The 132,822-nt window shown below is 57.5% G+C and overlaps 13 protein-coding genes, 3 long non-coding RNA genes and 2 pseudogenes across 45 annotated transcripts; 7 read left to right on the top strand and 11 right to left on the bottom strand.

The window, feature by feature from the left end:
• Positions 1-3,207: 3,207 nt before the first annotated feature.
• LOC125088590 (endothelin-converting enzyme 2-like) lies at positions 3,208-4,991 on the top strand (annotated as a pseudogene).
• A 20,925-nt stretch (positions 4,992-25,916) lies between these two features.
• On the bottom strand, positions 25,917-27,798 carry LOC125088589 (vomeronasal type-1 receptor 4-like; annotated as a pseudogene).
• Positions 27,799-31,905: 4,107 nt separating this feature from the next.
• Positions 31,906-36,125, top strand: LOC125088587 (ret finger protein-like 4A). Its single transcript, XM_047709787.1, has 4 exons — positions 31,906-32,191; positions 33,688-34,188; positions 35,109-35,243; positions 35,986-36,125. The coding sequence occupies exons 1-4, from the start codon at positions 31,906-31,908 to the stop codon at positions 36,123-36,125; spliced, it is 1,062 nt and encodes a 353-aa protein (XP_047565743.1).
• A 688-nt stretch (positions 36,126-36,813) lies between these two features.
• Positions 36,814-51,053, bottom strand: EPN1 (epsin 1). 7 transcript variants are annotated; one of them, XM_047711253.1, is made up of 11 exons: positions 50,780-51,053; positions 47,666-47,991; positions 43,692-43,941; positions 42,629-42,753; positions 42,206-42,280; positions 41,558-41,641; positions 40,036-40,321; positions 39,312-39,440; positions 39,064-39,144; positions 37,522-37,779; positions 36,814-37,422 (listed from the first exon to the last, which is right to left on the bottom strand). In XM_047711253.1, the coding sequence occupies exons 2-11, from the start codon at positions 47,891-47,893 to the stop codon at positions 37,214-37,216; spliced, it is 1,725 nt and encodes a 574-aa protein (XP_047567209.1). In that variant the 5' UTR covers positions 47,894-47,991; positions 50,780-51,053; the 3' UTR covers positions 36,814-37,213. The 7 variants fall into 7 exon arrangements, with proteins under 7 accessions (XP_047567209.1, XP_047567208.1, XP_047567211.1 ...); XM_047711252.1 differs by having other exon boundaries at positions 39,064-39,147; positions 50,780-51,052; XM_047711255.1 differs by having other exon boundaries at positions 39,312-39,422; positions 50,780-51,051.
• A 521-nt stretch (positions 51,054-51,574) lies between these two features.
• On the bottom strand, positions 51,575-68,776 carry U2AF2 (U2 small nuclear RNA auxiliary factor 2). 4 transcript variants are annotated; one of them, XM_047711260.1, is made up of 12 exons: positions 67,604-68,769; positions 64,230-64,365; positions 63,464-63,508; positions 63,062-63,165; positions 62,591-62,742; positions 61,189-61,305; positions 60,919-61,057; positions 56,425-56,504; positions 56,221-56,343; positions 55,846-55,944; positions 55,377-55,625; positions 51,575-52,325 (listed from the first exon to the last, which is right to left on the bottom strand). In XM_047711260.1, exons 1-12 carry the CDS (start codon positions 67,650-67,652, stop codon positions 52,191-52,193), a joined length of 1,428 nt encoding a protein of 475 aa, XP_047567216.1. In that variant the 5' UTR covers positions 67,653-68,769; the 3' UTR covers positions 51,575-52,190. The 4 variants fall into 4 exon arrangements, with proteins under 4 accessions (XP_047567216.1, XP_047567217.1, XP_047567218.1 ...); XM_047711261.1 differs by having other exon boundaries at positions 55,858-55,944; positions 67,604-68,766; XM_047711262.1 differs by lacking the exon at positions 63,464-63,508 and having other exon boundaries at positions 55,858-55,944; positions 67,604-68,771.
• A 454-nt stretch (positions 68,777-69,230) lies between these two features.
• On the bottom strand, positions 69,231-74,600 carry CCDC106 (coiled-coil domain containing 106). 6 transcript variants are annotated; one of them, XM_047711270.1, is made up of 6 exons: positions 73,714-74,600; positions 72,290-72,365; positions 72,040-72,147; positions 71,768-71,944; positions 70,532-70,744; positions 69,231-70,083 (listed from the first exon to the last, which is right to left on the bottom strand). In XM_047711270.1, the coding sequence occupies exons 2-6, from the start codon at positions 72,318-72,320 to the stop codon at positions 69,767-69,769; spliced, it is 846 nt and encodes a 281-aa protein (XP_047567226.1). In that variant the 5' UTR covers positions 72,321-72,365; positions 73,714-74,600; the 3' UTR covers positions 69,231-69,766. The 6 variants fall into 6 exon arrangements, with proteins under 6 accessions (XP_047567226.1, XP_047567225.1, XP_047567223.1 ...); XM_047711269.1 differs by lacking the exon at positions 73,714-74,600 and adding an exon at positions 72,978-73,687; XM_047711267.1 differs by lacking the exon at positions 73,714-74,600 and adding an exon at positions 72,982-73,687.
• Positions 74,601-74,750: 150 nt separating this feature from the next.
• Positions 74,751-76,706, bottom strand: ZNF581 (zinc finger protein 581). 6 transcript variants are annotated; one of them, XM_047711274.1, is made up of 2 exons: positions 76,514-76,706; positions 74,751-75,798 (listed from the first exon to the last, which is right to left on the bottom strand). In XM_047711274.1, exon 2 carries the CDS (start codon positions 75,777-75,779, stop codon positions 75,183-75,185), a length of 597 nt encoding a protein of 198 aa, XP_047567230.1. In that variant the 5' UTR covers positions 75,780-75,798; positions 76,514-76,706; the 3' UTR covers positions 74,751-75,182. The 6 variants fall into 6 exon arrangements, with proteins under 6 accessions (XP_047567230.1, XP_047567235.1, XP_047567231.1 ...); XM_047711279.1 differs by having other exon boundaries at positions 74,751-75,801; positions 76,514-76,671; XM_047711275.1 differs by lacking the exon at positions 76,514-76,706 and adding an exon at positions 76,263-76,464 and having other exon boundaries at positions 74,751-75,801.
• Positions 76,707-76,826: 120 nt separating this feature from the next.
• Positions 76,827-79,733, bottom strand: ZNF580 (zinc finger protein 580). 4 transcript variants are annotated; one of them, XM_047711266.1, is made up of 3 exons: positions 78,420-78,508; positions 77,853-77,857; positions 76,827-77,753 (listed from the first exon to the last, which is right to left on the bottom strand). In XM_047711266.1, exon 3 carries the CDS (start codon positions 77,739-77,741, stop codon positions 77,223-77,225), a length of 519 nt encoding a protein of 172 aa, XP_047567222.1. In that variant the 5' UTR covers positions 77,742-77,753; positions 77,853-77,857; positions 78,420-78,508; the 3' UTR covers positions 76,827-77,222. The 4 variants fall into 4 exon arrangements, with proteins under 4 accessions (XP_047567222.1, XP_047567219.1, XP_047567221.1 ...); XM_047711263.1 differs by lacking the exons at positions 77,853-77,857; positions 78,420-78,508 and adding an exon at positions 78,735-79,733; XM_047711265.1 differs by lacking the exons at positions 77,853-77,857; positions 78,420-78,508 and adding an exon at positions 78,526-78,590.
• Positions 79,734-79,933: 200 nt separating this feature from the next.
• On the bottom strand, positions 79,934-82,043 carry LOC125089218 (uncharacterized). Of its 3 annotated transcripts, none has more exons than XR_007123882.1 (3): positions 80,845-82,043; positions 80,711-80,814; positions 79,934-80,207 (listed from the first exon to the last, which is right to left on the bottom strand). It is a non-coding gene; the product is annotated as an uncharacterized LOC125089218 (long non-coding RNA). The 3 variants fall into 3 exon arrangements; XR_007123881.1 differs by having other exon boundaries at positions 79,934-80,814; positions 80,845-80,876; positions 81,218-82,043; XR_007123880.1 differs by having other exon boundaries at positions 79,934-80,814.
• Positions 82,044-83,235: 1,192 nt separating this feature from the next.
• Positions 83,236-84,905, top strand: LOC125088586 (vegetative cell wall protein gp1-like). Its single transcript, XM_047709786.1, has 3 exons — positions 83,236-83,280; positions 83,828-84,125; positions 84,187-84,905. The coding sequence occupies exons 1-3, from the start codon at positions 83,236-83,238 to the stop codon at positions 84,903-84,905; spliced, it is 1,062 nt and encodes a 353-aa protein (XP_047565742.1).
• Positions 84,906-86,178: 1,273 nt separating this feature from the next.
• On the bottom strand, positions 86,179-88,888 carry LOC125088944 (uncharacterized). The gene is made up of 2 exons (XR_007123818.1): positions 87,614-88,888; positions 86,179-86,973 (listed from the first exon to the last, which is right to left on the bottom strand). It is a non-coding gene; the product is annotated as an uncharacterized LOC125088944 (long non-coding RNA).
• A 3,325-nt stretch (positions 88,889-92,213) lies between these two features.
• LOC125088945 (uncharacterized) lies at positions 92,214-93,493 on the bottom strand. The gene is made up of 2 exons (XR_007123819.1): positions 92,913-93,493; positions 92,214-92,675 (listed from the first exon to the last, which is right to left on the bottom strand). It is a non-coding gene; the product is annotated as an uncharacterized LOC125088945 (long non-coding RNA).
• Positions 93,494-93,721: 228 nt separating this feature from the next.
• ZNF784 (zinc finger protein 784) lies at positions 93,722-97,220 on the top strand. Of its 2 annotated transcripts, none has more exons than XM_047710582.1 (2): positions 93,722-93,812; positions 95,301-97,220. In XM_047710582.1, exons 1-2 carry the CDS (start codon positions 93,807-93,809, stop codon positions 96,195-96,197), a joined length of 903 nt encoding a protein of 300 aa, XP_047566538.1. In that variant the 5' UTR covers positions 93,722-93,806; the 3' UTR covers positions 96,198-97,220. The 2 variants fall into 2 exon arrangements, with proteins under 2 accessions (XP_047566538.1, XP_047566537.1); XM_047710581.1 differs by lacking the exon at positions 93,722-93,812 and adding an exon at positions 93,950-94,104.
• A 2,004-nt stretch (positions 97,221-99,224) lies between these two features.
• ZNF865 (zinc finger protein 865) lies at positions 99,225-109,321 on the bottom strand. 2 transcript variants are annotated; one of them, XM_047710580.1, is made up of 3 exons: positions 108,868-109,321; positions 105,454-105,521; positions 99,225-102,896 (listed from the first exon to the last, which is right to left on the bottom strand). In XM_047710580.1, exon 3 carries the CDS (start codon positions 102,867-102,869, stop codon positions 99,690-99,692), a length of 3,180 nt encoding a protein of 1,059 aa, XP_047566536.1. In that variant the 5' UTR covers positions 102,870-102,896; positions 105,454-105,521; positions 108,868-109,321; the 3' UTR covers positions 99,225-99,689. The 2 variants fall into 2 exon arrangements, with proteins under 2 accessions (XP_047566536.1, XP_047566535.1); XM_047710579.1 differs by lacking the exon at positions 105,454-105,521 and having other exon boundaries at positions 108,868-109,320.
• Positions 109,322-110,208: 887 nt separating this feature from the next.
• Positions 110,209-113,174, bottom strand: ZNF524 (zinc finger protein 524). Of its 3 annotated transcripts, none has more exons than XM_047711342.1 (2): positions 112,876-113,174; positions 110,209-112,255 (listed from the first exon to the last, which is right to left on the bottom strand). In XM_047711342.1, the coding sequence occupies exon 2, from the start codon at positions 111,229-111,231 to the stop codon at positions 110,440-110,442; it is 792 nt and encodes a 263-aa protein (XP_047567298.1). In that variant the 5' UTR covers positions 111,232-112,255; positions 112,876-113,174; the 3' UTR covers positions 110,209-110,439. The 3 variants fall into 3 exon arrangements, with proteins under 3 accessions (XP_047567298.1, XP_047567299.1, XP_047567297.1); XM_047711343.1 differs by having other exon boundaries at positions 110,209-111,894; XM_047711341.1 differs by having other exon boundaries at positions 110,209-111,270; positions 112,876-113,170.
• A 414-nt stretch (positions 113,175-113,588) lies between these two features.
• On the top strand, positions 113,589-118,708 carry FIZ1 (FLT3 interacting zinc finger 1). 2 transcript variants are annotated; one of them, XM_047711338.1, is made up of 3 exons: positions 113,589-113,770; positions 115,157-115,508; positions 116,489-118,708. In XM_047711338.1, the coding sequence occupies exons 1-3, from the start codon at positions 113,604-113,606 to the stop codon at positions 117,689-117,691; spliced, it is 1,722 nt and encodes a 573-aa protein (XP_047567294.1). In that variant the 5' UTR covers positions 113,589-113,603; the 3' UTR covers positions 117,692-118,708. The 2 variants fall into 2 exon arrangements, with proteins under 2 accessions (XP_047567294.1, XP_047567295.1); XM_047711339.1 differs by lacking the exon at positions 113,589-113,770 and adding an exon at positions 113,781-114,594.
• A 5,234-nt stretch (positions 118,709-123,942) lies between these two features.
• On the top strand, positions 123,943-125,382 carry LOC125089245 (uncharacterized). Its single transcript, XM_047711340.1, is given in 3 exon segments — positions 123,943-124,415; positions 124,417-124,498; positions 124,501-125,382. Coding segments are annotated over 3 exon segments (999 nt in total). The 5' UTR covers positions 123,943-124,292; the 3' UTR covers positions 125,295-125,382.
• ZNF579 (zinc finger protein 579) lies at positions 125,382-128,780 on the top strand. The gene is made up of 2 exons (XM_047711337.1): positions 125,382-125,624; positions 126,672-128,780. Exon 2 carries the CDS (start codon positions 126,674-126,676, stop codon positions 128,366-128,368), a length of 1,695 nt encoding a protein of 564 aa, XP_047567293.1. The 5' UTR covers positions 125,382-125,624; positions 126,672-126,673; the 3' UTR covers positions 128,369-128,780.
• The last annotated feature ends 4,042 nt before the right edge of the window (positions 128,781-132,822 follow it).

Here is a 132,822-nt window from a genome sequence, read left to right as displayed (position 1 = left end):
CAGTTATAAATTATGGTGATGAGGGCGCCTGGGTGGCTCAGTTGGTTAAGCGACTGCCTTCGGCTCAGGTCATGATCCTGGAGTCCCGGGATCGAGTCCCGCATCAGGCTCCCAGCTCCATGGGGAGTCTGCTTCTCCCTCTGACCTTCTCCTCGCTCATGCTCTCTCTCACTGTCTCTCTCTCAAATAAATAAATAAAATGTTTAAAAAAAATTATGGTGATGAAAACACACTCAAGAAATACAAACAGCAATATTCCAACAATGTTGTGACAGATGGTGACTGCACAATGTGGTAGGACTGAGCAGTGTATACAACTATCAAATCAGTATACTGTAGACCTGAAACTAATGTCACATTGTATGTTAATTATACTTCAATTAGAGAAGAAGCTGATCAGCGCCTGGCTAACGGAGTCAGCAGCACATGTGATTCTTGATCTAGGGGTTCTGAGTTCAAGCCCCATGTTGAGTGTGTCGATTACTTTTAAAAAAATAAAATCTTTTTTTAAAAAAATCTTTTTAAAAAAAATAGCACTTCAAAGACAGTTGAGAAAGATCTCTGTTGCTCAGTTTGATTTGCTGGAATTGTTCTGTGGTTGGTAGGATTTGCAAGAGTAAGCACTTAAAAGATAGCCACTGTGAAGTTTCTGATGGCTGTGTTAGCTTCAAATTTGTTTTCCTGCCAATAACTGTCTTCTCCTGACTCAGATCTCAGAAACATGCAGAGGATGAAGCCGCTTACTGTGAAGCATAATTTTTATGAGAAGCATAAATTGTTATCCAGACTTTCTGATGCTTTTGTCTGAAGTAGATGACTTGGATTATGCTGCTTGGAAAATCAAACCACAGAGACAGAGATTTGCAGGGAGGAGGTTTACTGGGGGGTGTTCTGAGGAACAGCGCCTGTGCCGAGTGTGAGAAGCAGGCTGGTGTAGGAGATAAATCAGCCTATCACATGTACAGCTATATAGTCACGAAAGCTCTCCAGAGTTGCCCCCAAACTGTCTGACAACTGTCCTCCAGAAATGAAGGAGAGAGAACGTTCTTGAACAAACAAAAGCTGGGGGAATGTATCACAACTTGACCTGCTTCACAAGAATGCAAAAGAGAACCGTTGGTGGGAATGCACGCTGGTGCAGCCACCCTGGAAAACAGTGTGGAGGGTCCTCAAGATGTTAAAAATAGAGCTGCCCTAGGACCCGGCAGGTGCACTACCAGGGATTTACCCCAAAGATACAAATGCAGTGATTCGAAGGGGCACATGCACCCCAATGTTCATAGCAGCGACGTCCACAACAGCCAAACTGTGGAAGGAGTTGAGATGCCCTTCAACAGATGAACGGATAAAGATATGGTCCATATACACAATGGAATATTCCTCAGCCATCAGAAAAGATGGATCCCCACCATTTGCATCAACATGGACAGGACTGGAGGAGATTATGCTGAGTGAAGTAAGTCAAGCAGAGAAAGTTAATGATCATATGGTGTCACTCATGTGTGGAACATAAGAAACAGGGCAGAGGATCATAGGGAAGGGAGAGAAAACTGAAGGGGAGAAATCAGAGAGGGAGATGAGCCATGAGAGACTCTGGCCTCCAGGAAACAATCTGAAAGTTTCAGAGAGGGGTGGGAGGACGGGGTCGCCAGATGATGGGTATAAAGGAGGGCACGTGTTGTGATGAGCCCTGGGTGTTATACACAACTAATGAAACATCGAACATGACATTAAAAACTGGGATGAGGGGCGCCTGGATGGCTCAGTGGGTTAAGCCTCTACCTTTGGCTCAGGTCATGATCCCAGGGTCCTGGGATCGAGCCCCACATCGGGCTCTCTGCTCAGCAGAGAGCCTGCTTCCTCCTCTCTCTCTGCCTGCCTCTCTGCCTGGTTTTGATCTCTGTCAAATAAATAAAATCTTAAAATAAATAAATCTTTTAAAAAATTTAAAAAACGGGATGAACCATGAGAGACTATGGACTCCAAGAAACAAATGGAGGGTTTTAGAGGGGATGGGGATGGGGAGATGGGTGAGCCCGGTGATGGGTATTCAGGAGGGCAGGGATTGGCTGGAGCACTGGGTGTTATATGGAAACAATGAATCATGGAACATGGCATCAGAAGCTAATGGTGTACAGTATGATGACTAACATAATAAAAAATGCAAATAAAAAAACTAATGGGGGCACCTGAGTGGCTTAGTGGGTTAAAGCCTCTGCCTTCAGCTCAGGTCATGGTCCCAGGGTCCTGGGATCAAGCCCCACATTGGGCTCTCTGCTCTGCGGGAAGCCTGCTTCCCCTTCTCTCTCTGCCTGCCTGTCTGCCTAGTTGTGATGTCTCACTGTCAAGATAAATAAATAAAATTAAAAAAAAAACTAATGATACACAGTGGCTAACTGAACATAATGAAAAGAATTTTAAAGAAAAGAATGCAAAAGAGAGTTCCTTAGGTTGAAACAAAAGGACACCAAACAGCAACATGAAATGATACAAAAGTATAAAACTCACTGGCAAAGGTAAATATGGAGACAGAATAGTTTGCCATTCACATAGTGTTGTGTAAATCACTTGCAATTTTACTGTAAAAGCTGAAAGAAAGAAGAGTAACTACCAACTTTTGTTAATGGATACACAATATAAAAGGGTATACACTGTCCCATCAATATCACAGAATGTGGGAGGGGACGAAGGGGACAGAGTGTTGTATGCGATCACACGTACCCGTGTAATATAGGCCACTGTAACTCTGGGACATTTTGTGTAAGCCTGAGGGTAACACGGAGAAAATCCCTGGGGAACATACACGAAAGAAAAAGTGAAGGGAATCAAAGTATATCACTACGGTAATCTAAAAGTCAGAAAGATGGCAAGAGAGGAAAGAGACAAATGCTCTACAGGACAATACAAAGCCCTCACCTATCAATAATTACTTTATTTTTTAAGATTTTATTTATTTATTTGACAGAGAGAGAACACAAGTAAGCAGAGAGGCAGGCAGAGGGAGAGAGAGAAGCAGGCTCTCTGCTGAGCACGGAGCCCAATGCGGGGCTCGATCCCAGGACCCGGAGATCATGACCTGAGCTAAAGGCAGAGGCTTTAATCACTGAGCCACCCAGGCACCCCATCAATAATTACTTTAAACCTAAATGGATTATAGTCCCCAAAAGACAGCACAGCTGAACAGATTTCTAAAAATAAGATCCAACCATGAACATGGCAGAGCCATAGGTCCTGGCCCCCTCCACAGGTTGGCTGGAGTTTCTGTCTTTCCTGCCGTCCCCACTAGAGCTGGCGGACTCTGAGCGCTTGGCGGTCTACAGGACAGATTATCTGCAGCAAGTGTCAGAGCTCATCAGCCACATAGAGCCAAGCATCCTGAACTCTCACCTGGTGCAGAAGACGACCCAGAGTGTGAACCGCTGCTTTGAGTCTACACAGAGAAGCTGCTGGAGACCCTCCCTGGCACCAAGAAGTCCTGTGAGCCGAGGCAGCAGACCTGTGTCTCCAACACGGATGTCGCACTTGGCTTCACCCGGGGCTCCCTCTCTGCGGCAGCCACCTTTGACCGGCAAAGCAAGGAAATTGCTGAGGGGGTGATCAGCGGGATCACCTTGAGGAGGCCCCGGGGCAGCTGCTCGGACGGATGAGAAGCCCCATCAGGCAGCCAGGGAGAAAGCAGACACCGTCTATGAGGGCACTGGCTCCCTGGACTTCGTCCTGGAGCCCAAAGAGCTGGATGATGTTTGCGATGGGCAGGAAGTCTCCGAGACCCCCCCTCCAGAATGTGTTCGATTTGCACAACGTCCCTGCTAAGGTGATGGCTGACCGGCCCACAAGCCTCCCATCCAGGACCCGTGGAGCATGACCCCCCGACAGTGAAGGCCGACCACCGTCCAACCAAGAAGGGAACCGTCTTCCCTGCCAGCATCCTGCAGACCCCGTTCTGCACCCATAACCACCCCAAGGTCCTGAACTTTGGTGGCATCGGCATGGCGATGGGCCATGAGCTGACACCTTTGGTGACCCGGGGACTGAATAGGACAAGGAAGGGAACCTGTGGCGGAATGACTCACTGGCAGCCTTCCAGAATCACGGGACCTGCACGGAGGGGCAGGAAGCACAGCCAGTACCGCGTCAGCTGGGGGAGGCTCACCGGCCACCAGCTGCTGGGGTGAGCACCACTGGCCACAGGGAGCCCGAGGCAGCCTCTAACACTTGCGGAGCTCGGCTGGGAAAGCGCGGGGAGCAGCGGCTGCCCACGGTGGGGCTCACCCAACGCCAGCTCTTCTCTGTGGGATTTGCCCAGGTGCGGAGCTCGGTCTGCACCCCGGAGCGCTCTCGTGAGGAGCTGGTGCCCGACCCCTCGCGCTAGGCACTCTCCGCATCCGTCACTTCCTGCAGCGTTTCAGCTCGCCTTTGGCTCCCCCGTGAACCCCGGACAGCTGTGTGAGGTGCAGGCGACCTGGGGCTGGGGAGAAGTGGCCGGCTGTCGCCAGGACCTGGGGCAGCTTGCCCAGCAAGGTTGGTTGTTCCAGGTTTACAGAAGGCAGATGCCAGCTGGGTGGGTCCAACGCCGCCACACCACAGGTGATGCACGTCCCGGTCCTCCCTCAAACACCACATTGTGCCTCTGCTTTGGGCGTACCACTACCTGCAGCAGAGCCCCCACCATTCACTGGCACATCCTTCCAGGTCCCCCTGCCTGCAGGAGGCTGGGGGGTGGGCAGCTCCCGCAGGAAGGAGTCTGTCTCTTCTAGTCCTAAGATCACTTGACTTGGTGGCTTTGGGGGTTCCTGTGTCTGCCTCACTCTGATCACACAGGGCCTGGGTGGTTGCTCCCCCACTTCTCTCTGAGGCCCACTCAGTGGACTCCACTCCTTTCAGCCGCACCCTCAGGAGCTGCCCCCCCCCAATGCTCCTCGTGCTGCTGCTCCCAGTACTGCTGCCCACCATCACCGGCCAACCGTGCTCCGCTCTTAGTGGAAGGCTGAGGGCCTTTACAAGTCCTCCTGCTGCCTCCTGGTCTCCCTCGGCTCAGAGGTGAACTGTGTATGGTTTGTATGTACAGGGGATGCTGGTTCTTTGTGTCTTGGGGCACAAGTCTTAGGGGCTGACTGATCCTCCTGGGCCCCAGCAGAAAAGCAGACAAAGCAGGGAGAGGAAGGATAGAGTTTATTTTTACAGGGAAAAGGGTAGAGACGGAGTGGTCTTGGTTCTGTAGGCCCCTTTGCCAATAAAGAAATGCACATTAGTAAAAAATAAAATAAGATTGAACTAACTTGCATTCCCACCAACAGTGTAGGAGGGTTCCCCTTTCTCCACATCCTCTCCAACACTTGTTGTTTACCGTCTTGTTAATTTTGGCCATTCTAACTGGTGTAAAGTGGGATCTCAATGTGGTTTTGAAAACAGTGGTGGGGGGGGCGCCTGGGTGGCTCAGTGGGTTGGAGCCTCTGCCTTGGGCTCAGGTCATGATCCCAGGGTCCTGGGATTGAGCCCCACATGGGGCTCTCTGCTCGGTGGGGAGCCTGCTTCCTCCTCCCTCTCTCTCTCTGCCTGCCTCTCCACCTACTTGTGATCTCTCTGCCAAATAAATAAATAAAATCTTAAAAAAAAAAAAGAAAAACAGTGTAGAGATTCCTTGAGAAATTAAAAATAGAGCTACCCTATGACCCTGCAATTTCACTACTGTGTATTTTCCCCAAAGATACAGATGTAGTGAAAAGAAGGGTCATCTGTACCCCAATGTTCATAGCGGCAATGGCCACAATCGCCAACTATGGAAAGAGCCAAGATGCCCTTCAACAGATGAATGGATAAAGAAGATATGGTCCATATATACAATGGAGTACATGCCTCCATCAGCAAGGATGAATACCCAACTTTTGTATCAACACGAATGGGACTGGAGGAGATTATGCTGAGTGAAATAAGTCAAGCGAGAGAGTTAATTATCGTATGGTTTCACTTACTGGTGGAGCATAAGGAATAACATGGAGGACATGGGGAGCTGAAGAGAAGGGAGTTGGGGGAAATCGGAGGGGGAGATGAACCATGAGAGACTGTGGACTCTGAGAAACAAACTGAGGGTTTTGGAGGGGAGGAGGGTGGGTATTTAAGGAGGGAATGTATCGCATGGAGCACTGGGTGTGGTGCATAAACAATGAATCTTGGAGCACTGAAAAATTAAGTTAAAAAAAAAGATCCAACTATATGCTGTGTTCAAGAGACTCACTATAGATTTAAAGACACACGTAGGCTGTGAGTAAAGGGATGGAAAAAGATATTCCAGGAGCAGACAGAAAAGGTGGCTATATTTTTATCAGATAATCAATTCAATAACTGTCATAGTAGACAAAGAAGTTGATTACATGGTAATAGGGTCAATCTCCCAGGAAGATATTACAATTATAAACGAATATGCACCCAACATTTTTTTTCTTAAACATATAAAGCAAACATTGACAGATCTGAATGGAGAAACACATAGCAACAGAGTATTTGTGACTTCAATGTTCCACATCCAGACAGAGCATCAATATGGAAACAGCAAACCTGAACAACACGACAGACCAAGTGGAGCCAACACAGAACACTTTGCCCAGTGGCAACCAACACACTTGCCCATTGTACACAGAATGTTCTCCAGGACAGATCCCACATTATATCACAGAACATGTATTAAGCATTTAGGAGGACTAAAATCCTACCAAGTACCTTTTCTGACAACAATGGAATAAAACTAGGAATCAGCAACAAAAGGAAAGCTGAAAATTCACAAATATGAGGAAATTAAACAACACACTCTTGAACAAAAAGTCAAACAAAAGATAAGAGAATTTTTAAAAATATCATGTGAACAATTCATGAAAACCAATGAGAACAAAAACACATAGGCCCAAACCTATGGGATACTGCAAAGGTGGCCCTAAGGGGGAAATACATACTCATCCAAGCCTTTCTCAAAAAAGCAGAAAAATCTCAAATGCACAAGTCAACCCTACACCTGAAGGAACTGGAGAAGGTTAGCAAATAAAACCTAAATCAAGCAGGAGAAGAGAAATAATAAAGATTAGAGCGGAGATCAATGAAATAGACACCAGAAAAACAGACCAGATCAATGAAACTAGAAGCTGGTTCTTTGAAAGAATTAGTAAGACTGATAAACCACTGGTCAAACTTATCCAAAAGATAGGAGAAAGGACCCAAATTAATAAAATCAAGAATCAAAGGGAAGAGATCATGACTAACACCAAGAAAATAGAAACAATTATTAGAAATTATTACCAGCAACTGTATACGAACAAATTAAGCAACCTGGAAGAAATGGATGCCTTCCTAGCAGCCTGAAACAGGAAGAAAGAGACAATCTGAATAGACAAATAACCAATAATGAAATTGAAACAGTAATCAAAAACCTCCCAAAAAAACAAGAGCCCAGGGCCAAATGGCTTCCCAGGGGAATGATACCAAACATTTAAAAAAGAAATAATACCTATTCTACTGAAACTCTTCCAAAAAATAGAAATGAAGGAAAACTTCCAAACTCCTTCTTTGAGGCCAACATTACCCTGATCCCAAAACCAGGCAAAGACCCCATCAAAAAAGAGAATTACGGACCAATATCCCCAATGAACATAGATGCCAAAATACTCAACAAGATCCTAGCTAGTAGGATCCAACAGGATATTAAAAAGATTATTCACCATGACCAAGTGGGTTTTGTGCCTGGAAGCAAGAGTGATTCAACATTCTCAAATTAATATGATAGAGCACATCAATAAAGGAAAAGACAAGAACTATATGATCCTCTCAAATGATGCAGAAAAAGCATTTGACAAAATACAACATCTGTTCCTGATTAAAACTCTTCAGAGCATAGGAATAGAGGGAATATTCTTCAATCTCATAAAAACCATCTATGAAAAACCCACAGCAAATATCATTCTCAATGGAAAAAGCTGAGCGCTTTTCCCCTTAAGATCAGAAACAAGACAGGGACGCCCACTCTCATCATTATTGTTCAACATATTACAAGTCCTAGCAACATCAATCAGAAAACAAAAAGAAATAAAAGGCATCCAAATTGGCAAAGAAGAAGTAAAATTCTCCCTCTTCGCAGTTGACATGATACTTTATCTGGAAAACCCAAAAGATTCCACCTCCAAATTACTAGAATTCATTCAGCAATTCAGTAATGTGGCAGGATACAAAAACCAATGCAGAGAAATCAGTTGCTTTTCTATACACTAACGATGTGACTGAAGAGAGAGAATTTAAGGAATCAATTCCATTCACAATAGCAACAAAAAGCCTACGATACCTTGGAATAAACCTAACCAAAGAGATAAAAGATCCATACTCTAGAAACTACAGAACACTTGTGAAAGAAATTGGGGAATACACAAAAAGATGGAAAAATATTCCATGCTCAAGGTTTGGAAGAATAAACATTGTTAAAGTGTCTATCTCCCCCAGACCTATTTACACTTTCAATGCCAAACCTATTAAAATATCATTGACAGGGACGCCTGGGTGGCTCAGTTGGTTAGGCAGCTGCCTTCGGCTCAGGTCATGATCCCAGTGTCCTGGGATCGAGTCCCGCATCGGGCTCCTTGCTCGTCAGGGAGCCTGCTTCTCCCTCTGCCTCTGCCTGCCATTCTGTCTGCCTGTGCTTGCTCTGACAAATAAATAAATAAAATCTTTAAAAAAAAATATCATTGACATTTTTCAAAGACCTGGAACAAAAAAAAAATCCTAAAATTTGCATGGAACCAGAAAAGACTCTGAATTGCCAAGAGAAGAATGAAAAACAAAAACCAAGGCTGTGGGCACCACAATGCCTGACTTCAGGCTCTATTACAAAGCTGTGGTCATCAAGACAGCATGGTACTGGCACAAAAACAGACACATAGATCAATGGAACAGAACAGAAACTCCAGAAATGGAACCTCAACTCTATGGTCAACTAAGCTTTGACAAAGCAGGAAAGAATATCCAATGGAAAAAAGACAGTCTCTTCAATAAGTGTGCTGGGAAAACTGGACAGCCACATGCAGAAGAATGGAACTGGACCATTCCCTTACACCATACACAAAAATAAACTCAAAATGGATGAAAGATCTCAATGTGAGACAGGAATCCATGAAAACCCTAGAGGAGAACGTAGACAGTTACCTCACAGTAACTGATTTCAAGACACGTCTCCAAAGGCAAGGGAAACAACAGCAAAAATGAACATTTGGGACATCATCAAGGTCAAAAGCTTTTGCACAGCAAAGGAAACAGTCAACATAACTAAGAGGCAGCCCACGGAATGGGAGAAAGTATTTGCAAATGACATTACAGATAAAGGGCTGATGTCAAAGGTCTATAAAGAACTTCTCAAGAGGAGGGGCAAGATGGCGGAGGAGTAGGAGATCCCATTTCAACCCTTCCCCTGAATTGAGATAAATATCTACCAGAACACTTTGAACACCCATGAAATCAGTCCGAGATAAAAGATTACACACTTCTGGATCTCTACGGGGGCAGAAGATCATCAGTGGAGAGGTCAGTGGAGTGGGAGCACCTGGACTTATATCTAGGGAGGATAAAAGAGAGGGAGCCACCAGGAGTGACCCATTGGAAAGTAATACCCCAACACAAAAGTGCCCTGGGCTTGGGGACCAGCAGTAACTTGGAGTCTGGTTAACAGCACTCAAAAAGAACAAAGGGTCTTAAGGGGCAAGTGGTGGGATCAGGTGGCCACAGGCACGGAACCAAGCCCACAGTCCCAGTGCAAACACAGCCGATGCCCACCCACACCTGAGCCCACCGGGGGAGGAGGGCATCTGGTGGTCCCTGGGCCTACAGCCTTCTGCCACCTGCACTGCCTCTGGGTCTGAGTGCATTGGGCATGGGCCTGGACCCCAGAGAGCTGTCCCAACAGCGGCAGTCACCTGGGTTCAGGCTCACCCAGAATACCGCTCGTGATTTTAGTGGCATGGGGGTGCAGAGACTAGCCGGGCCTTGGGCGACCACTGAGACGGTGGCTGGGGGAGCACACTGCCTATAGGAGGTTGTGCTGTTCAGTGGAGTCTGCAGAGGGGGAGTCTGTGTGTTCTGGACCACCCAGAGGGGAGCAGGCTAAGGCTTCTCTCTGAGGCGGAGGTCTGGGTGCAGACAGTTTGCTTTGCTCTGACCCTCCAAAAAGGCACAAAAAGCCGCCAAAAAACAAAAACCTCCAGAGAACAAAAGCCTGAAGAACCAGTTTCCACAGAGCCCAGCCCCTTGATAGGGGCCAGGGGGACTCAGCCCAAGCAAGACTGACTGAAAAACAATGCGGCAGGCCCCTCCCCCAGAAGACAAGCCAAAAGAATGAGAGGACAAACACCACAGGGTCCCCATGAAACTGTAAAACCCCAACATCAGGGGAAAGCAATATATTAAGCTCCCGGTATTGCCCCCAAACCTGTATAATTCATAGACACAACTTTTTTTTTTAATTCGTTCTCACAATTCTTGTTTTTCTTTTTTTAACCTACTTACCATTACAACTAGATACTTAATACAACATATTCCATAATAACTTTTTAACTTGAATTTTTTTCATACATATACCTGAGTTTCTTTTTCTTTTTTTAATATAGATATAAGCTTCAAGGTAGTCCTTTCCCCCTATTCAGTACTACCCTTATATATAAACCAGTTTTAATTTCCCTGTATCTCTGGAAAGTTGAGTCCTTTAACAAAGATAACAAGATACACCCAGGAAGAACCAAAATAACCTTCCTCAGCCACACTGAGGGTTTATAACCCCCTTCCCATCTTTTCATTTTGTCAGTGTTTCTGTGTATCTGTTTTTGTACTATATAAATCTTATTCTCGGGGTTCGTTTTGGGTGGGGGTTTTTTTCCCTTTTACTTTTGTCAGTCTTTTTGTTTGTGTTTGTTTTTGGTTTTGTACCTTATAAATCTTACTTTTGAGGCTCATTTTGGCTGTGTTTCTTTTCTTTTTCTCTTTCTTTCTCTTTTTTCTTTTTTCATTCTTTTTGGTGGTGACTTCCAATTGCTCTGAAACTTTCCAGAGTGCACCTTGCCTGGACCGTGGTTGATGTATTCAGCTAATACATTCCCTGAGCCACCACTCACCAAAATGACTAGGAGGAGGAACACCCAACAAAGGAAGAATCCAGAAACTCTGATCTCTGCCACAGAACTATTGGATATGAACATAAACAATACGTCGGAAATAGAATTCAGGGTAACAATTATCCAGGCAATGGATAGAATCTCTAAGGGCAGAAGTGAGAGTTGATCTGGCAGAACTTAAAAATGCTATCAGTGAGATCCAATCTAATCTAAATAATCTAACGGCTAGGGTAAACAAGACAGAAGATCCAATTAGTGATCTAGAAGACAAACTAATAGAAAAGAAGGATCAGGAGGAGGCCTGGAACAAACAGCTTAGAAGCCATGAAAACAGAATTAGGGAAATAAATGATGCCATGAAACATTCCAGTGTCAGAATTATTGGGATCTCTGAGGAGGTGGAGAGAGAGAGAAGACTAGAAGATATAGTTGAACAAATAGTGGATGAAAATTTCCCTAATCTGGGGAATGGAGTTAGGGTTCATGTCCTAGAGGCAGAGAGAACACCCAAGATCAATGAGGGTAGAAAGTCATCCAGGCATGTGACTGTGTAATTCACAAGTGGTAAATTCAGAGAAGATGTCTTAAGGGTAGATGGGGGAAGAGATTCCTTACGTACAAAGGGAGAACCATCAGAATAATGTCAGACCTGTCCACAGAGACCTGGCAAGGCAGAAAGGGCTGGCAAGACGTATTCAGGCACTAAATGAGAAGAACATGCAGCCAAGAATACTTTATCCAGCAAGGCTGACATTCAGAATCAATGGAGAGATAAAGAGCTTCCAAGACCAGCAAAGTTTAAAAGATTATGTGACCACCAAGGTGGTACTACATGAAATATTAAGGGGGGTTCTATAAAAGAAGAAAGAACCCAAGAGTAACATAGAACAGAAATTCACAGAGACAATCTATAGAAACAAGGACTTCACAGGCAACATGATGACAATAAAAACTTACCATTCAATAATCAATCTCAACGTGAATGGCCTAAATGCTCCCATAAAATGGCACAGGGTTGCAGATCAGACAAAACAACAGGATCCATCCATATGCTGTCTACAAGAGACACATTTTGAACCTAAAGATACATCCAGACTGAAAGTGAAGAGATGGAGAACCATCTTTCATGCCAACAGATCTCAAAAGAAAACTGGGGTAGCAATTCCCATGTCAGATAAATTAGACTTTAAGCTAAAAACTTTAGTCAGAAATACAGAAGGACATCACATCATTTTTTTTAATTTTATTTTTTATAAACATATATTTTTATCCCCAGGGGTACAGGTCTGTGACTCGCCAGGTTTACACACTTCACAGCACTCACCATAGCACATACCCTCCCCAATGTCCATAATCCCACCCCCCCCCCCAACCCCCCTCCCCCCATCAACCCTCAGTTTGTTTTGTGAGATTAAGAGTCACTTATGGTTTGTCTCCCTCCCAATCCCATCTTGTTTCATTTACTCTTCTCCTACCCCCTTAACCCCCCATGTTGCATCTCCTCTCCCTCATATCAGGGAGATCATATGATAGTTGTCTTTCTCCGACTGACTTATTTCGCTAAGCATGATACCCTCTAGTTCCATCCACATCGTCGCAAATGGCAAGATTTCATTTCTTTTGATGGCTGCATAGTATTCCATTGTGTATATATACCACATCTTCTTTATCCATTCATCTGTTGGACATCACACCATTCTTAAAGGATCCATCCACCAAGAAGATCTAATAATCGTAAATACTTATGCCCCCAACATGGGAGCAGCCAACTACATAAGCCAACTGTTAATCAAAATAAGAAGTCATATTGGTAAGAATACATTAATGGTAGGGGATCTTAACACACCACTCTCAGTAATAGATCGTCTAAGCGAAGAATCAATAAAGAAACAAGAGCTTTGAATGACACATTGGACCAGATGGACCTCATAGATACATACAGAACATTCCAGCCTAAAACAACAGAATACTCATCTACTCAAGTGCACATGGAAATTTCTCCAGAACAGACAATATACTGGGTCACAAATCAGGGCTCAACTGATATCAAAAGATTAAGATTATTCCCTGCAAATTCTCAGACCACAATGCTTTGAAACTGGAACCAAACCACAAGAAAAAGTTTGGAAGGAATTCAAACACTTGGAAGCTAAAGACCATCCTGCTCAAGAACAACCAGGAAATCAGAGAACAACTTAAACAATTCATGGAAAACAATGAGAATGAAGAAACATTGGTCCAACACCTATGGGATAAGGCAAAGGAGGTCTTAAGGGGGAAATGCATAGCCATCCAAGCCTTAATCAAACAAAAACAAAAACAAAAACAAAACCTGAAAAATCTTGAATATACCAACTCTCTATACCCCTTAAAGAACTAGAAAATCAAAAACAAATTGAGCCAACCCCGCACACAAGAAGGGAAATAATTAAGATTAGAGCAGAAATCAATGAGTTAGAAACTAGAGATACAGTAGAACACATCAACAAAATTGGAAGCTGGTTTTGTTTTTTTTTTTAGATTTTGTTTCTTTGTCAGAGAGAGAGAGAGAAATCACAAGCAGGGGGAGTGGCAGGCAGAGAGAGAAGCAGGGTCCCGGCTGAGCAAGGAGCCCAATGTGGGGCTTGATCCCAGACCCTGGGATCCTGACCTGAGCTGAAGGCAGCCGCCTAACCAGCTGAGCCACCCAGGTGCCCCAGAAGCTGGTTTTTTAAAAGAATTAATAAGATCGGTAAACCACTGGCCAAACTAATCCAAAAGAAAACAGAGAGGGCCCAAATTAATAAAATTATGAATGAAAGGGGAGAGATCACAACTAATACCAAGGAAATAGAAACAATCATCAAAAATTATTATCAACAGTTATACACCAATAAGCTAAGCAACCTGGAAGAAATGGACACATTCCTGGAAAACTATAAACCTCCAAGACTGAAACAGGATGAAACTGACAACCTGAATAGACCAATATCTAGTAACGAGATTGAAGCAGTGATCAAAAATCTCCCAAAAAAACAGGAGTCCAGGACCCGAAGGATTCCCTGGGGAATTCTACCAACCATTCAAAGAAGAAATAATACCTACTCTTCAAAGCTGTTTCAAAAAATAGAAACTGAAGGAAAACTTCCACTCTTGCTATGAAGCCAGCATTACCCTGATCCCCAAACCAGGCAAAGACCCCATCAAAAAGAAGAATTTCAGACCAACATCCCTGATAAGTAAGGACACCAACATTCTCAACAAGATCCTAGCTAATATGGTCCGACAGTACATTAAAAAGATTATCCAGGGGACGCCTGGGTGGCTCAGTGGGTTAAGCCTCTGCCTTCAGCTCAGGTCATGATCTCAGGATCCTGGGACCGAGCCTCGCATCGAGCTGTCTGCTCGGAAGGGAGCCTGCTTCCTCCTCTCTCTCTCTGCCTGCCTCTCTGCCTACTTCTGATCTCTCTCTGTCAAATAAATAAATAAAATCTTTAAAAAAAAAAAAAAAAGATTATCCACCATGACCAGGTGGGATTTATCCCTAGGATGCAAGGGTGGTTCAACATTTGCAATTCAATCAATGTATTAGAACAAATCAATAAGAGAAGAAAGAAGAACCACATGGTCCTCTCAATTGATGCAGAAAAAAGCATTTGACAAAATCCAGCATTCGTTCCTGATTAAAACGCTTCAAAGTATAGGGATAGAGGGAACATTCCTCAACTTCATAAAATCCATCTACAAAAAACCCACAGCAAATATCATTTTCAATGGGGAAAAGCTGACAGCCTTCCCCTTGAGATCAGGAACAAGACAGGGATGCCCACTCTCACCACTGTTGTTCAACATGGTACTAGAAGTCCTAGCGACAGCAAAAAGACAACGAAAAGAAATAAAAGGTATTCAAATTGGCAATGAAGAAGTCAAATTCTCCCTCTTCACAGAGGACATGATACTTTTTATGGAAAACCCAAAAGACTCCACCCTCAAACTACTAGAACTCATACAGCAATTCAGTAATGTGATAGGATACAAAGTCAATGTACAGAAATCAGTTGCTTTCTTATACACTAACAATGAAACTATAGGAAGGGAAATTAGAGAATCGATTCCATTTACTATAGCACCAAGAACCATAAGATACCTGGAAATAAACCTAACCAAACAAGTAAAGGATCTATACTCGAGGAACTACAGAACACTCATGAAAGAAATTGAAGAAGACACAAAAAGACGGAAAAGCCTTCCATGCTCATGGATGAGAACAATAAACATTGTTAAAATGTCTATACTGCCCAGACCAATCTATAATTTCAGTGCCATCCCAGTCAAAATACCACCAACATTTCTCAAAGTGCTGGAATAAACAATCCTAACATTAGTATCGAACCAGAAAAGACCCCAAATCGCTAAGGAAATGTTGAAAAAGAAAAACAAAGCTGGGGGCATCATGTTGCCTGACTTCCAGCTTTATTACAAAGCTATGATCACCAAGACAGCATGGCACTGGCACAAAAACAGACATAAAGACCAAGGAACAGAGTAGAGAGCCCAGATTATGGACCCTCAGCTCTCTGGTCAAATAATCTTCGACAAAGCAGGAAAAAAACATCCAGTGGAAAAAAGACAGTCTCTTCAATAAATGGTGCTGGGAAAACTGGACAGCTATGTATAAAAGAATGGAACTCAACCATTCCCCTAAACTATACACAAAGATAAATTCGAAATGCATGAGAGACCTCAATGTGAGACAGCAATCTATCAAAATCCTAGAGTAGAACATAGGCAGTAACTTCTTCAACATTGGCTACAGCAACTTCTTTCAAGACATGTCTCAAAAGGCAAAGGAAAAAAGTGAAGGTGAATTTTTGGGACCTCAAAACTTCTGCACAGCAAAGGAAACAGTCAACAAAACAAAGAGGCAGCCCACAGAATGTGAGAAGATATTTGCAAATGACACTACAGACAAAGGGCTGGTATCCAAGATCTATGAAGAACTCCTCGGGGCGACTGGGTGGCTCAGTGGGTTAAAGCCTCTGCCTTCGGCTCAGGTCATGATCCCAGGGTCCTGGGATCGAGCCCCACATCGGGCTCTCTGCTCAGCAGGGAGCCTGCTTCCCACCCCCTCACTCTGCCTGCCTCTCTGCCTACTTGTGATCTCTGCCTGTCAAATAAATAAATAAAATATTTAAAAAAAAAAAAAAAGAACTCCTCAAACTCAACACCCAAAAAACAGATAATCACGTCAAAAAATGGGCAGAAGACATGAACAGACACATCTCCAAAGAAAACATACAAATGGCTAATAGACACATGAAAAAATGTTCCTCATCACTAGCCATCAGGGAGATTCAAATCAAAACCTCATTGAGATGACACCTTACACCAGTTAGAATGGCCAAAATTAATAAGACACTAAACAACAACTGTTGGAAAGGATGTGGAGAAAGGGAAACCTTCTTACACTGTTGGTGGGAATGCAAGCTGATGCAGCCACTTTAGAAAACAGTGTGGAGATTCCTTAAGAAATTAAAAATGGAGCTTCCCTATGACCCTGCAATTGCACTACTGGGTATTTACCCCAAAGATACAGATGTAGTGAAAAGAAGGGCCATCTGCACCCCAGTGTTCATAGCAGCAATGTCCAAAATAGACAAACTGTGGAGAGAGCCAAGATGCCCTTCAATAGATGAATGAAGAAGATGTGGTCCGTACACACAATGGAATATCACTCAGCCATCAGAAAGGATGAATCCCCAACTTTTGTAGCAACATGGACGGGACTGGAGGAGATTCTGCTGAGTGAAATAAGTCCAGCAGAGAGAGTCAATTATCATATGGTTCCACTTACTTGTGGAGCATAAGGAATAGCCCAGAGGACATTAGGAGAAGGAAGGGCAAAATGAACAGGGGGAACTCAGAGAGGGATAAGAACCTTGAGAGACTATGGACTTGAGAGACAATCTGGGGGTTTCAGAGGGGCAGAGGGTGGGGGAAGGGGTAACAGGGTAGGGGGTATAGAGGAGGGCACGTGCTGTGATGAGCAATGGGTGTTATTCTTAAGCAATGAATCATTGAACACTGCAACAAGGACTAATTATGTGCTATACAGTGGCTAATTGAACATCATTTAAAAATTTTAATTAAAAAAATATATCATGAGACAAATAAAAATGAAAACACTGGGGATGGGCTAGATGGGTGATGGGGATTAAGGAGGGCACTTGTGACGAGCCCTAAATGTTATATGTAAGTAATGAATCACTGAATTCTACTCCTGAAACCAATACTGCACTGTATGTTCACTCATGTGAATTTAAATGAAATTTAAAAGAGAAAATGAAAACACAACACATCAAAATTTACACAATGCGGCAGGAGCATCTGGGTGGCTCAGTGGGTTAAGCCTCTGCCTTCAGCTCAGGTCATGATCCCAGGATGGGCTCCTTGCTCAGCAGGGAACCTGCTTCTCCCTCTCCCTGTTGCTCCCCGTTTGTGCTCTCTCAAATAAATAAATAAAATATTTTTTTAGAAGTTATGGGATGGGGGCCCCTGGGTGGCTCAGTAGGTTAAAGCCCCTGCCTTCGGCTCAGGTTATGATCTCAGGGTCCTGGGATCGAGCCCTGCATCAGGCACTCTCTGCTCAGCGGGGAGCCTGCTTCCCCCACTCTCTCTGCCTCTCTGCCTACTTGTGATCTCTCTGTCAAATAAATAGATAAAATCTTTAAAAAAAAAAGTTATGGGATGCAGCAAAAGCAGTACTAAGAGGTAAGTTTATAGTAATAAGCACTACATTAAGAAATAGACAGAACTGGGGCGCCTGGGTGGCTCAGTGGGTTAAGCCGCTGCCTTCGGCTCAGGTCATGATCTCAGGGTCCTGGGATCGAGCCCCGCATCGGGCTCTCTGCTCAGCAGGGAGCCTGCTTCCTCCTCTCTCTCTGCCTGCCTCTCTGCCTGCTTGTGATCTCTGTCTGTCAAATAAATAAATAAAATCTTAAAAAAAAAAAAAGAAATAGAAAGAACTTTACACCTCAAAGAACTATAAAAATTACAACAAACTAAATTCAAATTAAGCAGGTGATAGAAAATAAGGGATGAAAGCAGATATAAACAAAACAGAGAAGAGAAAAATAGAAAAATCAGCAATAATGAGCATGGGTTTTTTGAAAAGATAAATAAGCAAAGTCAGAAATTAAAATGAAAATCCCAGAACAAGATGCCACAACTGCTGAATTCTTCAATCATTTAAAAAATGAACACCAGCCCTTCTCAAACTCTTCCAGAAAACTGAAGCGGAGGAAACACATCCAAACCCATTTTATGAGGTGAGATTTACTCTGATACCAAAGGCAAGATATGGAGTAACCCAGTGTCCACTGATGGGCAAATGGTTAAACAAAGAGGCAACCCATGGAATGGGAGAAGGTATTTGCAAATGGAACACTGAAAAAATAAAATTAAATTTTAAAAAAGGACGTGGTATGTATATACCATGGAATATTATTTGGCCATAAAAAAGCAATTTTGCAGGGCGCCTGGGTGCCTCAGTCATTAAGTGTCTACCTTTGGCTCTGGTCATGATCCCTGGGTCCTGGGATCCAGCCCAGCATTGGGCTCCTTGTTCAACAGGAAGCCTGCTTCTCCCTCTCCCACTCCCCCTGCTGTGTTCCCTCTCTCGCTGTCTCTGGTTCAAATAAACAAACAAAATCTTCATTTTTTTTTTATTTTTTCAGTGTTCCAAGATTCATTATTTATGCACCACACCCAATGCTCCATGAAATACGTGCCCTCCTTAGTACCCAGCCCCAGGCTCACCCAACCTCCTAACCTCCTCCCCTCCAAAATACTCCGTAAAAAATAATTTCTCCATATGCAACAACACGGATGAATCTTGAGGGTATTGTACTAAGTGAAGTAAGTCAACAATAAAATTATATAGACTCACTTATATGTAGGATTTTAAAGTAAACAAAAGTGAACTTATACAGAGAACAGATTTAACATGTTGGTAGTTGGTAGGTGGGGAGGGGATCAAAAGGTACAAACTTCTAGTTATAATTACATAATGTGACAGAGGTGTTGGCTAATGCTACCTTGGCAATCACATTACAATACGTAAATATATCCAATTAACATGTTGCACACCTTAGACTTGCATAATGTTATATATCAATTATATCTCAAATAAATATGTAAAAAAAGATCATTGTGTATTTCATGTAAAAAACTGGTATTCGGTGAATGATTACTGAACAGCATAATCTTGGCTATTGTTGAAGTTGACTTCTATAAATTTAGGTTTTTTTGGGTTTTGTTTTGTTTTAAGATTTTACTTATTTACTTTACAGAGAGAGAGAGATCACGAGTAGGCAGAGAGGCAGGCAGAGAAAGAGGAAGGGAAGCAGGCTCCCTGCCGATCCCAGGACCCTGAGACCACAACCCAAGCTGAAGACAGCGGCTTAACCCACTGAGCCAGCCAGGCGCCCCTATAAATTTAGGTTTTTAATGGTCATTTTCAACATTGAACAGCAGAAATTAGGAGCTGGAGAATCCCTGAGGAGCAGCAGTAAAGGACAAATAATAGGAAAACATGAAACCAGAACACGAGAAGTACGTGTCACCCACAGAGAAGAGCCTATTAGAGCGAGGACAGGAAAAGCGAGAATGGAATTCCACACATAGAAGACAACACATGTGGTCACCAGCATCGGGACGCTGGGGGAGGTTTTGGTCTCCAGGGAATCCCGCGGTAACCACTGGGGGCGTGAATACACCGCACTGTCTGGGGGTGCCAGTGCAGGAACAGCACTGCGGAGCCGCTGGGTCAGACCACGAGGCCAATAAACATGGCCTCAGAGATGGACCAAGAAGACAAGACCTGTATTACGACCGACAGATGAGCAAACTCACTTGCCTTGGGTGTGGCTGTACGTGTCCTGGAGACCAGTAGCTTTCACAGGAACATGGATACTAATGAAGACCCTGGAGAGACAGCAGATGGACAGGAAGGACCAGTGACCTTGGGGGCTCCTCTTCTGAGCATCCTCCCCGCTGTCCTGGGGAGGAGAAGGACCCACGGAAAGGTGCTCAGGACACCGGCGGAGCACAAGGCTGCAAGTCACTTGATGGCTATTAGGGACAAGTACACACCCAAGAATGGGCAGGGGTTGCTCAAAGACCAGAGCCGCCATTGCGAGTTGAATCCCAGTGGAGAGAACCTAGAGACTGGTGACAGCCGTGGGGGCGAGACTTGTGCTGAAGAGCCTCTGCTCGTGTCCATGCAGGACTAGAGGGACATTCTGGGACAGGAGAACACTTGCAAAAGACCCGACCCCAATCGTTAACAAAAGACGGTTTTCAGAGCCTCTTCCCCTGTGGTTCTCAGGGCTTTGTTCTGATAAGGCACAGGGAGCGGGAGCGAGTCAGAGTGGCCTGGAGGGAAGAGGAGGCTGTCCATGCCTCGGGAGGACTCGTGTTCGTTCTAGGACCTCATAAAGGGATTCTGGGCCTTTTCTTCTGAAAGGGAGACACAGTCCTATTCCACAGGAGGCTCGACCTGGAGAACATGTCACGGACACCGATCTCATATTATTACTTTGTATTTCTATTTCATGTTTTGACTCCCCATCGAAATACAGAGTCCGTGAACTCAGAAGCATGCCTTTCTCCGTCCAAAATGCGGCTGACACATATGCGTATGAGATAAACACGTGCTTCGTGAGTGAGTATGTGGGAGGAGACAATGAGAATACAGTGTACCAGCTTTACAATTCATGGCCGTCCTGTCTGCCATCATGATGCATTAGTAAGATTAAATGGAAATGCAAAACGACACAAATTGTAAGATTATCTAACTAAAATTCCAAGAGAATTCATATCCAACTTATGAGGACTCTGTATTATATGTTTAGAGTGACAGTACACAAAATGCTTTTCCAAAAAGTCAGTAGGCGTTCGGATACACAACACCTCCCTACAATGTCTTCAGATATTCTATTCAGTACAGAAAATATCCCTACTGGCTGAAGAATTCTAGTTATTAATAATTCCACAGATTGTAGCATGGTGAGAAGTTTCTAGAGAGCTTTAATCAAAGTGGTCTCACTCACCTCAGTCCACACGGAAAGGTAATCACTACTCAAAGCAGCCAATCCAGACAGGTATTAAAGAGGGCCCTTTTGGTGATGAGCCCTGGGTGTCGTAGGTAAGTGATCACTGAATTCTACTCCCGAAACCAATGTCACACTGTATGTTGACCAAAATTTTTTTTAAAAATCAAGTTGTACACCTTCACTATACAGTTTTATTAGTCAATTATGCCTCAATAATGCTCGTTAAACCCTCCTATCATTAAATCATTGCAGATGGCTTTACATCTCTTTGAGATTTTGAGTTCCTACATTTTGTCTGACTCTTTGATTCTCATTTATAAAATCCAGAACCAACTAAGCTGGGTACCTGAGCTCAAAAATGACCACAGCCCATTTGGGGGATGCGTTAGAGTAAAGGCTGGTCTGAGCACTTATGAGTGAAAACGAAGGTTCTGTGACATCCAAGAGAAAGACAGACTTGTTCTGATAAGTCTTCCAAAGGCAATAATCCTAATAATCCTAATTGTTACTATAGGATTGAGAAGCCACTGTCAGAAAGGAAAAGTAAATGATACCGAGAAAAACATCTCTGAGTTACTAAACTTTCTTGCTCTTTGGGAAAACTGGGTCTGTGTTAGGAAACTGTTGTGTGGACAAGACAGGAAACACGTAGTGAGTAGCTTGTGACCATCAGCTTCTGACTCACCCAGTATGGGTCTTGTTTCTTATTCCCCGGTCCTCTGTGATAACTAATGGTGCTGGGACATTAGGACACACCATGGAGCTCCAAGAACCTGTTCCCCGGTCCGTGATATGGGAAGGACAGTGGAACCTTGGGTCAGAGGCTTCATCCTTGAGCGGACGAGGTTACAAGGATTCCGTCCTCCGCGTCCTGAAAGCTCCTACTGTGTTACAATCACCCACTTAAGAGCTCAGTCCCACCTGGGGAGCGTCAGCCCTGTGCACCTGTTTGCTCACTGAAAGGAAGGTTTGCATTAATATGGAACACCACCCGTAAGCCTCCTGTGGACGCACAAGGTGATTTCATGTCAGTTACTGAGCACAAGTTCCCACTAAGCCTCGGGAGGAGTTATTTTTGTGGTAGGCGCTGTTTCCTTCTTGGGTTACCTGCCATACCAGGGATACAGGGTAGAACACCCACACTAAAATGGGAACAACAACAGCCTCTCTACAGCCCAACACTCACACCGTTTTGTGTGACTTGACATGAAGCAGGTTCATCTTACTAACATTTTCTCTCTCCACTTGCTGCGCAAGTTAAACAAAGATGGAAGGGCCCTTTTCCACTTACTTACAGCAGGAGCCACAGCCCCGCTTTCAACGCGGGACAATCAGGAGACAGAGAATCAGTAAGGAAGCACTGCCCCAAAGTGGGCGGCTGACCGCCTTGCCCCACAGACGTCCGACCACCTGCCCAGCAGCGGCGGGTCCACCGGCTTCCCCGCACACAGTACCCACCAGGAAGCACCACAGGTTGGGTCCCCGAACACGTCTAACAGAGCTACAAGGACTGACCTCATACCGAGTAGCTTTTCTGACCACAATGTCGTGAAACGTGTCACAGCAGGAAAATCCGCAAACGCGGGCAGACTCAGCAACACAGTCGCGAGCAGCCCGGGGCAGAAACGAAATCAAAGGGAAACCAAGGAATCGTCTGAGAGCAGCGCAAGCGGGAACGCAACACGGTAAACCACGGATTCCGCGAAAACGGTCCGAGAGGAACCGCAGCCACAAACGCCTACCTTGGGAAAAAGCAAAGCTGTCGCGGCTTGGTGGCCCGTCGGCGGGCGCGCGGCGCTCGGTCTTGGGCTTGAAGTTCGAGCGCCACGTTGGGTGTAAAACCACCTACTCTGTACCTCGAGGAAATAAAAACAGAGCGAACTAAGCCCAAAGTACTCAGAGGGACGGAAATCGCAAATTCAAAGCAGAAATAGTAAAACGGAAACCGGAAAAACGAGAAAAAGCGTGGACGCGACCCCGAGCCGCGGGCAGGACCCGAGGGGGACGTTGGGGTCCCGCAGCCGCCGGCACGTCGCACTGCTCTCCCGGCCTCGCTGGGTCTCCTCCGGCGGCGGCCGAAGTCACTTCCCAGAAGGAGCCCGAGGCCTGTGTCCGCTCCCGCACCCGACGCGGCCTCGCCCCCTCCGCCGGGAAGCCCTCCTCCCGCCGCCGCGCATCGCACCTGCTCAGGCTCCCGCCCGCCGCACCTGCTCTCACACCTGCCCGCCATCCTCGTCCCCACACCCGTTTGTCCTCCGCCCCGGTCCGCTCCTCCCCTCCACGGAGCTGGGCGAGGGGTCGCCTCCTGACCCGCGGGTGGACTCCCCCGCCACAGGGCTGACGCCGGGAGCGAACCCCGCGTCCTGCGGCCCCGCGTCACCTCCAGCAGCCGCGGGCAGGGACCCAGCAGGCTGGCGCTGGTCCGTCCGATTAGAGGGACCGCAGATGCCCTGCCCTCCGGGGCGCTGGGTTTTACTGGGCCGCGTGAGCCCCACGGAGGCTTCCTTACCTCCAACATCTGCCTGAGCCTCCCGCCCCGCACGGCCTCCTGTGGCCCCTGCGGCAGCCCCTCGCTGCGGCCTCACGCCCGCGTCCGTCAGCCGGGGCCGAGACGCGGGGCTCAGAGGGAGGCGGGGACGCGCGTCCCGCCCCGTCCGCGCAGGTGCACGAGCGCACGCCCGTTCCTGCCCCCGGGTTCTCCCGGAGCAGGAGGAAGCCCCCGCCCGGCGGTCCCCGCTGCGGAGCTGCGTGCGGGGAAGCGCCGGTCCGTCGAGCCGCGGTTGCAGGGACTGGGCTCCCGGCCCGACCTCCCCGCGGAGGCCCCCTTTCCGGCCGGCCCGGGTCGCGCTGACCCTCCGCGGGGAGCGCGTGGGCCGCTCGGGGAGGAGCCAGTTTCGTCCTGGGAGCAAATCACCATCATCGTCCGCAGGTGCGGCGGGTCAGCCGCGGGCTGTTCCGGCGGAGACGGGGAGGGGTGCGGCGGGGCAGACGCGGGCGGTTCCCGGGGGGGGGGGGGGGGGGGGGGAGGGGTGCGGCGGGAGAGCCGGCCGCGCTCCCCAGCCCGGGCACCAGCTCGGAATCGCGGCTGGGGTCCGGCGTCGAGGGGACACGGAAGGCGCACAGGGAGTCGCGGGGAGCCCGATGGCCACGTGACCCCGGGCCGCTCCCGCGCCTGCGGCCTCTCGGCCTCTCCTGCGCGGCTCGGTGGGTCGCGGGCCCGGGGTCCGCGGGCGCCCTGCCGAGGGAGGAGTAGGCTTCTCACTCCCTCCACAACGCACCCCTGCTCTCCTCAAACAAACTAATAAAACCTTTAAAAAGAGCGGAAGACGTGACCCCGGGGGCGCCGGCGCGGCTCAGTCAGCTCAGGTCCCGACCTCCTTCCGGCCGCGGGGTCGAACCCCCGCCCCTGCCCCACCGCGGGCTCCGCGCTCAGCAGGGAGCCCGCGTCACCTCCCCTCTCGCCCCCTCCCCGCGCCCTCGCTCAGCCTCCCGAGCTCTCCGGAGAGCTGTGACCGCCGCGCTCCCCGCGGCCGCACCCGGTGCCCGTCGGCCCCTCCCCTCTCCCGACCTTGGGACGCGCGATGGCTCGCCCTTCCCCCTCCCGGGGCCGCCCCGAGCGCACGGCCTTGGGACGGTGACCGACGCTGCGCGGACCCGCAGGGGACCCGTGCCCGAGCCCGGGTCGCAGCTCGTCGCACACCGGAAGGTCCGGAGGGCAGAGGCGGGGTCCGCGCACCCGGCGGCGGCCGGAGACGGGCCTCGGACGGAAGCTGCCTTCGCCGTTCAAGTTCCCACGGACCCGCCCCGGGTGGCCGCCTCCTCCGGGGTCCCTTCCCGCCTCCGTGCGTGGGGCCAGCCTCCAGCCCCCGCAGGAAAGCGCCCCGGAGCACTCCCGGTGCGGGATTTTCAGGGCGGCCTGCTCCTCGGTGTTTCCTCGCCTTTTCCAAATAGTGACCGTCCCCCCGGGGGCAGGACGCTGGTCTTCCTAGACGTTAAATTCCATGCTTCCTGCCATTTACGGCCCGAGCTCTTTTTGGTCGGAAAATACCCCATTTCGAAAGCATCTTTCCCAGCCCAAATGCAGGTATCCCCAGTCCCCATTCGGCCGGCGTCCTGCACCTCTTGGGGTGTGACCAGACTCCCCTCTTGATTCGGGTCACTTGCGCGGGTGACGCATTCCCGGGCCTGCACCCGGGGCTGAGGGCAAAGCCATGCAGGAGACAGAACGTGCTCACAAGGGAACTCAGACCTCCGGCGCCCGCCACCCACCGGGGTCTCTGCACGCCCACAGTGCCCCCCACCCTTGGCACGACCATGAGTTTCCAACCGTCTTTTCACCAAGAAACTGCTCCTTGCTATCTTTTGTTTACTGTTGACTCCCCCCTACTTTCAGGGCTAATTCTGTAACACTGTTCTTCACCCACAATGTTTTATTTCAGTTTGAACACTTATAATTTTAAAGAACACTGTTTCACACTTGCTCATTAAAATACAAAATTCAGAGGCGCCTGGGTGCCTCAGTCAGTGAAACGTCTGCCTTTGGCTCAGGTCATGATCACAGGGTCCTGGGATCGAGTCCCACATCGGGCTCCTTGCCCCAGTTTCTGTATTTCAGTGACAGACTAGAAAATCCGAGTGGCAAGTTTACAGATGGCAGCTGCCAGCCCTCCTTGATAGCACTTCAGTTACCCAATCGATGAACTTCACAGAGGGTCAACCATGTAAAGAAAACCCACAAGGTATAAAGGCAAATCAAACCACTGGGCAACAGTGATTTTCCGTGTCATTCTACCGCACATTAGAGAAATAGGAGTGACATGCAGTAACAAGGTCAGGCAGAAAACACCTCTGCATCTGCCCCGTTTCTTACCTGCATCGGTGAAACGAAGCGTCCGTCCTCCCTGGGGAGTATTTACCCGTGTCAGTACTGGATTCCGTACCAAGTGCCAGGTCTTCAGTGCGCCCAAGCTGAGATAAAATTTGCAGAAACACTTTGAATATTGCTGAAGAAAGGAGCCGCGTCTCAGCCGCTGCTCTGGTCAAGGGGGAAGACAGATTTCCTGAACAGTTTTTGTATGTCTGTTTCAAGGTCATCATTTGCGAGTTGACTTTGAGGTCCCCCAGGGGCAGCCCCGGTATCAGATTTACCCTCTAGGATCACCATGCAGGTTGTATAAAACGCCGGTGCCGAGGAGATGGTCCCTGGTACAGTGAGCACAGTGGTTAGCAGAGCTGACTTTTCTTCCACACAGTTACAGGTGATTTCTAACAGCTAAAGGGTGGGGCCTAGGAGCCCCAGGGCTGGGAAGGATCAGCAGGAGGGGGCTAAAAGTGGGGAAACCGCCAAAATACTAGACTAGAGGTCCTTATCAACCACGGAAGGAAATCTAAAAAGGCAGTGACATTAAAAAAACAACAACAATGAGGGCACGGATCGCACAGACCACTGGATGTGGTGCATAAACAATTAATCTTGGAACACTGAAAAAATAAAATTAAAAAAAAAATGGTACTCATCTCGTAAAAGCTGACAAAGGTGGCCACCGGCAACAGGACGGCAGGGCGGCTCTGGTGTCCGGGAACATTTGTGGGTGCCGTCGGGGGCATGAATCCATCACACTCTCTGGGTGCCTGTGCAGGGACAGACCAGGAGGCCGATACACATGGCGTCAGAGACAAGCCACAGGATGGCCGAGCGTGCACGGGGACTCGAGGATGAGCGGGACCCCTTCCCTTGAGTGTCAGCCCTGTTTCCCCGTGGTGCGCACCCGTGACTTTCACGGGAACACAGCTATTCATAAAGACACTGAACATCCAGCAGATGCCACGGCCACGACCAGTGACCTTGGGGGCTTGTCCTCTGGGCGTCGTGCACACCACCCTCCCGGGGATGAGTGTGAAGAACAGATAGGTGTTCAGGATGCAGGTGGAGCCCGTCGTGGGGCTGCGAGCCACGCTGTGTGTATGATATACAAATTTACACACGAGAACTGCAGCCACCAACTTGTAGGGAATCCTGGCAGAGAGAAAACCAAGAGACTGGCCACAGCCATGTGGGTGAGAATCGTGTGGGAAGGCCTCTGCCTGCGTCCATGCAAGACTGGAGAGAAGTTACGGAAGAAGAGGGTGACAGTGGCCCGAGCCCCAACGCCCACCTGGAAAAACAAGATGGTTTTCAGAGTCTCTTCCCCTGTGGTTCTTAGGACATTGCTCTGCAAAGACACGGTGAGCGCTTCAGGGTGGCCTGGAGTGCAGAGTGGGCTGTTGGTGCCTCGTAGGTCTTTTCCCAGTTCTGGGACCTCCTAGGGATCCTGGGCCTTTTCTTCTTCTGAAAAGGGAGACACAGTCATATTCCACAGGAGACCTGACCTGGAGAACATGCCACAGACAACAATTCCACAATTTTACATTATTACTTTGTACTTCTGCTTACTTTTTTAAAATTTTATTTTAGTTAAATTCGATTAATTAACATGGAGTGTATCATTAGTTTCGGAGGTAGGGGTCAGTGATTCATCAGCCGCATAGAACACCCAGTGCTCATCGCAGCCGGTGTGGTCCTTGATGCCCATCCCCCAGTTACCCCATCCCTCCACCCCCTCCCCACCACCACCCTCAGTTTGTCTCCTGGATCTAAGAGTCTCTCGTGGTTGGTATTTACTATTACATTCCGACTCTTGACCAGAATGTGAACCAACGTGAACTTAAGAACCGTGCTTGTCGGGGCGCCTGGGTGGCTCAGTGGGTTAAAGCCTCTGCCTTCGGCTCAGGTCATGATCCCAGGGTCCTGGGACTGAGCCCCACATCAGGCTCCCTGCTTAGGAGCCTGCTTCCCCTCCTCCCCGCCTGCCTCTCTGCCTACTTGTGATCTCACTCTGTTAAATAAGTAAATAAAATCTTAAAAAAAAAAAAAAGCCATGCTTGTCTTGTGAGAAAATATGATTGACCCACAAAAAGTGTTAAGTTAATATGCACTTAGTAAACAAGTAAGTGAAGGGAGGTGGGCATACTGTACCTCTCTTAGAATTTAGGATTATTCTGTCACCATGACTCAGTAACCTAAAAGAAGGAAGTAGAAAATGCAAACTCATGTTCAAATGTATAAGATTATCTAACTCATTAAAATTGCAAGGAAATCACCAGTGAGCTTTTGAGAACGCTTAATAGTATTTATCAGAGCGACTGGATGATACACCTTCCGAAAAGTCAGCAGCCTTCTGACTCTACAGCAGGATACTAAAATGACCTCAGAGTCACCACAATGTGAATTTCACATCAACTATTGATCACAGTGGCCAAAACAAAGTTAATACCCATATCCTGTCAGAAGTAGTAACAGTAACAGTAGAAACAATGATTATGGTACACAATATTTGTTTCCCTGTTTTGATTATCTATCAGTACCAGGGATATGAAAAAAAGGTATTACAATGTCAAATGGGAAAAATGGATCACGTATGTTCCACCAAACTACTTCTGAGACTGGAAGATTAAATATAATTCATCTCACTAACATTTTTTCTCTTTCCTTGATGCCTCATATACAGAGCAACACACACACGCGCTACAAAACAAAGAAAAATGACCCCCAAATCTCCAGAGGAATACAGAGGCAATTGTGTCCTACTGCAGTAGGATTTCAGAAAGGAAAAAAAAATAGGGTCATTAAATCATAATATCATTACACCATTGACCATTTTTCTCTGTGGGCATCTCTCGGTGTGTGTGTGTGTGTGTCAGTGGACCTTATTTATGTCAGGATTTTGCAGTTATGACCTGAATTCTACACATCAATTTTTTTTCGGCAAGAAACAAAACTGTTTAATATGCAGATGGCATGACCATCTATGTAGAAATTTTTGAGGCATATGGAAAAAAAACAGCTAGAACTAGTAAGTGAATTTGGTGAAGTCAGGATATAGGTCAATGTATAAAAACCAATAACATTTTTTTTTATGTTCAGTTAACCACCTGTAGTACAAAATGAGTCCTTGAAGCAATGTCCAACGATTCATTAGTTCAGTGTAACACCCTGTGCTCATCACAGCGCGTGCCCTCCCCAATGCCCATCATCCAGTTACCCCCTCCTCCCACCCCTCTGAAACCCCCAGTTTGTTTCCCGGAGTCCAGAGCTTCTGTGATTTCCCCCTCTTTGGATTTCCCTCCCTTCCCCTATGACCCTCCATGCTATTGCTTATGTTTCACGTATGAGTGACACCGTATGATCATTGTCTTTCTCTGCCTGCCTTACCTCACTTAACAAAATCCCTTCCAGTCCCATCCATGTCGATGCAGATGGTGGGTATCCATCCTTCCTGATGGCTGAGGAATATTCCTTTGTACATATGGACCACATCTTCTTTATCCATTCGTCTCTTGAAGGACATCTCAGCTCTTTCCATAGTTTGGCTATTCTGGACATTGCTGCTATGAACATTGGGGTGTATGTGCCCCCTTTGGATCACTACATCTGTATCTTTAGGGTAAATACCCAGCAGTGCAATTGCTGGGTCATAGGGTAGCTCTATTTTCAACTTTTTGAGGAACCTCCATGCTGTTTTCCAGAGTGGTTGCACCAGCCTGCATTCCCACTAACTATGTAGGAGGGTTCCCCTTTCTCTGCATCCTCGCCAGCATCTGTCATTTCCTGACTTGTTAATTTTAGCCATTCTGACTGCCGTGAGGTGGGATCTCATTGTGATTGTGATTTATATTTCCCTGATGCCGAGTGACGTTGAGCACTTTTTTGTGTGTCGTGTGCCTCATATGCCTCAGAAATTTCTACATAGATGGTCATGCCATCCGCATATTAAACAGTTTTGTTTCTTGCCCAGAAAAAAAATTGATGTGTAGAATTCAGGTCATAACTTCAAAATCCTGTTGGCCATTTGGATGTCTTTTTCAGACAGATATCTGCTCATTATGATGTAATTTTTGTTTTAGGTGACATCCAGGTAATGAGGGATTTTTGTTTGGGTGATAAACATCCGGGGCAGGGGACGGGGAAGAAACATGAAAAAGAGACCAGACTGACTTTAAAATTTAAACTTAATCACTGAAAGATTAAGGGAGTAAATCAAGTGTCAATGATTAGATCAAGGTGCAAGCCATTAACTTGGCTTGTACTCCATTCTGCTACGGTGACGTGCCTGACACTATGATTTCATGTTGGCAATGAAGCCACGGGGCCAGCTTTCCCAAGCAGTTGTCTCAACATGGCCGGCAAAGAACAGCACAGCGCTGCAGAGCCTGACTCTGGGAGGGTGTGCTGACAGCCCCAGGCGGAGGAATGATCGTCACGGGACCACAGGAAGGCTCTGATCAGAAGGAACAGTCAGGGGGCCGTGCCTTCCTTGGAGTTTCGCCAGATCAAACATAATTAAAGTATCTCCAGGCAGAAGGAACAGTGGGACATTACGTACCTGAGAGTTTAAACCGCAGTGATTTGAAATAGCCTTGTGAAGAGTGGATCATCAGGACGGCCCCAGGCCCCAGCCGACATAAAGGTTTGCTAAACAGAGCGGTCCTGGTATCTGAGGAGTCCTGGACCTCTGGAGGGGGTTTGAGAAAGCAGGATGGAGGCAGGAATTCTGCATCAGAACAGGGAAGCACAAGGGGGCCACCTGGGGGACGGCTGGGAGTGGACCCAAATCAGGCGTTAGAGTCCCTTCATGTACCAGACGTTGTTAGACGTGCCAGCGCTGTCACTCACAAAGCAGATCCTGTCCAGGCTCTTTACACAGGGAGGATCCAGGACAAAATAAGTAGGAAAATAGCTAACAAAAAGCAAACCTCAACTTTCACTGGGAAGATATATGTATTTTATACTTTTATTTCTGAGCTGAATTTCAAAATATTTTTTAAAGATTTTATTTATTGGGGTACCTGGGTGGCTCTGTCGTTAAGCTCTGCCTTCAGCTCAGGTCATGATCCCAGGATCCTGGGATCGAGCCCCGCATCGGGCTCCATGCTCAGCGGGAAGCCTGGTTCTCCCTCTCCCTCTGCCCCTGCTTGTGTTCCCTCTCTCGCTCTGTCTCTCTCTGTCAAATACATAAATAAAATCTTGAAGAAGTAACACTTTCATGATACAATTACTTCCTTTGTTTGTGGTGGCCTCTCTGACGTGTGAGAAAAGTCCCACTAAAGAGAGTGTGAACTCTGATGGGATTAGGGAGGGTGTGGGCAGGGAAGCCTCCCTAATAAAAACCACACCTGGGGAGCTCACTTCAGAACTGCCGTCAGAGGGAGAACGGGGACCAGAGCAGGACTGAGGTGAGCGCAACCCCACAGTTTCTTCCGCTTTTCTCAAATGTCTGCAACCACCTGCAAACACAGAGGACAAACGGGTGGGTGGCTGCCAGGGGGGAGGCGGAGGGGCGCGGTCAGACTGGGGGAAGGGGGTGGGAGGCGCAGGCATCCTGAGGTGGAGTGAGTCTCGGGGAGGAAAGGCACAGCCGGGGGAACACGGTCAGTGGTACAGCACAGACCCTCTCAGCACCTCGCCTGGAGCCGGACAGTGTGTCCCGTCCTTCGCTCCAACCAGCATCAGAAGCCCTGGGCCATGAGTCCTGCTTGCCCGGATGCAAACCGGTTGTAGGGACAGCAAATGACAGGGGCCCAAGGCCTGATGTCCCTCTGCCTCCCGGAAGGTCTCACCTGCCTTTCCCCACACAGTGGTCATGGCCGCACACTTGCAAGAGACAAGCAGGTGTCCTGTGTGCCTGACTTACCTGGAGGCGCCCGTGTACCTGAAGTGTGGCTTCGCCTGCTGCCTCCGCTGCTTCGACTCCCTGCAGAGGGAGCCCGGCGGGGAGGGTTTCCGGTGTCCCTCCTGCTCCGCGCTCTCTCAGAGGAAGGACCTCAGGCCAGGCACGCATCTTGGGAGGCTGGTCTCCAGGATCAGGGAGTTGGAGCCCCAGCTGAAAGCCGTTCTGCACATGAACCCAAATGTGCACAAGTTCCAAGGTACGGCCTGCCCGCCCCCACCCCCACAAGGTTCCCGGAAAACGCACCTTGCCTACAGCTCTCCATCACACAAGGGCATGGGCGGCAACGTTGATCTTTGCTTTACTTACCCAGAAGTATAGATTAGAACCGCCTATAAGAAGGGAAGCTTGTCCCTGACCTGCAGCTAAGAGAAATCACACCTGACTCTCTCACATCCCCGAGTTAGGGTGCTTTCTCCCAGCTCAGCTGCACGGCTCACCGGCTCAAGGAGGCCAGACAGGACCTCCCAGCCCCCCTGGAGCCAGCGGAGTCCTTGCTCCTTCTGGCTCTGTCCCCGCTCTCCTATGATGGGTCCTGAAGAGCGGTGGGTCCCTTGGTCTGAAGGGCGTGTGAGCAGTCCAGTGTCCTTGTGAAGGACAGGCCTTGCCTTGTGTTCTGAGCGCACTCTAGCTCCGCGCAATTCGAATTTGGGATGGTGAACCCTGTCCCTGAAACGTGACAAGTCTTGTCAAGGCCCCTGGGATGGTCGAAAAGGGAGCATCTTCCACAGAGCTGGGTGTCAGGGCGCCAAGTGAAAGAGTTGGTCCAGAGGGCTTCTTTGGTTTTGTGTGTGTGTGTGTTTGTTTGTTTAAGACTTTATTTGACAGAGAGAGCGAGAGGGAACACAAGCAGTGGGCAAGGGAGAAGCAGGCTTCCCGCTAAGCAGGGAGCCAGATGCAGGACTCGATCCCAGGAGCCTGGGATCATAACCTGAGCTGAAGGGAGCCACTTAACGACCGAGCTGCCCAGATGCCCCCAGAGGGTTTATTTCTGATGTTGTGTTGGCTCCATCCACGTGGTCCCCTTAGGATAGCCTCCTGGTATGTAGGCAACCCACAAAGTCCCTGTGCTCCCATCTCCCTGCCCTCTGAGCCATGCCCTGCAGCTAAGTCACTGCCAGACCCCAGCATACCCCCACTCATGTCCCTGGGGGCCCTTCCTCAGCCTGGGCTGCCCAGAGCTCACCCGGCTCCTCTCAGGACCCCCAGCCTTGTGTGTTTGCAACCCCAGGAAGCCAAGGGCTGGGGTGCATTTGCCTGTTAACAGCAGGAAGCGAGGAAGGTCATTGACAAGAACAAAGATGGGAGCAACTTCCGGATCCAACGTTCTGCGCCAAGTGTAATAGTGGCCACCGTTCACATACTGGCCAGGTGCCCGTTTGTCAATGGAAAGTGAACTGGTTTGCATGTTGAGAACAAACACGGTCACGGTCTCCTCATGTGTAATCTGTGCCAAAGGAAGGAGCACCTGTAATCTAACAGCATTTAATGTGGATGAGCACCTAGTAGGAGTCAGAGGGACTCGTCCTGATTAGGATCGTTCTCTCTCTACATTTGACCTCATCAGGGGCCAGGGACATCTCCCCAGGGAAGTTCTGATCAGGGAGGAAGCACGGGGTGGAGAGAAGATGGGTGAGACCTTGGGGCTTCACAGTCGAGTGCATGTTTGCTGATTGGCTTGTTTTCCCTCCCCAGTGGAGGTGACCCTGGATGTTGACACCGCCAACCACTACCTCATCGTTTCTGAGGACCTGAGGAGTGTCTGCTGTGGGTATTCCAAACAGACCCGGAGCGCCGGGGCCCAGAGGTTCGACTATGCCCTCTGCGTCCTGGGCTCCCCTGGGTTCCCCTCTGGCCGCCACTACTGGGAGGTGGACGTGGGGATGAGCAAGGCATGGGACGTGGGTGTTTGCCGAGACTCCGCTGACCGACAAGGGCCCATTCTACTGTCCGAAGAGCTTGGCTTCTGGACGGTGGGCTTGAGAAAAGGAGATCTCTTCCGAGCCAGCACCGGGCCTGTGACCGTGCTCTCGGTGAGCCCCCGCTTACACCGACTAGGGGTTTTCCTGGACATGGGTCTTGGCACCGTTTCTTTTTATCACGTGAGCGATGGAGCCCACATTTTCACCTTCACTGGAATCCCTGCTGTGGGGCCGCTGCGTCCGTTTTTTGCTCCCGGGAGTCCCACCACGGATGGTCAAGGCTTCCTGAGAATCTGTCCTCTGAGGAACCCAGCTGTTGCTAGTCGCTCTCCAGTGGGCTCGGATACAGAACACAGTTTCTAGAGAATTCCCGTGTGCGCACAGCGGGCACCGGGACCCTCTGCTTGTTCCTGTGGGCGGTACAGAGGGCAGACGAGACACGTGGTAGCGCTGGCGAATCGTGAGCACTAACCAGCCGAGGGAGAAGCGCCTTTAAAACATGAAGTATCGCACAGTCGTTCCCGTTGGGACCTTCCACGTTTCTGTCCCAATGAATGGGTTCTGGTTTTTCAAATCAATCTCCAAATATGTCTATTTTCTGCAATATTAACTTAGTGTTAATGGAGGTTAGAAGCTGAATAAAAACGTGGATGTGGCCTAACGGATTAATGGACTTTCTAGGTTGATATGTGAGCAAAACCTACAGAGACAGTAAATACGTGTGAGTACGTAGGAAGTTCCCCCAAGGGCTGAAATGCACGTTCATGTGCACACCATGTGGAACACGGGAAGAATGTGGCAGGGCAGTCGGGGGTGGCTTCCATTGAATGGGGGTGCAGCCTGGCACCACAGGTGTGCCCCCTTAAAGCAAGAGATACCCCCTCGAGCAGTGTGTCAGTGCAGGGGGCCGCGGAGGGGGGCTGTCCCAGGGGTGGGAGCGACAGGCCTGCCGTCGCCAGGACAAGGGGCCGCAGGGAGCCACCCCTTCTTAGTCCAGTGGTGACCACATTGGGCTAGGGAGCCCCGTGGTGTCTACCACCCCTACTTCAGGCTGCCTTTGTAGGTGGAAACTGCCCTAGAGCATATGGAAACATGGGGCCGTGTTCCATTAAAACTTTATTTACAAAAATCAGCAGGCAGCCAGATCCTGGCTGGCCCACCTCAACCTGGGCATCAGGCGCCCACTGCCAGCAGGTTCGCAGCCCAGCGCCGGTGTGTGCGCACAGAAAGCGAAGAAGGAGCGAGGGGTCCGACGTGCAGGGCTGGGCCGCACGGGGGCCACGCCGGAGGACATTCTGCACGGAGGGCAGACCGAGTTCCCAAGGGAAGGTGAGGCAGAGGCTGGCTAAGACAGGCGAGCAGAGGGCACACGAAGGCGTGCGGGACAGGCCAGGCTGGAGCAGGGGGCCGCGCGCGCAGGCGCACTGTGGTGCCTAGAAGTGGCGCGCGCCAGCGGGGTGTGGGCGGGCAGGCTTTCGGGCTGGGGTCCCGCCCTGCAAGCACAGAGGGTGGGGGCGGGCTTCATCTCCAGTGCCACAGGCCGGGCGCAGGCTCAGGCGCTCCCCTGACAAGACCCCGGCCATCCTGCCCCTGCAGCCCTGGGGCCCTGCAGACACACCCACGACGGGGCAGTCGGAGCAGCTCGGTGGAGCTCAGTGAGCCCGAGCCCGGGGCAGGGACATCTGGATGGCTGCACTCCTTCAGCATGGATCGCGAGGGGTCACTGCAAACGCAGGCGCTACTGAGATGTGGTGGCCCGCAGCTTCTGGACAGACGAAGGAGCGCGGGGACAAAGGGTGTTTGGAGCCCAGGGGACTCATGCTGAAGGAAGGTAAAGGAACCGGCCCCAGAGCGAATGCTGACACGGGCGACAAGGAAAGAAAGGCGGACCATCACAGCCTTCCCGGAGAGCGAACCCAGGTCTGAGTTAGGGGCTGCTTCGGTGTCTTTCCAAAGGAAGTGGAAGAAGGGCCCACAGGGCTCCTGGAAGAAGAGCACCACGGGGTGCGGTGCTGACCCGGCCACCCTGTGCCACCCCCTGACCCCAGCCACGGCCCCTGCGCCCTCCCAGGTCAGCCTGAGAAACACTTCCTGCAAGTCCCCAGTGCCCCCAGGCACTTCCTTCTCTGGGTGGAGGGACTGCGGTTCTCCCCTCCGTCCACCCCCAAAATCCTACAGTCTCCCCCATCTGCAGGAAGGAGCCCACACTGACCCCCGTCCCCACCACTGGACAGCAGGGATACAAGTCCCACCGCCCTTCATCTGAGCTCCCGCTCTGCCATCTGTCTCAGCCCCCCCACCCCCCGCAAGACTGTGCTGGGGCTCACAAGCCACACTCTCAAGTGGGCCACCTCCTTGGGGAGACACGTCAGCCCTCGCCACCCCGGGACAGGGAACCACTGGGTGTGGATCAGTGATCGCCCAGGGCCACCTATCAGCCCCGGCTAATAGGTGGCCCTGGGCTCCAGCAGAAGTGGCCACCAGTTTCTCAGGACCGCTGGCTGGACAAGGGCCATGTAGGGAGCTGGGGGCGGGGGGTTGTGTGTGGGCCAGGGGTCGCATCCACTGGGACACAGCATGGCAGTACTGTTGTGTGTCAAAGACACGCAGTCCTCACCTCGGGAGGAAGCCTTACCACAGGCTCACCCGCAGCTCACCAAGCCTGGGACGACCCCCAACCCCCACGTGCCGCCCTCCAGCCCCCACCCAACACCGCCATCAGCTCCCCAGCCCTGAGTGGGCCGTGATGCCGCCAGAGCCGGGGTGCTCCGTGGGGCCCCACACACCCCACCCCCAGAAGAGAAAGGCCAGGGAAATGGAGACCTCTGGGAAGACTGGAGCCTTGGGTCCCACAGCTGAGGGTCCTGTGAATCACGGATGGGAACTTGGGGGAGCCGCACCCGTGAGAATTGCCATTTATTCCCGAAGTCGCCGAAATTATCACCAAGGATTCACCAGGGGGTGTGCATGGGGACAAGAAGGCTCAAACACTGATTGAGGGGCCAGTTGGGAGGGAGAGGGATGGTGGGGGGACCCCCGGCTGTCCCTCCCCTCTCTAATGCCACAGGAAAGGGGTCCTCCTCTGGCCAGCACCCCTCCCCATCTCCCATGTCCAGTTTCTCTCCGGGGAGGTGGGGCGGGGGGACATGGAAGAGGGTGTAGTGTGAGTGGGCCCCAGGAGGGGGAGGGTGCTGGGGTTAGGGCGGGGGTCCCCCGCTTCACATGCACTCACAACACTGGTCTCCCAGGGAGCAGAAATGGGGGAAGCCAGGCCAGGCCAAATTCCCCCCCCCCCTGGATTATAGGAGGAAGGGGTTAGTGTTAGGGGCCGGGGGGCCTGGGGGCATCATGGGGGGCAGGCCAGGGCCCCCACCAAGGGGAGAGATGTATGTTGGTGGTGCTCCAGGGACTGGGGGCACAGGGCTGAGCCGGAGCTGGTTCAGGGTGAGCGTCGCAGGGGGTGCGGGCTGGAAGGGGTTTGTGATGGAGGGGCCGGAGGTCGGGGCTCCTAGAGGAGAGAAAGGAGAGGAGACACACAGAGCAGAGTCAGGGCTCGGCCCGGGGAGGAGGTGTGCGAGCGGGACCGGCCTGGGAGGCCCCCACTTACCACTTGGCAGGAAGGGGTTGGAGGCCTTGGCTCCTGGGGGCGCAGGGCCCGGCCGGCTCACCAGCGAGTCCAGGTCGACCAGGGCTGCATTAGGGCCCAGGAAGGACTCCGGAGTCTTCCGTGTGGGCGGCGGCGGCGTTGGAGCAGCCGCAGGTGGGGGGCTGCCCACAGCCTCAGCCAGAGAACCTCCGACCCCACTCATGTCGAACGCCCCAGGACTGCGGGCGGGTACCTCTCCAGCGAGCAGTTCCAGCTCCCCTAGAAGGAGCCAGAGAGGGAGTCAGGGGAAGACGGGCGTGAGGGCCTCAAACAAGGAGGCCTTGGTGCTGAGAGGCAGAGCCCAGGAACACTAGCCCAAGGAACAACAGCAGATGACCCCCAGGGCAGAGTGCCAGAGAGAACCACCAAGGGACAAGTGTACCCAAGGGTGCTCACATGGCCCCACAAGAACCACACCAGTCCCACGGTCCCAAGCAGCAAGTTCACGGTGGACAGACAACAGCAGGCACCAAGGAGCCCAGCAGCCTGGATGACATTCGTTAGCACGAGATCTGATTTTCTTAAAGAGGTTTAGGAACCCTATCTAACGTCGGGAGACGCACGGACTGGTGCCGAGAGAGAGAGAATAGCCCAGAGGAACGCCAGCCACGGACCGCACAGTGACCAAGGTGGGCCTGGGGGCCGGGAGGGGATCGCTGGTGCCCCATCAGTCCCACGTCCTCCTGCGGGCCCACGTCACGCAAAAGAAACACAGGGACCACACTCCTGTGGGAGGAGACAGCAGGCCCCTCCTGGTGAGAGGCTCCCGTGTCCTCCTGGCACCTCGCAGGGAGGCGTCTTCTAGCGAGGACAGAGCCGGCCTGGACCCTGCCAGGAGGAGGATGAGCAAAAGCCAGGACGCCCGCAGGCCAGGGACCCCGTGGAACGCCCCAGGACTGGTCTCCCAGGGACCCCGTGGATGGGAGGGTCTGGCGGGAAAGATGCGCTGAGCCCTGAAGCCCCAAAGGGCAGCCAAGGAAGGCGACACTCGCCAGAGCCCCTGCGATCACCACACCGCTGGTGACCCAGGGTGCAACCGGCCGGGCCCTCGAGACACCAGAGAAATGTTCCAGGGGACAGAGAAATCAGGTCAGCGCGCGGGGAGGCTCCAGAATCGGAACTCTTTGCACTATTCTTGCGACTTTCCTCAAGTATAAAACCGCTGGAAACAAAGTTAAAGCTTCTTTCCCAGCATAAACCATCCAGCTCTGAAAACACGGCCTGGGCGCTGGGTCCCGTGAGGGCTGCAGTCCCCCCGCTTAACCCTGCACTCAGAAGCGCACCCACCTGACCTGGAAGGCCCCCTGCAGTGGGGGAGGGAGACCACAGGGTGGGCAGGGCAGGACATGGCGGGGACGTGGCCTGGCGACTGGGGCCTGATGGGGGGGGGGGGGGGGGGGGGCGCGCGGGCACAGCGGGGGCGTGACCTGGGGAGGGGCACTGTGAGGGCAGGGGTGTGGGTGGGGGGTGCAGCAGGGCTCGGTGGGGGCGAGGGGGGCTCACCCGTGCTGCTCCCAGAGGCCGGCAGGGCCGTGCGCAGTCGGTCAAAATCAGAGAACTCATCAGGCTCCGTGTCAAACCCCACTGCTGTAGGGGCCCAGGGTGTCAGCTCAGCTCACTGAGGGAACCAGCCTCCCACTCCCCCTGCACCCCCAGCACCCAGGAGACCAGACACCTCACGCTCCCCTGCACCCACCCACACACATACACACTCTGACACCCTCAGCTGAACCCCAGAGCCCACCCGGTACCTGCGGTGCCATTGGTGCTGGGCTTGGCAGGTGACCCTCCCCAGGGGTCTGAGAAGGCTGGGGCTGGAGCCCAGGGATCTGAGGCAGGGGGTCCTCCAGCTGGAGCCCCACCTGGGTGAGGAAGGAGGCCTGTGAGAGGCTGGTGGTTGGAGCATTCATCACCTACGGATCTGTGCCCGCCATCCCCAGCCTTCCTTTTCAGCCCACCCCTCCCAGAAGTCCTGCCCTGCCCCCATTCTGGGACACAGCTGGACATCAGGGGGGCTCCCAGCCCAGCCCCAGCCAGCCATTCCCCCCTGACCCCCACCGTCTAGCACGGGCGCACGTACACTGCTGGGCCTCTGCCCACGTGTCCCTTCCTGGCAAAGCCCTCCTCAGCTGTAAGGCCTCTGGAAAGCCCCCAAGAAGCTCCCCAGCTGGGGAAGGGGCCTTGGGTGTGTGCCTCACCTAGGCGAGCCCAACCCCCACCCCCAAACCCCCTCCCAGCCTGCCTGGACCCAGCCTCGCCAGCCGCACCATCCTGACTCCGCCCGAGCAGCCTCTCCACAGCCCGACACCCCCTGGTGCCCTGCCCTTCGTCCCTCAAGGCTCCCTCACCCACCCTCCTCTGGGCTGTCTTATCTGAGCCCTGCAGCAGCCTGTCACCCCCTTGACCGTATCTGCCCCTGTCCCCAGGGTGTGCCCCGGACTGTCGAGGCTGCAGCAGCAGGTAGCCAGCACTCACCATCAGAGCTCCCCCATGGGTCAGGCGCGGGGCCCTCTCCAGCTGCAGGGGCCTGGGTCCCACCCCAAGGGTCGACCGGGGGCCCTGCAGGAGCAGCAGGCCTCCAAGGATCCCCAGAGGCTGCTGCAGGGGCCGGGCCCCCCCAAGGATCAGCAGCTGGAGGGACAGGGCCCCCGCCCCAAGGGTCCGAGGTGGGGGCGCTCATGGGCGCTGGGCCCCCCCAGGGGTCCGAGGCTGGCGGTGGAGCCGGGGCCGTGAAGACATCGGCAAGATCCATGAGGGATGACTGCAAGACACAAAGGGGAAACTGCACGTGAGGCGCGAGCACGCCAGGCCAGGGCACTGGGGAGAGAACCTGAAGAGAAATGGCGCCAGAATGAGAGAGGGAGCCGGGCACCTTGGGGCGAAGACCCACCACGAGAGAGAGAGACAGCCAGGGGCCGTAGACAGAAGGAGGCGGCCTCCCCACACCCCATTCCCACTCCACCCCCGCTCTGTCTGCCTCCCCCACCAGCCCAGCCCCAAACGCTGAGAGTCTCACCTGGTCCTGCCCCCATCCCTCCATCCACTCCCCAGTTCCCACTGGGATTGAGGACAGAGGCCAAACCCAAAACCACCCCTACCGGCCTGGCCCGCGTGGCTCCCACGCACTCTGGGAGGTGTGCCCGGGGTCGCCCACCCTGTCTCGGGCCACTGGCTGAGGCCCAGCATGCATCCCACGTCTCCGACACACCAGGCTTCCCATGCTTCACAGGAACAGCATACGTGTCCCCATGTCCTGGGGGTAAGCCCAACCAACCAGAGTGGCCGGTGTCTCTAACACAGAGTGGCTGCGCCGCCCGTCCCCACAGCACACAAGGAGCAGAGTGCTGGGACCGACCCTCCTGAGCTGTGAGGACCCAGGGAGACCCTCTGGCCGAGGCCGGGAGGGTGTCTGTGTTCCTCCCGTTGGAGCTAGCCCCGTGACCCACCCCACCGTGGAGGCCAACTGCGCCTCGAAGACGCTCAGGACTCCCACAGCATCCGGTGTGAGGCCACAGAACAGGCCAGCTTGGATGCCCTAGCCGGTGACTGACCTTGGCCCTGATGTGCAGAGGACACCCATCCACCCTCAGAGCCAAGAGAAGGGTTGAAGCTGCGCAGATGGAAACACCAGCAGACATCGTCTGTCTCCCCTGGGGGGACTGGAGGCCCAGGAGGTTGGGGACCAGATTGGTCTCGCTCGTGCACTGAGCCTCGGAATCCGGGGTGCGCGCGGACACAGAGAAGGTACCCCAGACCACGTGCGTGCGCACGAGCTCGATGCCATCCCCTTCTCGCCCAACCAGGCTGCTCAGCAACAAGGACCGAACAGCACCAGCAGCATCTCCGACAGCAGAGACGGACAGAGGTCACGCCTCCGGCACTCAGTGCTCCAAGCACTGACGGAGCGCCCTCCGGTCTGCACGCACGTCCGTGAGAAGACGGCGCCCTGCCCACGGCCCCAGAGCGCATGCAGGCAGGGTGGCCTGCCCGTGCTCACCTCCTCCTGGCCGCCGGTCTCCCTCCTGCTCTCCTCTATGGCCATCTGCAGCCTCAGATCATCCCCACGGCGGATCCGCTCTTCCTGTTGGGGTCACGGAAGCGGGCAGCGAGGGAGGGTGAGAATGGGAGCGACCGGGCTGCCCCGCCCAACAACAACCACACGGTCCCACCCAAACAAAAGTGACAAAATTAAAATGGGATGTGGACAATGTGTGGGAAGGGGGGACGGGGAAGAACGTGCAGTCCACGGGATGGGGACACAGGGGGAGTGTGCGGGAGACGGGCCTGGCCCGGCCTGGCTCCGACGGCTTAGGAAGCATGGGGCCCCGGGGAGGATGGGCCCTCATGCCCGAAAAACGGACTCTGGGGTGTCGGCTGCACTGGGTGGAGGTGACCAAGCCCTGGGCTGTGCTGGAGGGTGAGGGAAGGGCTCCCTCGCCACCCGGAATAGCTACAAGGCATCTGCCTCCCATGCTGGGACTGCACCCATCTGAGAAGCCACGTGACACAGGTCCCGCTGCTGGAAATATGCGGTAGAGTGCGTAAACCGGGGATGGGGCTGGTGGGGGGCGAGGAGGGGCAAGGAAGCAGGGACCTGGGGAGGGTCTGAGGGGAGCCCTGCGGAGGGTAGGGAGGCTGCTCTGACCTTGTCGTGCTCCTCTCGGCTCAAACTAAGGGCCAGCTGGAGCTGGACGTCATCCTCGGGGCCGCAGGGCGGGGGCTGGGGAGAGAGCGTGTGAGGGGCCGGGAGGGAGGCCAGACAGGGAAGGGGAGGAGAGGGAGAAAAGGACAGACAGACACACACAGAGCAACGGAGGAGAGCCAGGGATGGACAGAGCCACAGACACGGTCACAGACAGAGCACCCACGCAGAAAAGTAAGAATTCGCAGGACGAGGACGGACGGTGGGCAGAGCGGGGAAGGGGGAGCAGCCGGACAGATCAGAGAGGGGGCGCAGGGGCGACACAGAGAGTACCCGCCCTCGGGAGCTGAGCAGTGAAGGATGGAGACGGGATGGCAGAACCAAAGTCAAAGCCCCGCCGTGCCCCACACCCGCCCGGCCCGCTACCTGGTCAGCCTCCTCCTTGCTCATGGCCAAGGCCAGCTGCAGCTGCAGCTCCTCCTCCCCGCTGCTCTGCGGCCACGCCTGCTCCGCCTCGGGTGGGGGCCCGGAGCCCACGGCTGCTGAGGAGGCTGCCGAGGGGAGAATCAGTTGAGACCCAGGCGGAGACAGAGAAGGGGACCCCCGCAGCCCAGACGGCGGGCTTCCACTGGGGGTGGGGGGCGGACCATGAGCCGGGTTTGTCCAGTGTCCCCGGAAGCCCACCAGGAGGGACGGAGGAGGTCCGGGAGCCTCAGAGCCCACGCCCCTGCTCCCCACACGGCAGGCCTGGGGCCTGCACAGAGCCTGGGGGGGCCCACAGAGCTCCCGCGTGTCCAGGGCCTGCATTTCCAGGGCTGCTGGAGATCTTTATGGCAGGACCAGCTGGGCGTCAGAGGAAGAAGAGCACTGCATCCAGAGCCCCCCACCTCATGCTGGGTGCAGCCGACACCGGGGGTGACGTGGAGTGAAGGAAGGTGGAACAGAGAATGGAAAGGGGGTGACCATCTGGAAGGAAGGACGAGCAGGACGCAGGGAACTAACAGGCAGAGGACCAGCTAAGCTGGGGGGAAGCGCCCGCCTGCCCCTCCCAGCTGGCCGCCCTGGTTCTGGCGTGAACGGTCCCCCTTCAGAGAGCCGTCCCCAACCTCCGACCCTGGGCAGCCCCTCCAAGTCCTGTTTTCTTTGTCTCAGGCACTGAGAACCCTCAGGCAGGACTGCGGGCAAACCCATCTGCACCTCCAGAGCCCAGCCTGCGGGCAGAGGCACCCGGGCCCTTAGGTGGCTCTCGGTTAACTGAGGGTGAACAGAACAGTTCTCAGCTCTCGGGTCCCACCACGAGGGGGACGGGACAGGCAAGGACCGTCGTGGAAGGGGAGAGCCTACACCTGGAACTCCCGCCCACCTGGCCAGAAGGAGGGGAAGCGGGAGGGCTGGGTGGCTGGGCTGCGGGCTTCAAGAAGAGGGGCTTCAAGAAGAGGGGCGGGGCCTACAGGGAGGGACGGGCTGGGGGAGGGGCTGCAGGCCTCACCGGTGGCGGTCTGCGCCAGCTTCTCCTTGGTCTTGAGCGCGTGGGCGCGCTCCTCCCGCAGCCGGTCCTCGTCCCGCAGCAAGGCCACCAGCTGCTTGGCCTTCTCGCGCACGTTCACGCCCTGGTCCTTGCCGTCGCGGTCCACGTACTGGAAGTCCTTCAGCGTCTGCACGGCGTACATGTTCTCCTTGCACTGCTGCGACACGCGCTCCGAGCCCGTCTTGATGAGGTACTCCATCAGGGTCATGGCCTTCGGGACGGGGGCACACGGGTCACTCACATGGCGGCCGGGAACCCCATCCCAGCACCAGCCTGGGAGTCAGTGGCCGGCAGGCCGACAAGCATGGCCCACGAGCACGGCGGACACTACCCGGCCGCGAGAAAGAACAGAGCACTGCACGAGCTGCCACCTGTGGGGCCGACCCCGAAGACACGGGACACGTGGCTGCGCTCACACCAAGTGTCCTCCATGAGGAGGCTCGCGGCCGCCAGGAGCTGGGGGCTTCTTAATGGACACAGGCTTTGTGTCCAGAATGAACACCCCGTGGACCCAGGCGGCGGGGACGGGAGCAACACCTGGGAACGCACCTGCTGCCCTGGGACCGCACGCACACTCGAGGAGGGTGACCTGTGCTGCAGGGCATCCACACGTGTCTCGACAGACACATGGAAACAGGGAAGCGCGGCCCCACCCACACTTCCCTCGGCGTTCAGAGCCACTCTCGTTCTCTAGAAGGAGGACCCTAAGGAGTGTGGCCACAAAGACCCGCTCATTCCATCACGCTCCAGAGCAGCCCAGGACACAGGCACGCGCCGCCTTCTCTACTGTCTTGGAAGTCCGGAAAGTGTCGCCACTTCCAGCGTGAGACTCTACAAGTCTGAGGACAACAAGGGGGCGACTCCCTCCCCCCGAATCAGCAGTCCGGAGGGAGGCACCGAACTGCTGGGTCTGGTCAGGCCTCGGCTCTCTGCAGGTACACACGCGTGCTGGGAGCAGCAGGACACCTGGTGACAGCGGCTGCGTTAAAGGTCGGGAGGACAAATTCTCATTCCAACAAGTGAAAATTAAACGGCAGAGAAAACCTCCAGTCCTCGGACAACAGAACACCTCAGAGTGTGCAGGGGGCCCCTAGGGCCAAATGGGGCCCCGGACACCCCCCAGAGCACAGCGAAACAACACCGGGAGGCCCTGGCCACGGGTGCGGAGCTGGGTGGGCAGTGGGGGACGAGCTGCGGACCGTGCCGTGGGTCATTAGTGACGCCCCACCGTCCACCGGCGCCCGACCTGGATCTGGCCGGCTCCCCGAAGGTGTGTGAACAGCAATCAGACGTTAGTCTTTAACCAGCTGGGAGACGCTCATGCATCACGGCAGGAGGGAAAGCGGCGCCCTGTGGGCATGGGGGGCAGGCAGGCTCCCCGAGTCCTGGGCCAGCTGTGCTCGGACCACAGCGGCCGCACCCACACCCCACACCAGCCTCCCCGCAGGCCAGTTAAGCTACGTGAGAGCAACGGATCCACACAGCCCACCTCAGTCTGGAACGGGACTCGCACCCAGCGAACTCCGAGACCTCGTTTCCGGGGCCCTGGAGACTTTGGCAGCGCAGTTAAACAGACCGCGGACCCAGAAACAGCCCAAACACCCACCGAGGGCCAAACGCTCACGCGGGACACACACTGTGCTTGCGGGGCGGGAGCGGCCCAAACGCAGCAAGGTAGCTCAAGAGACCCCCAGACGCAGCAGACACCAAGGACCAGGACTGGGAGCCCATGGAAAATTCTAACAAGCCTGGTGGACCTAAAACACCGCAAGATGCTTCTGGGGAAGAGCTGTCTGAGCAGGCCCCGGGGGGCGGAGCGGGGGACACCCTCCATCTCATGTGGGTGCTGGCTCCACGGGGGTGTGCGTGCGTGAGAGCCAACCAGGTCGCACACTTATAGTGGGGGCCACACCGGCAAACGTGCACATTTTCTCAAAAGCAAGCAACGGGACAACCCGACAGTCCCTGTTAATTTCCAAAACCACTTGCTCCCTGATGGCGGACGCCAGCACACGAAAGCTCGTCTAAAACAGGGGCCAGCGACCTTCTTCTGAAGGGCCCACGTGATCAATAACCCAGCTTTCCGGGCCACGCGGCCGGGCGGCAGAGGGGGCAGCGGCGCAGGAACAGGCCTGGCCCGCCCGCAGAGCTTCACCTCCAACACGGGCGGCAGGCCGGATTCAGCCCTGGGGCCGTCGTGTGTTCACCTCTGGTTTAAGAAAAAGACCTGGAGATCCTGATTCCTCAGAGCAGGGAGGAGACGTGGCCAAGTAGAAGAGCGGGCTCTGGGGCTCCTCTCCCTCCCCCAGGCCCTGGGTGGCTCCGAGCCTCCTCATGCCTCTGTGTCCCCACCTACAAAGTGGGGACAAAAAAAGTGGGGACATTTCACGGGGGTTCTGTGCCCACAGCAGTGTGTCTCCGGCTGCGGTCCGGGCCCGTGAGGACTCACCTCCCCCAGCACGGCCCACGAGCCCCACCAAGCTTCTCTAGAAGTTTCAGGAGGCCCTCCCGGTCCCGTCCCCTCCCTTCTCCACCACACGAAGGCTCACCCAGACCCCTCCCCCTTTCCCTAGACCACCGCCACCCGGTCCTTCACAACAAACAGCCACAGAACAGACCCAGCAGAGAATCCACGGGAATGAGGACCCAAACCGGGGCTGTCGGGATGGGCGTGAAAAGAAGCCAGAGCATTTCCAGGTCTCAGAAATGTGGGAGCCACCGAGAGCCAGGCCAGCCCAGGCCCCAGCTGGAGTCCATGGAGCCAGCGGCTTCCTCTGCCTCGTCCACGGCCACACACCGAGCAGACCCTCAGCTTGACCCTCACTGAAGCAACAGCAGCAGCAGGACTGGCCACCACTGCTGACCCTCCCTCCAGCGCCTTGCCAGCAGCCGGACCCTCACACAGCAGGAAGTCCACAGGCCGCTCGGAGCCACACACCAGGAGTGGGACCTGGCCACCGGCCCCAGCCTGTGCCCACTGCGACTTCTTGACCCAAGGGGAGGACGCCGGGCCCCAGGCGAGAAAACGGAAACACTGCTCACTGAGCGTTGCCCAAAGTCCCATTCCCTCCGACCACAGCCTGCAGTGTCTGCTGATCGGATGAGGACGCGTGCACACAACACGAGGAACCAGCAAAAGGGTTCCCGTGGAGAGCACTCTGTCCACGTTTATCAAAATGACACGTGCGTGTGCCCCTCGCCCCAGAAGTCCCAGTTCTAGACAACGGCGAACACGCGAGGCTGCTCGCGGCAGTCTTGTTAACAAAAGCAAAACATCACAGACCGCTCAAAACTCAGCACCAGGTAGCGGGCAGTTGTTAAGAAAGGAAAGGAAGGAAGGGTGGGACAAAGGACAAAAGAAACAAAGAAAAGAAGGAAAAATGCTGACAGATCTACACTGTGACGGGGAATGATCTCTAAGACACAGCCTCCTCTTCCTTTTCAAAACCACGCTGCAGCTCACCCGTGATATAATTCAGTTCTCGCGGGCAGCTCTGCGTTCTCGTAACTGCCTGCGGCCACGTGAGCGCTGCGGACACAGAAGAGCTCCACGGCCCCCGAGTTCCCCAGGGCCCGATGACATCCACACACACGCCTGGGGATACCAGCTGCCTCGGAGAGGGAACTGGGCTCCGGACACACAGAGGGACAAACACGGGGCACCCGCTCCACCTTCTCCATGGACAGATCTCACAAACGTACCACGGTTTCAAAAAGAAGTGGAGTCCTAAGACTCACCATTCTCCAACCCACATGCTTGTTACCTCAGTTAAAAGAAAGGAGGGACGAAGGGAGAGAGCTTGCACGTAAAGGCCGAGAACGCCAGCTCCTCCACAGCACGGGGGAGGTGGGCCGGGTGGTGCCCCCGCCTGAGCCCGGCGCCCGCCCACGCAGTCACGTGCCCCGGAGGGCCCGCCGCAGGCCCAGGCACTGACCTTGTAGACATGCCTCCAGTTCTTGCCGTGGTCATTGAGCCGCTTCCAAATCATGCTCATGATCTCGGAGAAGGCAACGACATTGTAGGTGAGGTCAGCGATCTCAGACATCAGGGAGCTGGATGGACCCCAGGGGTCGTTGCTTGTGGCTTCTCGGACCTTGATCTCGGCCTCTGAGTAGTTGTGGACTATGTTCTTCATCTGGCGCCGCAGTGACGAGGTCGACATGGTGGCAGGCAGTGGCGAGGGCGGCGAGCCCCCTGGGGTATGGCGAGATGGAGGACTCGAGAAAGAAGACCGCGGCAGGAGCTGGTGGGTCACCACATCTGAGAAGGAAAGGCCCTTTGGAGACACAAGCAGGACCTGGGGCTGCACGGCCTGCACCCACACCCTTGTGGGGCTCCTCACTGCCCCTGGGGCCTAGAAGGCTCTGGCCCTTGTTAACCCCCATCTTAGTCACCCGGTCCCATCTTTCAGTTCCTCAAACATGCCCAGCTCCTTCCTGCTTGGGGGCCCGGCTTAGTGAGGCAGGGAGGCAGAGTGTGCACTGGGAGAACCACAGGCTGGGGACAACGCAGTGCAACGTGTCCCAGCCGGCTGCCTTGCTCGGGGGGCCAGGGACTCCTGCACCTCAGTTTTCTCCTCGAAGAAGTGGGGTTCATTCCGTAACCCTGGGAGCTGAGAGAACTCAGTGCGCGGGAAGTGCGCTATGAACGTGGGTGGTCATGAGATGGTCACCTTGCTCTTCCTCTCCCTCACCACCCAGATCACGCCCACTCACCCTGAGAACTCCGTTGAAGCGTCCCAGATTTTACACACCCAAACACCGTGGTCCCTGTTTCCCGGGGGCCCCATGGGTACACTGAGGCACCCTCGTGATTTTATACTCGTCTGTCTGCCCTTGTGGCTAAGGCCGGCCCACGAGCCCCATGGGGACAGAAACCACATCTGTATGGACATGAATTTTCCCATCAGAGCAGCTGCCCCCAGAAGAGCCATTCAATAAACCACCGGAAGGAAGGGAAGGAGAGAGAACAGGAGAGATCTCTGGAGCAGGAGTGGAGAGGGCAGAATCTGAGACAGAAACAAGGATACACACGGAGAGCATAAAGGGAACAGAAAGGCAAGAGGCAGGCAATGCCAGAGGGACAAGGTGTCCCAAGGGTGGGGGAGCTGGAGGCTCAGGGAAGAAGAGATAAGGACGAGCAGAGGGGCTGCCTGGGTCCCAGCCGTGTGCCAGGGGCTCGCTGACCAAGAGATGCCCATTATCCCACCCAACGCCACCAAGAGCATTCTAACTGATGAGGAGACGGGCGCTCATGGAGGCTAAGCACTTCCACCAAGGTCGCACACCACGCACAGCAGCACAGACTGCACCTCGGGCTCGGACGCCCGAACCTACACTTTTAAACCAACCTGTGCTGAGAGTAAGGTAAGGTGATGGGAAGAAACAAGAGGACGGGAACCAGGCAGACGGGGACGATCACAGCAAGCAGCCCTAACCTTGTGCTAGGCACTCTTCCCCGTGGTTCACACACAGTGACTCATTAAATGCTCCCAACTCCATGATTCACAGCACCTCACAGGCGAGGAAACTGAGGCACAGCAAGAGCCACTCCCCTGCCCTGGCCTGGCTCCCGAGGAAACTCGGACCGCCATAGTCCACAGCCACACCAACGAGCCCTCCACAATGTACCTAAGTCCTGGGACAGGCAGCGGGCCCCAGCTCTGAACTCAGGCTGGAAAGCGGGGCACTTGGAGACACACGTGAACAGCTGGAAAGACCCGGTCAGGGGGCTGAGCAGGCCAGCCAGACACACTGAGAGGAAGAGCTGGTGGGACCCACACAGAGGACACAGAGGGACCGGAACGAGACAAATGAGGGGAGAAAGAGGCGCAGAGAAACCCGGGCAGAGGTGCTACCCAGAGACACGGTGAGCAGAAGTCACAGGAGACAGAAATGGAAACAGGGTAGGCAGTGAGGCAGACGACAACGAGGAAAGACTGAGAGACCCTGAACGAAGAGACAACAACCTGACGCTACAGACTTACAGAGGAAAAACCAAGACAAAACAGAGAATATGTGAAACTGGGGCCCAAATCCTGGCCAAGAGCTACCAACAGGGCAACCTCCTTGAGACTGAGTTTGCGAGACTCTGACACGAAGGAAAGAATTCCTACCCGGCAGGTTCGGGGATCAAATAAGATGAGTACATAGGGTGCGTGGGGCCCTGCCCCACAGAGAGGAGGAGCTCCTTGAGGCTGCCGCCCATTATTATCAGACCCAAAGAGCATTTCCCAAAGGGTGGTCCCAGAAGACGCCCCGCTCGAACGCTGTGAAATTGTACCAAAGTGCCCTACAGAACAGTCGATGGGGCACCAAAGCTAAAACTCCCAGTATCGCTTAAAATGAGACCAAGCTTTTCAAAATAAAACGGCCTCAAACACAAGGATCTGGTTAAACAAAGGACAACGACAGGGCAAAACTCCGCGAGGGGTGTTCAGAGGCCTGACGGCACACAGCGTGGAAGGGGAAATCTGGGGGCAATAACGGAATCCGGAGCGGCCAGCAGCTGATGCAGCGCCAGCCGGCGCCGGGCGCCGGGCGTTCACCGTACCACCTCTGTGAACACGCACCGCCCTGCCGTGAGAAGCTACCCGAGGAACACTACCGGCCGGCACGCAGTGGGCCTGACTGCAGAGCCGGGCTCCGGACCACCGCACCGGAGACCCGAAAACCTGCGCGAGGGGGCACGTCCCAGGCCGAGCCGCGCGCTCGCGCAGAGGACCCCGGGCTCGCGGGGACGGCAATGAATGAGAAACGGGGTAAGAGGACGCCCGGAGTCCCCGGCAACTGCAGACGCGGAAGCCCGGGGGGAGAGAGAGGCAGAGAGCAAGAGGCGCACAGCCGCCACCCCGACCACCGCGCGCCGACACCAGGCACAGGCAGGCGCATGGGCCCCCGCAGCACCGACGCCCGGGCGCAGGCCAGCGGGCGCCCGATGCCGGCCGGCCGGCCTCACACACACAAAGGCCGCGGGGCTGAGCCGGGGGCGGTCACACGCGACGGACGCCCGAGCGGCCTGGCCCGCCGCGCCCCCGGCCCGCGCTCACCTCGGCCCCTCACGCCGGGCTCCGGGGGGTCATGGCGGGCAGCCCCCTGCCCCCGCTCAGCCTCGGTGTCGCGGGGCGCACGCCTGGCTGCGGGCGGCGGACGCGGAGGCGCACTCGGGTGCACGCGCGGACACACGGAAAGGCCGCACGCCGACGGCCCCGCCGCCCGGGCGCCCGAGAGGGGCGCAGAGAGCCGGGCGGGGGGGGGAGGGGAGCCGCCGAGCGGACGGGAAGCAACCGAAGGCAGCGACGGACCGGAAGCGGAAGTGGCGGTGCGCCCCGCCCTCCGCCCGGTACCCCGCGGCCCAGTCCGCAGCGAGCCTGCGCAGCCGCCACTTCCGCAGCCCCGCTCGCCCTGCATCGTCACTTCCGGCGCGCGGGCACTGCGCTCGGGCGCCGCCGTGAGGTCCCGAGGGACAGGCGCGGACTAGTACAATTGCAGGCCTCAGCGGGGCGGGCCGGCAAGCGCGGCCGAAGCAGGCGGGGAAGGGACCGCGTCGTCGCCAGCCCGCGCGGCCACTCCGCCCCCAGCACCCCGCGGCGTCCGAGAGAACTCCCCCCTCCTGGGGGAGGAGGAAGCAGCCGGCAGCCCCCTCCCCCCACGGCGCCGCGGCCTCCGCGCAGCCACGCCCCCCCCCCCCTCGCCCCGCGGAGCCGAGCGGAGCAGGCGGCCACGCTGGCGGGGTGTGCCCCGTGGGGCGCTCCAAGGACGCCCGGGCCGGAGGTCAGAGCGGTGGGGCCCCGGGGAACCGGAGTGAGGCGGGGGTTACACACACCGGACACAGAGCAGCTCCGTAAAGTAAAATACAACAAAATGTTTAATGAGCAAATTCGTCTTAGCAAATATGAAACTGCCACAGAGAGAAGAGGAACGGGGCCACGGGGCTGGGGCGCAGGTCAGGGAGACTAAAGAGGAGAGTCAACTACGTAAGAAACCAGGGAGGGCTCGGGGGCCAGAGGCCAGGAGGACGGGAGCTGTGGTCCTGGAAAGGGAGAAGGCAGGGCACCGGGCGGACAACAAAATTCAAAATAGTTTGGCCATAAAATATAAACACACTATGTTTCTACAGTGGGGAAAGGGAGGAAGAGGGGAGAAAGGGAGAAGGAGAGGCTGTTCTGGGGAGGGGCTGTGGGGGTCCTACCCCGCCCTGCTGTGCACCCCCTCCCCACCCCGACCCCTTCCCTCTGTCTGTGGGTGCATGTGTCTGTGCGGGCCTGTGCGCGCACTTCCCCCATTGCCCTCCCCACCCCTACCCCCACCCCACCCCACCCCCAGTTGCTGCCATTCCAGTTGCTGCCGGCTGTCATTCGGCTGTCACTCCTCTGCCCATCTTCTTCAGAGGGGGAAAAGGGGGGGGCGGGAGGGGGAGAAGCCCCCAACCAACCCTGCCCCCACCCTCCCCCTCCCCCTCTACCAGAAGTCCCGGCGGTGGTAAGAGTCGGGGTCACAGTATTTTGTGACAACCACTCTGTTGGCGAACTTGCGCCCCGTCAGGCCCTGCATGGCTTTCTGGCAGTCAAACACAGAGGTGAACTCCACGAAGATCTGCGGGAGTAAAAGACAGGTTGTGAAGACAAGGTGGTCTCAGCCCGGGGGATAAACCAGCTCAGCCACAGCAACCAGCCACCATCTCCCCAGAAATCTGCAGGGGAGGGAGAGAGAGGGACTTGCTGCAGGTCTGGGAGAATTGACCCGAATGTCCCCCAGAACCCCCGGATCAAAGAACAAGAGTGTACAGAGCAGAGCCATGTGGAGGCATGGGAGAGTGACTGGAACAAGAGCCACATGGAACAGCAGCGAGCTCCCCAAGGAAAGAGGGGCACCTGTGTTCAGGGTCTCCCCTGTGCCACACACCTCGCTGGGCTTTCCCCAAGGGCCACGTTCTCACCAGAAAACAAAGAAGTTTAAAAAAAAAAAAAAAAAAAAAAAAAAGGCGGGGCGGGGGGGGGGGGGTGGCACTCCTGGGTGGCTCCATTGGTTGGGCCACTCGCTTTGGCTCAGGTCCTGATCCTCGAGTCCCAGGATCGAGTCCCTCATCAGGCTCCCAGCTCCATGGGGAGTCTGCTTCTCCCTCTGAACTTCTCCCCTCTCGCGCTCTCTCTCAAATAAATAAAATCTTTTAAAAAATGACCTTGTGAAGTTTCTCATCTTGTTTTAACCACCAGTTTACAAGGGAGTGGGCGAGGGGGAAGATAATACCAACCTAATTCACAACACGGGACTTAAGACAAATGCCCCGTTGCTTCAACAAAATGCCTTGAGCATTATTATGTGCAACTGTTAAGTTTTAAGAACGTTCTGAATAAAATTGCATGGACCCTTGTTTGGATGCCTAAACCAAGTTTTTATAAAGACACGTGAGACCAGGAAATCTGAACACAAATTTAAGTAAATCCTAAGAATAATTTTGTTACTGTAATAATGATACTGTAGTTTCATTACGATTTAGAAGTTAACTGTTGAAAGTTTAGAGCGGTAGTTCTCAACCAGCACAAATGTGTCCCCAAGCAGTATTTTGCAATGTCTGGAGATGTTTTTGGCTGTCCACAGGAGGGGGTATTAGTGCTGCCATGCAGGAGGAGCCCCCAACTACCGGGGCGGGGGGGCAGGAACGGGGCTACACATCCAAACGTACACGGCACAGGCCTCGAAGCAAGACTTACCAGGCACCAAGTATCTGTAGCTCAGATATTAGAGAAATATACTTGACTACTACAGGTAAAATATAGGAAATATGCTTTAAACTATTTTAGGAAAAAAAGTTGGGAAGCTAAATACAGAAATAAAGAATGACAAGCTACAGATAAGTTGAAGCTGGGTGATGAGGCACTAGGATATACATACACTGTAACAGAACGGAAGTGACCCACAGTACTAGGTCACTATGTTACTTGTACTTTCACGTACACTTGAAAAGAATGACAAAGTCTAAAACAAAAGATCCCAGACACCAGGCAGGTCTTCCCGTTCATCCTTCCCGCAAATACTGACTCAGTCCCTCAGGGCCAGGCTCCATCCCAACGCCCACAACGGCACAGAGTGTAACTGACATGCCAGGAATGAGGGCTTCCACCACACCGTACCTGTGAGGACTGGGCAGGAGAAGGTGGGGGATGCTGCCCATCATCCCCCCAACACTGCTCCCAATCCTGTCCCTTGGCCCCTGACACTCACTCCACTGCTCCCTGGGCAAGCTCATCCAGCTGACACCAAAACAGGGATCAGCGTGTTGAAGACACCTAAGTTTCTATCCGACCTCATGCCCGGAACACAGTTCTGTCCAGCTCACTGCTCCACACATCTCTGCCGAGGTCTTAGGACCTCAGACTGCCCGCCAACACTGTTCCCCAACACTCACCCCCACCCCCAAACCTGCTCATCTCCCCTGCTTCCCACCTGCCATTTCTACCAGTCACCAAGGCCAGGAGTCAGAGCAGCTTACTCGACTCCTATTCCCCCGGCTCCAGCACACCCCAGTCAACCACCAGGATCGGGGTATTTACAGGTACTGGGCCTCTCAAATCCAGACTTCACTCCACCCTCCGGCTGCAACTTTCTCTCAGGGTCACCATCTTCCAACTGGCTGATCACAAACTGTCACTGTCAGCTCGCGAAGCTCGAGAGAGCACACCTCCAGCACCTCTGCCCCCTCTGCGTTCTCGCCTGCAGAACCCAGCGCTGGGGTCTGGAGCGTAAGCAGCTGGGCTAGCATCCCTGACCGCATTTACCTGGTTACGGGACCTCTCTCCATGCCAGGCAACAACCACACTCCACACCTCCCAAAGGCTTCCTTCTCACTCCAGGTAATACCCAACATTTTTCTAGGATCCACAGAGGCTGACAAGACGGGCCGTACTGGGCCCCAGCTCCCAACCTCAGACCTCCCCTCCCACCACTCTCTGCTTACACTGCACGTGCCTTGCCGCTGTCCCCACATATACCGGGCTCCTACCCCAGAGCATCTACGCTCTCTGGACTCCCTGCTCAGGACCCTACTTGCCTGCTGGGATGATCTGGTGTCACTTGGGCCTACTAACGCCACCTCCTGACCTTGACCTTCCTGTCTAAAGAAGAGCATCAGAGCAATTCTTCTCCCTTCCCAGCTGCTACCTGAGGTAGCACACATGTTGTCTCTGACAAGACAGGCCCCAGGACTTCCCTGCTTAAAGGCCTGAATCACTAGCTGAGTGGTTAGAGGACCTAAGTCCCCACCCCTACCCTGTGCCCCAGGAGGGTTCAAAGTGCTTGCACCTGGCACAGTTCGAGAAGTGACAGGCTTCAGTGGCCTGGGAAACCGGACTGCAAGAATTGGAACTCTGACCCTGTGGCCTGAATGCCGTTAAGGGTCCAGAGGGGCCGCACAGGTAAGCTTAGTGAGCATCTGGCCAGCAGAAGATATAAGTGGGTCTGCTGCCATCGTGACTATTTTTAGCACTTTTCTCCCCACTGCACAGACAAAACCAAACCACCTGCGTAAGGGGACTCGACCGAGCCCAGCAGTGCAGGGCCACGCTCTGGGGGGCTCCACACCCATCTGGGGTGCAGCAGTCTCGTACACTCGTGGACAGGCACCCATGCGCAGTCACCCATGCACACCTTTCCGCAGCCGGGCACTTCGACGCCATCCACAGGCCGGGGGATCTCAATGGACTTGACGAGCCCATACTTGCTGCACTCGTCCCGCACGTCCTCCACAATCTCCTCATACTCCTCGTCGTCCAGCAGCTCCTCGGGCAGCACCATGTTCATGAGACACAGCACCTCCGTTGGGTGGCCGCCCATCTGCACCTGGGAGCTCATGAGGCCCGGCACTTGCAGGGTCACAGGGGTCTGGTTGATAGTGCTCTGTGGGGAACAGGCAGGGGGGGGGCCGTCATGGCCAGGGCCACACAGCACCCCCAGAGGCCTACCCAGAGAAAACCACACCCCGCCCCTGACGGCCCATGTGTCCACTGTCAGTGCGGCCCAAGAAAGCCAGAGCCACAACTTACAGGGACCTGCGCCCAGCCCCTCCCAGTCCCTCCCCACCCCCAGGTGTCCCTCTAGCCAATGGAAGATGACGTGCCGGGGGGCTCACCAGCGTGGCATTCTTGGCTCCCACACTTGCCCTCTGGACGAGCAGTTTCTTATCCCCCAGCTGCATCCCATTCAGCCCCGCAATGGCCTGTGTAGGGAGGATGGGGCGAGGGGGTGCAGTGAAGAGGTGCAGGTCAGGGGCCAGGCGCCTGAAACCTCCCTCCAGGCCCCAACAGCCCAGAGCCGGGCATTGGTGTGGAGGGCCTGGAAAGAGGTGGAACCGAGGGAAAGGGGCCGAGTCCCCCGGCAGGGCCCTGCCGCAGGCCGGCCACCTCCCTCCCACCCCAAGGAGGAAAGCCCTCAGTGCGGACGCAGAGCAGGGAGGCAAGGGTGGCGGCGGCAGGGCGGGGGAGCCGGGGCTCACCTGGTCTGTAACGTTGATGTCCACGTACTCACAGAAGGCGTAGCCCTTGGAGAGCCCCGTGGCACTGTCCTTGACCAGGTTGAAGGCCTTGAGGGGCCCGAACGACGTCAGCAGCTCCTTCACCTGCGGCAGGGCCCAACTCCGTGAGGGCCGGTTTGGCCAGAGGCTGGGAGGGGAGAAGCCAGGAGGAGGCAAGGGGCCTACCTGGTCATCGTTCAGGTAATTGGGTAAGCCCCCGATGAACAGCTTGTGCGCAGAGTCCGGGACCACCGTGGACACAACTCCTGGGGAAAAAGGGGAGTACACAGGCTCTGGCTTCCAGCACAGGGTCTCTCCCCAGAGCCCCGGGGCGAGCGCACGGGGAAAGGCCCGTTACGCCTGCCGTGACAGCAACAGGCCGGCGTCCCACCATCCACTCACCCGCGCCAGCCACGGTGGCCCAGCAAATCCTGTCTCGCAAGCCCCCCAGACCAAGACTCACACTGGCAGCTTTCCGCAGGACACACTGTGCCGGACCAACGTGCACGGCGGCAAAGTCCCCGCTCAGCAGCCACAAAGACACAAACTCACACCCAAACCTGCCAACTATAGCAGCTCCTATGGGCTCGCACCCTCCCTGTGAGGCGTCAGGATGACAACTCCCCGCCCCTCCCCTATCAACCAGACCCCAACTCCAAGCCCTTTCCTCCCACCTGATGTTTACATCCGCTCTCCCACTGGGACTCCTTGCCCTTTCCTCTGTGGTCCTGTACCTTTTGCAGCCACAAGCAAGTCCTTCCCTGTCCTGTTGTGTGTGAAATCAGAAAGGCCTGAGGCTCCAAGTCCAGGAGGGCAGAGACATGCCTGATTCACACAGCACCGTGACTACAGAGGCCAGCGGGGACATCACAGGGGGCTCGTGTCCACCAAGCGCTTTTAATGGCCACTACGTGTCCACCCCCATCATGCCATCTCCACTCAACTTGGGATTCAGAGGCAAGTGCCTCCCAGGTGGCTCAACCCTTTGGTCCCACCAGCTTCAATTCCTAGAGGCTTCCTATGAGCTGTGAGCGACCCAAACCCCAGCCGGCTGTCTGGGCTCTGTGTTAAGAGAAAAACCTCAGCCACCCAGCCCGACCAGCCCCAGACTTTCCAATGGCAGCATGGCCTTGCCCACCTCGGGAGTCCACACCGCCCGCCCTCCCCATCTCCTCCTGACCTAGGAAGGAACAGGTGGGACGGAGGACGGGAGAAAGCACCAGACGAGTCACTGGACTCGAAAAAGGGTGCCCCCTCCTCTCCTACCACCACCCCAGCCACTTCAATAACCAGAGCCGAGCTGTGTCAGGGTGGGGCCGTGGGGGTGCAGACCACTGAGGCCCCGTATGTCCAAGGCAGGACGAGCAGAGGCCCCAGGCCAGACACTACGGCAGACTCTCTGGATCCACTGCCTCGGTGCCCCCCAGGGCCTCACCCATGGTAAGACAGCACAAACTAAGAGCGAGAAAGAACGCTCTTCCGGGGATCCACGCACACAGAAAGAGCCATCCCTAGAGCCCCTGTGACCTGTGACTCCACAGGCGGTGCTCGCCGTGCTGAGGCACCATCACTCTGTACACCAGCAGATGAGGCTGGGGTGCAGGTCCGGTTGCACCAGAAGGGAAGGAGCAGAGCCTCATGCACCTCAGCAGGCTTGTACCCGCCGGTCGTGCACCCCAGGGAAGGATATGGTGCTGAAGGCACCAGGGTTGGGCTCCTTGGGTTCCAACCTGGGGAGCAGCCCCAAGTGAGGCTCCGCTGGGCCTCACCGTTCTCATCTATGCAACAAGAACAGTCCCGCCTTCGACAGAGAACGGGAACCACCCACGGGGAGTACGCACCCGAAACGGGGCCTGAGGCCAGGCCAGCACCAGGGAGAAGGGAGGGCCACAGTGACCCTGAGGGCAAGATGATTTTGAAGCCAGGACAACGACCCACACAAGGTCACACAAACAGAAAAGGGGGGTACAAAGCAGCCCCAGTGCCCAAACATCAAGCCCCTGGGCACCCAACCTCCTCTCCCAACACAACAGGCAGGCTCCTCGCTGACCTCAAACCTACGGTCTCCGGAGGGCCACCCGGCACACGCCCGTCATCCTCTCTCTGGAAGGCCACCCAGCACACACCAGCTCAGCAATCTCTCTTGTACCTGGAGTGTCACTTCCTCCTACCGCGCACACACCACTGGACCTGGCCGAGACCTCCGCTGAGAGAGTGGGACTCAGCCCTGCACTGAGCAGGGAGCCTGGCCTGGCAGTGGCGGGTGGTCAGGGCTGAGCTCAATTCACACCCTGAATGACCATTCGGCTTTCCTGCCTCCAGAGCACCTCCCGCTCTCCCTGTTCTCCCCATCGAGGCTTCCCTCTGGTCTTAAGAGGAGGACCAGGATCCCACCGCCACCCCCGAATAACTAGGCCTGGCTTCGGTGGGAACGAATGTTTAAGGTTTCGCGACCCCAGTAGATACGTGCTTAGTCTCAGTTCGACATGCTTCCATCAAGGTCAGAAGTCGCCTTCCGGGTTCCTAAATCGTTCCTCTCCCAACCAAGAATGTGAGCTGAATTTCATCACATGGTTTTTCCCCGTTAAGCTCTTTATATGACAAAACTAACTGCTTTTTTAAGTGAAAATTAGAAATCAGAACATAAGCTTTACTACAGAGAAACACAACCAGAGAACGCTTACTAACCTAGAGACCAGATTCCACCTACCGCCACTTCCGGCCACGCTCCCAGAACGGAGCATGCCGCCCGGGCACTGGGACTGTCGCCCTCAGGCTCTCTGGGCGGGCAAATCCCGAAGCGAGTACAGTAAGCGGTCTTTCAGTGGCTTCGTCACACCAACAGCCCCTCTAGAAAGGGGCCCATAACTCTGGGAAGGCCACCCCAAGAGGCTGTTCCCGGGTCTAACGGTGGCCTGGCCGTGCTTTCCTCCCGAGTGAAATGGGAACCCGGTGTCCACACAGGGCCAGCACACCGATCACTAAAGCGCTGAGCAGTGAACTTTTTGTCTGGGGCCCACAGGGTCTCTGTCCCTCAAATTGGCCACCACTGCCCCCAAAACGGGCCAGAGGCAGGCAACGGGCTGGGCTCTACTAACTAATCTTTACTTCAGAACCAGGCAGGGGGCGGCTGGCTCAGTCGCTGGACCACGTGCCGCTTGCTCGGTTCGGGAGTCGAGCCCCGCACTGGACGTGGCGCCTACTTAGAAAATAAAGGCAGTAAGCTGCGTCTGGCCCGCTGTCGCTCACGGACCTCGTACTACAGGCGGTCACAAAAATAAAACGAGGCGCAGGGCCCACTCGGGAAAGCACGGACAGTAACCTTCGGCGAGGGGCAGGCTCCGTACGCCATCCACCGTGACTGGAGCGCACGCAGCTCCCTGAGCGAAGGGGCGCCGGGGAGCCTCGTCAGTCGGCTGCTTGCCTCTTGCTTTCAGCTCCGGTCACGAGCTGGCCAATCATGGGACTGAGGCGGCGGCCGGCTCTGCACTCAGAGCGCGGTCTGCTCCAGGTTTTCTGCTCCCCCCTGCCCCCCACACTCTAAAAGAAAATCTCTAAAAAGTTTACTTTGCACAAAAGAAGGTTCCGTGACTTCATCTGGGACATGGTCCCACAGATCCCGACCCACACAGAACGTCACCGCGCCGTGTGCTTAAAGCACGTCAGTGCGTAGGACGCTGCAGTCACACGGAACTCCGGAATTCCACGGAACCTACCAAGTGATTACGGCAGAAGACACCAGCAATGGGCCAGCAAACCAGCGCCCAGTCCTGATGTGCCAACCTCTCTGTGCCTCCACATCCCCTGCTTTGCCAAAAGTGGGCTTGGTTCCTAAAAAGTGTCCTTCAGGCCAAAGCCTCAGCCCGCAGAATCCCATGTTCCACTACTTCCTCCCCCCAAGCCCAGAGCACTGGTGCTCACCCACCTCTCCCGGAAGAATTCCAAGGGCCTGAACCCCAGGGCCCCCCAGCTCCGCTACAGCGCTGGCTCCTCCAAGTCCACTTTGGTCCCTGCACCCCAGCAGGGCCACACCCACCTCACCACAAGGGACGGTGACTAGCCTGCAGGTTGAGCCCGGCAGGCAGGCTGTTTTCGCACAGCCTGCAAGGTCTTCTAAGGGCTGCCGTACGACCTGTGGATAATACACGCATCGGGAAAGCCAGTACCCGTAAAGGACAAGGCCATCCCCATTCACTCAGGCATCAGGAGGCTGCGTGCGGGCTGCCACATCACAACAGAACGACTGGGACCCAGATGGCACAGCCCACAAAGCCAAAGATGTCTACTGTCTAACCCTTTGCAAGAAAAGCTCTCCGAGCCCAGGTCTGCTATGCTCTCCGCTGACCCAGACTACCACTCGATACGGCTATGAGAAATGGCCCAAAGCTCAGGTTAAGAGAAACCCCGAGACCAGAAAAATAAGCAACTATCCACCTCCGTCCCCACACCGGGAGCCTGACAGCTTGTGCTGGTGCTGACGGCCCAAGTCCCAGAACGAGAACCACAGTCAGGCTGCAAACCCTTCACCTCCCTCAACACGTCCCCAGCCACTGTGCAAACCCAAGTGAGGAGAACGCCCAGCTCCAGAGGTCTGGGGAAATGGGTGAGAAGCACTCACACCGTTTCCCAGTGTCTCCAGCTGAGCCAGAGACAGAAGGGAGGGACAAAGCGCCCACTCACCAGGCACATAGACAGAGGGATTCTCGGACATGCCAGGCAGGGGCTGGTAGTCGTGAGGCCTGCGGATCTTCAGTGACTGGCCCTGGAAGATGATGCCATCGAACGCCATAGCCTGGGTGGTCTCATCCACTGAGCGGAACTGAAAGAGCAGCAGGTGGTGAGGGTCAGGGAGCCCAGTGGACAACAGCCCGAGGAGACAAGGGCTGCGGGAGAGGTGCTGCCACCGGGAGGAACACACGCTTTCCTGACCCCACCCTGCACCCGGCTCACCTCCAAGAAGGCAAAGTTCTTGTCTTGGTTAATCTGCACAGCCAAGACGGGGTTGCCAGGGGCCTGGGTCAGCCCCCCAAGGCGCATCTGGGCGTTGAAGAAGTCCATCATGGCCTCCTGCAGAGGGAATAGGAGACAGGGGGGGGCGGGGGAAGGGAGGTGGAGAGAGGAGGGGAGGGTGAGAGAGGGAGACACAGAGGGGTTTGGGGGTGAGGGGAAGGGAGGGGGCAAGGAATGGTGGAAGAAGGGAGGGAACAGTGGAATAGGGATGGGGCGAAGAGATCAACAGTAGGAACAAAGGCAGGAAAAACGAGAGAAAACAGGGAAGGAGACAGTAGCGAGAGACAGCCAGGGGCCAGAATTGTGGGGAGGGCCACGGGGGACCCAGAGAAGAGACATCGTTCAAGAAAAACGCATGGAAACAGGGACAACAGGAAAAAAACAAAAAGAATCAAATAGAAAACAAGTAAATTGAATGTGAGAGAAAAAGTATCCAATGGCAACAAGAGGAAAATGGTAAGAAAGCAGCAAAGAAAGAGCAGGCGGAAACACAGAACACCCAGTCAGAGAGAGAGAAGAGCAAAGGGACAGGGAGGGTGGAGGGAAGGAAGGTGGGGTAAGGTGGGGTGAGGCGGGGTGGGCGGGAGGGGAGGAGAAAAGAGTGATGTGGCGGGATCTGGCCCTGGAGTCCGGGGGCTGCTTTATCAAACGTAGCAAAGTGCAGGTTGAGAAAGTCAGAATGGACCTTACTTGCCTTCGACGACGGTAGCAAACTTTTTGTTGCTACGAGGGATCTCAGCCCCACAATATTTCACTTTAAAGAGAAATGGAAACAACTCTTTGATCTCGGGATTCTCGGGGTGCCACGGGAAGGGGTTGGGGAGAGGGAAGGGGAGAGGAGCGGTGGGGAAGGTTGGGGAGGTCAGGGCCATCAAAAACAAAAGAGCAGCGACCACGGGAGGGACGTAGGGAAAGGACGGGGAACAGGCGGCAGAAAACCAGAAGTGTGTCAGAGAAATCTGAGGGGAGCGTGCGTCTGTGTGTGTGTGTGTCTGTGTGTCAGCCTGCGCGCGCGTGCGAGTCTCCCTCTCTGTCTCTCTCGATACGGATTCATGGATTTTCGTAGGTTCGTTATGTGTGTGCTTGATCCCTGGGTTGTTGGAGGAGGTTGGGAAAGGGGAGACGGGAGAGGGGAAGAGGGAGGGAGGGAGAGGGCCACCCCCAGCCCGGCCCCTGGCTGGCTCAACTCCATCGGTCCGTCTGGGAGGGGGCCGGGGGGCCTTGCAGGAGCAGAGTCTGACCCGTGCAGGTTGAGGGAGGGAAGGGAGGGAAAGGGAGGAATGGGGGGGGGGGGCACTGGGGAGAGGGTAGGGGCAGGGAAAAGGCAGGGGGCGGGCAGTACCTCAGTGATGCCAAAGGGGATGTTGCCCACGTAGAGGCGCCGGGCCTGTCTGGTCATCTGGCTCCCGACCACAGGCACCGGTGTTGGGGTCACAGCCAGGCCATCAGGGGTCATGGTAGGGAGAAGAGCGGTTGCTGGAATCTGACCCGCAGCTTCAAGAAAGGTAGAACAGGATTAGACCGCAATCTGGCAATCCCCTACACCCCCGACCCGGTTCAGGGACCACCCACTGTACACCCCGAGAGCCACGAGAGGGCAGCTCCCCATGGACCAGCCCGATGGGAGGCTCAACCCCACTCCGCCAAGGGAGCCTCCTAGCGTCTCCTCCGTGGTGGTCTGAAAGGCAGAAACCAGGAGGCTCAGGACACAAAACTTACCCTGGCCCCCCCGCCCGCCCCCCACCGCCGGATCAGAGGCTGCCCCTCAGGCACCCAGCACACTCAGTCCGTCACCTGAGATGCAGCTCAATACCTTGCATGGCCTTGTACTGCATGGGGGTGATGTGCTCAAAGCCAGGTGGCGGGACATCCCAGTATTTACGGACCTTCTTCTTCTTCTCGTGGCGGGGGGAGCGACTGGGAAGGGGGGAGGGGAGAGCGGGGCAGGACGACCTCAGTCTGACCAAAGGTGGGCCTGCGCGCACCCCAGGCTCCCCTCAGCTCCCCACCAGGAGTGCAGCGCTCTCCAGGAGGGAGAGGATCTGGGTCAGGGCTGCACCCAGGCCTGGGGGAGGGTGCTGGTTTCAAGGCCAGTGGAATCTCGTCCCCAGTACTTGGGCTGGGGCTGGCTGAGGACAGGGAAGGGTGCTCGGGGGCAGGGGAGGGGGCAAAGGGAGTGGACATCGGGGTGGAAGGGGCAGGAAGAGAAGCTCACATCAATCCACCGTGCTCCTCTTTAGCGCCTCTGGTCAAAGGTTTGCTGGGGGGTGGGAGGGAAAGGTATGGGGAAGGGTGACTGGGGACCCTCGTCTTCCCCACACGCCACACCTCCCCAAGGGCTCAGAGCCCCAGGGCTGGGGCCAGCAGGCCCCCTTGGCCCTGCCATGCCCCCCAAACCCCCCACCCCAGGAAAGAGGTACTGAGGAAGGGAGAAAAGGCCACACAGACCACTTTCTGCTCGGAGAAACTGAGGTGGAAGGAGGCAGGAGGACTTCCACCTACCCTGCCCTTCCTCACCTAAGGGGACAGAAAGCACAGAGAGCGGTCTACGAGGAAGAAGCGTTAGAAAAGCAGACTACGGGCAGGGGTCGGAGATGCTGCCGCACTTCCAGAACCACCTCTTCCCAGGAGGCAGAGCTCAGGCCCCAGAAGACGATCCCAGAACCAGACAGACAGTGGGAGAAAGAAACCAGCCCTGAGAGACAGGGACTGGGACAGGGTCACGGAGGAAGAAGCGTCAAGAGCCCTGACTCCAGACTCGACTCCAAGGTAAAGAACCTACTGTCCTCGCCAACCCACCAGAAACAAAAAAACTCCAGAAACAGGAAAAAAAAACCCAGAACTCAGACAAGGAACAGACCCTCCCTCAGGTACAGAGAGAAGCCAGAGTCCCAGGCGCACAAGGTTTGGGTGCACCGACACCCCATCCCAGGCCGGCCCACCCCGCCTGTGCCCAGCCAGGGGTCCCCAAGCCCTGGTACCTTCGTCGCCGCCTGTCCCGGGAGGCGCTCCGCTGGTCCCGGTTGCGCCGGTCCCGACTCCGGCTCCGGCGCTTGCGGTCCCGGCTCCGAGAGCGGCTGTGGCTACGCTTCCGGTGCCGGTTCTCCTTGTCCCGCTCTGGGCCAGGGCGAGGGGGAGGAGAGTGAGCTGAGGGAGGACACGGCCCAGCCCACCCACTCCCTGGTGGCTAAGCCCCGAGCCCCAGGGAGGCCACCCCCAAGGGGAAGGGACTCAGCGCAGGAGGAGAGATGACAGGCTTCCTGGGTCCACAAGACAGTCCAGGGACCCTGGGGGACCAAGAGCACGGGAGCTGGTTACCTGAGGGAACAGGGCCTGGAAACGCCCCCGGGGTGTAAGATACCTGAGGCTGCTCAGGAGGAGCTGGGGAGCCAGAGAAGACAGAGGAGGCTGGCTCCTGGTCCCCCTCGAGGGCTGAGGGGCCTGACCCCAGGGTCGTCCCTGAGAGGGGCAGGGCTAGAGGCTGGGGAATCAAGAGCCCCAATGATGTTTTCCTGAATGAACGACGCTGGCGACCCTCAGGAAAGACCTCCTCAACCAGCTGGCACCCACAGCCCCACCATCAGGCCCCGGGGTCAGGTGCCAGGCAGGATCTGACATCCCCAGGAAGCCAGGACACCCGACGGTCCCTTCCCAACCAGGTGAAGAATGCAGGATGCCCTCCTCTAGGGATGTGCCCCTTTCGGAATGTGGGCTATGGAGGAGGTACCTGGCCCCGCCTCAGGAGCTGGGGGACGAGCATGCCCTAGCCCCCGCCCTCACAGGCTGGTATCCCAAACCACCCCATCCCGCCCACACTCCCCCAAAGCCAGGGACTGGGGTCCAGCCCCCAGTTGGCTCCCTGAACCCCCTCAATGGCCTTGGGGTGGCGGCTCGGAACGGAGCACAGCCATGCCCATAAAAACACAGAAGCCTCCGCTCAAAGACCTCTCACCCCGAAGGAGGTGCGGAACAACCCACCGGCACTGAGTCCCAGTGCGTTTCCGTGTTCTTCGGCTCGAAGACACCCCAACTCCACTACCCTGCGTCCGTGCACAAAAGCAGGGAGACGCAGTAAGGACAAGGTGGTGGACGTCAGCCTCCTTGCTACCACCTCAACTCTTATGCTTCCTGAAACTTCGTGTGTGAGCTTTCTACAAATAAATCTCAACTCCAGAACCACGAAAACTCAAGCTAAACCGCAGCTCAGAAGGGGAAAAACCAGAGCAGCAGACACAAGAATGCTCCTAAAACCCGTCTGTACCGAGTAGCCCCACTTGCCCTCAGTCCTTCCCCTGCAGAAAAAACACTTCTACCCGAACAACACAGAGAGACGAGGCTCGGCAAAGCCACGTGACTCCCCCAGGGCAAAACCAAGCCCTCGGTGTGGCCGGAAGGTGCACCCTGGAACGTTGCCAAGTACGGCTAGGCACCTGGACACCCTCCTTAGCTCAGGAGACACAAAACCCCCCGAGGGTCTGCCTAGAGCCGCCAGTAACGACTAATACCCTACCAAGGTCGGAAAACGGAAGCTGACCCGGCCTCAACCACGGCTGGGGTGAAGCAGGAGCAGACAGACGGGCATGGCTCCAGGCGCGCAGCAGCTGCGGCCTGGAGCTGCCGGCCTCTGGCTCCACACCGGTAAGATGAGCAGGCTCCCAGCCCCAAGAACTCTCCCTGAGGCGAGGCTCTGGGATGCACACACAGCCAGACGGACGGCAGAGGAAGCGAAGATGCCGCCGGCTGCCTGCCCGCAGACGAGGAAATTCGCTCTCCGGAGACACACGCGCCCCCCGCATGGGCTGAAGCCAGAGGCTAGCCCCCAGAGGCGAGGATCCGCAGGCAGAGCGACAGGTGCACAGAGCTCCCCGCCTCCCCACACAACACAGCTCCACCAACCGCACTCAGGCCAAGGCTCAGGGCTGGCCCCCCAGTGCCGGAGAGAAGCCAGGAGCGGGGAAGAAGGGGCTCCAGCAGCCCCGGCCGGCAGCCCGGCCTCCCGCGGGCCAGACGCAGGGAGGACTGCAGCGTTTCTGCCTCCTGACGATGGGAAATCACGCAAACGCGGCCAAACCTCCTTGAAACAAAGGTCCCGCGGGCCCCCGCGGTGAGGATGCGGCCCGACGACACTTGGAAAGCACCTCTCGCGCCGGCGCCACCTTCACGAAGACGGCCTCTCCGCTTCGGAATGCGACACCGCACAAAGGACAATGTCACAAAAACCACGTCGCTTATCAAGCCCTTAGCGTATATCGAGCCCCACGGCACGCGCGCCTCTCCGTGTTCCCCGCGGGACCCGGGCTCTGCCCCGACCAGCTGAGGTCCGCGGAGGTGTTGAACCCCGAGCCTGCCTCCCCCCGCAGAGCAAGCACATCGGCTCCGCCTCGCGCGCTCTCTCGAGGGCGCACTCCGAAGACCGCCGCGGGCTCAGCAAACAACCCAGCGCGGGGCGCGCGCCCAGATCACCTAGCACTACGGCCCTCCTCGATGCCGCAAACGCAGGGCCGCGACACCCGCACAGGGGTCCCGGGCAGCACGGCGGCCGGCGCACGGACGCTCCGGAGCAGGGCCTCTTCCCGGCCGCCCGGCCCCGCACACGGACCGCAGCAGCGTGCACCGCCTGCCCTGGTGCCGACACCCTGCAATCCCCACGTCCCTCGTCCCACACGGCGCGGCACAACACGGCAGAGGCCGGGTCCACGCGCCCCACCACGAGGACCGGACGAGCAGCCAACACTCCACGCCGCGGGCAAGGGGACGGCCCCACTCCCACGCCCCAAGGACGCACGCGTGTCCTCTCCCCCGAGGAACACCGCCGCAGCCCGCCGCCGCCCCGGAGCGGGGGGGAGGACCAGACCCGCGCCCACGTGAAGGGGGCTCGCAACCGCCATTTTGGGACAAAGGGGGCGTGGAGACCCGGGCCGCGGGCCCGGCCGGAAGCGGAAGTGCCGGGGCAGCGGGAAAGAAAGGAAGCACCGAGGGACCGATACACAGAAAACCCCTTTTCAGAGTATTTAAAAAGGAAAAAATGAAAAGAGGGTAGCGCGCACGCGAAGGAACACCCAGCCAGCCCGCGGATCCGCGCCGCCTCCGCCGCGGACCACGTGGGGCGCAGACCGGAGCGCGCCGCGCATGCGTCCGGGACCCGCGCCCGCTGCCCCCTCCCCTCCCTTCTCCTCCCCTCCCGCGCGCGGCGGCACGCCGGGTGGTCACGTGAGCGAGGCGCGCGCCGCGGAGCGGTGGGGGGGGGGCGCCGCGCGGCGCAGAAAGGAGGGGGAAAGAGAGGAGTAAAATGGCGGGGAACACGGAGAGGCCAGGAGCCACCCCGCCCGCCGCCCCACACCCCCGGCGCCCTTACCTTGCTTATTCTCGTTGAGCTGCCGCTCGAACTCGTCGAAGTCCGACATGCTGAGGCGGCCGCGTAAGGGCCTGTGCAGCTCTGGCCTCGCCTTGCCGCCCGCCCGCTCCGGCCGCTTCGGCTACTTCCGCCGCTCGCTTCGGCTACTTCCGCCCGCCGCCGGCGCTCTGCCGCCTCCTACCTAATCAAGCCCGGGACGCCCGCCCCGCCCCGGCTCCGCCCCTCTCCCCGCCCTCCCGCCCGCGAACCGCCCCTCCCCCCCAGAGCCTAGCTCCAAATAGCGTCGGCTATATCCGGGCCGTAGAAGGAATCGCTAGCGGCGACTCCGGCAGCTTCCGAAAACACCCGAAGCGAGGATTTCACCGGCTTCCCAGGCTATCGTAACTTTTCGGAAACTAGCTCTTCAACGTTCGGGTGTTTCCGTAGGTCCGCGCGTTTCTCTGCGCCCAGCGCCCCCCGCCCCCAGGGTTCGGCTTCTTCCGACAATTCAAACCGTCCCAGTCTCTCGCTGCTCCCGCAGATTCGAGCCGCTCTTCGCTGCCGGCTCTATCCAAGCAATCGGCTACTTCCGACAATCCTAAACGTCCCGCACTTCTGCGCTTTCTGAAGGTTTCCAGCGCTGGCTCTCGGATCCAGCCAGAGGATTAAACCCGATACCAAGCTTCGGCTCTCTCCGGACAGTGCACTCACTCCTCCCCAGCCGGTGAACTTCGGCTCCTTCCGCCACCGCTTCGTGAAGGCCTCACTCACGGGAAACAGCTTCGTTTTTTTCCGTCGGCGCTTCGGCTCCTTCCGGCTTCGGGAACCGAAAAGGGAGGGAGGACAGAGACGAGGTTGGTCAGGAGAAGGGATACGGAAAAAGGGCGGGGTCCCGGTTCTCTGCCCCTGCCTCTCTGGGTGAGGAGAGCGGAGGAAAAGAAGGGCCGATTTCGCAGAGGGCCTAAAAAGGTTGCGCGAGACAAAAGCAGGCAGCGGGGTGAAGGGTGCGCGCGGCCGCTGCGGAGGTTGCCAGCGCGGCTTTGTGCGCCTGCGCAGAGTGGAAAAGGAGGAGCGCGAGTTGGGCTTCTGCGCCTGCGTAGAGGTCGGTCTAGGCGAGGTTTCTCACCATTCGGGAGGCGAACGGGTGCCAGAGGCCCCAGCACGCATGCGCGAGACGTTCCCTCACTCCGGGAAAGGTACTGGATTCCAGACCGTTAGGCACAGCCGCCGTCTCCTGGTTGCTGTAGCAACAGCGTAAGCGCGCTTGCGCCCCTCCCGCAGCGCAGGCGCAGCAGGCGACGTAGAGGGCACTTCCGGAAGAGCGGTAATTTGGCAGTACCGCCTCCTGGCGGGCGGGCGTGGAAGCCTCCGCCCGATCGTGTCGTTTCCCGGTCCCCGTCACTGAGTCCCGGCCCCTGCCACCGCGCCTCTAGTCGAGCTAGCCTCTTTCCCGGAGCTCTACCTCTCCGAGTTCCCTGGGGCACAGCTGCTTTCCCTCCTCCCGCCCCTGCCGCCGGGGGTGCTAATTACACCCTGTCTCCCGGAGCTTCGGCTCCCTGCCTGACCGCCTGCTCCGTGCAACTCGCAGGAGGCCCCGTCACTGTCTCCGCGGCAACGGACACCCCCTCCAAAAAGGAGCCGGGCCTAGTTTATTCCAAATTTTATCGTCTCTCTTTAATTTAAATTCTCTGAATAATTCCTTCTTGTCCGGAATGCGGGTGGAGAGCTCCTGGCAGAGTGGGCCAGCCTCTCCTCGGGGCTGGGGGTAGAGACGGGGTATGTACAGTGCCTGGCCCCGCAGAGAGTCTCGCAGTGTCCCGCGGAGGAAGCGCCCGGTGAGGGCAGGACGGTGCAGCTCGCGTGGGAGGAGTGCCAGTGTTTGGGAAAGGGCAGAAACCGACCCCTGAAGCTTGGGGGCCAGGCTAAGTGGACGCCCCTCCCCAGGGGATGCAGAGAAAGGGGAGGAAGCTAGGAACGTGAGAGGCAAGGAGGGGACCGGATCTATATACGAGGAACCTGGGGTGGGAGTGGGGATCTGCAGGAGCAGGAGAGGCACGTGCAGAAACACCCCAGGGCCTCTGGAGGAGCACGCCACTCATGCACACGCTCGCCCGGTGCCAGGAGGGACACAGGAGGGAGGGAAGTGGGGGCCGAAGGGCGCGTCCCGGGCCAGGTGGGGCAGGATCACCGCTTGAAGCGGTAGGTGATGGGGAGCAGCAGCTTGCTCTTCTTGAGCGCCTGCACCTTCTTGAGGGTCTCGTCGTCCAGGGCCAGGAAGCAGCGGCGCGAGTACTCGAGCAGACGCTCCTTAGAGGGGTCGAACTCGCCCACCTCCGCCAGCTTCTCCGGGGCCACAATGAGCAGCTCCGCGATGGGCGTGGTCAGCGCCACCGTGTTGCGATCTACTCGGTGGTGCTCAAAGGCCCGAGACATGCTCTTCAGCTTCTGGAAGGTGCCCAGGATCTTCTTGTAGCGGCAGAGGACTCCATCTGCATCCTTCACTGAAAGGCCAGGGCAGGCAGAGAGGGAGACATGAGGAACAGAAATGGACATGGGAGGCAGAGATGGGGCACGGACAGCGAGCCCCGTACAGGAAGAGCCAAGAGAACAACATGGAAATCCAGAGGACAATTGGGTGAGGAGTCAAGAGGTGGTGGGAGACATGGAGACAGAGCAAGACAAGTGGAAAAATCAGAGAAGGCAGACCCAGAGAGGAGTTGTTCCCAGCCCCCCTGAGCCTCACCCCCTCCCCTTGTTACTGATGAGAAACCTGAAGCTCAGACCTAGATGGCAAGGCTGGTGAGGATGGACTGCGAAGTAAGACCACACGTGGACAGTCTGTCTGGGACAGACAACCAGGCTAGGGGAGAAGGGAGGGCCTCCTCCAAGGTCACAGCAAGCCCCCAGCCCAGATCCCTTGAGCTCCCACCCCGAATGCGCCTTGCTCACCCCGCTGCCTCTCCCGGGCCTTGGGCTTCCCAAAGCGTCTCCGGCCAGCACCTCCCTTCTGCCTCTGTCTCTTCCTCTCCACGGTACTGCCTTCTTCAGACGCTCCGCTGAGTGAGGAGGCCGCCGACTCCGGATCTGAGGCCTCGCCCCCAGCCCCACCCCGGCTGTCCCCCTCAACCCGCCTGGGCCCAGGCTTTACCCGGCAGTGGTCCTCTGGAAAGAGGTAGAGAAAGAGAGACCCGTACACATGAATTTCCAGAACAGGAGGGAGAAGGAGGCAAGAGGCTGTCTGCAAGATGGGGACGATGTCACATCATATACAGGTCCCCAGGAAAGGGGGGCCTCAACTGGGGCTGGACCAACAGACAATACAGGGTAGATGTTGCAGTCCTTAGCAAGAGGGCTGAATGCATTTGGGGGGCGGAGATCACAGGTGGAGCATGGGTTCATGCCCCTTAGACTCCTAAGCTCTATGGCAAGAGATCTGGGGGAAGGGCTGAGAGAACCAAGACAGGACCAGACACCTCAGAGAGTCTGTGACTCTAGGCTCCCATGGTGGAGGAGGAGTTTTGGGGAGACTCAGGGGGACCTCCAGAAGAGAAGACTCTAAAAATCTGGGAAGCAAGCAAGGCCTTGGTTGAGGTGGGGGATTCAGACCCTGAGAGAAATCCCGGGCTCTGGGTCCAGTGGGCTGGGGGATGTTCAGTGTGGGGTTTTTCACTGAGAAAGTCCAGAAGGCCCTGAGCCGAGGCATCCTAGGTAGGTTCCCATCTGCGTGGGGAGACAATGGGAGGTCCCAGCAACCCAGGCCACAGGTGGTCCAGAGCAGAGGGGACCCAATAACACACATGTTGAAAAAACATACCCCTTGCCCAGACTATCAGGTGAATCACAGGGGATTATGGGGGCCTGGGAGGGAGCCAGCCAGGGGCTGAACATCATGTGGAGGGGAACAGAAGTTGGGCTCTCCAAAACAGGCTGTTAAGATTTGAAAAAGGAAAGCCCTGAGCATCCCTGGCAGGGATTGGCCACAAGATTCTGCCCATCAGCAGTGGCAGGAGTTGAGCAGGAAGGAAGCTGATCCTGGGGTCCTAGAAACAGCTTTGGGAGTAGGGAGAGATCCCCACTGGGCCACCAAAGGATGAAAGCAGAGAAGGGTTCTGTATCCCGGAGAAGGACCAGAGCCTAGTGTCAGGGTCCCGGAGTGAGGCGAGGGACTCTGCTCACGTGCCCCACCTGCATCCATGCGGGCCGAGGAGATAAACTTGTCCAGCTGACACCGCAGGAAGTCCCTCTCCTCCTCCAGGTCCTCGATGCGCTTCTGCAACCATGAGTTTCTTTCCAGGGCCATGTGCAGCTGGGCCCTGACACCATTCATCAGGGCCACCGTTGGGGATGCGGCCTCCGGAGACTCTAGCGACACGGGGGAACCTTGGTCACACCCCAGGCCTTAAGGGCCCTGCACCCCAGCTGACTGGGGTCCCTCTAAGCCTCCCCCCCCAGCTCACCCTCGAAGTTTCCCCGAGAGGGGCTCAGACTGTAAAAGATCTGTGGGTCTAGGTGGGGCGTCTCATCGAAGGGGATGGAGATCTCGAAGGCCTCATCGTCTTTCTTCACTGGAGGGGAGAGGCCAGGGGTCACCCCAGGGAAGGCCCCAGGCACCTCAGACCAGCCCCCAACCACAGCAGCCCGGGGGTTAGAAAGGGCAGGGATGGGGGGGGGGGGTCCAAGGGTGAGGCAGGGTCCCAGCTTCCTCACGTGTCCTCCTCCGACTGTTTCGGTCATTCATGGCGCGGCCTCTGGTGGACCCAGGCAGCTTAGCGCCTCAGGGACACTGGACAGAAAGAGCAGCCACAGATGGAGGGACATCCCAGGGACGGTGGGGCCCAACTCTTTAGGACTCGGGGGTGGTGCTGAGGGCCAGGATTCCTGGGTCCTTGGGAGGACGCCTGGGGTTTCAAACTCCTGGGCTCCTAGGAAATGGGGAGGCTGGGGGCCCAGACCCCGAGCCACTGAGGGAAGGAGGGGTGGGTTCCCCGCGGGGTCGACAGAGCCAAGACATCCTGGCCCGGATGGGGCCGACCCTCATCACGGATCACCTCGGGGCCAAAAGAAGCGAGAGGCGCAGGGGGGAGGGGACCGTGCCCCAACTTCCAGGCATAGGATGGGGGTCCAGCCCACGCGCTGCGCCTCCCCACGCCCCTCCCCCGCACTCGTGTGGGCGAGCAGGGCCCCTCCCCGTGGTGAAGGGGGCGCGTGCGCAGTGCGGGGGAAGGTCACGCGTGGGGATGCGCCCCCGCCCCCGCCCTTTGTCCCCCGGGTGGGAGGGGGAGCGATGTTGGCCAGGGGTCCCTTCGGCAGATGCACTAGGCCGTGGGTGCAGATGCGGCCACCACCCCCCGCCCACAGGTGCCAGGGGTCGGAGGGGCCAGAGCCCCGCGCTCACCCACCCGCGCGCGGAATCCGGCCAGGGGACCGACAGCGGCGGCGCCCATGCCCGGCGCCGGGGAGCGTCTGCAAAGTGTCGCGGGGAGTGCAGGGAAGCGCCCGCCCGCCGCGGCCAGGCGGGGAGGCAGAGGCGGCAAGCCTGGGGCGGGGTAGCGGGCAGGTGGGAACGGGCAGGGACGTCGGCACTTTCCCGCCCGCCGGTCGGTGCGTTTTTCCAGGCGCCTCAGGCCCCAGGTGAGGCCCGCCGTTTGTGGCCGAGGCGCGAGCTGCACTTGCGCGACGGCCCCTTGCCGCACTACCCCGCCCTTCGCGAAGCCCGGGCAGGGAACGTCAAGAAACTCCCAATTCCTGGAGAGCTGGCGGCTCCGGGGTCCCCGGGGTCGGGGGAGATGCACCGAGTCGGGCCCGGGAGAGGGAAGGAGACAACCAGGAAAGTTGAAGCACAGGGAGAATCCTTTTCAGCGGTACCCTAAGAACTGGCCCCTTGGACCGCCGTAACCCGCCCCTTCATCTCCCGCCGTCCGTGCATCGCCTGCACAACCGGACCTCACGCACGGTTCCTAGGACCATGAGAGAGTAGGGGTTACAGTTACCCTCCCTGAAAATAGGGGCCCGGAACACCCCCAGCGCAAACCCTGTGGCAGATTATGAGTTGCTTGGGAGCATTTAGACCCAGTCTTGGCCGCTTCTCCTACCCCGTCCCCCCCCCCCCCGCCCCGCCTCAGTTCACTCACCTATAAAGTGGGGAGGTCACGGTCCTTTTTAGGTTCCTTGTGAGGGTGGACGGATATGTGCAGGCAAAACGCTCAGGCCAGCGCCTGGCCATAGTCTAGGCTCAAGATCAGGGCGCTGGCAGTGGTATTTGAGGTCAGACAGCGGGAGGCTCTTTCCCTCTCTGGGGAGTGGAGATGGCTAATTTGTTCTTCCACCCAAGAAGAGGTCGGAAGAAGGAATGAGGCCCAGCACAGTGCCTGGCACAAAGCAGGCGCGCGAGGACAGTTCATTAAAGCAGCTGTTTATTCGCTTCTGGCTGGGTCCCGGCCTCTCCTCCCGGTCTCCAGTTGCCCCTGGAATTTTCGCCAGCCCTAGAAGAGGAGGGCTTTAACCTTGCAGGAAGAGAATGTAAATGTCTGCACCACCACCCCTCTCCTACCTGCTTCACATTACAGATAAACTGCTGGCTGGGTCAAAACGTCCAGGGGGAGAGACCTGCCCTACATCCGCGTTTTGCAAACTACAGGTTCACGGGCAGGGAATTCAATAGGCTAGAACAGAATGGGCAGGAGGAAGGAAAAGTGGACTGCACGTAGCGGAGATTCGGTATTGTTAAAGTTTCGTTTCACATACAGTTTGTGTGATGTATACTGGGTGGCCAAATAAAACGTTTCATACAATAGATCCTAGCTTTAAGGGAAAAGAAAAAGGTTGAAGAACACTCTGCCTCGCTGACACCCCTTGTGAGTAGCCACGCTAGGGCGGACACCATTGCAAGAGACCAGACTTCTGATCACCGGCCAGGCAGGCCAAGCATTTCGCACCGGTAAGACCCGGGCAGGATGCTCAGCCCAGCACCTGGCCATAGTCTAAGCTCGACATCAGGGCACTGTTCCTGCTATCTGAGGTCAGACAGTGGGAAGCTCGTTCCCTCTCTGGGGAGAAGAAATGGCTCATTTGTTCTTCTGCCCAAAAAGAGTTGAGCCAGGCACTTGCTGAGTCTCCCCGTTAGGCAGCAGGCGGGCCAAGCCGCTGTCCCCAAAAACAAATGTCAAGCTCAAAATGGGAAAGGTGTTTATTGGGTGTCCAGTGTCTGGCTGGGGTTTGGGAGGCAGGTCTGGGGCCCCTTCCCCCAGCATCAACAAGGAGGGCCTCAGGAAGCTGGTGCAGATTCTTGACGGCTCCCAACCACATTTTTCAGGCTGGAGAATTTCCACACAGAGCACTCTCTCCCCACACCTCCGCTCAGGGCTCAGCCTGAGGCTGGGGGGCTCCACTCTGCGAATGTTAAGGTCTTGTTTTCCGCTTATTTCCAATACAGGAAGGCTACTCATGGGCTCCTCCTTCAGGCAGGGCTTGGCCTTTGCAGGCGGTGGGTCTGTGTCCAGGGCTGCAACCCAGCCTTCCGCACTGGCCAGGTGTCTGAGGGCAACGGGAGTCCAGGCTCCCCACAGATCCCCGTGGCACCTGGGGCGCCCCGCAGCCTGGCTCATGGGTGCTTCCACCGAGTGTGCTTTTGCAGCGTGTTCTGCTCCATAAACCGGCGCGGGCAGTGGGGGCACTGAAACGGGCGCTCCCCTGAGTGGACCCGGCTGTGCTGGGCCAGCTCCCCCGCCTCTCGGAAGCGGCGAGGGCAGAGCGGACAGCCATGGGGTCGACCACCGCCGGCCCGGTGAATAGAGTGGTGCCGAGCCAGGTGGCTGGCCCGCTTGAATGCCTTCCCACAGGTGTCACACTCGAAGGGCTTCACCTCCGAGTGGGTGATGCTGTGCCGCTGCAGGTAGGACATGTACTCGAAGACCCGGGAGCACACAGGGCAGCTGTAGCACTTTTTCTGAGCTGATGTCCCATCTGCACCAGGCTGTCTCTGGGGCTCCTGGTCCACCAGCACGGTGTACGGCACACCCTGGGTGTCAATGAGCAGGTAGTGGTTGGGCCTCGGAGAGGAGGAAGTCTGGGGAAGTCCGGTGGAGGAGGAAGGTCCGGGTTCTGGAGACCTGCCTGTCCGAGAGGGCGGGGCCTCCATGGCCTCTGCGGAGGGAAGCGCCAGGGGCTGCGGGCAGGGGGACGACGGCAGCACCAGCATCCGGAGGGGTGGCTGAGGCCTGCTGGGCAGGAGAGAGGATGAAGTTACACACAGGAGGGAAGCTGGCTGCGCGAGCTCCGTTCTTCACCCTCTGTGGAGTCTGCTCAGAACCTGTGCGTCCGCGTCCCTGGACTCTGTGACCTTCTGTAAAGCTTCCAGGGTCCTGGTCCCATCACCCACTGCAAGCACGGGTACACCCAGGACCTCGCTCTGTCCTCCTCCTCTGTACCCTCCTCAGGTCCCTGGGCGCCCCTGCACTCCGGGCACCCGCAGGGCTTCCCAGGCCCCACCCCCTAGACCCACGCCCCTGACCCGGGTCTGGGTGTCGCCTCATCCTGTTACTCCACCCAGAAGCCTGGTCTACCCCTTCCCTGTTCGCCAAGCCGTCTCCGACGGGCTGCCACGCTAAGACCCGCAGGTCCTGGCCTGCCCTCCAACAGGCTCCCTGAGCACCCCTGCGCGCCCCACTCCTAGCCCGGCTACCTCCAGATTCTCTCTGGTCCACGCCCATCCAGCTTCTCCACCCCAAGTTCTTCCTGGGTCCTAGCGCTCTCTAGGGCGCCGCCCCCCGTCCGTGGCCCGGCCTCCGAGCCCGGCTCCGCGAGTTCTGGGCGGTGCCCTCCCGAGCCCCGCGGCGGCCCCTCCCCGCCCCGCGCACAGGTACTCTCCCGGCCCCGCCCCTCTCGCGGCCCGCGGCCCGCTCCCGCCCGCCTCCAGCCTCCCGGCCCCCGTACCCAGTGCAGCAGCCTCTCAGGTCCGGGCGACTCCGGAACGGCCCCGGGCTACCCCCGTGGTCGCAGGTGGGAGCGGACGGGCGCCTCGGGGTGTCCCCCGGGAGCTGGTGGTACCGATAAGAGGAGAGCGGACCCGGGCGCGGAGAAGAGGGGCGAGGGGAGGAAGGTGGGGGCGGGGCGCCCGGGCCTTCGGGAAACGGATCCGGCCAGAAACACGCGCCGGGAGGAAGGTTCCCAGGGGCTGACGGCCCCGGCTGCCCGCTCCCAGCCGCTGCGCACCCCCCGACACACACACGCACATCAGAGCCTCGAGGCGGAGTGCGGAATGTTTATTGAGTACGGGGCGAGGGTTGCGGGTGGAGAGGGGGAGATACAGGAACGAGCCAGACCGTGCCGTGCTCTTGGGTCAGCTCTTCCGCGCACACGATGGCTGAGCCCTCGGGAGCAGGAGAGCCGGGCCCCGAGACGCTGTGCGCCTGCGAGGGCTCGCGCGGCCCGGCCCGGCCGGGGCCCAGTTCCGAGACTGGCTCCCCGGCCCAGGGAGGGGCAGCGACGGGGCCGGCATCACACAGCGAGACAGGAAGGTAAGGAAGGAAGGGGGGGGGGGTGTCTCTCCCTCTGGGCAGACGGGGAGACGGGCCCCGGGTAAGGCAGGGCGCGCGTGTGGCAGCGCGGCTGTGTGGCTCGCGAGGCCCCGCCAGCCGGGAACTCAGTGGAGGCGCACGTGCTGCGCCAGCTCCGCGGCGTCCTGGAAGCGGCGTGGGCAGAGCGGGCAGGTGTGCGGCGGGCCCGCACGGGCGCGGTGCGTGGCGCGGTGCCGCGACAGGTGGCTGGAGCGCTTGAAGGCCTTGCCGCAGGCGCCGCACGTGAAGGGCTTGAGGTCCGAGTGCGACACGCGGTGGCTCTGCAGCCGCAGGGGGCTGGCAAAGACGCGAGCGCACTCCGGGCAGCTGTAGCCCTTGCGCGGCCCCGCTTCTCCCGGCGCGGCCTCGCGCTGGGGCGGGGCCCGGGGCTCCTCCTCCAGCTGCACCGTGTACGTGTAGGGGACCCCGTTGGCGTCGATGAGCAGGTGGCGGCCCAGCCGCGGGGGTCGGGGCCCTGCCGCCGAGGATGGAGTGGAGGAAGGGCCTTCCGTCTTGGGGAAAGGGGGAGCCTTGGGGGGCGGCGGGTCCATGGCCTCTGGGGAGGAGGACCGAGGGTGGGGTGGCCGAGGCGGCAGCAGCAGCATCTGGGGTGTCAGCTGGGAGCAGTGGAGGGGAGAGAAGTTAAAATCGCTACTTGCTGGGGGCAAGTGTCCCCATTACCACGGCCTGGCAGGCCCTCTGTACCGCTGACCTACCTCTCCTGCAAAAGAGGAACCGTCTCCAGGCTCTGGTTCCAGCAAGCGGGTCCCAGGACAGCCCCACGAGAGCCGGGCATACCCCTGTCCGCCTGCGCCCGCCCTCCGCCCCCGCCTGCCTCTCCCGTGAGGCTCCGTCTCAGCCCCCAGACCAGGCCAGACGGCGCTCTCCTGCCACTTTCCTTCCCCCAACTCCCCCACAGCCCACAGCCTGTCAGATTCCAAGTCTGTTTCCTAACTCGTTCCTAACGGGTCTTCCCAGGCCCCGGGCCGGCCTAGCAGCCTCCACCCCCTGGAAGGCCTCCCCGTCTTCGCACGCAGCGCGGCCTGGCTGAGACTGCTCCCTGGGTACGCCCCCGGAAGGCCAGTTTTCGGCCTGAGCCCGTCTATTCCGACCCTACGCTTAGCACCTCCAGGTCTCAGCCTCCCCGCGCCGAGCGGACCCGCCGTCCGGGTTTCACGCACACATCCCCTGGGACGCCTCAAATGCCCGCTTCTGTGCACCCACACACCCTGCGCCTCCCAGGGGCGCCCTCTCTCCCCCGCCCCTAGACGCAAGCCACCGACGTCGTCCGTTTCTTCCGCCCGTGCCCTGCGGGGCTTCGGCCCCCTCGCCGCTGCCCGCACCGGCGCCCCGGGAGCCCCGTCCCTCCCCTCTGCGAGCATCTGGCACGTCTGTTTCTCCATCCCTCCAGTCCGCTTCGCTGCCCCGCCTCCCTCGGCAACCCCAGCGCCCGGGGCCCCCCCGCCCCCTTTCCGCTGCACCCTCGGGGCCCCGCTCTCCCTCCGGTCCCACCCCCGCGGCGCCCGCCCCTCCCCCAGCCCGGCCCGGCCTCGCGCCGTCCCGGAGCCAGGCTCCTCCCTCCGTCCCGGCCCCCGTACCCGACGCGGCGGCCTCTCGGGACCGGAGGAGCGGGCCGAGGTCCCGGACGGCCCAGGCTTCCCCTCGCGAGTGCCGGCGGCGGCGGGACCGAGACTTCCGGGAGCTCCGGGCCCGCGGCGCCGGGAACGCGGGCGCGGGGGGCGCGGGCGCGGGGGCGCGAGGGGCGGCGGCGTCTCTGGAAAAGGGCACCGTGCGGAAACTCGCGCGCCACGACGAAGGTTCCGCGGTCCCGGAGCCGGGGGCTCGCGAGGTTCGAGTCCCTGCAGGCCGGGGGTGCGGGGGGTGGGCGCGGGCGTCGGCTGCACAGCGCCAGCCCTGCCCCCGGCCCCGAAGGGGACTGTTCGGGCGCCGCGACACACGTGCGTTAATACACGCGCTAGGCTGCCTGTGTTCGCCCGACGCTCCCCTAGGAAGGGGCGCGCCCAGGTTTGTCCACTTGCGGCCGGGCCGTCCCGCGTGCTCCCCGGCGCAGCCGTGCAGAGGGCGGGAGCAGGGCGGGTTCTGTCGGTCCGGCGGGGCGCGCCCCGCGGGGTGGACGCGGACCCGAGCCCGCGGAAGGCCAGGCGGTGCTGGTTGCGGAGGTGGGGACGTGCGGCTCCTCGCGTCCCGCTGATGGGGAAACTGAGGCCCGAGGCGGCGCGCGGCCGTGTCTCGGAGGTGCCCGGCACAGACCGCGGTGCGCACGGGGAAACCGAGGCAGGCCCCGGTTCAGGCTGGTAGCGCGCCCACCCACCGGCCGCGCCTGCAGCTTCGTTACCGGGGCGCGGGGGCAGGTGGCTGCAGCGGCGGCGGGGCAGAGCGGGGAGCCGCACTTGGGGCGCCTGCGGCCTGTCCCGCAGCCACCGCGGGAACAGCCCCAGAGCAGGGAGTGGCGTGGCGGGCAGCGCACAGCGGAGGGAGAGAAAGGGCGTTACTGGAGCTCGCAGCCCGGGGACCCGGGGGAGGTGGGGGGCGGTCAGAGCTGCTTCGCAATGAGCTGCCGGAAAGAACTGGTCTGTGGTGACCGGCCAAGTGTGGCCCCCGCGGCCGAGGGCCGGAGCCTTTCAGTGCTCTTTCTCTTCAGGTAAATCTCAATGGCCACACGTGGCTAGTGGCTGCCTGTGGTCTGGGACAGCTCCCGCCACCCTCAACCACTTGCAAACAGGAGGCCTGCAGGCCAGAAAGGATTCAGTGTTTGGTCTGGACCATATGCTATTTCTCAGTGTTTTACTAGGCAGTATCCAAGAAGCCAGAAAATACGCAAACTCAAAATCCCAGACGCACTTGGAAAACAATTTCTGGATGTGGCAGTAAGCTGAGCTGAGAAAGCATTCTTCCGAAAACCTTCCAGAAACCTCCAGACATGTGTGGAATTCGGCTAGAACTAAAGCCCCCTTGCATGGTGCCGTGGCTCAGGGAGGTTTGACGTGGGTCTGGCCTGAGGTGAGCCATGCTGTCAATGCAAGACGCCCCCCAGATTCTGAAGACTTATTCTGGAAAGAAAAGAGGCAGGACCTTTCGTGAATGACTTTTAGATGGATTATGGTTCACAGTGGTCATACTTTGGATATACTGGGTTAAGTAAGGCATCATGTTAAAACGGATGTCACCCGTCTCGTTTTCACATTTCCCAAGTGTGGCTCATTCTGATGCTATGGAACAGCATTGTCCTCACCGGGCAGTAGGGAGGACAGGGACTGGTGAGCAGAGGGCACACCTTGTGTGCAGGGCAACTACACCATCTGTCTACACTGGGGTTTCCCAGCTCTGACACTATCGGTACTTTGGAACTGGATCATTCTTCAGTGTGGGGACCTGTCCTTCACACTGTATTGTCCAGATGCCTGTAGCACCTCTCTCGTCCCCACCTCCCCCAGGTGACAGCAGGCTTCCCAAGTATCACCCTGGGCAACAGGGACTCTGGTCTACACAGACAGCTAACCCAATCAGCCTGCTGCCCGGATCCCTTTCTTGAGTTTCAGAACCCTGTAACTACCCGCGTCCACGACAGCCAGAGCACCCCCCATCTCCAGAAACAACGACGGTGACCAGCACTCTGCGCCCTCACTATGCGGCCCAGCAGTGCTGAGTGTATTGGTCCTCAGAGCAGACCTCTGACACAGGGGTCACAAAGATCCCTTTTATGGGTGAGGTGGCAGAAGCTGGGAGAGATCATGCGATTGGCCTGCGTCAGGACAGCACCAGCTTCTGCCAGACCCCAGCCACAGCTGGTGTCCACTATGCACACTGCGGTTTGCCCCCTGCTTGCTGGGACAGCCTCCCACCCACCCTCTGGAACTTTCTCTTTATGGCAATACTGCAGCCCCTGTATTTGTTTAAACCCAGGGAATCGTGTCCTCTGTGGACTTAAAACCCTCCGCACCGTACTCAGAATGAAGCCCAGGGACCCACCAAGCACAGTACTGCCCCTGCCCCCTCTCCCAGCCTCCAGGGCCTGCATCTGCTGTTCCCTCTCTCTCGAGTGTCGCCCCTAGCCCCTCACCGGGATGGACCCTTTCTGACCATTCGGGTCTCCACTCAGATGGTACCTTGTCACTGAAGCTTTGCTGACTGAGTCCGAGGTCAAGTGGGTGACACCCGGCTCTGCCTCCTCATTGTTTCCTTCCAGCATCCCATAGGGCCGTCCATGGTGGTCTGGCTTACTTACCAATTCGCTCTTCTGCCTGCCTTTCCCACTCCGCAAAGGCAGAGAAATCCCGTCTGGGATGACGCTGTATCCTCAGAACCCAGCCAAGGTCTTGGGAGAGGGTAGGGGCTCAATTCAGTTTTGGTTGAATGAATGAATAAATGAATGATTTCAATCCCCCCATCCAAAAGTGAAGCATTCCCTACCCACAGCCATAAAACCCCGCTTCTCTCCTGGAATGTGGTCACCATGACTCCCCACATGAACCTTGGATGGTCTCATTCTCCCCTGCCCCCACCCTTCCTCAGCTCCCCAGAGCCAGACAGCACCTTGCAGCCCCCGACCGGACCTTGAACTTACACGACTCTAGGTGCAAAGGCTCCTGTGTTTTCCTCGACTTGCCACTCTTCCCCTTCCTCTGACTGCGGCCTCCTCCTCAGTCATCCCAAATCCTGTGCCCTGACCTCCCAGGCGGGCAGGGACACTGCTTGTGCTGGCTGGCATTCCCACCCACCAGCTCAGCAATCTCTCCAGCCTCATCTAGGACCCATTACCCATGTCCCCAGCCTTCAGCTCACTCTGCCTCTCAGTAATCCAGTGGGGCTGGCACTCCCCTGAGCCTCAGGAAGGGCAAGAGGCTTGCATCCGGTCCGCTCCCCCAGCCCCAGTGGCAGAGACAGTATCAACCCCCCCCCCCCCCCCGCACCCTCCCTTCCCTCCGCAGCCTACAGCTGGAGCCCAGCCTCCAACAGGAGTATTTCCTGGACCGGACCACTCTCCTCTCAACGCCCACCGCTCACTCCACACGACCTTGCACTCCCATGCTCACTCCACACAACCTTGCACTCCCATGCAACAAGTCCTTCTCTCCTTTGGGGAAGAAGTGATCGCCAAGCCTTTGCCTCTGGGTCAATCTGGGTCTTAGTAATCCACTCACCAGCTTCCTGCCCTCCTCTCTGCACCCCATCCCAGGTCTCCCTGACCCTCCTTTTGCAGGGGTTCTCTGCCTCCAAGCCCCCCTGCCCTTGGGGCCACTGAGTCCCACACCGCAAGTCCTTTGTGTCACCCAAACCCTCACTGCTCTGTTGAGCAGGATCCTAACAATGCCACATCTCCTGCTCCCACTCACTCCTCCAAGCCTTGTCTCAGCCGTGCTACCCTAAGTGGATGCATCGATGCCTTCCCAGAGGGCTCCAGCCCCCCAGGCAGAGGCAGGTGTGCCTAAGGTCTCTGGCCAAGAACTTACTCACAAAGGAAAAGTTCCCACATAATTTGGGTTTCAGGTCCACCCCAACAACTTAAGAATCAAAACACACTGAGGGGCACCTGGGTGGCTCAGTCATTAAGCATCAGCCTTCAGCTCAGGTCATGATCCTGGGGTCCTGGAATCGAGACCCACACTGGCCTCCCTGCTCAGCAGGAGTCTGCTTCCCCCTCTCCCACTCCCCCTGCTTGTGTTCGCTCTCTCACTCCATCCCTGTCAAATAAATTTTTTAAAAATTTTTTTAAGATTTTTTATTTATTTGACACAGAGAGATCACAAGCAGGCAGAGAGGCAGGCAGAGAGAGGAGGAAGCAGGCTCCCCACGGAGCAGAGAGCCCGATGAGGGGGCTCGATCCCAGGACCCTGGGATCATGACCTGAGCCAAAAGCAGAGGCTTTAACCCACTGAGCCACCCAGGCGCCCCGAAATAAATAAAATCTTAAAAGCCCACCTCACACTGTTTTGAGCCTGTCCGAGCAGGCCCCGTGAGTTGGGAAAACAGGTAGGGGAGTGGCAGGTGCTGCCTTTGAGTGACGCCGCACCCCTGTAGCTCCCTTACCATCCCATGTCTCATTCCGTCCCACCTACAGATGGGACGCTGAGCTACAGCATGGCACAGCCGTGCACCCCAGGCTACAGAGAGGGGCTGTGGCAGGTCAGGGGTCCAACAGGAGGCTCCCGCCTCTCACCCCTGACCAGAGTTGGCTGGGAAACCCCAAGTCATTTCCTCTTCCAGGACCGAGAAAACAGGGGCTCAGGTCACACAGCAATTAAGACCAGGGCCTCTGCCATCTGCACCCAAAACAAGAGCGTCTACAGAGTTTCCATGGCCTCTCCGCCGTCCAGCAAGTTCCTTCCAGCCTGCACGTGCTGCTCCAGGGCCCCAAAGAAGCCAGGCCTTGCTGCAGCGCTTGCAAGCTCGGGGCACGCGCGGGAGCTCCTGGCCCGGAGCGGGTGATGCCGTGGCTCCCGGGTGCATGCAGGGGTCATCGGGGGCAGCGAGGGCGGGGCTCTGACCCGTGGACCTCCTCCCTGCACATGAGCACCCCGGCCACTGGAAGGGGCCCGAGACCGCCAGTGGGGCGCCGGGACTGGCGGGGCCGCCAAGGGGCCCGGACCCAGGCGGGAAGAGCCCGGGCAGGCCTACCTCCGGGCGCCCAGCCCCAGGCCCCGCGGTGAGCTCCAGGGGCCGCCCCTTGCAGCCCCGCCGCCACTCCAACAGCGGTTCCGGCGCCACCGGGGGCCGACAGCAAGATCAGAAGGGGCGGGCCATTTCTCGGTGGCCACACGGGAAAGACAGGCCGGAACGACCACCGCCCTGCGACAGCGAAGCAAACCCGGCCTTGACAGTTAATACATCCCCGGCGGTCAGCGTCCCAGGGCCGGGGACCCTGCTGCCAGGCCCTCTGTGGGCCCGGGTCCTGCAGTCAATGATCCCCGGGTCCAGCGCAGGAGAGGAGCTGAGGCCCAAGGACAGGCGGAGAGCAAACCTGGGGGAGGGTATTCGCGGAGGGCGGGAGCAGCCTCGTTGATGAAAGCTAAGGCAGGGGCATCCCTGAAGGCAGGCGGGCAGCGACAGGAGGAAGACCTGCGTGGGGCGACCGAAGGGCGCCCGCGTCCCCACGTCCTCCTCCGCCCGCTACCCCTAACCCGCCGGCCGACGCGGCGCCCCACGAGCCGGAAGCTGGACTAGCCGACTTCGCCGCCCCGCGCTCCCCGGCTCGCACGGCCTCCGGCGGCTGCCACCGGCTCAGCGTGCGCACCGAGCCCCTCCCCGGCCCCCGGCCCCCGCACGACCCCGTGCTTTCCTTCGCGGGGCGCGGATGCGGCCACCCCGGCCCCCGCCGCAGAGCAGCCGCCGGCCCGCGGCCCGCACGCCTGTCCTGCAACACCCGGCGTCTGCACCCCGCCCGCCCCGCGTTCCCCCCGCACGGCCGCGCCGCTGTCCGCCCCGCCCGCGCCCCCGACGGTCTCCGGCCCGCGCCCCGTCCCCGGCGCTCAGCTCCGCTCCTTCCCACCCCCCACCCCGCGTGCCGGCCGGAGCCTCCCCTCAGACTCTCCGCAGAGTCCTCCCCCTCGGCGCGGGGTCCTTCAGCTTCCGGACCCCTGACTCCGGACACGGCTCTTTCTGTCCGTGCGGCCGCCCGGTCGCGGCCCCCAGGGCCTCAGGAGGCGGCGGGACCCGGTCTTCTGGGAACCCTAAAGGCGCCAAGACCCCGACCGGAAAGGAAGGGGGGCGTTCCCGTGAAAGCCTTCCGGGGGGAGCACACGCCCTCATAAGAACGGTTCCCGGAACCTGGGTTCCACTGGGCGGATGGGAGGGTCTCCTTCCGGGCATCCGCCAGGGAAACAAGAGGGAGCAAAGCAGAGCGAAGCAGCTGTGCCTGCCTTCCCTTCAGAGGTGGCAAACCGTATTTTTAAGGGACACCTGCTGCAGCAAGGAGCCCTCCTGGGCCTCGTGGGGGCGACAAGGACCAAACTATGGAGCTGTCACCCCAGGGAGACCTCGGGAGGGTTGACAACCAGCAGACCAAAAGCATCACCAAAGACTCCGATGCGGGGGACGCGGGGACTTCAAAGGACAAGGTCTCCTGGACCGCAGAGCCAGGACGGCGGCGCAGAGCTGAGACTCGGCTGTTTCTCATCCCGTTATGTTCACTTTAGGGAAACCGTGCTGGGGCCCCTGAGAGTTACAAGGCGTAAAACTGGAACGTTCAGGCTGAAAACGAGGGCGCGTCCTTGGGGAAAGAGCGCCGGAGCGCCCCGCAGCCTGGCGGCTCCCAGGACGGGAGTGGGGGCGGGGGGGTCTGGGGCCGGCTCCGCGCTGGTGAGCGCGCTGCGGGGAGAAACCAGACGGCGGGAGCCAGGCTCCCTGCTAACCGTCCGGAAGGGCTGGGCCTCCATCAGGACCTTACGGCAAACCGCAGATTTTAATGAAGCCGCTTAGAAAGGACAGGGTCCCAGTCTAGTCTCCGAACAGTCAGACCCCAAGTCTGTCCAGGTGAATCTGAGAAGTGTCCTGTGACACCGTGCTCATTTGGTGACTGTTTCCCCACTTGTCATATAGATGCCACCATTCTGTTGTTTTTTTTTTTTTAATATCAGATGTAAGTTACCCAAAGTAACGGATCAGTGAATTTTTACTTATATACACAGTAATATAACCAGCACCCTGAAGAGCTCCCCCAAGGGCTTCCTGCCGATCATTAACCCTGGGCAAGCCTAACCACATTTCGATGTCAAATCCGAAACATGATGTTGGCTTGTTTTTAAACCTCACGTAAATTACACACACAAAGTTATAATTAATATGATTATATAAATATATATATATATATTTTTAAGATTTTATTTATTTGACAGAGATCACAAGTAGGCAGAGAAGCAGGCAGAGAGAGAGAGAGAGAGAGAGGGAAGCAGGCTCCCTGCCGAGCAGAGAGCCCGATGCAGGACTCAATCCCAGGACCCTGAGATCATGACCTGAGCTGAAGGCAGCGGCTCAACCCACTGAGCCACCCAGGCGCCCGTGTGTGTGTGTGTGTGTGTGTGTGTATTAAGATTTTATTTGTCAGAGAGAGAGAGAGCTCCTCTCCTGAAACATCTGGCCCATTTTTAAGTGGAAGGATCTCTCTCGATGGCAGGGAGGAGGCCTGGCGGGCTGAAGAAACCTAGGTCTGGAAAAGCTCAACAATGTGCTCCCGCGACACAACATCCCCCGTCCACTGACTCCCATCATAGAACCCCAGACCCAGGGTGGGAGAAATGTGCTTCTCACAGTTGTGGAGGCTGGGAAGGCTACGGTCAACATGCCAGCAGATTCAGCGTCCAGATTCACAGACCGCACCTTCTGTTGTCCCCACACGGAAGGGGCAAGGGAGGTCTCTGGGGTCCGTTTTATAAGAGCACTAAACCCATTCATGGAGCCTCCCCACCATGGTCTAATCGATTCTCAAAGGCCCCATCTCCTAATACTGTCACATTGGGGATTAGGTTTCAACATATGAATCTGGGGTGCGGGGGAGGGGGAGACACATTCCGTCTGTGGAAGCAGCGAAGCAGGCACACCGCAGTCTTCACCCCAGCACCTGGGGCTCTGACGGTGAATATGGTCAGACACTGCTCCGTCTACATCCCCCAACTTAACGCACTTAGCAAGAATCTGGAAAGCAGCTGTGGTACAAAGGGCAAGAAAACAAAGCTGATGGATGAGGTGGGTGCTTCCAGGGGCCATGCGGAGTTCAAGTCCCAGTGGGAGGTGCTGCGGGACCTGAAGGGAAAGGCCATTGGGTGAACCCGAAGACACCGGAGCTCCGCGAGGATGTAGGGAAACCGGAACCGTCAGACATCGCTGGTGGGAACAAAGAATCGTGCATTTCCTCCATAAGTTAAAGATGACAACTTACCATGTGGCCCAGCAGTTCCATTTGCCGAGAGATACTCAACAAAACCGAAAACCTTTTTTTTTTCTTTTGTATAAAAAAGGTTTATACAAAACCTTAAGCCTGAGTGTTCAGAGCAGCATTATTCCTAAGAGCGAAAAATGGAAAGAAACCAAATGCCCACCACGGCTTGAGAAATAGATGAATCCTAGGCGGTGGATCCATTGCATGGGACACACCGAGCCAAGACGGGCCCAGCCTAGAGAACGACCGTCCTTCATGCAGCCGGGGACAGTGCCAGCGGGGGACATCAACAGGTCCTTGCTGGAGGGACTTGGACTATACGCTGCACCTCACGGGAGGGTTCTGAGCTCGGCAGGGACACCACCGTGTGAGGGCTCTGGGATTCCTCTGAAACTAGTGGCCTGAGGTCAGCAAGAGAGAAGCCTGGGGGCGAGGAGAGCTGGAGCCAGGCAGGAGTCAGAGGATGCTTTCTGGAGGAATTAAGTGGGGAAAAAAACAGCCGCATTCCCTGCAAAAGGTTACTCTGAGCCCGTCCTAGCAGCCCGAGGTATGAAATGCTGATGGGCCCGGGTACAAAGTAGGCACAGAGCGGGCCGGGGGCCGAGGGAGGGGACCGGCGCTGCAACGCGGGCCTGAGAAAGAATGAGGTCCGAACCCGGGAAGGTGGGCATCGCAACCATGCCCGTTTGCAGGGGGAAAACTGAGGCTCCAAGAGGGAGCGGACACCGAAAAAACACACCGCATGCCTCCTGCCAGGAGTCAGTCCCGCCGCAGCCTCCGCGCCGCCTTCGGAGGCCAGGTCCCTTTCCCACACCCCCTTTCTTCCGCCCCGCCCACCGCGGCCCTTCCTGCCTCCGCTGGCCTCTCTATGGTTGGTTTTTTGTTTTGGGGGGGTTTTTTCCTCCTCCCGCCCTTCTACACACAAACATCTCTCCTTCCCTCGTTTCCCTCCCGTCCCGGCTGCTCTATCCGCCGCCACCCTCTCTATGGTTCTCCCCTCTCCGCCGCTCACACCGTGCCGGCTCTTCCTCGAAGTAACTCCGTCCCGGCCGTCGTCCTCTCGCGCCCGTCCGAGGCGAGCTGGGACCATCTCTCTGGTCCGGCCGGGCGGAAGCGGCGGCCACTGGGAGAGCGCCCGTAAGGAAGTCCCGGGCAAGGAGGGACCGCGACCTCCAGGGAGAGACCCTGGGGAAGAGGCGCGCCGTCCGGGCCCTCCGGGAAAACGCTCCGGCCGGAAACACGCGGCCCCGAGAAGAAGGGTCCGCTTCCCGCTCGGGCCTCCCCGCGCGGCGAGGAGCTGGGATCCCAGAAGGACGGCAGGTCACACGGGCAGGAGGAGGCAGGTCCTCGGGGAGGCCTGCGGGGCCCTCCCAATCGGCTCCTGCCAGTCACTTAAGAGCGGGGAGAGGATGGAGCCGGGTCAGGCCCGAAACTCCTGAAAACACTACGTCCACTTGCAAGCGTGGGGTGGCGCAGCCGCTGGCACCCTTCAGGTCTTGCCGCTGGTGGGACTCGATCTCGTCACGAGCGCGCGCGCACCTCGTTCCGGCCGTAAAACGCCGCGCTCGCCGCTGTGTGAGGCGCGGCCCGCAACCCGGGGTCGGCCCTGCAGCCCCACTCCGCCGACGCCGGTCGCGGCCGGCTGCGGGCTCGTGCGCAGCCCCGGCAGGGAGGGAGGGTCGTCGGCGCCCGGAGCACGGCCGCCCGGCCGGACCCCCGCACCCAGGGCCACCCGCGGCTCGCTCGTTCGCAGGCCTCCTTTAACGAGCGTTCCTGGGAGCCGGCAGCGCCCCAGACGCCGGTGTGGGTGCCGCAGAGGCAGCGGGAAGTGCGGCCGCCCTGGTCGCCACCTTTACTTATTTTTTTTAAAGGTTTTATTTATTTACTTATTTGAGAGGGACAGGTGCAGGGGGAGGGGCAGAGGCAGAGGGGGAAGCAGGCTCCCCGCTGAGCAGGGAGCCCGAGGCGGGGCTCGATCCCAGGACCCTGAGATCATGACCTGAGCCGTAGGCAGAGGCTTAACCCACGGAGCCACCCAGGCGCCCCTCGTCTCTGCCTTTAGAGAGCTTGGGATGGGAATTTTCCATGGAATTGATGTGAGATTTTTAAAAATCATCCTCAGGCTCAAGGGGCCCCTGGCTGGCTTGGTGGGAAGGGCGTGCGGCTCCCGATCTCGGGTCGGTAGTTCAGGTCCACACTGCTGCGGAGATTACTTCCATAAGAAACGAACAAACGGACGTCATCTGGGGGCTCCCCCAACCCCGCGTTTATTATGGAAATTTACAACCAAAGAGAGAAGGTGGAAGAATTGCCTAGTGAACTTCAGGTGCCTACCTTACAGGTGTGTCAGTTTGAAATGTCAGCTACAGTTTGAGCCTAAAAGATCATGTTCGGCGCATTCTTTTTTTTAACAGCTTCATTGAGCTGTAACTCACATACCTATAACTTACCCATTTCACTGATGACTCGAGGGTTTTCAGTATATTTACAGATATGTGCCGCCATCAGCACAGTCGATTTTGGAACATTTCATCACGTCAAAAATAAACATTGTACCCTCTAGCTGTCACTCCTCTCTTCCCTCAACTGCACTCCACCCATCCTCTGGCCCTTAAGAGACCAGGAATCTGCATTTTTTTAAAGATTGTATTCATTTATCTGTCAGCGAGCACCAGCAGGGGGAGCGCAGGCAGAGGGAGAAGCAGACTCCTCGTTGAGCAAGGACTCCTTTGCAGGACTCGATCCCAGGACCCTGGACTCATGCCCTGAGCAGAAGGATGACGCTCAACCAACCGAGCCACCCCAGGCATCCCTCTGCTTCCTGTCTCTGTAAATTTCCCTGTTCTGGATATCTTGTCTGAATGGAATAATAAAATGTGTAGGGTTTTGTGTCTGGTTTTTCTCACCGAGCATAATGTTTTCAAGCTTCGTTCATGTTTTAGCATGTATCAGCACTTCATTCCTTTTTGTGGAATAAAAATTAAAAATCTATTTTATGGATAATATATGTCCATATATTAATTTCCACATAATAAGTATATTACATGTTTTTTACCCGTTCATGAGTTGATGGACATTTCCATTGTTTCCACCTTTGGCTACTATGAATAATGGAGCTGTAAGCATTTGTTTACAAATTGCTGTGTGGACAAATGTTCTCCTTTCCCTTGGAAACCTCCCTGGGAGTGGAATTGCTGGGTCCTGTGGTAAACCTAACAGCCAATTCATTTAAGAAACAGGAGATCCGCCCACCAAGGAGAAGTGATGTGCTCACAGCAGAGACAGAAAGAAGCAAGACTAGACCCCACGTCTTCCGACTCCAAATCCAGGGCTCTTTCTGCCATTTTTAGCGCGTCCACGTAGCCAGACTTCTAGCATCAGATCCTGAAATATCGGCTGCTGATGTACTGCCAGCCCACGAGGGACCCAGGCAGACAGGGGAAAAGGCAAGGAGTCCACGTCTGTTGAGCACCAGCTGGTTCCAGGAATTACGCCGGACCCACAGCATCCTCCGTGTGCTGTTCTCCGTACAGTCCCACCAAGTAGCATCATGCTGCCTGCTTGGTGGACAGCAGCTGGGGACTGAGAAGACACATCTTGCCCAAAGTTGCATAGCAAGTGGATCAATGAATCCGAACCCACGGTTGTCTGACTTGAAAGTTTGTGGTCACTCCGCTGAACTAGGTCTCCTCTGCAAATAGTTGTCTCTACCTCTCATACCCAAATTCTACTACCTGTGTTAACTGAGCTACTCCTTCATTCACTCCTTTGTTCATTCACCCGCCATTCGCTGAAGCCTTCTGAGAGCGCAGAGCTGACATGGACCCGGCCCACAAGACAAGAGAACAGGGGATGAGCTCTATGCTAGATACAGGATCATGAATTATCTCACTTAATAGAAGGAACCTCGATGAAAAACCATGTCACACCCACCAGATCGGCAAAAAATGAAACTGGACTATCAAAGATTAATAACGACGTCAAGCAATAGGAGCTCCCACTCACTGCTGGTGGAAGTTAGTAATCATTACAGCTGATCCTAGTGCCTACGTCACACTTCACACGGAGCGGCTCGTTTAATCACCATAGGCACCTAGCACTTAACCGTGTTAAGTAAGTACTATTATCTTTGCTTTACAAATGAGAAAACAGAAAGGGCTACCTTTCTCATTAGCCACAGCAGGTATCTACAGTGCCTAGGACTCATGACACTTTTAGGGGCCCATGAGAAATATTCTAATTTTGAAATCAGAAGAAAAAAGAATGCAACCCAGCCTAGTTTATGTTCCTCTTTACACCAACACAGTCATAAAATTTAATTTTAAACGCATTTTTTGAAATGAAGGAGCCACAAAGGGCAGAAATCCTGGGGCCGGCAGAAGCACTAGAGACGGTGAGTGGTGAAATAATTTACTCGCGAGGGGCGTGGGGGCGCTCAGGCTGTTGAGCATCCAACTCTGAGCTTCGGCTTAGGTCATGATCCCAGGGTCCTGGGATGGAGCCCCGCATTGGGCTCCTTGCACGGTGGGAAGCCTGCTTCTCCCTCTCCCTCTGCATGTGTTCCTTCTCTCCCTGTGTCTCTCTGTCAAATAAATAAATAAATAAAATCTTTTAAAAAACTAAAATAAAGATAAAAAGCAACTAAATAATACAGGTGGGAGTTGAAGATGTTAAATAGTTTTTGACCAAGCAAATCAACTTCCAGTGATATAATACAGAGAAAGCTCTCTTTAGGGTTCAAGGAAACATTAGCAAGAATACTCCTGGCAGTACTGTTTGCAATAATAAAAGTTGGAGCCAACCCAATGCCCACCAAGAGGAGAATGAAAACATGTAACGGGACATGATCATCAGTGGGGTGTTATGCCGGCATTGACATCAGCAGTTGCTAGACTAGAAGTATCCATGTACACAAATATAAAAAGGGGAAGAGAAAACAGAGAATGTTAGACTGAAATTATATCATTTATTAGAAAAATTTTAAAGTTTTTTAAAAAATATTTATTTGACAAAGAGATCACAAGTAGGCAGGGCGGGTGAGGGGAGCAGCTTCCCTGCTGAGCAGAGAGCCCGATGCGGGGCTTGATCCCAGTACCCTGAGATCATGACCTGAGCGGAAGGCAGAGGCTTAACCCACTGAACCACCCAGATGCCCCTAGAAAAATTTTAAGGTTGTTTTTTTTAGTTATCTGTACACCCAATGTAGGACTTGAACTTAACGAGCCCAAGATCAGGAGTTAACATGCTCTTCTGACTGGGTCAGCCAGGCACTCCTAATTGATTAGAAAAACAATTATTTCCTTAAAGGTTTTATTTATTTACTAGAGAGAGAGAGCATGAGCACGGGGGAAGGGCAGAGGGAGAGGGATAAGCTGACTCCCTGTTGGCATAGGGCTGGGTCCCAGGACCCGGGATCAGGACCTGAGCCCCCAGGCGCCCTTATTACAAAAAGTTTACAGCACACAGAACAACATCACACTTGGTTTACGCAGAGAACAAGGAAGACATGCCTAGGAACACGAACAGAAGATACAAAGTCTAAACTCGGGGGAGGGCGGGGGAACGGGTGCCGGGGCGCAGGCTGGATCCTATCTGCAATGTCGTGTCTTTTAAGCTTATTAGCGGGTCTGGGCAGCTGTTCGTATTACTGGTCCCTTTTCTTTTCTTTTTTTAAGATTTTTTTTTAAAGATTTTATTTATTTATTTGACAGAGAGAGATCACAAGCAGACGGAAAGGCAGGCAGAGAGAGAGAGAGAGAGAGAGAGGGAAGCAGGCTCCCCGCTGAGCAAAGAGCCCGACGCGGGACTAGATCCCAAGACCCCGAGATCATGACCTGAGCCGAAGGCAGCGGCCCAACCCACTGAGCCACCCAGGCGCCCCTACTGGACCCTTTTCATACAGAAACCGTTTCTGAGGAGATCGGCGCAAGTGTCAGTAGGGGCGGGTGAGGACAGACCCCGTCTGTGTATCAGTCGAGACGGAACCCGGTGCACCCGGGGCGCGGGTGGCTCAGCCCATGAAGCGGCGGCCTTCAGCTCGTGCCGGGATCGAGCCCCACCTCGCGCTCAGCGAAGCGCCTACTTCTCGCTCTCCCTCCGCCTGCCCTTCTGTCAAATAAATAAATAAATAATTTTAAAAAATAGCTGGCGCCCCCAGCAGTAGCAGCACGGTGGCTCGCGGCTCGGCCGAATCAAGCCCTCCCCGACGCTACACAACAGCTACACGTCCCCGGAGGCCGGCACCAGGACGGCGGGTGGTCGGGCGGCCGCAAACCGCCGCGGCCAGCGGATCCCACGCGGGGACGGGCGCGGGGAGCTGGCGAAGGACCCGCAGGCTCCCCCGCGAGCTGAAGGGGACGCGGCTTCCTGCCCCGGACGGTCCCGGGGCCAAGGAGAAGCACGGGCCGGGCCAGCTGCCAGGGACGGCGGCGCTACCGCGTCCCGGGGGAGGAGAAGCGGCAGGTTCCAGCGGCGCTGCCCGGCCGTCCCCAGCGCCCCCGACGCGGCCGCAGGGGCGCCCCGTACCCCTCTTCCCACCGCCGCCCGGTTTTGCACCCGACACCGCGGGCACGTGGCCCGAGCGGCGGTGGGCTCTCCACACGCACCGCCCTGGGCTGTGCGCGCTCCAGGCCCGCGGGGCCGCGGCTGGCCCAGGACCTGACGTGGAAGCCCCCACGCCGGCCACCTTCGCACGGCCCCCCGGGGGCAGCGACAAGACCGTGTGGGGGTAACGCGGGAGAGGCTCCGGCGGGAGTCGGCGGACGGCCACGGCCTGCGGATGCTGGTGAGCGGCAGGGAAATCCGGACTGGCCGGGGCCACCTCCGCGCCCCACACCGGCTCCGCCCTCCGTAGCCGACAGGTGGGAAGAGACGCGGTCCTGCCCTCCAGGCCACGCCCCTGCCCGCCCGTGTGCGCCTGCGCAGCGCCGCTGACGGGGGCCCGAGCCCCGCCCCCTCCCGCAGCGACCGCGGGCATGGGGGCGGGGCCTGAGCACAAGATGGCCGCCGCGCGCCCGGAGCCCCCGAGTCCGAGCTCAGCGGCCCCGGAGCCGCGATCCCCGGAGACGCCGGACGTGGTGCGGGCGGGGAAGGGGCCTCGGCCGGGGACTCGAGGCGGGAGGAAGTCTCGGGGCAGGGGGCGGGGCCGGGGCGGGGCCTACAAGGGCTAGGCGGGGGAGGTATTTAGGGCTCCGGGTCTGGGGGCGGTGCTTCTCGGGGTGGGCGAGGGGCGTGGCATAAGGAGGAGCCTATGAGGAATGGGGGGCGGGGCCTGGAGGGGCGGGGCCAGAGGAGGGGGGTTGGGTGGAACATCTGGGCGGGAGATGCGTCCAGGGAGAGATCTGAGATTGCGTTTGTGTAATGAGGGGGCGGGACCTCCCGAGGGGCGGGGCCTCAGTAATTCTGGGGCTACTGGACTTGAGTGGAAGATTGGGAAGGTGACCCTGAACGGCAAGGGTGGATAGTTATGGTTGGAAGACCCACGTTGGAGTGATTCTGCAAGAGTCTGAGTGACGTGTCCCGAATGCCTAAGGGAAGATTTTGGGGAGGGATGACTGCTCCAGGTGACTCTGGAACTTTCCCCACTCAGGACTGGAGAGTAACAACAAACATTTCCGCGCTCATACTTCAGCTCAGTAGGTAGGGATGTGAACCAAGCAGATAAGGACTGTATTCTCTTGGAGCTCACAGTCTAGAGGAGAGACAATAAAATATATTTATTGTGTTACATGCTATAAAGGAAATAGTGAGCTGATAGAGTCAGGGGGGTAAGGGGGCTAAATTTAGATGAGAGAAGTCAGCTGTGCGCCGGCTTATATTTACACTGGGGTCAGAGACAAGCAGCAGCCAGATCATGATGGATATTACGATGACGGTTTTGGATCTTAAGTGCAGTTGAAGCCATGGGAGTGTTTTGAGTGGGAAAATGACGATCCAATTTCCATTTTCAAAAGGTCATTCAGGCTGCTTTGGGGAGAGAGCAGGCATAGAAACAGGGGTTCTGCTCAGGAGGCTTTTTCAGTTGTTAAGCCAAGAAATAACTGGCTTCTAACTGGGGTAGAAGAGGGAAATGGCTGCATTTGTGATGTGCTTGGGATAGGAGTGGAAGTCTTGAGAGAGATACTGCAGAATCCTGGCGGATGGAGGGCAGGATCTGGAAACTGAGGGGCCCAGTATGCTACAAAGGAGATGGGTGTTTTAATGAGTGGGCGTGTTGGGGAGGCCCTGGGGAGAGTCCACAGGCTCCTGGTTTTTCTCCATCCCACCCTCCCAGGTCCTGGTGCCTGATGATGGCCGCCCCACCACACCCCCGAGTGACCTCATCGAGATCCAGGTGGTGAAGGTGACAGACGCCACGCTGGTGCCTGAGCCCCCGGAGCCAGGTTCCCTCCACTGTGCCTTGTGCCCAGCTGCCTTCCGGCTGGTCTCTGAGCTTCTGTTCCACGAACATGGCCACCTGGCAGGGGCGGAGGGCGGCGGGCAGGGTGGGGACCCCAGCCGGTGTCATGTGTGTGGCCACAGCTGTCCAGGCCCCGCCAGCCTCCGCGCCCACTACAGCCTGCACACGGGGGAGCGGCCCTACCGCTGCCCCCTCTGCCCCCGGGCCTTCAAGGCCCTGGCGCCTCTGCTGCGGCACCAGCACCGACACGGGGTGGAGCCAGGGACCTCTCAGAGGCCTCCGGAGGTGGCTGCGGCTCGAGAACAGAGGCCCGGGGTGCCCCAGGAGAGGTCGGAGGTGGTGATGGCGGCGGCGGCGGCGGGCGCTGCGGTGGGGAAGCCTTTCGCCTGCAGGTTCTGCGCCAAGCCTTTCCGCCGCTCCTCTGACATGCGCGACCACGAGCGGGTGCACACGGGCGAGCGGCCCTACCACTGCGGCATCTGCGGCAAGGGCTTCACGCAGTCCTCGGTGCTGAGCGGCCACGCGCGCATCCACACCGGGGAGCGCCCCTTCCGCTGCGCCCTGTGCGATCGCACTTTCAACAACTCCTCTAACTTCCGCAAGCACCAGCGCACCCACTTCCACGGGCCGGGCCCAGGGGTGGGGGTGGGGGACTCTGGCAGCCAGCAGGCCACAGGGGCCGAGGGGCCAGGGAGTGGGTGTGGGCCAGGAAACACTCTGGAAGAAGGGCAAGGGGAAGGGGCCAAGGTGAAGGTGGAGGTCGACCAGTAGGCTGGGAGACCAGAACTGCGGGGGCATTGACACAGGCAGTAGGAGGCAGATTGCAGGGGAGGGGGAGGGGGGAACAAGGAGGCAGGAGAGGGGAGATTGGGGGAGATGTGACAAGAGCTAACGGAGATGGCCATGAGCAGCTAGTGCGGGAGAACACAGGGAGACCCAGTTTTGGGACCCCCACAAACCCAGACAGCACCTCCATGAGACTCAGGCACAGACACCACCCGGTGGATGCCCAGCTAAGTGTGAGGACTGTGGGCTGGATGTCACTGCCCAATCGGCCTGCTCGTTGGGTGCGCTCGTGCAAGACACGGCTTGTCCCCACAGAGCCTGGGCACTATGGAGGGAGCCAGGGTTAAATGGAAGGGGCAGAACCGGGGTTTGCCCTGGTGTCTCTGGGCTAGCCCATCATCTACAGAACCCTGGACGATCTTGGGGCCTAGGGTGGGCCAGGATGGAATCTTTTGCCTACCTCACTGGATTGCACTGAACCTGGGATGCCTACCCACCCTCAGGCAGAAGACGCTCACCAGGTCCTCCGTAAAGAGACTCTGGGATCCCATCACCTCGAAGCCAGAGGGTCCCCATGCCCTAGCCGAGAGCACTCAAGCCTCAAGGACGTAAGCCTGACCGTAAAGATCTTGACTCCAAGAGCTGCTTCCGGCTCCCATGGTGGTCCCTCCTTAACCCACCGACTCTGAAGCCACAAAAAAATTCCGGACAGCAAACAGCCACCTAATCTCCCCCTTATAAGGCTTTAGGTTCAGAGCCCATGGCCCCCAGAGCTCCAAAGTAGCCTCAGGTTTCTCTGATTTCCTCCACTCCCGATCTGAAGCAAACAGCTTAATGCCTGACCCAAGGCTACCCCAAGAAAGGGCTGAGAGATGGCAGCATGGTGGGCTGGCCTGTGTACCGTGGGTGTGGGATGAACTGAGTCACTGTGGTGGGTGTGAGAGGAGGACCTGGGAGCTGGAGGTGGGGAGCCTCCAGTTCTACTATTAAAGGACTTTCTGAAGGGTCTCTCTCTGTCAGTCTTGTGTTTGGAGGGTGGAGGTAGAGGGTCTACACTGTGGTCTTGCAACGAGGAGGGAACTGCAGCCTCTCTCTCTCCAAAACTGCTTTCTCATCTTTAGCTCTCTACTCAGAGATGTTACATGGTTCAGCTGTGGCAGCAGGTTTAGGGAAGCTTGGCAAAATGAAGGGACTCCTGTGACCAGTACACCTATCACGAAGGGAGAGCTCCAGATAGGCACACCTTCCTGCTCACCCAACACCTCCCACAGGATATCCCTTAGGCAGGTCAGAACACCAGCAGAAGTCAGTTTCCTCCAAAGAAACACCTGCATTTCCTATCATTGGCATCACCACCCAAGCTAGAGACCTGGGCAAGTTCCTGAAGCCTTCCTCCCTCATGCACTCATCTAATCCCTATCCTCAGCCCTTTCCCACTGTTGGGCCAATTCAGTATCTTTGGAATCTGAATGCTTTCCATCATCAGTACTCTTGTAGGCCAAGCCAACACCGGCCTCCCATTTGGGTGACTACCCAGCAGCACCATCTCCAATCTCCATATGACAGCCTCATAGACCCACAGCTCCCTGCGGCTTTGAGAAAGGATTCAGGCATAAATGCCTATAGGAGCTGGGTGGCTGGATGCAAGGGGAAAAGCCCAGCACTGAGGGGACACAGGCCAACGGGCACTTCGGCTCAGAGCTGAGCTTCAAGGTGGGGCAGTTGGTGGGAGATTGGAGAGTGTGCGCTTGGTCTGAAGATGGCAATGGTTACCCAGCTTTGGGAGAGTGCAGCTGGGTTGCTAGATCTTGCAAATTTTTCATAAGTTCCATTAGTTAATTATGCAAAATCTTTTGATTTCCAAATGTTGGCAACTAAGTCAAACTTTATTATTATTTTTTAAATGCATGGGCTAAACAAAGGCTGGCAGTGGCCTGTATCCAGCATCTGCTGGCCTCCGGCCCCCAGCATCATCCAAGCTTCACTCTTTGGAATCCAAAGCCCTTCAGGATCCAGCCTCCCATGCCTCAGCATCTCGGGCCACACTCCGCTTTGAGGTTCTCAGTTGGGTTTAGGTAGACACACTAAACCCTCCACCTAGAGTTCTTTGCCCACATTACCTGGCAGGCTTCTGTGGCTTTTGTTATTGTTCGAGTATCACTTCCTCCTCCAGGAAGCCCCCGGCTCTAAGATGGTGACTCCTCCATGCTCTCAGCGCCCAGTGATCATCCCATGTGCTTTCTATGGTGCTGCCCCTGGGGACGCTGGCACCAGGTGTGTCTCGTGCTGGGTCTTCAGCACTAGCCTGCGTTGGTCACACTAGGCTGCTGCCCTCGTGGGGGCCAAACCGGACCCGCCCAGGCAGTGTCCCTGAACCAGCTCTGTCTTCAAGTTTCAGTACTGACAGCACCGTGGGCCCACACTGTCCCAGTTCTCCCACGGATCTGCCAGGTGTCCTCGGAGCCGCTTTCTTTTCCAGGACCTCAGCCCCCTCTTCTGACAGTTGGGAGAACTAAACGCACATTGAAGGGCACATGGCTGGCTGCTCCAACAATGGCATTGAGGGCTGTGGAAGGGCTTTTGAAGCGCCTCCAAATTATCCTGGAGGGACAGGTGCGGCAGGGGTTCTCTTCCACCTTACCCGAGGGCAAGGAGCATGTCCGGCTCGTGTGTCCCCAATGTCCAGTGAAGGACCCGGCCGACAGGGACCTTGGGAAATGGTGGCCAAGCAAACAACTGCCACAACATCTCGAAGGGGAGGAGTCTGGGTAGGCTGTCGGTCTCTGAGAACAAAACTTACCTGTCTTGTTCATCTCCCTCTGCTCAAGGTGCACACTACAGCTTGGGTGTGATAAATCCTCAGCAATTCCCAGCTGAACGAGGCAAAGCAGAAAGCGTGAGCACAAGGGGAGGGTGTTTGGGGAATCAAAAACCCTGGGAGACTAAATTTCTCAACTTTCCGTTTGTCAGCGCTTAATCCCCTCCCTGGGATGCAAAAAAGGACTGCAGCAGCCCTGTTGGTAAGATTTATTATTCTCCGCTCTGTACAAGCCGCGTCTGCCCCCCGCCCCCACCCCCACAATCCAAAAGAGAACCCAGTCCCCTTGTGCCCTCCCGGCTCGGCTCATACTCCACCTTCCAGCCAGATCCCAAAGGATTGGGGAGGGGCAGCTCAGACCTACATCCTCCACCAAAGCTTATTGGGGGACAGAATGAGGAAGGTTACAAAACGGGGTTGGGTGGAGGATCAAGTTCAGTGGCTGGCAGGGTGAGAGGAGGGCCAGACAGGTCCAGGATGGGAGCGATCCAGTCTTGAGTCTGTAGGGCATGGGCCATAAGGGAGGCTAGTCTGTCTGAAGTCCTGAAGGATGGCCGGGCAACAGCGAGGAGGGGTAAGAATCTGATCAGCAGCTGGGGAGGGGTGAGTGTGGGAGGGGACATCTGATTGGAGCCTCCAACGGAACCCCTCCCTCCTGGTCAGGCGTCCTTTCCCGCCAAGGTGCCCGCCCCTGCCCCAGGACCCCCCAGGCCCTCAGCTTTGTGGGCCAGCCGGTGTTTCTTGAGGCCATAGGTGTTGGCGAAGCCCTCGCCACAGGAGGAGCAGCGGAAGGGCCGGCCGCCCTGGTGGGCCGCCAGGTGCTTACGGAAGTAGCCAGGGTCCTTGAAGGCCTTGAGGCAGGCCGGGCAGCGGAGCTCGGGCCGCGGCGGCTCGTGGGCGCGCTGGTGGCGCAGCACCGAGCTCAGGTAGAAGAAGCCCTTCCCGCAGTGCTCGCAGCGGTAGGCGCGCTCCCCCAGGTGCAGCCGCTGGTGCTCCAGCAGGTTGGAGCGGTAGCGGAAGGTCTTGCCGCAGGCGCCGCAGCGCTGGGGCCGGGCCACGGCGTGCAGCCGCCGATGCTCCGCCAGGCTGGAGGACTGCGCGAAGCGCTTGGCGCAGACGCCGCACTTGAAGGCGCGCTCTCCGGTGTGCACCACGCGATGCTGCCGCAGGTACCAGGAGCGCAGGAAGCCTCGGCCACACACCCCGCACCGGTAGGGCCGCTGCTCCGTGTGGCAGCGCTGATGGCGCATCAGCAGGGCCGCCTCCCAGAAGCGCTTGCCGCACACGGGGCAGCGGAAGCCCCGCTTCTGCCGGTGGCTGCGGCGGTGCAGGAGCAGGTCGTAGGCCCCCGCGAAGCTCTGGCCGCAGAGGCCACAGCCTAGGGTCCGCCGCACCAGGTGCACGTACTTGTGAGTCACCAGGCCCAGGAAATGCTTGAAGCTCTGGCCACACGTGGCACAGCTGAAGCGCTCAGGGCCTGAACTGGCCCCCCCACTACCCCCAGCCACTGCTGTCCCGCTTGCGTCGTCAGCCCCGGACACCCCGGCCAGTGCAGCCACAGCCGCCCCGACCTCTCCCGCCAGGCCGTTGTCCAGCACACTGGCCGCGTCAGCGCTGCCGGAACCATCCTGGGGCTGGGGGCCACCGGGTGCTGGCGGGAGCAGGCGCTCGGGGGCAGCCTGGTGGACCAGCTTGTGCCACATGAGATTCTCAATGAAGCCGAAGGTCTTGCCGCACGCATCACAGCCATAGGGCTTCTCTGCCATGTGAGCCTCCTTGTGGCTCATCACGTGGAAGAGGTCGGGGAAGTGCTCCCCACAGTCCGAGCAGGCGTAGCTCAGTGCATCGGCGGCCCCCGCAGAGGTGGCCGAGGCGCCCGGCCCACAGGCCCCTGGCGCGCCCTGGGTGGCCGGGAGGCCGGCAGCCCCGGCCAGGGCGCAGGGCAGCTGGAGCCGATGCACCTGGCGGTGGCGGGTGAGGCTCTGTGGGTAGCCGAAGACTTTGCCGCAGAGCTCACACTTGTAGGGCCGCTCGCGGGTGTGCACCACGTGATGCTTGCTCAGGTGGAAGGACTCCCGGAAGCGCTTCCCGCACACGGGGCACTGGTGGGGCTTCTCGCCCGTGTGGATGCGCTCGTGGCGCTTCAGAGTCTCGCGCCGCCCGAAGCCCCGCCCGCAGATGCCGCAGCAGAAGGTCTTTCCAGGCACGCTGGCGCCCGAGCCCCCGGCCCCGCTGGTCCCAGCCCCGCCGAGCAGCAGCGGGTGCGCCCCCAGCAGCGGGACGGGTACGGCGCCGTAGACCACTGCCGCCGCGGCCGCCGCAGCCTTCTCGCTGTCGGTGGCCGGAGGGTCGGGGGGCAGGAGGTAGGGGCCCGCAGGGAAGGCCGGCGGGGGCTGCGGGACCGAGGCCGCGGCGTCCTTGGGCGCGTCGGGGGCGGCGGGCGGGGCGTGCGCCGCCTTGTGCCGGAGCAGGCTCTGGGGCGCAGAGTAGGACTTGCCGCACAGGTCGCAGGGGTACACGGGCCGAGGCCCCGCGGCGCCCGCGCCCGCGTGCGCCGCCTGGTGCTTGAGCAGGTAGGCGGCGTCGCGGAAGGCCTTCCCGCAGACGCCGCACGGCAGGCGCAGGAGGTCCGCCGAGTGCGTCTTCACGTGCCGCTTGAGGCTCTCCCTGCGGTTGAAGCTCTTGCTGCACACGGAGCAGGAGAAGGGCTTCTCGCCGGTGTGGATGATCTGGTGCTGGTGCAGGTGGCTGGGCTTCTTGAAGACCTTCCAGCAGAGCGGGCAGGCAAACGGGCCCTCGCCGCTCCCCGCCGCGGGAGGGGGCACGCCCACCCCGGCGGGGGCACCGGTCCCTTCCGCGGCGGTGGCAGCCCCGGTCGCAGCTCCCGCGGCGGCCGCGGGCGGCGCGGGCGGGCCGGAGGACACCGGGGTGGGGGCGGCGGTGGGGGGCGCGCCGGCCACGGGCGCGGGCAGGCCCAGCGGCGGGAGCGGCGCCCCCGGCTGCGGCGGGCCCCCCGCGGTGGGCGGCACGTCCTTGTGGCAGCGGCGGTGGCGGATGAGGCTGGAGACGTGGTTGTAGGTGCGGCCGCAGACGCCACACTCGTACGGCCGCTCCCCCGAGTGCACCAGCATGTGCTGGACCAGGTGCGAGGACTGCTTGAAGGACTTCTGGCACACGCCGCACGGGAAGCGCCGCTCCATCAGGTACTTGAGCCTGCGGAAGTAGCCCTTGTCGTCCTTGCTCGGGTCGCAGGCCGCCCCCGCGGCAGGTCCCGGCGGGGTCTGGGAGGGGGCGGGAAGAGGCCCCGGCGTGCCGGTGGGGGTCGCCAGCCCTGGCGTCACTCCCGGCCCGGAGGCGGGCCCTCCGCGTTTCAGGTTCCCAAAAAGGTGCTGGTGTCCAGAGAGGTCGACGATGCCCCACTGCGGAGCGGGGAAGGCAGCATCAAATAGCGGGGGCGGGGGGGGGCCGAAGGCAGGTGGCAGGGGCGGGTCGGGCTTCTTGGCCTGGGAGGAAGAGGAGGAAGACGACGAGGACGACGACGAGGACGAGGATGACGACGAAGACGGCGCCTCCGCCTTGGGTTTGAAGGTGGACTGGGGCGGGTAGTCGTACTGGGGCGGAGGGGGCTGGGGCGGGGGCTGGGGCGGCGGCCCCGGGGCGCAGGGCAGCGCGGCCACCGCCTTCGCGTGCTCCCCGTAGAGCTCCATGGGCTCAAAGCGCTGGTGGTTGAGGAACTCCAGAAAGTCGAAGGGGTAGCTCTGGAAGTGAACCCCGTCCTCGCCCCCTATGCCGCTGCCCCCACCACCCCCGGCTGCACTGCCTGCTGCGTTTGCCTCCATCTTGGGCGGGGTGGGCGACGGGAGACCCTGCGGAGAAGAGGATGGGGCTGAGCAAACAGGTCCGGGCACCCGCGCCGCGTCCGCTGGAGGACGTGGCCAAGCGCCGGCTGCACTCCATCTTCCAGCCTTGCCCCTCTCCTGCCCTGTCCCTACACCCCAACAGGGTGGGCTCCTCTGCAGCTCTGGCAGCCGCCTCCTTTCTGTTTCCTCCTTGCTCCTCCTCTCCCATCTCTTCCATTTTCCCCTTGTTTCTTAGGTCTTCACACATTCTTTCTACCCGTCCCCAGCCCCATCCCCAGGGCTCCCTGCAGACCCTAGCTCCCCACCCCCAATTTCATTCTCCCGGCATCCCTGGCCTCTGGTCACAGACCCCAGGCAAACTCTCCGGCCTCAGCACTGTGCCCTATCCTCCTCTCCAAAACACACACATGAAACCTGCCCTCAATCCCCTCAAGTTTTGATTCTATAAAATGATAATAAGAGGGTGGACTGTGGAGCCAGAATGCGAGGCCCACTCTGAGCCCCACCACACCGCAGCTGGGTGACCACAGGCAAGTGTCCAAACCCCTCTGTGCCTGGCTTTCCTCATCTACAAATGAGAGATGACAAAGCACATCCCTCCGCCCCAAGGCTGATGGGGGCATCCAACCAGCACACCCAGGCATGGCCTTCGGGCGGAGGCTCCGGGCACCACGCGGGCCCTGGGAAAGTGGAAGGCATTCCACAGAGACCACTCTCGCTGCCGCTAGTGGTGACAGAAAGTCCCAACAAACCAAGAGAACGGGAATGAAATCAGAGTTGGGGGCCTGTTCTTTCACTACAGGGTGGGCCGGAGAAGGTGTCTGCCTGGAGGAAACAAATTGCGGCAGGAGGACAAGCAGTGAGCGGGAGGCAGCCTGACACAGCGGAAAACACAGGCGCCCTGCACCTGGGCAGACCCGCGTTCAAGGCCCTCTCCTTCCCCATCCACACTTTCTCCATTTCCAAAAGGGGCGGCAACCCCTGAGGCTGCCAGGGACTCAAGGGAGCTCACCTAGGACATAAGGAAACACTTAGCTTTCAGTCCCCAGAACTATCTGTACCTTCAGGCCATCACACACCTGGGAGGAGCGCAGTTCCCCGTCCTCACCCCCCGCAGGGGCGGAGAGCGTCCCTGCCTCCCCTGCCATGGCAGCCACTCTCTGGGCACCTCCTCTACTGTACTATTCATTCCAGACAGCAGCTGTCCTGTCTGCATCCCCTACTCACACCTGAACCTCAGCTCCTTCGATTAATTTTGAACCTGAGCCACGCAGGGGCTGGGGAACGCCTCCACCAAGTCGGTGCAGACCCAGTGGAGAGAAGGACCCCCAGTGTGGCATCCTTCGTGGCCATAATCCCTGGCCCCTGAGGGCCTGGCTCTGTGCCCAGCCCACAGAAGGGGTCCGTGGCAACTACCACGGCCAGGGCCATCAGCTCCCAACCATCCAGCTGGCTCTCTCCCCCCACAGGTGAAAGGTGAGTGTCTCCTCCACTCCCCTCGCCAAGAGGCCGATATTTTTAGCATCTAGCTCTGGGTGTCCTTGGACGAGACTCAACAGCCCATGCCCTTCACACCCCCTCTAGTTCATCTGATCTCCAGAAGGAACAAAGGCAAAGGCTGGAGTGGTAGTGGAGGCCTGTGGGTGACACCTAAATCCGGGAGACCAGGCTAGGCGGTCCGGGTGGGCACAGAGCAGCACGCAGTAGAATGGAGGGGGTGGGGAGCCAAGTGTCTTAGGTAAGAAGCCACAGCCTCAGCTCACCTCCCCTGGAGTACATATTATTAAGAGCCAATGTTGCCTGGGCATTTCCTATAGGTCCAATGTGTTCCAAGCCCACTACACATGCTAACTCAATCCCCACAAACCTGTGAGACTATGACATGGGAACTACTGTTATCCCCATTCGATAATGGGGATATTACACAAAAACACAGACAAGTCTGTGTTTTTGTGTAATATCCCCAAAGCACAGACAAGTCAGGTGACTTGCCCAAGGTCACAGAGCAAGCCTGAGGCTCGACCCACCCCCTCCCCCCACAGGATTGTTTTTCCAGGTTGCTAAGGTGGACAAAGGTGGGGTGCAGCTGTGGGGGCAGGAGCCGTATTTGGGGGTGTTCTCTAGGTTATGAGAGGTTATGCCAGGGGCTGGGAGGGAGGGGAAGGGGGTCACCATCTCGAACAGATGGAGCAGCGATGTGATGAGACTGTTCCCTAGATCTCAAGGTTCCGACCTGTGCCTGTCTGCTTTGGGCCTCTGCTCAGATGTCGCGCCCTCCCTGTCGTCCCTAACGCTGCATCCTGCAGCACTTTCCAGCACTGTCCCTGCCGTGACCTGCTGAGTATACTTCCTTCACTTCGTGTTTACCGAAGAGGATGGGGATTTGGCCCATCTTGTTTGCCACTGTGGCCCCCCAGCACCGAGCACAGCACCCAGCACAGCGTGGTTGCTTGGTAAGTGTTTGCCGATAAGTGGGAGCTAAACACACCCTCTGAAGTCACCAGTGGTTCCACAGAGAAATCTCAGGGAACCCCAGGGGAGTAAAAATGGAAACACAACCTACGAAAACTTCGTGAAGATGCAGCTAAAGCAGAGCTCAGAGGTAAACTGCTAGCATCTATCCGTAAACGCCTGAGTAAGCGAGGGGAGGAGACTGAGCTGCCTCGAACTCCCGGAGGAAGGGAGGGGGGCAGTTAGCAGAGATGGAGGTGACATGGTGGGGGGGGGTCCCCAGAAGAGGGAATTCGAAGGGCAGGGATGTTCTAAGGAGCATCCGACCCAAGGGCCAGTGGAAAAATGCCCAAGAGTGGCAGCTGTGGGGAACAGGGAGTAGTACTGGGGGGCAGACCCACTCAGGCTCACCGTATTTCCACTGGGCAACAGGAGGCGTTTCCTCTCCAAGCCCTCAATTAGTGTCTAAGGAGCAGAGAGTCACGGGAGGGTTTTGTGTGGAGAGCGGCATGACTGGGGGTTGGGGGGAGCCCCCACAGCCCCAATCAGAATGGCCATGTTTACTGTTCAACTGGTCTCAGCTGTAGCCTCACAGTGGTCCCGCACTGCTGCTGCGGCCACTTTCTAAGCGGGGAAACTGGCAGGGGGATGCAGGGGTCATTCCCCCAAGGTCATGCAGCCAGTAAAGGGGAGAGCACATATTGGATTCCAGGTCTCTCTGATACCAGGACCTGTGGGCCATTCTGTTGCACCAGAGTTGACTTGTGCTGAAAAGTCTAGCCTGTTAATAACAGTAACAGTGACACAGAATGACAAGGAACGTGAAGTGCTTTCCGTGGGCCAAGCTGTTCTAAACCCTTTACGTGTGTTGACTCAGTGAGTCTTCCTGATAACTCAAGAGCATGGTTACCGTTATTAACTCTGTTTCACAGAAGAAGAGACAGGGCTACAGAGGTCAATGAATCCCTTAAGGTCACCCCAGTAACAGGCTGTAGCAGAGCCAGGAACTGAAGGAATGGGGTTTGAGAGTGTTGCCCATGACAGCATGCCGTCCTTCACTATTCGCTCTCCGAAACAAGGGAAGGCCCCCACTCCGCCTTATACTAGAAATAGACTCCACCGCACTGCCATGCCACCTGGCCCCAGAACTAGCCACCAGCATTCACTGAACACCAACAGGCACTGTTACTAGGTGCCTTATGGCTCTTGTCTGAGACTTCGTAACAGGTTCATAAGCACTGCTATTACTCATTTAATAGACAGGAGGACTAAAGCCAAACCTGTCCCTCCCCTGCTCAGACCCTGCAGTGACACCCATCTCACTCAAAGTCAAAGTCTTTATGATGACCTGCATAGACTCCACGGCCACCTGGCTGCTCCTCCAATGTGCCAACATTCCTGCCCCAGGGCCCTTGCACAGGCTGTTGCTTCCGCCTGGAATACTCTGATTGTTATTTTTACACCTCTCTCTCTCCCCCTCACCTCCTCCACGTCTCTGTTCAAATGCTGTCTCCTTGGTGAGGCTCTCCATGACCACTGTAACCTGTCATTCAGACCAACATTCCTGCTCTTCCCAGCCTGCTGCATTTCTATCTTTCCCTGTCAGCATCACCTAATAAACCAGATATTCTGCTTTTCTTGTTGTCGGCCTCCCCCTGGAGAAGGTGGGCTCCCAGGACCGAGAACAATGTCAGTCTCTGAAAATATACGTGAACTAAGTGAATGAATGGGGCTCGTAAAAGAGGACGTGGTTTGTCCAGATATGTGAGCACTGGAGGAACGCAGGACTCACCCCCCCAAACACTTCACTCTTGGGGGGAGCTGGAAAGAGCAGCCCCCACTTGGCCGCAGTTGTCCAGGAGGAACGGGGTTCACACACAGCTGTAACTTTTTGGTGTGTGGCATTTTGAAGCAACAGGACGACCATGGGAATCTTTTGAAGGAGGCCTTCTTGCCCTCTCCCCTGCAACTATACCCTGTCTGCTACATTTTCTTTACACAGGTATTTTGTTTTTTAATTGTCCCATGAACTAGCATAGGCACTCCACGAGGGCAGGAATTTTTGCCTATTTTGTTCTCTACTGCGTCCCTAGCCATTCTGTTGCACCGGAGTGTAAGAGGTCCTCATCAAACACTTGTGGAACAAATGAATGAATGAACAAATGAAGACCAATTTGGGCTTGGTAGAGATGACAAAGGCCAGATAATTGATCACAACGCCCTTACCCCCAAGGCCAGGTGAGATCAAACCCTCTCTCTCCTCGTCCTTCTCTTCAGTTTCTCTGCTCCAACCTCACCGGCCTCACCTGGTGCTCTTCCACTCACCGTGATCCCAGCCACCTCAGGGCCTTTGCACTTGCTATTCTGGCTACCTGAAACAGTCCACCCAGATCTTTACATGGCTAAGTCACCTCTGCTAATTCAGGTTTCACCTCTGAAGCAGCCCATTGGGCTCTGGGAGAACCCAGAAAACAGCATTTCTCTGATTCACTCGTTCTTGAACCCTCTCCTCAAACTGTAAACCCACAAAATGAATGACGGTGTGTATCTCTCTCCTTCACCTGTGTTTGCCCTGTACCTGCAACTCTGAATTCATGTATGAATCAATCAGTCAGTCAATGCCTAGGTAGAACAGGTCAGGCCATAGGGAGGCTGGGGGTCTCCTCTAGGTGTCCAGGAAGATGAAATGGAGCTGGGCAAGAAGTGGCAGGCGGAGAGTCGCTAGGGCCAGCGAAAGAGGTGCAGCCTGAGGGAGAGCCTCAGTGTGGGGCACTGTTCTGTGAGATCAAGGGCTGAAGACAGGGCTGCCCCAGGTGGGGGAGGGGAGGGAGGCGGGGCACAAGCATTTCATCGGAGCCTGGGGCCCAACCCGCAGCGATTTCTACCTGAAGGGGGAGAGGATGTGGGTGTGAGAGCAAAACTCTAGAGGGAGCTGTTCTTTGGGGGGCGGGGGGCGCGGGGCGATGGCAAGGGGTATTCTCAAGACCTAGGGCGGGTGGCGGGGGGCTGCACAAGGACAAAAAGGCATTCTGGGGTGCAGACCAGAACAGAAAGTATTTTTACACGAGGAGGGGGCGGGCGGGGGGCGCAGGACGCGGGGGCTGTGGTGTGTGCACAGAGATCGGGCAGTCCCGCAGCACAGCACTAGCGCAACCCTCTGGAGGCAGCCGGTGGGGGCTACTAACGGAGGGTGGGAGGGCAGTGCTGGGGCGTTCGGGGGGCTGTCCTGCAGGAAGCAACGACGGGGGGTTATGCACAGGCGAGCCTGAGAAAGCATTAGTGGGGGCCCTAACAGCAGTTTCGGGGCTCGCCGCAAACGAGGGCGCTGTGGCAGCCGTCCTGCGTGGGGGCGTTAATGGGGCAGATGTCTGGAGAGGTCTCACGGGCGACCAGTGACTGCGGACCCCTGGCGAGGGCCCGGCGGGAGAGGCACGGACGGGGACGTTCTGCGGACCAGAGCGGGCCAGGGCGGGACCCCCCGCCCCCGTTGCCCCCGGGCCCCCGGGCCACGCGCCCCGTCACTCACCGGCGCAGGGGTCTCCGCCGGGAGGAGGCCGAGGAGGCGGAGGAGGCGCCGCCGCTCCGGGGAGACCCGAGGGCCCGACCGGAAGTGCTGCCCCCTCCCCCTCCCCGGCAGCCCCGCGCCGCCCGCCTGCCCGCCCGCCCGGAAGCGGAAGTCGCGCCCGTCTCCGAGGCGCCGGCGTGGAGGAGCGGAAAGAGGGGGCGGTGGCGGCGACCGGGACGGGGAACTGCGCCTGCGCACTGGCTCGGGGACGCGGACGGGGATAGCCTAGGCCGCTTCCGGTAGCCGAGCTTAGCAATGTGCGCGTGCGCCCTGAGTGTCTGCCTCCTAGGGCACCGCCCACACGCTCCGGTCGTCCGGTGAGGACACGCCCCTCGGCATGCGCCGAGCCACGCCCATTTTCTGGCTTAATTACTTAAGCCCCACCCACTGCCTCAAAAATCCAACCTCCTCGCCCCGCGCCCATTGCTTCTCCTGCTCTTCCCGACCTCCGGGTCCCCAAGGGCTCCGCCTCTCCCTCCTCAGCCTTAGCTCTTTCTTCTAAACCAGCCTTTCCGAGGTCTTTAGGCTGCACCAAGCCCCCCGCGTCAGCCCCGCCCCTTCCCCCTAAGCCCCTCAGTCTCCGGGGTTTCCCTTCCTTACTCCCTTCTTAGGTACGCCCTTTCGCTCCCCTAGGCCTGAGTAAGTCATGACCATCTCTCAGCTCCCGCCTCTCCTAACACCTTGCTCTCCTGAAGTTTCCCCTTGAAACCTCTCCTCTCCTCCTAATAAACCCGACTCATTCCTTCTAAATCGCTCGCACCTTCCGCCTGCCAACCCCTAAAGCAATCCGAGCCCCCCCCCCCCCAGTTCTCCGCACCTTCCCCTAAGCTCCGCCTACCACCCTCACAGACTGCCTTCCCCTCGGTCCCAACCCTGCCTCCTGCTTCCTTAGCCCCGCCCCCTCCTGGCCCCGCCCCTAGCCTTACCAAAGTCGTAGGGTCTGCCCACAGCCCTCAACTCCGTATTTCCTTACAGTGTCAGGACAAAGAGATGGGGCACAGTAGTGGGTGCAGGATTTCCAAGAATCTGGCTGGAATGGGGGATGAGGACCTAAAGTCACGTTTGCACAGAGGGGCAGTGTTTTACTCAGAGCCGACATTTACAGGGAGTCCTTTGAGGTCAGCTGGAGACGAGAGAAGGGACAAAGACTTCCTCCAAGACTGCCCTCAACGCCAAGCGTTGTAACAAGGCACATGACATGGTTTCTCCCAAATTCCATGCACTCCCCGCAGGGTGGCATAGGGAAGGGAAGGCAACTGAAGGAAGGGCCAGCCCTGGTACCGACACTGATTACACACAGAAGCCAGTAGGCAGAGATTTATTTCCAAGGTCCCTGCCCCCAGGGGCCTGTCAGTCCCGGGGAGGGTGGCAGAAGGCAGCAGGACCCAGGAGTTTAGGTCCTCACCCTCGACCCCCTCCCACAACGGGAAGACCACCAGGTTTGAGGGTGTGCCAGCTTTCCTGCCCAGGCTCAGCACCAGCCGAGACCCCAGCTCCACATGTGACCTCGGCAGCGGTAGCCGAGGGTGTGGGTCAAGCCAGCTCTTTCCCCTCCAGCTCCTCCACCTCCTCCTCGGCCCCCGCCGTAGCTGGAATGCCCTCGTCGTCCCACGGCGGTTCAGGCCCTGTGTCCGGGGAACACAGGGGCACCCCCATGGCTTCAGGGTGCTTGCGTTTGGCATGGCGCCGGAGCGTGTTGGCCTCCGTGAAGCGCAGCCGGCAGACAGGGCACTGGTAAGGGCGTTCCCCAGAGTGGACACGGTGGTGGTGGGCCAGCTCGCCTGCCTCGCGGAAGCGGCGAGGGCAGAGAGGGCAGCGGAAGGGCCGGAGGCCGGCATGGATGTTGCAATGCCGCCGCAGGTGGCTGGACCGCTTGAAGGTCTTGCCGCAATCCTTGCACTCATGGGGCTTCAGCTCTGAGTGCGAGATGCTGTGGCGCTCCAGGTCGGAGAGGTAAGGGAAGGCCCGCAGGCACACAGGGCAGAAGTGTGGGGCCTTCTTAGGGCCAGAGCCCCCAGGCAAACCTGCCGCTGACCCCTCAGAGACCGTATAGGGCACACCCTGATCATCGATCAACAGGAGGTCGCTGCCACTGCTGCCGCCCACAGGGGCTGTCACCCCCTGTGCCAGTGGGGGCTCCTGCCCTGACTTGGTGGGGCGGCCCCGCTTGCGAGGGAGGGTGGCCTTGAGTGTCCAATTCGAGGAGGTGGCCCCCCCGGGACACCGGCCTCGGCGTCCCCGGGGAACAGGAGGAGGTAAAGCCAGAGGTTTCTCTTCCTCCCCCGGCAAAGGCGAAGGCAACGGGTCTGGGCTGGGGGTGTCCATTGAGCAGTGGGGGGCTTGGGTCTGGGCACTGGAGCCGGGCTAAGAGGAGAGAGGGGGCAGCCGTCAGTGCAGGGAGGGTCTGGGGCATCCCTTGTCCCCCAACACCTCGCCCATCCCTTGGTCTGTGTCTCTTCACCTGGGCATGGTGGACATTCACCTGGACAATTAGAGCCACACTGGTGGGTAAAAGAGCAAGGCAATTCTGTACCGGTTGGTACAGAGGTCACACAGATGTGCCCTAAGCCTCCCTAACTCTTGTCCTAGAAGTTCAGGGTCAACTTGAGCCAAAAGGAAAAAAAAATCTTCATGGGAGAATAGAATAGAGTCCAACTAAGGGTAGGGGCCAGTATTTCGATCCTCAAAGCAAAGAGCCCACTACATGTGAGCCATGGAGGCCCAGAGATGTTTTGTGCCGCTTCTGATTGGCAGAGTGAGAGGAGTGGGAGTTCAGGACTAGAAGAAGAAAGGGACTGGTCGCAGCTGAAGTTTGGCTCCGAGTCATGGATGAAGAAATGTGCCAGCACTGTTAAGTGTGGGCTCCCAAGTCAGAGTTCTGAGTTCAGTGCCGAGGTCTGCTGCTCAGTCTCTGTGTGCTCTGGGGCAAAGTGCTCATCTCTCTGAGCCTCAGTTAAGCCTTTTGCAAAACAGGACGAATGCTTGCACCTATTCACACAGACATGTCATGAGGATAACACACAGAGTGCTCAGTGCACACCAGTGCCTCGAGATATCCTGGTGAGTGGCTAAGCTTCACTCCAACCCTCTGAATAATGGTACATCACCCCCACTTTGCAACTGGGGAAACGGAGGCACAGGAAAGCCAAGTCAGTTGTCCAAGCCCTCTCTGCCAGTAAGCAGAAGGACCAAGACCCAAACCAGATCTCAAGGACCCCAACGGTCCAGGGAGTGAAAAGTCATGGACCCAAGGAGACAAGGGGACCTCATGGAGTCCCTTACACCTGGGGCAGACTCCAGCTCTGCCGCTAATGAACAAGTGACTTTGCTTCTCTGGGCCAGTTTCCACCTGAGTCAAACAGATACAGCAGTGTTGTTGGTTAGTAATAGTAAGCACTCAATAAACTACCGTCGTCGCCACCACCACCACCAGACCCACCACCTCCGTCATGTCATCGGAGCCTGGGACCACGAGACCCAGCTAGGGTATCCTGAAGGGGAGCGGTAGGAAGGCAGACGCGCCGCTAACAGCCGGGGCTGCAGGTGCCAGCGCACCCCCTTGGACCGGGCACACAGACTGAAGGCCAGAGAGGGGCCCCGCTTTTCCACGATCACAAGGTTCGCTCCGCTGGGAGGGCCTGGACTAGAACCCGGGTCTCTGGAACAGTGCCCTCGCCCCTTGCCCCTCCGCTACCCCTGTGCAGGCGCGGGCCCGCCGGCCCGAGCGCGCGGGGCGGGCCCTGCGGGGGCGGCGGCCAATGAGCGGCGCGCGGGCCGCAGGACGGCGAGGGCCGCCAGGAAGGGGGTCTGCGCGCGCGCGCCCGGGCCGACTCCGCGGGGCGCGAGGTCGGCGCGCGCGCTGCGGCGGGCGCGGAAGCAGGTGTGGGGGCGCGCTCCAGGAGCGCGCGGCCCCGGGCCTCCCCTCCCTCCGCTCCCCTCTCCCCGCCCGGACCCCCGCCTCTCGGGTACCTCATTTGCATGTCGCCTGGGCTCGCGAGTGTGCGCGCGCGGGGGCGACAGGGCCGGCGCGTGGGAAGGGGGCGGGGGCCAGGGGGCCCTGCCCCTCGGCGGCGCGCGCGGGGACGGCCCCGCCCCCTCCCTCCCCCACCCCTCTCTGTCGGGCCCGCGCCCGCGGGAGACAAAGAGGACGCGCTGGGTCCTAAGGACCGGTCATGTACTCGCAGAGAACACGGGCCTGCGCGCCCGTCGCCCTCACTGGCCCCGAGCTGGAAATAACCCCACCAACACATTCCCAACCACACAGAAATGTCTTTCCTCCCACACAGCACCCAGCAGGGTGACCCAATCAAAGACAGGTACCGCAAGGATGAGGAGCGGGAAAATGGCTGCTTGTTCCCGTAATTAACATGGCGCCTGATAGGCTTCAAAGCCCCCCGGAGGGAGGACAAGATGGAACCTGCCCTTTCCTCCGAGCTCTACCACAGTGGCCGAACTTCGATTTTCCTTTTATCCTGACGCAACTCTACCAGGGAGATACGGAGGCTGCGAAAAGGGAATCAAGTCTGCCGTGATTTACGTTAACACTCGTCAGGGCAGGCACGGAAGGGGAAGAGGCCGAGCGGGGAGCTTGTTGCCCTTAGTCTGTATGGCGCCGGGCGTCACCCTAGGCCCCGCCCCCACCCTGCCCTCACCCAACATGGCTCCATCCTAGCTTCTCCAACCTCCAGTGCTAGGGGATGGGACGGGAAACGGGGAAGGGCGGGCGGTGGGGGTGGGGGGAAGCCAAGGGGGCGGGAGAAAGGAGGAGTGTGGGGGAGAAGGGAGCCGAGGCGGAAGTCGAGGGGCCCCCGGGTGGAAGTGACGCTGCCCCCGCTGCCCAAAATGTCGGCGCCCAGAGGGAGGTGTAAGTAATTAAAGAGAAAAGCCGACTGACTTTCCCGGCCTCCTGGGGCCGCCCCAGGGCTCTAGAACCCCGGCTGCGAACGAGCGAGGTGGACTCGCCCGGCTGCGGGTCCCGTCTGACCTGCTCCCGCCCCGGGTGCCCCAGGCCGCACCTTTTAGGGACAGGGGGGAGGGGCACAAAAGGCCGGTACTCGGGGCCTCAGTCCCAGAGCCGACTTGGGGGGGGGGCGGGAAGCCCTGCAGGCGACTTGGTGGGAAGGAGGCGGGGCTTCGCGGTGGCGGGGGCGGAGCAATAGCAGGGAGGAGCTTCCTAGTGGGCGTGGCTTAGAATGGAAATGGGCTGGGCTTGAAGGATGGAAGAGACCTACTTGGGGCTGAGTGGGGAAATGGGGCTCTAGGCGAAGGTGGGCGCAGCTTAGGGTAGAAGGGGAGTAGCTGGTCTAGGAGTAGGCACGGTGAGGTGATGGGATTGAGGTGTGCAGTTTGGCGAGTCTTAGTGGAAATAATAAGTCTTGATAATGTAAGTGCGGTGACTTAGGGGGGGAGGGGCTCCCAGGGGAAGGCTGAGAACAAGGAGTTGAGGGGAGGGTCTTGCAAAGGACTGGGCTTCCTTCCAGGCTAGGTTTCAAGGAAAAACGAGTGAGTGGCGTTTTGGAGGCAGACCTTAGCGGAGAAGAAAGAGATGGTGGGACGTAGGAAGCTCAGATAGCGGTTAGTAGTAATCAGAGCAGCTTGCCTGTAGAGCCCTTGCTGTGTGCCCTGCCTGAGTGAGCGCGCGGTGTGCACTGCCCCAGTTTTGCGTAGTCCTCACCTCCGCTCCCTGAGGTAGGTACTCCCGTTCTCCCGCACTTGCACATGGACAGAGGCAGGAGGTTCCAGGACCGGTTATGGTCGCCCTGAAAGGTTGACTCAAGTGCACTTGGCCCCAAATCTCTGTCCTCTCCTTCCCTAGGAATGTGAATCTTTATCTGAAGATGATCTTCCCTCTTGAGGAAGAGTGGGAGGGCCTTTCAGAGGGGAAGGGTCTTGTCGAGGAATACGAGAGGCTTCGGGAACAGTGTGGGGACTTTGGGAGGAGTAGGTGGGGCGAACAGTGGGCGGGGTTTAGAGAGGAGAGGGGAGTCCATCGGAAAAGAAGGGGAGAGGCTTAAAAACGGCCCAGTAGAGTAGAAGCCACCTGGCGCTGATTAGGAAGATTGCCAGAGGAGCGGGAGAAGGGTTTGTAGGAGAGTGGGAGGGGCTTACAGGATGGTGGGTGTGGCTTGGAGGGAAGTGGGAAGGGTTTCCAGGGGACAGAGGGTGGGTGTGAGTCCAGGGAGCCTGATGGAGAGGGCTCCTGGGACGCTGACTCCACCTGCCTGCCCTCCATGTCTCCTCCCTGCTCCAGAGAGAGCCTCCATTCGCCACTGCCTTCCCACCACGCCATCATGGCTGATACCCCGCTGCCAGTGCCCCCGGTCCCTGCCCCGGCCCCGGCCCCAGCGCCTCCCGCTGCTGCTCCCCGGGTTCCGTTTCACTGCAGTGAGTGTGGCAAGAGCTTCCGCTACCGCTCGGACCTTCGGCGTCACTTCGCCCGGCACACTGCCCTCAAACCCCACGCGTGTCCACGCTGTGGCAAGGGCTTCAAACACAGCTTCAACCTGGCCAACCACCTGCGTTCGCACACCGGCGAGCGGCCCTACCGCTGCTCTGCCTGCCCTAAAGGGTTCCGAGACTCCACCGGTCTGCTGCACCACCAGGTGAGTCCCGCAGGCTGGACCCGGGCTGGCCTCCCCAGGCTGGACACGCCCTTGGAGCCACAGGGCTCCACGCTGGGCAGCAAAGAGCACTGTGATCTCTGATTTAGCCTCACAGTTCTCCAGGAAGGCACCGCCAGTCTAAAGGACTCGTCGCTCAAACTCTGTCTCTGTGACTCCCAAAGGCCAATGTCTGTAAAGGCACAGTCTTGCACCGTACACGGGCCAGATTTCAAGTGCCCAAGAGCCATAAGTCGCTGGTGGCTGCCACATTGGTCAGTGGCAGATAGAAAACATTCCCATCATTGCAGAAAGTTCTTTTGGACAGTGTTTGCTCTAGAGGTTTGGAGAGCAAACCTTGAAAAGCCACCTCCCACCCTAGGGGATTATAAAAGCTCTTCTCCACCTTTTCCCAACATCCACTGCCAGAGAGGACATCAGAAAGTTTGTCAGCCATAATTCTAATTTCTAGGAATTGGGTCGTTCTTTAGTGATGATTTTACCCTATCGTCCCAAGAACCCTGTGAGGTGGTAGTCTTATTGTGCCCATCTTACAGAGGAGCAAAGCAGAGTCCCAGAGATGATGTTTACTTGTCCACTTGTCACTGAGCGTGAAAGGCAGAGCTGGCATTCGAACCCAGGTTTGTTAGTGCTAAGAGCCCTAGTATTTGGCCACTCTCCCAGGGAGTCCCAATCACCTAGGTGGGCTTTTTGGAAATGAGTAAGCGTTAGTCCAGAAGACCAGGAGGGAGAGAGAATCTTCCACCTTAAGGAACAGCATGTGCAAACGTCCTGAAGAATGAAAGGAGCTAAAGAATGCCAGCATGACCCAAATTAGAGAAGACAAGTGAGAGGGTCGGAGCCAGATGGGGCTTTGCAGACACGGCAGGAGCTTCCGCGGAGTCCTTCCAGGAATGTAGGGACGGCAGGCTAGACCGTCAGCCCTGATCCCTGATGCTGTGCTCTCCCTCCCGCCCTCCCAGGTCGTCCACACTGGCGAGAAGCCCTACTGCTGCCTCGTCTGTGAGCTCCGCTTCTCCTCGCGCTCCAGCCTGGGCCGCCACCTCAAGCGCCAGCACCGCGGGGTGCTCCCGTCCCCGCTGCAACCTGGCCCAGGCCTCCCGGCCCTGAGCGCGCCCTGCTCCGTCTGCTGCAATGTGGGGCCCTGCTCAGTGTGCGGGGGCGCGGGGGCCGGCGGTGGCGAGGGCCCAGAGGGGGCAGGTGCGGGCCCGGGCAGCTGGGGGCTGGCAGAGGCCGCCGCCGCGGCCGCCGCCGCCTCGCTGCCCCCCTTCGCGTGTGGAGCCTGCGCGCGGCGCTTTGACCATGGCCGCGAGCTGGCGGCCCACTGGGCGGCGCACACCGACGTGAAGCCCTTCAAGTGCCCGCGCTGCGAGCGCGACTTCAACGCCCCCGCGCTGCTGGAGCGGCACAAGCTGACGCACGACCTGCAGGGCCCGGGCGCGCCCCCCGTGCAGGCCTGGGCCCCGGGGGCGAGCGCGGGGCCCGAGCCGGCGGGCGACGTCCGCGGCGCAGCGGAGGCGGGCGATGCCCAGGCGGCCTGGGACGGCGGGCTGCTCCTGGGCCGCGCGGGGGGCGGCGTGCCCGAGCTCGCGGGGCTGCTCCCGGAAGGCGGCGGGGAGGCTCCTGCCCCAGCGGCCGCGGCCGAGGCGTCGGAAGACACCCTGTACCAGTGCGACTGCGGGACCTTCTTCGCGTCGGCCGCAGCGCTGGCCAGCCACCTGGAGGCCCACTCGGGCCCCGCCACGTACGGCTGCGGCCACTGCGGGGCCCTGTACGCGGCGCTGGCGGCCCTGGAGGAGCACCGGCGGGTGAGCCACGGCGAGGGCGGCGGAGCGGAGGCGGCGCCCGCGGCCTCGGAGGGGGAGCCCGCGTCCGGCGAGGCCGCGTCCGGCTCCGGCCGGGGCAAGAAGATCTTCGGCTGCTCCGAGTGCGAGAAGCTGTTCCGCTCGCCGCGCGACCTGGAGCGCCACGTGCTGGTGCACACGGGCGAGAAGCCGTTCCCGTGCCTCGAGTGCGGCAAGTTCTTCCGCCACGAGTGCTACCTCAAGCGCCACCGGCTGCTGCACGGCACCGAGAGGCCCTTCCCCTGCCACATCTGCGGCAAGGGCTTCATCACGCTCAGCAACCTCTCGCGGCACCTGAAGCTGCACCGCGGCATGGACTGACTCCGCAGGCCGCCCTGCCGCCCCGTCTTGGGGGCCGCACTGGGCCCGGGGCCAGATCCCCGGCCCCGCCGTCAGGGGACCCCGGCTGGAGATAAGGGGCCGCCAGACACTTGCACGGGCCCCTGAGCTGGGGGCAGCAAACAAACCGGGGAGACTCCTCAGCTGCGAGGTCCGGGACCTAGGAAGAGACTCCTGAGCACCCCGAAATCAAAAGGCCTCCCCGAGTGCTGGGGACGTAGCAATGAGATGTGGGTGTCTGCAAGTACTTCTCATCTTGAGGACCCTAGTGATAAGAGATGGGCGTCCTTCCCCCAAGGAAGACTGCCCCTCTCCCCAAGAGCCATCATTCCCAACGACCTTGATCTGGAGAATGTGGGGGAACCGTGTCCCTGAATTTCCCTGGATCCCCCCAAATGCTACCCACCAGTCACTGGTGCCCTCCAAAAATGGATAGAGCCGAAATCTGCCTTCCCCCCACCCACCCACCCCATTTCATTCCTTATGCTGAAAGAGGACCAGGGTAGATGTCCCTGCCCTGAAAACCCCTCCCCCAATTAGGTCTCCCTCCCCCAGGGCAGAATGGATCCACCCTAATGATCTTCCCCATCCCAAACACTAGAATAGGCTGGTTTGAAATCCCTCCTGCCCAGTAGAATGAACTGAGTCAGATACACACCCCTGTCCACTGGAATGGGCTGGTCTAGACTGTGGCCTGTACCCCACCCTCCGTAGGCCAATATGGCAGACACTCCTCCCTCCCTCTAGAGTGCCGGCCAGTCCCCATCATTCCCTATCTGAACTCATCCGAGTGGGAAGTGGTGGACTCTGGGGCTTTCCTCCCGCTCTGCTGTAGCACCTGTCTTTCCATCTCTGTTGGTTTGTCTATCTCTGTGTTCCTCTCAACCCCAAGGGGAAGGGGGGCTTGGCTAGGGGGTTCCCCCCTGTGAGCCTCGACCTTGCCCCTCATCCCACTCCCTAATGTCTCCAGGGCCCCAATAAACCTCGTCCTGTCAGTCACTGCCGTCTCATTTTCTGATCCTTGGCTCCAGAGAGGTGGGGGCTTTTCTCCCTGACTTAGGATGAGCTCCCTAAAGAGAAGCAGATCTTTCCTCCCTCCTGACAAATGTTGAGTCCCTTAGATACTGCACGACCATTAAAATCAGAAATGGCTTAAGTTTCATCTCAGTGGAACTCTGTCCCTTAAACACGAGATCCACCTCCAGTGGACTGAATGTGCCCTTTAGAACCAGACATGCCCTTTAGACACCGTCAATCCCATCAGACAGGCCCCCTAAAAGCCAAAGTGTCTCCTTAAAGAAAAGTTCTACCCCTAAGGAGAGACCCTAAATCTTAGACCCTGCCTCCAGGTGACCAAATGTCTACGTTAGACACTGTATGCACCCCGGAGGGTAGGATTCACCTGTCTGGGCGGAGTCAACCATTCCTCTTCTTCTAGGCACTAGATTACGTTCCTGTCCCGAGTGCTGCTCTGTGTCAGGCATTGTAATCCTCTCTGGGGATCCAGCAGTGGAGAAAAGAACTCATGGGAGAAAAGAACTTATGTTTTAGTGTTTGGGTGGTGGGGTGGAGAAATGTAAAGAAACAGAAGTAATTTCAGGTGGTTCTGAGCATGCTGAAGGAGGGGAGGAAAGGTGTTAAGAAAGCGAGTGACCCCGTGAGCATGCCATTTCAGTTCAGGTGTCCCGTGGACATCTCTCCAGAAGCGGCATCTGATCTGAAACCCGAGGGGTGCTGAGAGACCAGAGAGCAGATGGGCCCCGATGGGGGGAGAGGTGAAGGGAGGGGGAGGGGTCAGGTCCCAGAACCCCGTGGGGCAAGAGAGGCATTTGACTGTGCTCTCCAGGCAATCGAACACCAAGATTTTAATGTTGGAGGATTTGGCCACACCTGCACTTTACAGAGTTCCCTCTGGCTGCTGAGTCCAGAAGGAACTAGAGGCAGCAGGAGAGACGCGTAGGAGCCTGGACCAGAGTGGTGGGGAGATACAGGTGGATTCGAGATGAATTCCGAAGGTGGAATGTGTGTGTGTGTGTGTGTGTGTGTGTGTGTGTGTGTGTGTAATTGAAAGAGCTCAGGAGGGACTGGTTAGGTGGTAGCAGTTTGTGTTAAGACCAGAAAAGGGGGGGGGGGGGGCGCCTGGGTGGCTCAGTGGGTTAAGCCGCTGCTTTCGGCTCAGGTCATGATCTCAGGGTTCTGGGATTGAGCCCCACATCAGGCTCTCTGCTCAGCAAGGAGCCTGCTTCCTCCTCCCTCTCTGCCTGCTTGTGATCTCTGTCTGTCAAATAAATAAAAACAAAATCTTAAAAAAAAAAAAAAAGACCAGAAAAGGGGAAGAACAAGTTTTGGTGGGAGCTTAGGGGGATCAAGAATTCCATTTTGAGCTTCTTAAATTTAAGATGCCTGGGAGATTGGCAAGCATTAATTTGGCTGAAGGTGTGCGTGTCCTGTGATACGCGATCCCACTGCTAGGCACGAACCCTAGAGAAACTCCTTCACCTGTACTAGGAGACACACTTAAACATTCCCAGCAGCAATCTGTACAGCCTCAAACTCTGAACAACTGATGTGTCATTGCTGTTGTCCAAATGTTTGTGTTCCCATCGAAATTTCTATGTTGAAATCCTAACCCCCAGTGTGACGGTGTTTGGAGATGGAGCTTTGGGGAGGTGCTTAATTAAGTCTTAGTGCCTGGGACCAGCGCCTCCTCTGAAAGACTCCAGGGAGACCCCTAGCTCTTCTCACCCTGTGAGGACACAGCAAGAAGCACCGGCCGTAAACCCAGAAGAGCGCCTCCCCCAGAAGACAAGCATGCGGGTGCCTTGATCTTGGACTTCCGGCCTCCAGAGAACCGTGAGCGATAAATTTCTGTTGTTCATAAGCTGCCAGTCCGTGGTGTTTTGTTAGAGCAGCCGGAACAGACTAAGATATCCGTCAACAAAAAACAGATAAATAAATGGTGGCATATTATGCTGTGGGTTACTATACAGCGCGAAATAAAGGGGTGTAGATACACGCAGTCCCATGAATGAAAGTTACAAAGAAGCCCAACGCCCAAAGCCCAACACATTGTCCGCTTATAAGCAAAACTAAACTATAATAGTGTTTAGGATGTATTGTGGCTAGTGTGCTACCTAGAAAAGCAAGAAAACCTTCTAGAGGTTGGATAGGTTAAGCTCGGAATGGGACTTGCCAAGCCTTCTGTGACTGGGGCAGCTAACATCCCGTTTCTTAATCTGGCGATCTCTTGATAATTATTTATTAGCTGTGCGTCTGTCTCGTGCCCTTCTAGCCTATGCGCCTTCTATTTCACAAGAAAAGAATTTAGAGGAGGGAGACATATATTTGGGGGGAGAGAAAACAAGAAGACATGTTTGCCTGGAGATGCACGGTTGCCCATCTGAAGGCTCCAGGTCAGCTCCTGGGGACGCTCAACCTTAGAGAAAACTTCCTCTCCGCTCTCCCACCCAGAAACCAGGAAACAGACTCGTCCCCTGGGCAAAAACCAAAAAAACTGTCTTGGAGCAACAAGACCCGCCCCCTTCGATTCAGGCCCCGCCCCAGGGGCATGAACCACCCACTTCCAGACCTGCTCTGCCGGAGCACCGACGGTCTGGAAGCGAGCCAGGGTTGTCATGGAGATGGCCGCAGGCTAGGGATTAATGAATAGAGACCTCGGGAGGCTGAGGTTCCGCCCACCTCACCTCCAAGCCAATCTTTTCTCTTCTGGGACAAAAGCGACAGGGACTCACCCATCTCCCACCGGCCTCCCAAGGGCCCCGCGCAGGGCTGGACCTCAGACCTGACTCATCTCACTGTGGCCCCATTTTATAGATGTGCTCATGGAGGCTCCGAAGGGGTGGGAAGGATTTCACTCTGGGGGCGATCTCAGCCTCTCCGGGGCGCCAATTACTGGGCTGAAGCTGACGACTCTCGCGTGTCTGCTGGAGGAGCTGACTCTCGCCGCTGACCTGTCCAGCCAGCCACCCGCACGCTCAGCTGAGCTCCGCATGGCCCCACCTCCTCAGCCTTCTCCCTTCAGGGCAGTCACCTTCTCCTGAAGCCCCAGCCTCACCCCTCCTCACTCCTCATCCACTTTTCTGAGCGCGGCTGGTTGCTGACAGGTGAGCCTTTAAGCAAACCTGCGAAGCCGACCCCTGCGCTCAGGAACTTATATTCCAGGGGAGGGGAGGTAGGCAATCGATGGGCAATCCACGAGGAGCCTCCGGCTTGTTCGCGACAAGTACAGTTGGAAAATTAAGGCAGAGTGAGGACTATAGGGAGACGGGAGGCTGTTTTAGCTGGGGGCGGGGGGCAGGAGAGCTGTCTCTGAGGACGTCTGGAAGAAAGTGAGGGGAGTAGGGTAGAAGGGACACTTGATGGAAATCTAGGGGGAAGGGCAGGTTCAAAGGCCCTGAGTCCACCAAGAGCAGAGAGCGGGTGGTGTGGCTGGAACGGAGTGAAGCAGAAGAGAGGTAGTCACCAGTGCAGGGAGGCTCCAGGGGCCAGACCCATCGAGCCTTACAGGCAGGGGTTGAGGAACACGGGAGGAAGGGCTGGGAAGCCACCGGAGGTTCACAGGATGCGATTTCTGCGTGCGGGAGCCTGGCCGCGGTAGGGGCGCGGGGGGCAGGAGAGCCAATGAGGAGGCAGTAGCAGGGGGACTGGCACCCAGGAGTGCAATCCGGAGCCAATCAGCGCTAGGTCCCGCCCTCTGCTCGGGCCCAGGGCCCCGGCCCCCGAGGAGTCCTGCACTGCCCAGGCACCCTGTCTCACCTGGGCCCGTTCCCCGCCTCCTCCCTGCTCTCAGCCTAGGTCTCCCCTGCATCCGGCCCAGCCTCCACGCGGGTCCCACAGGAATTTCTCTAAAACACTAATCGGATCATGTGACTCCCCAGCTTAAAACCTTTTCAATGGCTTCTCAGTGCACCAGGAACGCGTCCAGCATTCCGCCTGGACTAAGAGGCCGGCACAGCGGCTTGTGCGGCTCCCGGCCTCTCTCCACGACACTCCCGCCTTTGATGGCCCAATCCAAGGCCTGGAGTCTCCCCCAAGACAAGATCTCCCTCCCCATCCCCCAATATGCTCTTCCCTCTGCTTGAAATTTTATTTCCCACCATTCCATTCCTGAATTTTCCTTATTTCCTTCCTGCCTGCCTTCCTTCCTTCCTTCTTTCCTTCCTTTTTTTGGAAAAAAAATGTTAAGCTTTTAAAATACAGATAATGAAATAACAACCCCCCAACCCCACCCGGTATACACTCAGAAGAACTGAAAACAATCGTCCAAACAAACACTTACACACGAACGTTCCTAACAGCACTATTCACAATAGCTGAGAGGTAGCAAGAAGCCATATATCCACGGACAAGTGAATGGGCACAATGTAGTGTACCCACACAGTGGAATATTACTCAACCAGCAAAAGGAATGACGTCAGGATCCATGCCACAACACAGATGATTCTGGAAAACACGCTAAATGAAAGAAGCTGGTCATAAGAGGTTACCTATTATATGACTCAGCTGACATGAAATGTTTGTCGTAGGCAAAGCTGATTATTGGTTGTCAGGAGCTGGAAGGAGAAGGACATGGGGAGTGACAGCTTAACAGACCTAGATTTCTGTTGGGGAAGATGACAAAGTTCTGAAACTAGACAGTGGGATGGTCACATGACATTGAGAATGTACTTAATGGCACTATTATTGTACTGCCTACCAGCTTTCAAACATCAGAGGTTTACTTACCTCACTCTCCGAGGCCCCTTTAGGATCTGATCGCTTCTCCCTGCTACAAGGTAACTCTTACCATGAATTTGATGCTTATTGTTTCCATGGGTATTTTTAGACTTTCACTCCAAATAAATATCCTTTGAAAATTAGTACTATTGGGGCGCCTGGGTGGCTCAGTGGGTTAAAGCCCACATCGGGCTCTCTGCTCAGTGGGGAGCCTGCTTTCCCCCTTCTCTCTCTCTGCCTGCCTCTCTGCCTACTTGTGATCTCTGTCTGTCAAATGAATAATAAAAAAAAAAAGTCATGCTCTTTGCCTGTCGTTTCTCCCATCTCTTTGTGAAATGCAAAGGCTCACTGAGACGCACCAGCTTCGACATGTTTTAGTTCCCCACTTTGCTGCTGTTTAAACTGAGAATAGCGTGACCCACTCCATAAAAGGAGAGACAAACGCGTTAGTATTTGTAAAGCGCTTACAAGACTAAGTTACTGCTTATTTTCATTTTATTTATTTTTATTACCCTTTCCCCCCATTTGATTTCTTGTCCCTTTACTTTCTGGAGTATGGAACACGTTCACATGGCTTCAAATTTAAGAAGTACAAAAGGTAGAGTGCCGTAAGTTTCGGTTCTGGGAGTTAGACAATGTTGCTAGTTTCCTTTCTCTTCTTCCGGACACAGCCCACTGATAAGCACAGACATTTAGAACAGGTTCCAGGCTGTTTTCTACCTTCCTTTCCGTCCCCCCATTCCCTTCATGTTATCACTTGGAGCGCTTCCATATTTTTTTACACAGCAAGTTTCATCTTTTTTTTTTTTTTTGGACACATAGCATTCCACCAAGTAGATCAATCACGATGCCACTCGAATTCCCTCCGGATGTGAATTTAGCTCATCTCCAGTCTTTTGCAGTGGTGTGCAATCGTCTGGTGCTGATTCACCTGGTACCGATGTCATGTTGCATGTTTCTGAGCAGATCTATCTATCTGGCAGTCACGTTCCTGGAATTGTTCAGGTGTTAAGGCTGTTCCAAATTTCACTAGCCCGGCCGTGTTCAGAGAGGTCCGTTTCCCACGCTCTGGCCAACAGTGCTCAGCATGTACTTTACCTTAAACAGCGACAGGCTGCAGGCCTATCTTTGCAACAAGCCCTCAGCTGCTCGGTTTCGGGCATTTGAGATGTGTCGAGCACGTCTCTCTCTTTTCCCTTGGCTCATCCTTCTCATCCCCAACCCTTGGCTTTCATCCTGCAGGTTTCAGATGAAACACTGTTTCCTCCTGGAAGACCTTGAGGATTGCTCTCACCCCAGGGGGAGGTCAGCTCAGTGCCTTCTCTGTTCTCTGTCTTCCCACCCAATCCTCTTTCCTGCCTTAGAGCACATTTTCCAGGAAGGCGGTCGGATCTGTGACTGCCTCCTCCCTCTGAAGGTGAGCTTCCTGCAGACAGGGTCCGATAGCCTCGTCAGTCTGCCGCTGCAGCTCCAGCACCAAGGACAGAGCCAGCCCACAGTAGGTGCTCAGGAAATACCTGCAGCTTGGGACCCAGGGAGCTATGCCGGGAAACACAGGCAGAAGGACTCAGGAGCACAGTGGGTGCTCAGTACATGTGGGTCTCTTAGGAGCGAATGCGTATCTGCTGGGCTTGTTGTAGAGGGGGCCACTGAGGCTAGGAGAAGCGACAGTCCCTTGCTCAGGCCGCCGAGTGAAGGCTGGACAGGGGTTCCAGTCCAGAGCGCCCCTACTTTGCCTGAGGCCTCTGCCACTGCCTCATTCATGACTCCTTCCCCTGGCACCCCCCTCGCCCAACACAGTGCCTGGCACAGACAGGACCTGATAAAAGTGTATTTGTTGAAGGAATGAATGAATATGTGTGTCTGCTGGGGTGGGGAGGGGAGCTGCGTCCAGCCTCCCAGGCCCGCAGCCCCCTCCCCGTGCAGAACCCAGGAATCCAAGCCGACCGCCCTCCCCGCCCCCTGGGTCCCCTCGTCCTCCCGCTTCCGGCCTTCCAGCCGGTCTTTCCTCTTTTGGGCTCGGTCGAGAGGCCGGGTTTCCGGGGGGAAGGCTTAGGCAGTGACACCGAGCCCAGCCTCCTCCACCCCCCACCACGCTCGGGCCCTCCCTCCCTCCCCGCCACCACCGTCCGCGTTTGGCCGGCCTCGGGGAAGGAAGAAAGGAGCGAAGGAGGCGGAGGTAAGACCCAGGCGCCCAGCGATCAGGGCCGAGCCCCAAGCTCTGGGCTCGGAAATCTGTGAGGCCTCGACCGTCGGCCCTAATTCTGCTGGTCACGCCTGCGAGGAACAGCAGGCTGGGCCCAGTGGGGAGCTCGGCCCCCCGTGGGGACCTAGCGCTCCGGACTCCAGCAGCCTGGGTGGGGGGCAGGCGTCCAGCAGCCGGGCCCTCAGCCCCCTCCTCCGTGGAGACTTCGGGCAGCTGAGCCCCCAGCCCCCCCCTCCCCCTTGTCTTAGGAGCCCAGCCCCCTCCCCCAATCCTCTCTGCCCCTGGGACCTAGGAATCCTTACTCCACACCTACAGGAGTGGATCCCAGTCACCTCCCAAACCTGGGGTCCCAAACCCCAGCTCCCACCTCTCTCAGTTCCTGGAGTCCAGGGCCCCAGCCTCCCCCTGCCCAGGAGTCTGAGCCCTCCTACCCCCAGCCTCTCCCAGACCCTGGTCTGGGCACCCACACGCATTTCCATTTCCGGGGCTTCCCAATGTCGAATTCCACACTGGGGCACCACTGGCTGGTTCCCAGCCCCTCCCATAATTCTCCAGCGGGGTCCCTGGAGAAAAAGCAGTTGGCTGACTGTCTCCTTGTCTCCTCTTCTGTCTGTATCTCTGGCTTGTCCCCCCTCTCTGTCTGTCTGTCTGTCCCTACCTCTGTCCTGCTGTGGTTCTTCTGATCTCTGGTGTTTGCACCATCTCTCCCGAAATCTCTTTGTTTTCTCTCCATCTCTGTCTCTGCTGGGAGTCCCCATCTCTCTCTCCTGCTGTCTCCCACCATCCTGCCTTTACGGCTTCTCCTGCTGTCTGTCTGTCTGTCTGTCTGTCCCTGGGGTCTCTGCCTTTGCTCTGTCTTGCTGGCTCTCTCTGTTGCCTGGTTAATCATCTGACCATCATGGACTCTCCATCTCTATCTGTATCTGCCTCTCGGCCTCACTCCACACATCTCCCTTTATCTGACCCACTCCACACCCCCACCCACCCCAATGTCTCCTTGTCTCCCCTTTCTCCTCACAGGCATGGATCCGCAGCCCCCTCCACCCGCCCAGGGCAGCCCACCTCACCGTGGCCGTGGCCGGGGCCGTGGCCGGGGCCGTGGTAGAGGCCGGGGCCGTGGCAGGGGGGGCGCTGGAGCCCCTCGGGCGCCCCTGCCCTGCCCGACATGTGGCCGCCTCTTCCGCTTCCCCTACTACCTCTCCCGGCACCGGCTGAGCCACTCAGGCCTCCGACCCCACGCCTGCCCCCTGTGCCCCAAGGCCTTCCGTCGGCCCGCCCACCTCTCCCGCCACCTGCGTGGCCACGGGCCCCAACCCCCGCTGCGCTGCGCCGCCTGCCCCCGCACCTTCCCGGAGCCAGCGCAGCTCCGGCGCCACCTGGCCCAGGAGCACGCAGGCGGCGAGGTCGAGCTGGCCATCGAGAGGGCGGCCAAGGAGGCTGCGGAGTCGAGCTGGGGCTCCCAGGACGCCGGTGGGGAGCAGCCCACCACGGCCGCAGCGGGGGCCGCGGAGGAGGAGGCTGCGTGGCCCGAGACGTGGCCGGCAGGGGAGCCGGCCACGCTGGCTGCCCCCACGAGCGCCGAACCCCGGGAGTCGGAGGAGGAGGAGGCCGAGGCCGGGGCGGCGGAGCTGAGGGCCGAGTTGGCACTGGCGGCCGGGCGGCAGGAGGAGAAGCAGGTCCTGCTCCAGGCCGACTGGACGCTGCTGTGCCTCCGCTGTCGCGAAGCCTTCGCCACCAAGGGCGAGCTCAAAGCGCACCCGTGTCTGCGCCCCGAGGGTGAACAGGAGGGTGAAGGGGGCCCCCCTCCCCGGCCCAAGCGCCACCAGTGCTCCATCTGCCTCAAGGCCTTCGCCAGGCCCTGGTCGCTGTCCCGCCACCGGCTGGTCCACTCCACCGACCGCCCTTTCGTGTGCCCAGACTGCGGCCTGGCCTTCCGCCTCGCCTCCTACCTCCGCCAGCACCGCCGTGTGCACGGCGCGCTCAGCCTCCTGGCCCCGCTGCCCCCGGCGGGCAAGAAGGACGACAAGGCTCCGGGTGGACGGAACTCAGGGAAGGGGCCCGAGGGGGGCGAAGGGGCAGAGTGCGGGAGTGCCGCGGAGGGGGGAGAAGGCGGGCAGAACGGAGGGGACGCCGCCCCGGCCCGGCCCCCTGCGGGGGAGCCCCGCTTCTGGTGTCCCGAGTGCGGCAAAGGCTTCCGGCGCCGCGCGCACCTGCGGCAGCACGGGGTGACCCACTCAGGGGCGCGCCCCTTCCAGTGCGTGCGCTGCCAGAGGGAGTTCAAGCGGCTGGCCGACCTGGCCCGCCACGCGCAGGTGCACGCGGGAGGCCCGGCCCCGCACCCGTGCCCGCGCTGCCCGCGCCGCTTCTCACGCGCCTACAGCCTCCTGCGTCACCAGCGCTGCCACCGGGCCGAGCTGGAGAGGGCGGCCGCGTTGCAGGCGCTCCAGGCCCAGGCCCCGCCGTCGCCCCCGCCGCCCCCGCCGCCTCCACCAGCTGGGCAGGAGGAGGAAGGGCTCCCGCTGCCCATTGCACACATCAAGGAAGAGCCACCCTCCCCGGGGACCCCACCCCAGTCGCCGCTGCCACCGCCGCCTGCTCCCCCTGTCTTCCTCAGCGCCTCCTGTTTTGACAGCCAAGACCACTCAGCCTTTGAGATGGAGGAAGAAGAAATTGACAGCAAGGCCCACCTTCGGGGCTTGGGAGGCTTGGCCTCCTGACCTTCACCACCACTCCTGGCCCCTCCATTTGGATCCCGGTTTGCAATATGGAGGAAGGAAGTCGAAGTAGAGGCGCCTCCTGTCTACCCACCCTTCCCCTTCCAGCCCTCAACACTAAGGGGGGGGGCCTGGACCGCCCCTCCCTCCCATCGCCCACCCCCGGGGGACCCCCACGCTGGCTAGGAACTGCTTGCCCCAACAGGCCTCAGAAGGCAGGACGAGTTGGAAAAGGAGGCAGAGAATATTGGCCAGAGAGATGCAGACTTGGGGGGGACCCCCTGCCTGGCTGTCTCCCATTACACACACTGGACACTGTCACCTCTTTGGAACTGCCAGACCCTGGGGGTCCCCAGTGAGCAAAGGTCCATCCCTGTCCTTTTGTCTGTCTGTGAATAAATGTGAGTTCGTGAAACAGGAGAGAGTGAGGCTGTCTGTGGGGGCTGCCAGAGGGGGTCTAGGGTGAGCCGGGATCCATCCCAACAGGCCCTGAGCTTGTGTTCCGGGCAGGAAGTGTCCAGATTCCCACATCAGGGGACGGGAGGCAGGTGCTCGGCTCACAAGAAACTCAAGAGAAGAATCGGGAGTGTGACAGCGCTGGTTACCGCCCGTCCCGGCATCTTTGGGGAGCCCCGTGGCCCCCTGTGCGATCCCCGCGTGCATGCTTTCAGCAGACATTTACCAGGCACAGCGCTGGGTCCTGGGGATGCTGGAGAGGAGACAGCCACGGCCCCCGCAGGAGCCGGAATTCTAGATCCACACGAGTTTAGCCATGCGTGGCTGCTTCCATTTAGACTTAGAATGAGTAAATCCATTTAAAATAAAATAATGAAAAACGTTCAGTTTCTCAGTCACATAGTTTCCAGGGGCCAACAGCCCCATGAGGCTGGTGGCTACCCCGGACAGCACAGATCGAGAACATCCCATCAGTGCAAGAAGTTCTCTTGGACAGGGCTGCCCTAGATAATGAACCATCTGAACAGACCACCAGGTATTAATTAGGGCTACTGAGAACACTGCCTGGCTGGGAGGGAGGGCCTTTGGGTGACCTTTGACCTGAACCAAGAGGGGTGGAGGGCAGAGCAGGGTCAAAGGCCGTGAGATGGGTTGGTGCTACATGTTGGAGAAACCACAAGAAATCAGGGGTAGGTGGAAAGGGTCATTTTCTGCAAACCCTCTAATGGTTTTTTCCCTCGCTCATCTATTTAGGTCTTAGGGAGTGGAGAGGGAGAGATGTGTCCAAGCCATCTTCTTTAAACCGCCCCCCTCTCCTGTTGTTATCCGTTCTTCCCCCAGAGCCTTCAGTGACTCCCTTTTTCCTGTGCAAAGGTTCATGCCAACCACTTGGGTGTCTTCATGCCAGTCAGGCCTGTAGAGGGGTGAGGTCATCCCAGTTTTCCAGGGCAGCACACAGAGGCTTTGGGAGGGAAGGTGGTTCCCCGATGTGATGAAAACACTGGGCAGGGACCAGACCCGGGGAAGGAAGCCAGAGACGTGGAGGTTGAAGGTGTAGGAAGGGAGATGGTGGACTGTCCAGAGTTTACAGAGATCCCCATCAGGGATTCAACACACCTTGGCTGAGGCCTTGGCGCGGTGCCTAGCAGGTAGTAAGCACTCAGTCCACGTTAGCCTGTTTCGTTATCCCCGCATCAGGGCTTGAAGTGGGGGACAGAGTGACGAGGGAGACCACCTGGGGACCAGCCCTCATGGAGCTTACAGACCAGCAGAGGACGTGGACAATGATCAAATATTGGCACAAATAAAGTTTTCCAAAAGACCAGTTCTCCCACAAACTAGAGCCTGTAACAGCCCCAGGCGTGGGGAGCTGGGGAGGTGGGGTGTGCTTCCTTGACGTCAGAGCTACCTCCATCCCCAGGAACCTTCCGTGGCTCCCTATTACCATATCCAAACATGGGCCCCCATTTAGTGAGCACCTACCGTGGCCAGACACATTTTCAGCACAACCTCACTGATTAAACTCATTGAGGGAGGGGATTACATGGCCCGATTTACAGAAGGGACAACAGGGCTAAAGTTAAGTCATTTGTCCTACTTTGGAAATCACTACCATTAACTGAGCTCTTTGTCTTCAACGGGGTCCTTCGTGGAGAGGGCTGAAAACAGCGGCTGCCCCTGCGAGGGAGCCATTGCTGTTGCTGCTTTGTTGCGATCATTTTCCCAGGCTGGTGTAGACCTGATCTCAGGGAATCCTCGCCACCCCACTGGGGATTAGGAAATAATCCTCACCACTTCCTAAGGGCAAGACAACACTCGGAGAGGGAGTCCCTTGACCAAAATCTCATAGCTGGGAACTGGCGACGTGGGATTGGAACCCAGGCTGGACCGACAGCATAGCCCGCACGCCCTTAGCCAGGCCCATCTAAGGCTTAGGGTGAGCCCCTCCTTACCTGCATCCCCGTTGCCAAGCCCCGAGGCACCACGGCCCACCCCCCTCGGCTTCCCCCCCTCCCCGACCTGCCCCCTCCCCGCCGGCTTACTCCGCCTCGAGGATCTCCTGCATCCAGAGAGAAATGTTCCTAGAACAAAACACAGGACTTAGAGTGAGAAAAGGTCCCTATGGACGGAGCCCAGTTCTCCCGTCTTGCAGACGAGAAGACTGAGCCCTAGACACGAGGGACAGACCCAAAACATGATAAAACATGATAAAACATGATAAAACACCCCAACGGTTGCTCTTATAGAGAAGCAAAAAGCTGGTTCCACGAATCAAACCCTGTGGCTTGGCTTGCCCCGCGCCGAGCATTTCGACTATGGGGGCTCAACCACGTGCTCAGAATCACATCACACACATTTTCGGAGTCCTGAGCCTACCTCGCCTTGCACAGGGATCGCGTGGGTTCGCTTCCCCACTCTTCACGACAAGGTCAGTACAAGAGACGCTGTCACCGGCTCCGTTTGTCGTCGCAAACAGCGTCAGTATCATTTGCATACTATGGAACCCACTCATTTCAAGGGCACTTAGTGCTTTTCAGTGACTTTATAGGACTGTGCAACTACCCGCCCCCAAAGGAAATGTTAGGACATGTCTGCTCCCAAGATCTCCTGTGCCCGTTAATCGTCGCTTCCCATCCGCGCTCCCCCGGCTCTCCTGGCAACGACCGAGGTACTTTCTGTCTCAACAGATTTGCCTCTTCTGGACAGTTCCTAAAAATGCATCACCCACTATGTGGCCCTCCTATGTCACCCTCCGCGTCCGGCTTCCTTCGCTCCACGTGCTGTTAAGGCTCATCCGTATTGTGAGTTTTAGGAGCACTTTGTCCCTTTTCATGGCCCGAGCAACGTCCCACTGTACGGAGAGACCGCGCTGTGTTTACCCGCTCATCTGTGGGTGCGCGTCTGGGCCGGCTCCACTCTTCGGCTGCTGTCAGCGGTGCTGCTGTGAACACGCACGGGGACGTGGATTTGACCCTCTTGGGCCGATGTTCGGGTAGGCTGTGTGAGAAGCTCATGAGGCACTTTTTAAGAAATTGCCAGACTCTTTCCCAAAGGGGCTACACCATCTCCAGCCCCATCAGGAACAGGTGAGGCTGTGGGTTCCCCGTGGGGGCTCCGTTTTCGGGAGCAGGAAGATGACGCCGTGAGCTGACATCCCGAGGTCTCCTGGCGGGTAAGGAGCACATGTGGCTGTGTGTCCAGGCGTTGTGACTCCAGCGCCTGTGCTCTTAACCCTAAACAGATTCTTTCTTCCCGTGTTACTCATTCATTCATTCATCCTAAAGACTGTTGAGCCCTTGGCTTTGTGCAAGGCGCTACACTAGACGGGAGGATATCAGAGGACAAAGAGACAAGATTTCATTTTGGCTGGAGACACAGAGACAAACAGACTGAGAACACTGATTCCACAACTATTTATTGAGCCTCGCGACGTGCTGGGCAGTGCCGCAGGCGCCGATCTCCTGCTGGCCAAAGAAACGAACACAAACCCCTGCCCACACCCTGAAAAAAATTTTTTAAATTTTATTTATTTATTTATTTGACAGAGAGAGAGAGAGAGAGAGATCACAAGTAGGCAGAGGCAGGCAGAGAGAGAGGGAAGCAGGCTCCCTGCTGAGCAGAGACTGATGCGGGGCTCGATCCCAGGACCCTGAGATCATGACCTGAGCCGAAGGCAGAGGCTTAACCCACTGAGCCACCCAGGTGCCCCGAAAAAAAAATTTTTTTAAAGATTTTATTTATTTATTTGACAGACAGAGATCACAAGTAGGCAGAGAGGCAGGCAGAGAGAGAGAGGGAAGCAGGCTCCCCGCTGAGCAGAGACTGATGCGGGGCTCGATCCCAGGACCCTGAGATCATGACCTGAGCTGAAGGCAGAGGCCCTAACCCACTGAGCCACCCAGGCGTCCCCGGAAAAAATTTTTTTAAAATAAACTGTACATGGGGCTCAAACTGAGGACCCGAGATCAAGAGTGCCACGCTCCACGACTGAACCAGCCAGG

The sequence above is a fragment of the Lutra lutra genome, chromosome 17 (genome assembly GCF_902655055.1).
Source record: "Lutra lutra chromosome 17, mLutLut1.2, whole genome shotgun sequence".
Classification (NCBI taxonomy): domain Eukaryota; kingdom Metazoa; phylum Chordata; class Mammalia; order Carnivora; family Mustelidae; genus Lutra; species Lutra lutra.
Note: the sequence above shows the minus strand (reverse complement) of the source record. Positions and strands in the feature narration are given on the sequence as shown.

Excerpts from the sequence above, each read along its gene's own strand:
- ZNF865 (XM_047710580.1), bottom strand. The coding sequence starts at position 102,869 with ATGGAGGCAAACGCAGCAGGCAGTGCAGCCGGGGGTGGTGGGGGCAGC.
- EPN1 (XM_047711252.1), bottom strand. The coding sequence starts at position 47,893 with ATGTCGACCTCGTCACTGCGGCGCCAGATGAAGAACATAGTCCACAAC. Across the intron at positions 37,780-39,063 it reads GGCCTCTGGGAGCAGCACGG|GGGAGCTGGAACTGCTCGCT; the intron begins GTGAGCCCCCCT and ends GGCTCCTTCTAG. Across the intron at positions 37,423-37,521 it reads CAACCCCTTCCTGCCAAGTG|GAGCCCCGACCTCCGGCCCC; the intron begins GTAAGTGGGGGC and ends TCTCTCCTCTAG.
- ZNF580 (XM_047711263.1), bottom strand. The coding sequence starts at position 77,741 with ATGCTGCTGCTGCCGCCTCGGCCACCCCACCCTCGGTCCTCCTCCCCA.
- U2AF2 (XM_047711259.1), bottom strand. The coding sequence starts at position 67,652 with ATGTCGGACTTCGACGAGTTCGAGCGGCAGCTCAACGAGAATAAGCAA. Across the intron at positions 63,166-64,229 it reads CGGGACAGGCGGCGACGAAG|TCGCTCCCCCCGCCACGAGA; the intron begins GTACCAGGGCTT and ends CCCCCTTCCCAG. Across the intron at positions 52,326-55,376 it reads AAGTGCCCGGCTGCGGAAAG|ATCTTCGTGGAGTTCACCTC; the intron begins GTGTGCATGGGT and ends TTACTCCCGCAG.
- LOC125088587 (XM_047709787.1), top strand. The coding sequence starts at position 31,906 with ATGGCCGCACACTTGCAAGAGACAAGCAGGTGTCCTGTGTGCCTGACT. Across the intron at positions 34,189-35,108 it reads CGGGAGTCCCACCACGGATG|GTTCGCAGCCCAGCGCCGGT; the intron begins GTCAAGGCTTCC and ends CACTGCCAGCAG. Across the intron at positions 35,244-35,985 it reads GACCGAGTTCCCAAGGGAAG|GTCAGCCTGAGAAACACTTC; the intron begins GTGAGGCAGAGG and ends GCGCCCTCCCAG.
- FIZ1 (XM_047711338.1), top strand. The coding sequence starts at position 113,604 with ATGGGACGGGAAACGGGGAAGGGCGGGCGGTGGGGGTGGGGGGAAGCC. Across the intron at positions 113,771-115,156 it reads GTCGGCGCCCAGAGGGAGGT|AGAGAGCCTCCATTCGCCAC; the intron begins GTAAGTAATTAA and ends TCCCTGCTCCAG. Across the intron at positions 115,509-116,488 it reads CCGGTCTGCTGCACCACCAG|GTCGTCCACACTGGCGAGAA; the intron begins GTGAGTCCCGCA and ends CCGCCCTCCCAG.
- CCDC106 (XM_047711270.1), bottom strand. The coding sequence starts at position 72,320 with ATGAATGACCGAAACAGTCGGAGGAGGACAC. Across the intron at positions 71,945-72,039 it reads CTCTCGGGGAAACTTCGAGG|AGTCTCCGGAGGCCGCATCC; the intron begins GTGAGCTGGGGG and ends CCGTGTCGCTAG. Across the intron at positions 70,745-71,767 it reads CTCGGCCCGCATGGATGCAG|AGGACCACTGCCGGGTAAAG; the intron begins GTGGGGCACGTG and ends ACCTCTTTCCAG.
- ZNF784 (XM_047710581.1), top strand. The coding sequence starts at position 94,003 with ATGGGGGCGGGGCCTGAGCACAAGATGGCCGCCGCGCGCCCGGAGCCC. Across the intron at positions 94,105-95,300 it reads CCCCGGAGACGCCGGACGTG|GTCCTGGTGCCTGATGATGG; the intron begins GTGCGGGCGGGG and ends CCACCCTCCCAG.
- ZNF581 (XM_047711274.1), bottom strand. The coding sequence starts at position 75,779 with ATGCTGGTGCTGCCGTCGTCCCCCTGCCCGCAGCCCCTGGCGCTTCCC.
- ZNF524 (XM_047711342.1), bottom strand. The coding sequence starts at position 111,231 with ATGGACACCCCCAGCCCAGACCCGTTGCCTTCGCCTTTGCCGGGGGAG.
- ZNF579 (XM_047711337.1), top strand. The coding sequence starts at position 126,674 with ATGGATCCGCAGCCCCCTCCACCCGCCCAGGGCAGCCCACCTCACCGT.
- LOC125088586 (XM_047709786.1), top strand. The coding sequence starts at position 83,236 with ATGGCACAGCCGTGCACCCCAGGCTACAGAGAGGGGCTGTGGCAG. Across the intron at positions 83,281-83,827 it reads ACAGAGAGGGGCTGTGGCAG|CCCCGCCGCCACTCCAACAG; the intron begins GTCAGGGGTCCA and ends CGCCCCTTGCAG. Across the intron at positions 84,126-84,186 it reads GAGAGCAAACCTGGGGGAGG|GCAGGCGGGCAGCGACAGGA; the intron begins GTATTCGCGGAG and ends GCATCCCTGAAG.